This window comes from Rhea americana, unplaced genomic scaffold (assembly GCF_003343005.1).
Source record: "Rhea americana isolate MKP2758 unplaced genomic scaffold, rheAme1 scaffold_165, whole genome shotgun sequence".
NCBI lineage: Eukaryota > Metazoa > Chordata > Aves > Rheiformes > Rheidae > Rhea > Rhea americana.
Window position 1 is genome coordinate 742,595 of NW_028185761.1, and position 144,179 is coordinate 886,773.

Sequence of the window (144,179 nt, forward strand, 5' to 3'; positions counted from 1 at the left end):
ACATTGCTCAGCATTGTCCCAAAAGAGTCACCCACCCGTCCCAGGAATCACTATGCAACCTGGCTGATCACAAGATACTGAGCAGCATGGTGGAGGTCAACTGCTAGAGGGGATTTCGAGATAACAGAAATCATCAGATGAGGGGTCCCTCCTTGGAAAGAGGCTGTATAAAGGGGGATATATTTTGGTTCTATTACATGTGGATTTGCTTATCACAAGCAGTTGTGCTCTGAACTATGCAGCCCCCCCCAGGCAGTTTTAAGTTTATTTTGGCCAAAACCAGGAAATGAGTTGTTCCTTATCTACAGAATTGTAGAAACCTTTTCTTTGAGTGCTCCATCAATGGAAAGAACCAGTGGGGAATTCTTGAAAAGTACAGCTGGCGCAATTTAATATATTGGCTGTAGCATCTCAGACATTGCCTCCGTCAGAMGTGAAGGGAAGGGTATTTGACACTTTATGAAGCCATGGTGGGTTGAAATGTGAGAATCTGATTTGATGTGTTTGTGTTTATTAGCAGCCTTGTTGACAGAGATATTCAAGTCATTCTCTCCGGTTCCCAAATTCATTCACCTTGCATTTTTTAGCTGTTGTTATACTTGCCATTGCTGTTCTGACTCAGACTTCTTGTCAGCCCAGGAGATGCTCAGGGAAAGGTCAAAGAGTTAGTTGTATCATTAGGTGAAAGATGATCTCTGGGCACAATGTTTCCTTCAGGTGTCTCAGGACTGATCGATCATGCTCATGGAAAAGCTAGTGGAAAGGAGGCTGTTTTAGGAAAGAGACGCTTGGCTCTGTCATTTCTGAAAGGCGAAAAGACTCTGTGCAGCTCCTAGAAGAAGCTAAACATGGCTGGGTTGCCATGCAGAGGGTTATATGGTCACTTTGCTAGGACAATGTGTCTGATCAGGTTGGAAGCTGCATAGCATTTAGAGCAGAGAAGGCATTGTATGATACTGATGACAGATCTGTTTATAACAAAAGCCGTAAATTGTCTCATCTAATTCGATGAGCGACAGAGCTTTCAGTTCTGTTCTAATGTCCTGGTTACTGAGGCAGCACCCCTAAGTGAGGGTGAATGTTCAGCCTACCTCAAAACCAGGATATGAAGTTAACTTCAGAAATCTTAAATCGAAACATAAGCTCAAGAAATCTCTACTAGATGTAATGCCACTGCCAGTCAYCCAGGCTAGTTCTCACTGGTTTTGCTTCAGCCAGCTCGGAGCTTTGCACGCTCAAATACTTAGGCTGCCCTTTCACAAAAAGGGCATTTGTGAAAATCCTTCACCCTTCAGCTGAAGCACTAGTAGCCCCCCTGAGAGTGCCTAAAATAGCCACCACCTTGCTTGATATACTGAGAACTATACTTGGTGTCTTCAGGGAAAGTATAGTGTCTGTCACATAGTGAGCCAAGTCATCACCGTCTAACCTYGGTAAGGCTAAAGGAGATGCTCATCCCCTCCAGCTAGAAACTGTCTAGGGCAAGTAACACACATATCTCACATAAACGTAACAGAGCAAGGTGTCAAGATATCAGTGGCACTACTGCAGCCCAGTTCTGACCGACAGCCGAAAGAGGAGCAGCTCATTTCCAGAAACGATCAGCAGAAGAAGCTTCTCTGACGGAAAAGGAACAACRATCTAGCCTGAAATTAGGTGTGATGGTCACCTTTTCCACCTCCTCTGACCAGCTGGATGGGAAAAGAAGGATTCCTTCTAAGAAAACTAGGGTATATAGACAACTGAATATTGTGCATAGCATTTATGAACTCAGTAGTGGTAGTGATGAGGGGATTGTGCCCTGGAGACCAGAGCATTTCGTTACTGCTAAGCAGAGACAGCAGCAACACAGTGTCCTGACCCATTTATTCTCCATATCATTAGAACAYGACAAATGCTTGGGTCAGAGAATAAGGTGCTCAGCAGTCACCAAATTTACATATACAGATGCCTGGATTAAAAACTAGCATTACATTTTCACTGCTAGAATGATTTCAGACTGAGACACAGCCTTAAAGCAATTAAGGCAGCTCCCAATAGTGCCAGTAGTTATGATTCTAGTCTTATTTTAGATGCGTGCTGAAGCTGTGACTTGGTTGACTGGCTACTGCTGCACATATGATTATTCAGGCAAGTAGCACAGGAAATGACTGGAAGTCTCAAAAGCCACCTTAGTCCTGCGTGTTCTGTGGGCTACAGGAAATGTCATTTATTAGCCAAGCAAGGCTGATGATAGCCTCACTAGGCTCAGAAAACTTTGTGACCCTGTGGAGGTACATCATTTATTTCCTGCCTCTTCCACTGTAAGCATATGGCCATCATTAAYGATAATCGCTGATTATGCCAGTCTCTAATTGAGTACAAGACACCTTAGTGTGCTAGGTAGGGTAGCAATACTTTGGCAGATATCTAAATGGACAAAASTGAGGTTTCTCTGAACTAATTTGGGGATGTAATGGTCTAGCAAAGTGAATCAGAACCTGCTTTGAACAGTCATCTGCCAAGCGCACAAGGATGTCATTACTGATCACAGCTGGAGACATGCTGTTCCACCACGTCTTTCCTGCAAGATTAGCTTTACTCCTCKTGAAACATGAGGACTTACCAGACTCATAGAGGAGGTGAAGAATTAACAAAATCATAGCTACATGTGTTAACCACTGATTCATCTCTCCAGATCCTGCCAGTTCTCCACCAGGGTTATAGCTTCCCATGTCATTTCATTTTAGCAGAGTTTTCAGAYGTAGCCGCTATGACATAGAATGACACATACTGACTGGAGTGACAGCGCTTAGGACATTGTATTAGCCATGGTTTTTTGTCCCAGCTAAACACATTCAATTTTTTAATATTATGGTAGTGATTTGGATAGAAAGGATCTATGAATTAGAGAGAGATGAAAAGTTCAAAAAAAAATGTAAGAACTTTTTTTTTTCTGGGTCATACAGAATATCCTGTCTTTGACAAGGTCAGTAGAAAAAAAAAAAAAGTGAAATGGGCAAAGAAAAGATGAACTCTTTTTAACACATCTTCTCAGCTTTTAGTAGCAAGTAGTTTAGAGACTTCAKGAATCAGAACTTGAATATGGAATGCCTTTTTTAGATAGCCAACATAGACAAAATTTTTTGGATGCCTTTGGGAAACAAACGTCTATGCACCAAGTGAAAGAACAAACATKTAATTTCTGCTTATTCTAAATTAGAAAGAAGGAAACATCATTGGGAGTCCTTTAATTGGGAAAAGGTAAGTAATCTTCTCCTTCTCTGCTCTATTCATGATCACCATGATGTGATCATGTACAGATCACCATGTTAAAAAAAATAACAGACCAACTGGATAAATTCCCCAGCTGGCTGGCAAACTGAGATTATGGTAACCCTCTTCACCTCCAAATGAGTAGTGTTATTTACATTTTTTGTTTTAATTTCAAATCAGCTTCATCTGACTTGGCCTTGGCTTCTTCTGTGCTTGGTTTCCAGGGAAATATTTGGGTCAAATATAGCAACCAGTGGATGTTATTATTATTATTATTTAAAGAATAGCCTAAACCTTTACTCCATATCCAAGCATCTCTCAGACTTGAAGAGTTTGGAAATCTAATCCCATATCTAAGCTTTGCAAACATTCTCTCTCCCTATAAYGGGCCAAGCCACACTGCCACATCCAATCATACCAAAGCTTTGCATTGCTCAATAGTTTATGCGAGCTCCAGCTTCTGCAATGTGTTTCCATCYCTGCTATTTGTTACTGCTGTTATGCTGCATCTCCTTCTCCTTGTATCCACAGGAAAATGCATCAGACCAAAACTTATGAGACTTTCTAATAATGTCAGTGGTGCTACTGCAGAACTGTATCCATTAAGTAGCCCAAGGCCTATTACAAGCATCTGGAAAGCTATCCATCAAGGATGTCTACAGAGACCTCTGAGATTTCATCTTTTCTCTCTCAGACAAGTCTCTYTTAATTTTCTTTTGGGTAAATAGCTCCAAAAAACCTCTGCTTCATCCCTGGTAAAAATATCACATAAGAGATAAATATATCCTATTTATATTCAAAAATTTGCTTGCTGACATTTTTCTTTTTTTTTCCTCAAAATTGYACAATAAAACTTTAATGATCCTCTGCATATATTATAGACATATATATGGAGATCTATGCTGCTTAAAAGTTAAGTGCAAGAGTTCACTTCATAACTAATTGCTGTGGAGGTTTACACTACCAATAAAACAAGACTAAGCATGGGGCAGTAATAGCCAAGGGTAGGCACTTATTTTTTGCTCTCTAGAGATGTAACCCACTTTAAGCAGTATTAAATGCAAACTCAAACACTGATACAGGCTAAGGGATGGATTCAAAAACATAACTGGGTGCCTGATTCCTATGCACATGTGAGTCCTTGATTCTTCCTGCTTTCTTCCCATAGGACTTTCTAGTTCTCAAAGCCCTGGGGTTTTTCTGTTAAATATTTTCAATTTCCTGTAGGSTCATGGGAAGCCATGGCATCTCACTGGTGGTTTTCTGTGAATATTTCTGGACTCTTTGGCCTTGTCTATTCTAGAAAGGAATATTTTTTAGCACTGAGGCCAAACAGCACTGTTCAGGTTGTGTCCATATGGCTTCCTCCAGACTGAGCTTGGACACTGTCTCATCTGTTTTCTGGCCTGAGACAATACCAAGTGATGCTAACACTTAAAGGGACAAGACAACTGTGGAACAGTGCTAGCTAGTTTATGGGGATAGGTGTAGACAACAATTGCTGAAGTTGTAAGAATTTGKTGAACTCAGGACGTTATCCTGCAGTTTTCCCTGTCAAATCATAGAATCATAAAATCRGTAAGGTTGGAAGGGACCTCTGGAGATCATCTAGTCCAACCTCCCTGCTCAGCAGGGTCACCTACAGCATGGTAGACAGGGTTGTATCCAGGCGGGCCTTGAAGATCTCCAGAGAAGGAGACTCCACAACTTCTCTGGGCAACCTGGTCCAGGGCTCCGTCACTCTCACAGGGGAGAAATTCCCCCTCATGGTCAGGCAGAACTTCCTGTGCTTCAATTTCTGCCCATTGCCTCTTGTCCTGTCACTGGGGACCACTGAAAAAAGTTTGTCCTCGTCCCCTTGACTCCCTCCCTTCAGGTACTTGTACACATTGATCAGATCCCCCCTCAGGCTTCTCTTCTCCAGGCTGAACAGAACAGCTCTCGCAGCTGTTCCTCACAGGGCAGGTGCTCCAGCCCTCTGATCATCTTTGCAGCCCTATGCTGGACTCTCTCCAGTAGCTCCATGTCTCTCTTGTGCTGGGAAGCCCAGAACTGGACACAGGAGTCGAGATGAGGCCTCCCCAGGTCTGAGGAGAGCGGCAGGATCACCTCCCTCCACCTGATGGCAACACTCTTCCTAACACACCCCAGGAGACCATTGGCCTTCCTGGCCACAAGGGCACATTGCTGACTCATGGTCAACTTGTCATCCACCAGCACTCCCAGGTCCTTCTCTGCAGAGCTGCTCTCCAGAAAGTCAGCCCCCAGCTTGTCCTNAGGAGACTCCACAACTTCTCTGGGCAACCTGGTCCAGGGCTCCGTCACTCTCACAGGGAAGAAATTCCCCCTCACCTTCAGGCAGAACTTCCTGTGCTTCAATCTCTGCCCATTGCCTCTTGTCCTGTCCCTGGGGACCACTGAAAAAAGTTTGTCCTCGTCCCCTTGACACCCTCCCTTCAGGTGCTTGTACACATTGATCAGATCCCCCCTCAGGCTTCTCTTCCCCAGGCAGAACAGAACAGCTCTCGCAGCTGTTCCTCACAGGGCAGGTGCTCCAGCCCTCTGATCATCTTTGCAGCCCTATGCTGGACTCTCTGCAGTAGCTCCATGTCTCTCTTGTCCTGGGAAGCCCAGAACTGGACACAGGACTCGAGATGAGGCCTCCCCAGGGCTGAGGAGAGCGGCAGGATCACCTCCCTCCACCTGCTGGCAACGGTCTTCCTGATGCACCCCAGGAGACCACTGGCCTTCTTGGCCACAAGGGCACATTGCTGGCTCATGGTCAACTTGTCATCCACCAGCACTCCCAGGTCCTTCTCTGCAGAGCTGCTCTCCAGAAAGTCACCCCCCAGCTTGGACTGGTGCCCAGGGTTATTTCTCCCTAGGTGCAGGACTCTGCCCTTGCCCTTGTTGAACCTCAGGAGGTTCCTCTCCGCCCAGCTCTCCAGCCTGTCCAGGTTTCTCTGAATGGCAGCACAGCCCTCAGGTGTGTCAGCCACTCCTCCCAGCTTGGCATCATCCGCGAACTTGCTGAGGAGGCACTCTGTCCCCTCATTGAGGTCACTGATGATGAAGTTGAACAGGATGGGACCCAGGACTGAGCCCTGGGGGATGCCACTAGCCACAGGCCTCCAACTAGACTCCACACCACTGAAGATGACCTTCTGAGCTCTGCCTTTCAGCCAGTTCTCAATCCACCTCACTGTCCACTGGTCTAACCCCCACTTGCTGAGCTTCTCTAGGAGGATGTTATGGGAGACAGTGTCAGAAGCCTTGCTGAAGTCAAGGTACACARCGTCCACTGCTCTGCACTCACCTACCCAGCCAGTCATTCCATCATCAGAGAAGGCTATCAGGTTGGTTAAGCAGGATTTCCCCTTGCTGACTACTYCTGATCACCYTCTTTTCCTCCATATGYYTGGAGATGACATCCAGAAGGAGCTGYTCCATCACCTTTCYRGRGATGGAGGTGAGGCTGATSGGCCTAGAGTTGCCTGGGTCCTCCTTCTTGCTCTTCTTGAAGACTGGAGTGACATTGACTTTCTTCCRGTCCTCAGGYACCTCTCCAGTTCTCCAGGACCTTTCCAAGATGATGGAGAGTGGCCTGGCAACAACAYCCGCCAKYTCCCTAAGTACCTGTGGGTGCATCCCATCCAGACCCATGGATTTGTGGATGTCTAGCCTGCCCAGAAGGTCTCTAATCCTTTCCTCCTCAACCAAAGGAAAGTCTTCCCTTCTCCAGACTTTCTCCCTCACATCCAGGTTGCAGGATTCCTGGGGGCTGCCCTTAGCAGTGAAGACTGAAGCACAGAAGGCATTCAGTAATTCTGCCTTCTCTGTACCCCTTGTCACCAGGGCCCCCGCCCCATTGAGTAGTGGGCCCACATTTTCCCTAGTCCTCCTCTTGCTGCTGATGTATCTGAAGAAGCCCTTCCTGTTGTCCTTGACATCCCTTGCCAGACTCAATTCCAACTGGGCCTTGGCCTTCCTCGCTGCATCTCTACGTACTCTGACTGCATTCCTATAATTCTCCCAGGTAGYCTGTCCCCTCTTCCACAGTCTGTGTACTTTCTTCTTCTGTCTGAATTTSGCCAGGAGCTCCTTGCTCACCCATGCAGGTCTCCTGCCCCCTTTGCTGCACTTCTTACTCATAGGGATGCACCGCTCTTGAGCTTGGAGGAAGTGATGTTTGAATACTAGCCAGCTCTCCTGGACCCCCCCTTCCTTCTAGGGCCTTAGCCCATGGGATTCTTCCAATTAGGTCTGTGAAGAGCCCGAAGTCCGCTCTCCTGAAGTCCAGGGTTGCAATCCTGCTTGTTGCCTTAGTTCTTTCCTGCAGGATCCTGAACTCCAGCATCTCGTGGTCACTGCAGCCAAGGCTGCCCCCAACCTTCACATCTCTAACCAGTCCCTCTYTGTTGGTAAGGACAAGGTCCAGCAGGACACCCTTCCTCATAGGCTCCTCCACCATTTGTGACAAGAAGTTGTCATCAATGCACTGCAGGAGCCTTCTGGACAGTTTGTGCCTTGCTGTGTTGTCCCTCCAGCAGATGTCAGGGTGGTTGAAGTCCCCCGTGAGAACCAGGGCCTGTGATCGTGAGGCTACCTCCAGCTGCCTATAGAAGGCCTCATCAACTTTCTCTTCCTGGTCAGGTGGCCTGTAGTAGACACTCAAAACAGTGTCCCCCATGCCGGCCTGCCCTTTGGTCTTTAGCCATAAGCTCTCAACTGCCTCCTCCTCCTCCTCCTCCTCCCCGCCTAGGCAGAGCTCGAAGCAGTCCAGTTGCTCTCTCACATAAAGAGCAACTCCACCACCTCGCCTTGCTGGCCTGTCTCTCCTAAAAAGCAAATGTTCCTCTGATTTTGCCCAAAGAATCACAGAATGGTTGAGGCTGAAAGGGACCTCTGCAGACAATCTAGTTCAACATATCTGCTCAAGCAGGGTCACCTACAGCACATTGCTCAGGATTGTGTCCAGATGGCTTTTGAGTATCTCCAAGTATGGAGACTCCAAAACCTCTTGGGGCAACCTGTTCCATTGCTCAGTCACCCTCGCAGTAACGTTTTTCTTYATGTTCAGATGGAACTTCCTGTGTTTGTTTGTGCCTGTAGTCTGTCATCCTGTCACTGGCCATCACTAAAAAGAGTCTGGCCTCATCCTCTTTACACCCTTCCTTCAGATACTTTTACACATTGATAAGATCCCCTCCCCCTCAGTCTTCTCTTTTCTGAGCTGAAGACTCTCAGTTCTCTCAGCTTTTCCTCATATGACAGATGCTCTAGACCCTTAATGATSTYTGTGGCCCTTTGCTGGACTCTCTCCRGTAGCTCCATGTCTCTCTTGTACTAGGGAGCCCAGAACTGGACAAAGTACTCCAGATGTGGCCTCTCCAGAGCTGAGTAGAGGGGCAGGATCACCTTCCTCAACCTGCTAACGATGCTCTTTCTAATGCAACCCAGGATACCATTGGCTTCCTCGGCCACAAGAAGGGTGGCCTTGAGCCATGCCGGCTCATGGTCAAGTTGTTGTCCACCAGGACTCCCTTCTCTGCAGAGATGCTTTTTAGCAAGTCTGTTCTCAGCCTGCACTAGTGCCTGGGGTTATTCTTCCCTACGTGCAGGACCTGCACTTTGCTTTGTGACTTTGTGCACTTTTGCTTCACGAGGTTCCTCTCTGCCCATTTCTGCAGCCTGTTGAGGTTCCTCTGAATGGCAGCACTGTGGTGTATCAGCCAATCCTCTCAGTTTTGTATCATCAGCAATACGCTGGCTGTACTCTCAACAAGCAAGAACTTCAGAGACTGATGCACAGCTGAGTCTTAAAGTTTAAGGCCAGATTTTGATATCCATTACTTCAGAACAAATTTGGAGCCAGCTGAGGGCRCAGTTTGCCATCAGAGGAGATAGAATAAATAAAGCTGATGTATACGGAACAGTCTATTTCTCTGCAGATGAATTCAGAGCTGGGACATGCCCCTTGGGAAGCTGGGAATGAACATGGAATTGGACTGCCCTTAGCAGCAGGGGACACTGGCTTGGGTAGGTGCGATCTGTGTGAACCTTGYTACTCTGGACAGCTGCTCTTGGCCTGACTCCCTGCTTCTATAGTGGCAGTGATTTTGGCACTACACCTGCTATGAGTACAGGACCTGAATTGCAACACAGCAGCTCTTCAGGGTTGATCTGCAGCAATGCTGARCAGCAATCACTGAGAAGGAGTTTCCTTTTACCAAATGCCACATTTTACCAGATGCCACAGCTCAGAAGAGAGACAGGCRACAGAGGACAGCTCTCTGTTTCACACCCAAAAACATCATGCCACAGCATTATTTTAGGCAGAYTGAGGATGATAAGTAGGAGTAAGTTACCAAGACAAACTGTTGAAGTCAACTACTTAGARCGTAGCAGACAACTGTCTATGGCAACAGACTCTCAAGGGAAGACAGACATCAGTGCCATAATAACCACATATGCCTCTTTTCCAGCTATATTCCTCCTCCTCTAATTCTTCCTCTATTTTCTATAGCCATAGTGGCCGAGTTCTAGCTCTTAATCAAACCTCTTTTTTTTTTTTTTTATTCTGCCAAGAAGTCCCAGTCTTACTTTGATGCTTCCAGCACTGCTGCCCCAGTCTTTCTTTGATGCTTCCAGCACTGCTAACAGCAGAGCCAAAGAGGTAATATCTCTGCCTGATCTGTTTGGCTGCATTCATCACAGTAGTATGAAAGTCTGTGCCAAGGTTGCTGAACTCCAGAAAATAAAGTTGTGAAGACATTTAGTTTTCATGATCACACAGCCAAACAGCCATCAACCCCAGGCGCTCTCTATTCTAAGCAGTTTCACTAAGCTGAGAATAAACACACAGGTTTTTCTATATTGTGATAGTCCAAACCAGGATCTGGCTAGCTATGAACTTTATCCTCCTCATAAGTATGCCTCAACTCTGCTTAGTCACTTTTTGACTTGGCATCATGCATCYGTTTGCCCAGAACAACATGTCTTATGCCCTGGAACAGGCCTTCCCTATGAAGAGATGGACGCTGTGAATKGAGACACTCACTAGGTGGGGGGTTTGGCTTGGGGTGTGAAGGCCTGCAGTGTTCAAGGAACTGTGCAGAACAGATGCTTTGATATGGTCCTGGCTCCTGCTGCAAGAAGGAGAGGGAAAAAGAAAAAAAAAAAACATAACAAACATAACCCCTTCTGTATTTCTTGCTGGGAGCTCCTTTAGTATCAACACAGATGTCCACTCTGGGGAACTGTTTGTTTTTCCTCTATTCATCTGTTTTTCTGCCAAACAGTGAAATAATGGGCTTTAGCATTTCCATCCTTGATTGGATGTTTATAACAAGCCAGTTCCAGCTAAACAAACTCTGGAGGAGACATGTATATTTTACAAGAGCTCAGAAATAAAGAATGCTAATAAAGATACATAAAACCCTTCCAGGAGACCATGCCCTGTGGCCAGGGTGTGGTGACTGTACTTTATGCTCTGTTCCTAGATGAACCCATGCCTGGAGCACTAGGGAATAAAGACCTATGTAGAAACAGAGAATAGGAGACACAAATACGTTTCCATTATCATTTCAACTTGACTCTATCCACCCATCTGCAATAATTCAATGGCTCCTGTTGCCATAGTGATGGAGTGTCTCACCATTTTCATGTATTTGTCTTCACAACATCCCTGTGAGGTGAGGAGGTATTGTCTACATATTACAGCTGGGGGACTGAGGTGTAGTGAGACACATTTTAATCATCTTCTTTTAGTGCCTAACTGAAGTGGAGGGTTCATTTCAATATCTCATCTCACAGAGTCAGGAAGGAGCCAGACCACCTGTAATCCGGTCCTGCCAGGCCCTTGCATCTCCCTGTTCAGGAGGACTATTGCAGATGTAAGGTGTTTTACCTGCTAAAGCAAGTGGTTTGAGCACAGTCTTGAGAAACAAAACTTGGTCAGGGTATGCTAGAAGCTCTCTGGAGGATCAGAAAGTTGAATCCAGGCCTTCTGGATCCAAGGCAACTTCTCTGACCACTTCCCTGACCACTTAGGTATAGTGACACCTGTATCCTTGTGTATACTTGGGCCTGGAGCCCTAATGTCTCAGGGACATTAACCTGTGGTGACAACCTCCTCCACAGGGTTCACAGTCCCAGTCCTCATGTTAGCTCCTGTCCACTTGCAAGCTGGAGGTGCAGTGGGAGTTTCCTTTTCCACCTTCTGTTTTCGAGCATCTGTCTTAATCCCAGCCCATCACTATACAGGAGTAACTCTACATTGAGCTTTGGAAGATTAAGACAATGTTTTGTATCATTAAATTAATTCACTTGGGCTCAGTGTCCAGCCCCATGTCACCCAAAACTCAGCAAATCACAGTTGTTCCCCGCCATTTTTTCCACAGTGATTTGGATAAAAATCCGAAGATGATTGCTCTGAAACATAACCAGGCTCCTTAGTGTAGTAATTTGCAGACAGAACCTCTCGTTTATGCCCCTGAGCTTGAGAATTTAGTATTTACCTTGGAATTTGAATGACAGGACTGGTCTCCCTAAGGACTCTTCTCTCCAGGGCTTGGCAATACCACCTCTTCCCTGCAGCTGGTGTCACTTCTGGATGCAGTGGACATTCTCTCCCTCTCTCCTCCAGCAAGCGAAAGGGCCTGCTCGCTCTGCAGCATGCTCATTAAGTTAATATGTGAARTCGGGTCCAATGTCATTTCACCATCATCCTTATCCCTCCTCTTTCCACCCGTGTATTCAGTGCTGCCAGCCAGAATCATGCCAGAATTTGAGGCTTCTCTCTCCCTAAGGAAGAAGCATGTTCCCTGTATCCTGATTTTCCCCCCTGCACAAGGGTGCTATCTCAGACCCCCCGAACTCAGGAAGGTCATGCCTGGAAAACCTCCTCCTACCTACCAGTACTGATGATGAGATAAACTGCCTATTCTCACCCTCCTCCCCTCACTAATGAAGATGGACAAGCCGACAGGTCTTCTCCACTGTTTACCAAACCATCCGTTGGSAATACCAATTACAGCATTAATGATATGGACATCTATCAAATAGCAATTGGACTGGAGCACCAATTCATTTCACAGAGGCTGTCAGCTGCTGATGCTGTTTAATTCCCACTGACCTCARGTGTAGCTCAGCCATCAACTGCAGGCAGACAGGGCGCTACCAGGTTCCCGAGAGATTTGGGCCTCTCAGCCATTCACATTCCAGCCTTCTTCCCCCAGTCCATGATGGATGGCTTCATGTATCATCTTTTCATATAGTGCCTGGCACAGTTGAGTTTCCAGACCACAATATCTCTTGCTGACTGACAATAACAAAGTCAGCAGCAAACCCTTAAAAAAAAAAGAGGGGGGGGGGAAGGAGAGACAGACCTCAACAAAACCCCCTGACCTTACAAAGAAAATCTATTTGTGGTTCTCTTTGGGTCTTTTGGCTCTCATGCATCAAGGTTTACCTCCAGGACTGTTATGACTAAAAATGAAAAAAAGACAGCAGAAAGAAGGAAAGATTGTTCTGAAATAATCTGATTCCTCCAAATTGAAACTTAAGAAACTGCTCCACCAGATCYAAGATATCATGATACAATCTGTTCTGATTTTAGGCACTAGTCTAAACACAGGACACATRGGTTCAGTTTCTAGTTCTGCCCAGGACTTTGTGGTGCGGCACTGAAGTTAGAGCCAAAACCCATTTAGGATCATAGAATGAAATGGAGATGAGAAGCAATCCAACTTCACCCACCCATTTTGATGCCTGTGAATCTCCAGGCATGTCTGTTTTCTCCAGCAGACACACTTAAACCTCTGCCACTGAGCACATCCAGACCTCCTGCCTCACCACAGTGAGAATAAGGGCCCCCGKAATCCTACCAATAGCAGATCCCAATGGGATCTGATGGTGCTAGGGCTGACCGTGTGGAGAGCAGCTCTGCAGAGAAGGACCTGGGAGTGCTGGTGGATGACAAGTTGACCATGAGTCAGCAATGTACCTTTGTGGCCAAGAAAGCCTATGGTCTCCTGGGGTGCAATAGGAAGACCGTTGCCAGCAGGTGGAGGGAGGYGATCCTGCCCCTCTCCTCAGCCCTGGGGAGGCCTCATCTTGAGTACTGTGTCCAGTTCTGGGCTTCTCAGCACAAGAGAGACGTGGAGCTACTGGAGAGAGTCCAGCATAGGGCTACGAAGATGATCAGAGGGCTGGAGCATCTGCCCTGTGAGGAATGGCTGCAAGAGCTGGGCCTCTTCAGCCTGGGGAAGAGAAGATTGAAGAGGGATCTTATTAATGTGTGTATAAGTATCTGAAGGGAGGATGTCAAGGAGATGGGGACAAACTCTTTTGAGTTGTCCCRTGTGACAGGACAAGAGGCAATGGGCAGAAATTGAAGCACAGGAAGTTCTGCCTGACCATGAGGGGGAATTTCTTCCCTGTGAGAGTGACAGGGCACTGGACCAGGTTGCCCAGAGAGGCTGTGGAGTCTCCTTCTCCGGAGACATTCAAGGCCCGCCTGGATTCAACCCTGTCTACCATGCTGTAGGTGACCCTGCTGAGCAGGGAGGTTGGACTAGATGATCTCCAGAGGTCCCTTYCAACCTTACTGATTCTATGAGTCTATGATTCCAGTGCAGGCAGTCCATGGTACAGCTCTCCCAGGCATTGCTGGTCAGACACAAGCTGGAAGAGGGAAAAATAGCAGAGGAGCACACCTGGGATTCAAGTTGGAAACCCATTCATGGGCACTTGCTGTCATCTGAGATGCCCTGGGGTATCTGAGACATCTACACAAGGCTGCTAGATACAATACAGCCTKTGGGATACCTCCACCTTTTTGAGATGTCAATGGGAGACCACATGGTACAACTTGRGGCCCTCACAAGGCATTAGGGAAGCAGATATGGCTGATTCATGTGCTGACATTCTGGTGTTTAGTTGCATGGGAGACAATTTAAGATACTGCAGCTCCAGCAGAGTGTGGATTTACCGTAGGAGTCATGTCTGATCCCACACTGATGTGCTGGGACATTGTAAATGTCACCAGACAGCTGGGGGGGTGTAGCTGAATAGTTATTCAGCTGGTCAGATGTTTAARGGGGAGCTGGGTTGCTTTTCAGGCTCCTTGATGGCTCCAATGCCACTGATTGTCACGGGAGCTTAGATACCCTGTCGACATGGAGACACATCCTCATGTCAGCTTAGACCACACCAGTGCCACTGTAGAAGATGTTTCTGCCACCAGGCATGGCTGGGAGGGGATTTCTTGCAGCTGAGGTACTGCACTGAAAGGAAAGAAGGTTTCACAGACTGTCAGGAAAGGAGGGACTCACTTCATGGCCAAGGAACRTTTGGAGGACCCAGCTTCCCATCCCCTGTCCACTGGTGTTCATACAAAGAGACCATCTGTTGTGACAGCCCCCGTCTCCACTTCTGGGGTGCCAGGTCCCTCAGCTCCCCTACTTTTAAAGCACGTTGCCATCCCCTGGTTTTGGCCCCACTGCTCTGGAGAAGACAGGCTTTCTCCCTCTGTCCCAATATACAGGATTGGGTGTCATCCGCAAGCTCCATTGCYATCCAACAGGGATCAAAGTTTGGGAGACACAGTGCACCAAACAGCAGCACTGAATCAGAGCATCCTGCAGTGATCACACATCCCAAACATATGGAAACAACACCCCCCGGGTCCAGGCATCACTTTAATCACAGCCAAAGGCATTCCCATTCCCTGGAGGAACTAASTGGGTGTTTTTCAGGCAGCATGCTTCATTAAGTGTTTTTATAGCATTACTTTGCAGCTGCAAGGTGTGGCAAGCAGGGGGGCTGCAGCTTTGGCTTGCTCATTAGTCGAAGGACTGTTACGCACAGGGCTRGACGATATTCAGCTATCGTCTGAGCAGGAAAAGCTCAGAATGGCATGAAATCAGGAGTGGTTACGATAGGTCTAGCATATGGGGAGTACTCTGAGCTGTCTGTCATCCTCATACACTCACCACAAGGGAAACTTAATTAAAATGACGTGTTACAAGAGACTTGCCAGCGTACTCTCTTCTTTCCAGAGCAGCTCATTGCTTAATCAGAGAAATGAACTGTACTTAGTGGTTAAATGGAACAACAGAGAGTCTTTTTGAGAAAAAATTAAAAAATCTGAGGCCAGTGATATATATTTTACTAGCACTCATTTCAGCTTGCTTCAAGGATCAAGATCATGCTAGTGAAGTTTAGTCCAGATGATGACCTGGCAGATTCCACTTTCTCTTGGAAAAAGTGTGACTGAGAGTATAGAAAGCCCCTCTTTTGTCATGCCTTTCTGTTTTGCTTGTAAGCACGTGTCCCCCACAGAAATACCTTTCCTGAAAATAAAACTCTGACAGACCGGATGTTAGTACACTTCTGTTTGATTCCCAGTGACTTGATTTTGAGGGGATTTGAGGGCAGCCCCAGGGACCAAGCTACACCAGCTGAGTCTACTTTCCAGCTTAACTAGTTGGAGAAGTGTGCAGTCTACCAGAGAGGGAGCGCTCTCTCGTGGACTGCGCAGGACATGAGCAGAGCATGTGTCAGCTACATCGACTCAGAGGTGATTAATAACGAAAATAAAGATTATGGATGAAAGAAATGGCATAAACCAGCACAGCAGTAAAGTGAAACCAGATGTCAGTTTATCTTCTCCTTAAAGAACTAAAGAAGAGGGAAGATAAAAAAAAGCCCCCCAGTTTCCAAGCCACTTTTGGTGCCCACCATGCTGCTTGAGGCCAAATGAGGTGAAAGGGAAGGTCTAGGGTGTCAGATAACCTTGACTGGGGGCTRTCAACTGCAGAAGCATGTAGGTAGCCCCTGTCCTTGCTGCAAGATAGAGACATGGTGGATTTCCTYCACCTTCCTGCATGTGAGGGCTTTGGTGAAGCTATCAGCACTCAGAATAGCAGCAGGGCAGGTTGATTTTGGGTGGGTGTTATTGGGCCTGTGGYGGTGAGGAGGGGGGAAATAAAGGAGGGGAAGTAAGGGCAGGTGGAGAATGAGAGGAAGAACCTGTACTGTGGTACATGGAGGCTGACTCAGGACTGACTCACACATCCCCGTATAACATCATTTAGCTTCTTATCATTGCTGTATGGATGGAATGATTTTACCCTATGGTCTTACAAAAAAACTGTGACAAAGCAGGGAACTCTGAACCAGGGGGAGTTCTCTCAGTTACTGGAGTACTGTCCACCTTTTTGGACCTGGCTTGGTTTCAGTGAAAAAGGTGCACGTTTTCCTACTCCTGTTGCACCCACATACTCATACATCTCATCGTACACAAGTTTTTAGAAACTGGAAAATCCACTATAAAAACTCAGGAAGGCAATTGGAGACTTTTCCAGCACAGCTGTAACACAAGGCACTGGAGCTAGTGTGGGAAATGTAGATTTTTACAGTTAAGCTTATCTTTATTGGCTTTMTTGGTGTTGAAGTTCTTTCTAGCCCAGGGAGAACTCCACCTTGGTCTTCTCACTCAAAGGATATTGCCCAGAGGCTGGGATACATCCAGGATMTGAGGTTAATATGGATTGGCATCCTCTCTCCATCAGCTGAATGTCCTAGTCCTTGAGATACTCCTTACCAATTAGCCGGGTATGAAATCTTTTTGCATATTCCCATCTAAACAATCTAGGGTTGAGGAAGTGCAGCATATAAATGGCTCACTCCTGGGATAAAACATGGCTTGCATATATAATAGTTCTAAGATCTTAGGGAAGATGTGTATGTRACAGCTCTTAGCTGCACCTGATGTATTATCTATTCAGTATTTCAGTTATTCACAGTGATGCTGATCCAGATACAGGCCTGGAAGTGTTTTGTGCTCTTTAAAACACAGAGAAAGGTATCCCAGGCCCCAATATCTTCTTGTATAGGACTCAGCTGCTGCAGTAACAGTTGCAGAAGGAAAATTGACAGTGGGAAACAAATACAATAGCAGTTGCTTTCTGCTCTTCTCAAATTTTGTGCCCCAATAAATGACACAGAGAGTGCTCTTAGCAAATCTAAGCTCGGGGAATGACCGACACAATGAATGGCAGAGCTTCAACCCAGAAAAACCTTAAATTACCTGAGGTTTGGGCCAACAGAAACTTTGTGCTATTCAACAAGAAGTGCAAATTTCTGCACCTGGGCCAGAATAAGCCTGTGCATCTTTGCAGGCTTGGAACTGACTTACTGAGAGGCAACTCTGACAAAAAAGGCCTGAGGCCATGTTGGAGATCAATTTGGATAYGAGTCAACGTAATGAACAAGACAAACAGCTACATTAGCAGGTGTATAGCCAGAAGATCCAGGRAACTTGTAATATCCTTCTCTTTACATTGTAAAGGCTACTCCTGGAATATTGTCAAATAGTTGTTTTGAATCCCCTTGCCTTGAGGGGGATGCAAAGAAACTGGAGGTAGTCTTGTGGAGGGATACCAAGAACATGACCCATGAGGAGACACTGAGCAAGATGGGCTCATTTAGTCTAGAAAGGAAGACCATCCAAGAAAAGCCATAAAGAACCTGAAAGAACAGCTGCAAAAGTGATAGAGCCAAGCTCTTCTTAGGAGTGCCACATAGTAAAACAAGGGCAATGATATAAATTGTGGTTAGGAGGTGCAGGTTGCACAATAAGAGAAAATTTCTTCTCTAGGAAAGTATTGCAGCCCTGGACGGGTACCAGAGAGAAGCTGGAATTTCCATGGTTGAAGGATTTTAAGACTTGGCTAGCCAAAGCCCAGCTGACCTCATCTAATGTTGGCAATAGCCCTGACTGGAGTGGGAGTTGGGATTGGATGACTTTCAACTCTAACCACCCTGCCTGATCCCCATCCAACATTTCCATGGTTCTGTGAAACTCTGAAAAGCTTTTCCCAGCCTCAGGTGGATGGATCTGGCTCCTCAGAAATTCACTGCTTTGCCAGACCTGACTGTTGCTCTTCCCCTTTTCTCCAGTGGCTCCAYAGCATCCAAGATTGCCATTTTGGCTTGCAGAGTCTCCACAATAACTACCAACCTCTCATGTGTCCTGCCAATCCACAACTGCTGGAGGCAACAAAGCAATATGCAGTCAGTCTGAGAGGCTTATTGTTATCAGCTTAGGAGATGTAGGTCTGCAGGGAATTTTAATCAGCAGAGACACTTTTGTATCCAAATAGACATGGTTGGTGTCGATTCCCTTGGTCACCAGAAGAGCTGAGCTGTAGCTCTTGGGACTCTTCCTCTGGTATTTCTGGCTAATATAAATCGTTCCATGAACTGCAGAGGTGCCATGCTGATCCCCATCAGCTAAAGCTCTGCCTCTTCAGCTGCAGATGWACTCTGCAAAGCTTAATTTTTCTGCCGTGGAACGAATTCCTTTTCTGCATGGAACACACCACTGATGTCTCTTGCAATTTTGAAATCTAGGTAAAGACCACCCCATAAAGTTGTACTGGGCCACAGCAGGCTGCTGCTATCTAAAGATGACTTGTGGTTTTGTGAGTCAGTACTTAGCTGCGTGAGCAGTTTTGATCTGTTTTTTCTCCCTTTCTTTGAGGGCACGCCGCACTTGGCCTGCTGCAGTGTACTGCAACGTGCAGCAGTAGATAATAGGGACTTAGTAAGGTGTTAGCCTGGTTGTGTATGTTTCGGAAGAAGGGATTAATATCCGGGGGCTTGTCTGGGACTCCTGTAAACTCTGAGTTTGAAATGCTAGAGTATTTACTCTGGGCTTTGTCCTTTGTTTTCCCTCTGTCAATATCTCCTTTAGATTCTGATTCCTTAAGAGAATCACATGGTTGACATGAATTTAGCTAAGAGCTACTGATTCTTTTCCTTTCTTTCTGTGGTTAGATGAATTGTAGGTATTGCTAGTTACTCCATGGCTATATGACTGTCAGGACTGATTGTGTCTGCAACCCCTGGAAGGCAAAGAAAAAGAGACATTGGAAGTGTTCTACTTTCTTTTCTCTGGACTTATCTTCACTGAAGAGCTAAAGCATTTGATTAGCACAGGAGTTACTCTAGTTGGGTTAACTGAGTTTGAGCAAAACAACTGCAAAATCCATAAGGTTTAAATGATCATTGGAAATAGTTATCATTATGAAAGGTTATCATTATGAAAGCAAGGGTTACGAAAGATAATTAAAGGCTATTAAAAAACTACACATGGACTGAAATTGTACGTTCAGCCTCAGTTCCCAGCAGGCTCAGGAAATGGAGTAGGTGAAATCAAAAGAAGGCTGTTTTTTAACTTTAAAGAGGATCCTCAGATGTCCACAGCTGCTTGGGCCTTGTTTCATCTAAAACTAAAACAAACATAAAATTTGGGGTCTGGTACATATATTTACTATGCAGCGTAAGCTGGAAGGGACCTCTGGAGATCATCTAGTCCAACTGCCCTTCTCAAGCAGGAGCAACCAGGTTGCACAAGATGACGTCCTGTTTGATTATCTCCAGAGAAGGAGACTCTACAACCTCTCTGGGCAACCTTGTCCTGTGCTCTGTCACTCTCGCAGTAGAGAAGTTCTTCATTACATTCAGATAGAACTTCCTRTGTTTCAGTTTGTGCCTCTTGCCTCTTGTCTTATCGCTTGGCACCACTGAAAAGAGTCTGGCCCCAAGTCTGATAATAAGGGACATAGGTATGTACGACGATAGGCAAGGTGGAGAACTGGAGGAAGAGATAATACCAGTATTATATGTGTTGTAGTTCATTATCCAAGTTAATGCTTCACTAGCAAATATTTGAAAGTTCAGGTATTTAGGTAAGGTTGAAAAACTGGCTATTTTTTTCAAGCTGACAAAGGCTGAAGGCTAAAAGAGTCTATTGGGTTAGAAGATCTTCTGGGACTGTCTAAGGGCTTTTTGAAGACTTGATATAAAGAAAATAAAAGTTTTATGTTTAAGCTTTATTTTAGGGAGAAATGTCATTTATCAGATCTGGCAGCAACAGGTAAATGCTCAGCTGAGGTAACTTTGTTGAGGGTAAGTCTACAAGATACTAAAGGATAAGTCATCATGCAACACGGCAGCCAGCCACTTATGAGACAGTGCACTTGGAAGCCAGGTTACCATTCACAGTGAACATGGCTGGCCAGCCCTTTGTTTGCCAGAAAATTTAGTGCTTTTTCTTTTTGTTTTTCAGATTTCAGACACATCGGATTGAAATCTCTTTTTCTTTTCTCTTTTTTYCCCCTCCCTTCCCTAAATATCCAAGGAACTGGAAGCTTCCTGAACTCTACAGGTGCTGGATGGGTTTGCTGTTCTCCTTAGGCTCTCTTAAGGCCATCAGTGAAATCGTCATTTTCATTGACCTGCATGGCTGGTTTCCAAGCTCCTCTGTGAGGGCCAGACTTTGAGATTACATATCAAACACTCAGCTTTTAGCTGCCCTGGCCATGGGGCAGACCTACCTGATATCTTTATTTCCAGATAAGACACCTGGCAATATCTAAGGTCTCCAGACACAGATGTAGTTGCAGCTGAAGTCTGCTGAACCTCAGATATTGCAAGGAAAACATTTCACACAGCACAGTGTGCAAGTGCTTTTTTAGTTGTAACTGTATGAGATATTCACTCTGGCTCCTCTAGCACCTTTAACTTAGTCTATTAAAAGTTCAGCCTCACTAAGCCTCGYGTAAAGAAAATCCTTAACAGTAGTTGCCCCTTAGGTCAATTCATAGCAAGATTCTGAAAAGCTTGGCAATATCCTCTGGAAGAGCAGCATTTGTCTATATACTGTGTAACGACCTTCTGGAGACGAAACTGTCACATTAAACACGCAGTTTTAGATACCTAAATAAATACCCAGTATTATGAGACTCTTTCCTGCCAGCTCTAATACTGTCCATCCAAACTACCTAMAATGTCATATATTCCACTGATGCCAGTGCCAGAGACCTCAGATCTTACAGGCTACAAAATCTACATCCAAGAATATCACATAGATCAGGCTATTTATGGAAAGAAGTAGATGCATTTGAACCTGGCTATATGGGACTTTTTAGGGCTGACAAATAGTTACTCTAGGCAAACTGAATAAACTTTTGTGSAGAAAAAGGGATTCCACATGCCAGACTGTAACTTGAAAACAGGATAATAGAATATGGCAGGACACTTCCTCATACAAAACCCAGCACAGCCAAAAACATGGGACATCAAACCCTTCCTGTACTGTACTGCCAAGAAACTGATGTCAGATTGGATTGGCATCAAGCTAACTCGAAGTCATGGAAAGGATCAAATGGAGAGGGACTTGTAAAAAATTAAAAGATGGAGGTTAACTGATGCTATTCAGTGACATTTGAGAGATAATAAATCTTAACATTCTGACTTTCGRTAATTCTTTTGATGGAGTCACAAGTCTGTCATATAAAGTCAAGTAGTGACATTGTGTTCTTCAAACTCTGCAAGTCCTACTGCAAGGTAATTTGGAGAGAGATAACTTGTGCTACTGAGAGTGGAGTCAGTGTGTCCACACCACAAGAAAGTCAAATATGATTAAGTGCTACTTTAAAATAAAATATTAGATAAGGATGCCTCATTTCATAGGTGTTTTCTAGAGGAGTCTTCTGAGATTTTATTTCTTCCAGTGCTGTTCAATAACTCTTTAAGATTATCTGGAAGAAACAKGAAAATCATTGCTTGTACATTGGTCTAGACCTCTCATTAAGTGGCCACTGTTGAAAGTATCTTCTGCTAAACTAAAGCCAAAAGTGTTTGTATAAATCTGAGGACAATGAATTTATGTCACATCTTCAAAGCAGGGGTTTGTATTAAGGAAAGCAGCGATGAACTTGATAAAAGCAATGCTGGGATTGTGCAGATATAAGCTATACAATTGAAGTGAAGAAAATAAAACAGGTGCTAGAAGATGATATCTCTATATTCAGCATTAGGAGGTGAGGCTCATTAATGGATACTATTCCTTTTATCAGAGAGAGAGACAAGTAAAATTAGAAAGTGGGTGTCAAAAGAGTTACAGGGTAAAAACTTAAAGTATGCTTGATGGTAAAAGCTTCAAGGAGCTGTTTGTTTATTTTACTCAGAAGATGTCTAGGATGTGAGCTAATTATGGTGCGCAAATATCTACAGGGTGGCGATATTTGTTTTGCTTCCTGGCTTTTTGTTTCCCAGGCCAAGCTGGAACGAGAGCCCGTTGCAGGAAGCTGAAGCCAGACACACTAGACATTGGCGGATATTTTTAACGCTGAGGRTAATTAACAGTTGGAATAACATACATGAGGACCTGACAGATCCTCCAAGGCTTGGAGTTTTTAATTAAGGCTCAGAGGATATGAATAAAGACKAACACAAGTGTTACTGTGCTGCTTTCCCTGGACTATCTCTGTCATCAGTGGAGATAGCAAGACACTTCTGGGGGGAGAGTCAGAGCAAAAGCCAAGGTTTTGCTCTGTTGGCTGTGGAGGGTTTGCAGAGAGATCAGCTTTATTCCTCTGCGGGTATAATTCAACACAAAATGCATTTTATTTGCAGTATGCATGAAGCCCTCAATGCAGCAGGACTGAGAAGGTGCTTTGGCTAGGCTGATTTGGGAGGTCAGACTGAGATTAGAGCACCCCCTTCTGCTCTAAAAATTTAAAGCAAAGGGATACAGCTGTGGTTTAAACTTCCCGTGGGGCGTGTTACAGCCATATGAATCCCTGCATCTGCCACTCGTTTYGAGGAATAAAGGCAGGTGCCAGGAACCAATTTTGTAATGCAGCATTGCAAAGCAGCTTCACCCCATGGCATGGCTGTTGCAGTAATGATGAGCTTAAGATTTGAGAAATAAAAACACCAGCTTTGGAGGCATATATAGGATCTTAAACTTTAATGTTAACTCCAGCCAATTGAATTATCTTTACGATTTTTCTGTCTTGCCTCCTTAGCTTGCTTCTTTCTCCGTGAGACAGATCGGGCAGTGCCAGGACCTGAGTTTGTTCTGCGAAGGSGTGAGTGTTATCCCTAGTACTGCACTGAGCAAGGGCGATGAGCATGGGATGGATATGGCAGAGCTACCTGGGATAATCGGCTTTTCATAGCTGATAGCAGGAAGGGTAGATTTCTGCCACTGCTATTACTTCTTTATGTGAGGGTCCTTTCAACAGCAAACAAGAAACAGAAGACAAGAGGGAAAGTGATAAATGTTTTAATCCACTTGTCTGTGGAAAAAATACGAACTGTTAAAGCTCAGAGAAATTATGTTAATAAAAAAGCTTCTGCATTGATTAGTTTTTAACCTTTCGTTGTTGGGTGCCTGACTCGTATTTTTTTTAACACAGGAGATTTTAGTGCTATATATATCCCTTAGAAGTGAGTCACTAGAGTATCTCAGCAACATTGATAATATCGATGACTCTGAGTGAAATTAAACTGTGCAGTACCATTGTCTATGCCAAAAGAAATGAGCAACATTAAGCACATAATATGCGGATATAGATATAGGTATATATAGATATATTTGTATATATACAAATGAAACTTGCAGGTTCTACTTTTAAAAAAAATCAGACTCCATCTAAATGTTCATATGTAAGAAAAAAAATCCCCCAGTCTGTCATTGTAATTCATGTAAGTCAGACTCCTTCTAACGCACAAGTRGCATGCAAAGGAGTGTTCTGGATTTAGGCCTGAAGCCAACGCAGCMCTTAAGTGCCTTCTAAATGTTAAGTACCTTGGTAATTTCTGATAACTTTCTTGAACTCTGTCAGTCTTCAGTGGCGGACATATTGGGAACCTTCCTGGATCTGGGTTACACAAGTAAATGAATGAACCCACAGAGTGAGCTGCTCTCCCTGCTGCGTCTGAAAGACTTTGTGGCTTCCCACAGTCATTAGTCATGAAGAGAGAACTGCTGCTGAACACACACCGATGAGAAGTGTATAATTTTGTACGAAGTTAATACAGCTAAAAGGTTGAATTACAAATGATTCTCTCTATACCACAGATGCTAGTCCTGTGATACCAGCTAAATTACTGCAAGGAGCTTCTTAGCTAGGACAGTCATGGAGAAATTCAAGGTCTTTCCAGGATGACAGCTTTATTGCAAAGTCCACTGAGAAGGAAGGAGTCTGGGAGTGTGCAGAAGGTTAGTGGAGATCTTTCTCCACAGATGGCCTCTGAAGGACCCAGGGAAATAAGCAAGAGTATTTTGCCATAAATGTAAAAAAGCTCTAGTGTGTGCTAATGAGCACAAGAAAGTATCAGGCAACAGATGCCTATGAACCATCAACAGGATAGTGGAACCAGAACCCAAATATTCTGTTTACCCCAGGCCTAAAATAGCTTTTGGCTCTGATGCTTACAGTGCAGAACAGGAGCTATCCCTGCTGTGGATGCAGAGAGACTTAAGGAGCTGCTCTGCAGGAGCAGGTCTCAGGAGCTAAATCCCGCTAATCCAAGGGCAGAGCTTTAAGATACCATCCCCATAACTGCTAAGTTAGATGTGAATAAGTCTCTGCATTGAGACGGCTCTACAGGATGCAGTCCTGAAGCTCTGCAAGATCTTCATCAAGGGACAAAGAGCTTGGGGAGAGGCAACTCAGGCTGCGAAACCCTGGAGGAGAAGAACGGTGCTCACCAAAGGGGACATGGGAAGATTCTGATGCTGCATGGAGGGTCTCAAAGCACTCACCTAGTTGGGATGGCCCATGCAAAACACAGGTTCAAGGAGGACCAGGCATTGCTTCTCCCTGGGGCGAGACCCACATCCCAGGAGAGCCACTGCTGCTGATGAGAAGCTGCTCAGCTGGAGGGTGACTCTTTCTGGACGACTCTTTCCATCATGCTACAAGAGCTTCAGATGTATTTATAGCATGTGCTGTGCTCCAGAGCTCTGCATTTTGTGTCTCAGTGACTGGTAATCCAGGATAAAAATGCTTCTTCGATAATGGACAGGTAAGCTGGTACGGGGCCTGCTACTTTCAGAGCGCTAACCTGCTCGGATCAGCAAGTTTTCTAAGCTGCAGAGTGACACTGCAGATGGCAGGGAGACTGTTGTGGGCTTGGGATTTCAGCCCCTGGCAGTGAAGGGTGAAATTGTTATTCCCAACAAACTCATGGTCATGAGTCATTAACCAATGATATTTTAAACCAAGAGTGAACCACAAACTTTTGTCACTATGTGAGAGTTAATAGYCCTTTATCTAAATTCGAATCACAAYCCTTCTTTTCCTTCATTTTGTAATTGCATGTTTATCTACCTCCATTCATTTTACCAGGTTTAAAGCAAAGCCAATAAAGATAAAATCCTGAAAAAGCTTTTCAAAAGATTTTAGAATCAAGTGCACAAATATATGTATCTATATGTACTTATATACGTGGGTCTCTATATATGCATATATGCATGTGCATGTATATTTGTATATACGGGCTCTGATTCATAGCCAAAACTCACTAAGCATTTTGGATTAGCTAAAGTTGCTGTCTCAGTGTATTTCACCTTTTTGTCTTCTTACAAGTTGTTGTTTCATATAGAGGTGCATGTGCCTTGGGATTCGCCTTTCTAAAGAACGAAAAATATCTTTTATGAATAGGTTGTGTTTACTGCTGTAAAAGTGGAGTCAGTTCTCACTGCCTGGCTTCAAAACATATTTCAAGGCATTTAAAAATGACTGCTTATAYGCGTGTGCATTTCAGGACTATTGTAAGTTGAACTGAACAGTTAYAATGCTTGCCTATGTGGTGCAAGAGCTGATATGGTGCCTGTAAATGTGTTTATGCAGGTTCTTGGCACCACGTACACTTACACCTTGAGAAGACAACAGTTGTGTAATTTGGGCTGACTCAGCTGTATCTGCATGCACTGAACAAATACGCATACAGGAAGGCAAATGTAATCTACTTTTCTCCCAGCAGCTGGTAGTGCACTGCTTGGCTGCCTGAAGAATTCAGCTTAGATCTACCTGTCTATAAAACAATGTCATTTCTCCTACTGTGTCCTAAAAGTTTGTTCTGGGTGCTGCCAAGGCACATTCAGTTGCATCAGTTCAATACTGCAAATTCATGCAAGATATTTCTCCAGGCTCTCTGGTGGCTGCTGTTGGGAATAATTATACTTTGCTCTCCAGCACATTGCTCTGTTTTTCAAATTGGACTGCTTGGACCCTGGAACTGTGACCCATTCTTTTCCAAAGCCTTTCCTCATGTGGCTGCCAGGTTAGCAGTGGGACGAATAACCAAAGATCCTTCACTAAATCTTGGCCAGAGGCTGGATTATGTAATCCTGCAAGAAGAATGTGAGACATCTAGAGCTCTGGCTAGATTCATGAAGTTTGGAAAGCTTTCGTCAGCTTTCATAGGCCCTCTGAACCCTGGCTTCTGTGAGGCAGCTACACTTTTAGGGGAAAACTGGAACAAAGCCGTCTTCTCATGGATGTGCATCAATTATAAACTGGATTCCACCATCCACCACCCTACATTTGCAAGGACCTTGCCCTCTCCAACACAAGTTTTGTTTACAATAATGAAATACTTTCATTGGGCGCATGTTGGCATCATTTCTTCCAACGAGGATATTTGGATGGACACAGCCAACAAGCTAGCGAGTGCACTCAGGAACCAAGGGCTTCCTGTAGGCATTGTTACATCCATGGGTAAAGGGGAAAAAGGCATTGAAGACACTTGGCAAAAGATTAAAGAAGTTGGTGGCATTAAAAGTAAGTGTTTTGAATCTCATTTACCTTTTTCCTCCTGAGTAGGGACTTCATCGTTATCCTATGGGCAAAGCCTAGAGAATGAAATTTTGAAGTCATTTAAGTCAAGCAGAGTTTTATCTCTGAGTTTAATGAGGCCAGGATTTCACCTAAGAGAATCCTGGGCATTTTGTATGTGATAGAAATAGAATATAATAGCATTCTATAGCAATCAAAGATTGGGCCCACATTGTTTGGAAAGGAAAAAAATAAAGATGAGTATCTGTGTTTGACCCTTTGAAGTGTAAKCGGGGGCAGGCTTATAGGAAGGGTTTGTATTGTTGCTGTTTTGGGAGATGGATTGTCATAAATCTCATGCTTTGGAAATGCTGGCATTGCTGCCTGGGTTCAGTGAAGGTATCAGAAGGGAAATTCAGTGTACACTGGAAATCCACTTTGTGCTGAAGGAGTGGAATGGCCCCTGTTGGAGTACAGCACAGGCAGTGAAAAATAATCTCTGTGCTCATGAGGAAAGTGAGACAGAGATACGTTTTCCTGGCATATGGCACTGTTAGAAGGTCTGCAATCCTAGATGTACCTCTTTACAGATAACACTGTGCAAGGAAGTACAGTGCTAATCCTGATGATGATGCATTTTAGCTCAGAGTTTGAGTGTCAGGCTAAAGGATAACAAAAGTAGCAAGGAGCTGTCTCGCTTGGAAATTTATCTGTGCCCAGATCTATGCTTGAGACCACATCCATCTTGGGTGGGTTCATCTCATCACCTTCACAGCTCTCCATGTGAGTTAGATGTGCAGGGTTCCTTTCATAATCAATAAGGAGAACCAGTCATTCTTCAAACATTACCTGTCTGATCAGCTTAAGCTCCCCACTATAGCATGAGATGCATATAAGTATTTGTTTTTTTCCTGTAAGTCTTAGGGAAGCCTGAAGCCATAGCTCAGACAGCCACCTGATGGACCTCTGGGCTATGTCTGTACTGCTATGTGGAACAGGCTGAGGGACCATTCACTGTCCTTTGAGCCAAGTGGCATGGACCAAACACATAGCATGCCAGGCGGCTTGGGTTATCTTTTGGGCCCCCCATTGTTTCACCTTGGCCCTAATGCATTGTCATTACTTTCTGTTCGTTTTTTTTCAAAATTCAACTCAAAGTGTCAGAAATAATGTGAGGGCTGTGTTGTAGCTCATAAAAATGTTGCCTTCACACCATAAAATTGAGGAAATGTATTTGTACGCCTGAAGTATGGTGTGACAGTGATAGGTCTGAGGATGTAGTCTGCTGGGATAGTGCTGTTGAAATGGGCAGGACAGAAGAACCCAACTCTAAAGCAAAATATCCAATATTGCTTATTGAGAATAGTCATCTGAAATATTCCTGGATAGTGTCTTAGAAGTAGCTAGCTGATACAAAGTCAAACCTCACTTATGAGGCCTAGGATGACCATGGTATCATGTGCCACATGCCAGGAAGCCATCTAAGACTCATGAGCAGCCTAAAGTCATGTTAACTTTGGACGTGAAGMTACATGCATCTCTATATCCAGGTGCATAGATCTAGGTCAGAGAGTGTGCTGCAGATTGGTGAGGTCTACACTGGGCCTTGATGATGGAAGCTGCAATGCTCTTCTCTTTGGACTACAGCTTTATCCAAGACAGAAAAGGACCAAAGGAGCTTTATTTCAGGTCACCAAGTGGATTCAGTATCTATAATTCTCCTGCAAAAGCTCCAAGGGTGGTTGATCCCTTCTTGAATGAAGTGTGAATACACACACRTAGATATAGGCAAATGAAAGGTCCTTACTCACCTGCTGATCAGTGGCTAGCCACAAACAGTCCATTCCTCCAGTTAAACTTTTCTAGGATATAAAGCCTCACTCTGAAGGAGTTCACCTGGGTGGCAGGCAGGAACCCAAGCAAGAATGTGCCCTCCTGGGGGGAGAATTCTAGGTGCCTCCATAAGAGTACGATGATTCTTAGGCTTCTAGGCTTTTCTTTCTCACCGGGAGACAGTGACTGTTTCCTACAGTTTCTTCCCAGAATCAGTGTAGAATAAATGGAAGAATAGAAAAGAAATAATCTGAGATGGTGTTTTTTTCTAGYATTGGATGTTGGGACTTCTTTTACTTCCAGGGGTCTTTTATGGACTCTAGAGCACCTCTAGACCCTAACTAGGACTCAGTTTCTCTCTGCTGGTTTCCTGGTTTGGGTAAGTTTCTCAAGTAAGTAATGGAGCAGCTGATAAGAAATCGTCGTCCATAGTTTATAACAAAAAAAAAAAAGAGAGAGAGAGAGAGAGAGACGAATGCATTTGGGATGTGAGAAAGACTTCACCTAGAACTACAAGAATAGGCTAGGAGAGAAGGGTTGGGGGTGAAGAAGGAAAATAATTCAGAAAGATGAAGAAATGGAAGATCTATCTGAACAATCAAAGTTCAAGGACAGTTCAGCTCTTTTGATCTAAATCTTCTACTCAGTCATGTCTATAGGGCTTCTCAGATACTAATAATTTCACCGAGCTGATCAAACATACCAAACTCTTTCCAGTTCAACCCATTTTATTTGACTTTATCAGTCRGTACTCATGATAGGCCATGGAAGGGAACAAATGTTAGTCCTTAGATTTGGCTGATGAGGAAACTGAGGCAAAGAACAAGCTTTACACAAGATGCTTCAGCAAGGCAACATTTCAACTCTCTATGAGAATTCAAAGTTCCCTTGTTCTCAATCAAGTACCCATACCAGTCCATCCGTAATGACTGAATTCAGATACAGATGGCATTAAACAGGATTGTCCACGCWATGAAACATTAATCCTTCCAAAGACTTGACAGGATCTGGCCCTGAAACTGTTGTCGTTACTGTCCTCTCTGTTTTACCTCCATCTTCACTGAAGCATCTGTAGCAAAAAGCAGGCATGAACTTCCACAGAAGTGGGGATGGGCAGAGGATGAGAACATGGGAAAGGCAATACTGCAGGGTGGCCAGACTTTCTTGGGGAGAACTAAGCTAGTTTTRCTCCATCTGTAACAGTGTAGAAGAGCTGCAGGTTTTAGAAAATTCCCATTAATACTACAGTTAACTAGGCTTCCAGGTCTTCAGCGCGCAGATATTTATGAGGAGTTGGTGACCCATCCCAAAGCCCAGTGTAGGACCTGAAAATGCTCTCATTTGGTTCACCTACTCTTGCTGAGGCGCTTTCCTTTGTAAGGATGGACCACAGCAACTCTATAGATCTTGCTCCTGCCTGGCTTATTAGCAGGCCAGTCTCCTTTGCAACTTTCCTTCCTATCACTGCTATTTTGCTGTGCTCACTGACTCCAAGTTTTAAAAGGTTGTCTTGGGTGAGAGAATGAGAGTGCTTCCTTTTGTAAGGGACCAGCTGTRGTCCCTATAATATGCTCACCTTCATGATGCTGGGCATCCCCAATCTCCAAGAAATATGTGGGTTGAAGACAGCTTAAGCCCATTGCTGTCTTCAAAATTCTTTTCTTAGTTGTTCAGGTTTTATGATCTATGCTGGGCTGAGCCMCATATACCCTTCCCCCATGCTGGTCTGGCTAACTCAGGGAGACTTTCACACTCTTGAKAATCAAAACTCAGGAAGAAACATTTACACCAGCTGATCYRYTCAACAGATAAAGCTGCTTATCTGAAACAAAGGTCACACTCTGGTCCTCTTTGCRTTGAGATAAAGTCAGCTCTCCGTGCAACAGCTGAGGTTAATGAGTCACTGCCCGCATCATGCCTGAGCTTCATAGGTCCTCACCACTGCCCATCTCTGAGCCTTCTCCCACTGTAGGGGTTTATTGCTTGGTCACACTGTCACCCCCACCAGATATGGTGTCACTGGCACCATGGCATTTTGCAGGCAGAGACATAGACTCTGAGATGGCCAGTCATGAGCTAGAGGTAACACAACACGGTTCCCGAGCTAAAACCTGTATGTGCAGTGACAGGTTTAAGGGGTGGAGTTGTGATATCTGTCAGCTCAGGACACACAAAAGGAAAATACACATCTCTCAGCCGATGGCAGCAGWGAGCCATGACTACTCACCACATTAGCCCATGCCTCTCTTTGATCTAAAGCTCTCTCCACTTCTCTACAGCTCCAGCGATAGGTAATGCTCACAGCCTCTCTKGACAGATGTTGCAGACCTTCAGAGGTTGAACAAGATGAGTGTAGCTCTCCAAATCCTCCATACATTGCAAGATGGGAGAGACCATTTGCGTGTGACTTGATGCGGTAGATCAGACAGCTCTTTCGCTGGGGGGGTCTGTTTGGTGTTGAAACCCCCAGATGGATTAGTGACACTGTCTGTGATGATTGTGTTTCAGTTGTACTTCTGTGCATGCATTCTGTGCTCATTGGAGGGGAAGAACAGGCCGCTTTACTCACAAAAGCTCAGGAAATGGGACTAACAGATGGAAGATACGTCCTTATTCCATACGACACTTTACTTTACAGTCTTACGTACCAAAACAATTCATTCTACGCTTTTGATAACAACAGCAAGCTCCAGGAGGCATATGATGCTGTACTCACTGTCACACTGGAGTCTGGAGAAAGGACCTTTTATGAAGCATTCATGGAAGCTAAAGAAAGTGGTGAAATAATCAGGGAAYTGGAAGCCACCCAGGTAAATACTCTTTCTCTCTGGCTTTTCTGGGAGGTGATAGTGGGACACATGGGTCATTGGTTTATACAGAGACAAGTAAAAATTATAGAGAAAATACAGGGGATAGACAACTCAGACTGTGCTTGCACTTTGAAATAATTTAGTGAARGTTGAATTTGGTCTGCATTCATCTGGATCTTTCTCCTGAATGTCTGGTGATCTGACTTAAAGTTACTTAAGCTGTAGAACCATGCTAGGGATTCAAAAGATTGAACCTGGGGCTGTCAGGTTTTGTCTGCTAAGTGCTAATTGCATTATGAGCAAGCTAGAGAGGTCTGTCCTGCTGTGGATGAAATCAGAGGAATTTTTAAAGCACCAGAATAAGATATCCACATGCCTGAGAATCCATGGGGAAACTACAGGCAAACAAGATACAGTATACATCTAGAGGGAGATGCTGAGGAGCATTACTACTTCTTAGTGCTACAGTCAAAGTTTCTTTTGAATGTGTTATCACAATCATCTAAATGTCACCAGTAGCCTATAAAAAGCACAGTCAATTTCTACTTTGTAGACATTACAAGAACTGGAGAATCTGTCACACTGGCGAGGGGCTGCAGGATTCAGCTGAGCTAAACTCATCCCACTGTTATCACTGAAAAATTATAAGTACTTTTAAGGTACAATTCATCAGATCTGCATTGGAAGTCTACTTTAGAAGGGGATGAAACATGGCTCAACAACACCCATTTTTTCTTCCTTTCATTACAAAGGGAGTTTAGGTTAACCATATCGAACGTAGAATTCAAGATCATAGACATCTGAATCTGGCTGATGAATCCTGTCACATGTTGCATGTTCCTAAATCAAGTCTGGAATAGAAGGGAATAAAGCAAGGAGAAAATGCTTTGAGACCCCAAAGAAAGAACTTGTCCTGGTTCTACTTCACGAATTCTGTGTTTTATGAGTAAACAATGCCCTGACAGAGAGGACTGACCACCTGGACGTGACATTTGTCCTACCTGGGAAGGGGAGGCAAGCCTCTTGCTGTGATCTTCTCTTTATGGAAGATTATTTAGCCCAGTGCTTTGAGGCAGGGTGTGATGGAAAGCCAACTCAACATCACACCCAGGTCTTGGCTCCTCCTATAATAAAGTAAATTTATATGGTTTTTAAAATATTCTGAGAGTGTATTTTTGATAGAAGCCATAGGAAAAGACATGTTCAAAATCACCCATATATTTTGGTCCATTTAGGGCTACCTTCAATATAAGACTCTCCAAACTTGTTATTCTGTGAGCCTTAATGCCAATGTTCAGGTACCTTCATCTTGACATCTCCCATATTTAAGCTGACCAGATGTTTTCAAGGTCTAACTCCTTGATTGAATGTATAAGGTGAGACCAACATATCCAAGTCCTCTAATACAGCTAGAACTGATGTATCAGCCTGAGAGTACTGTAATCTGTGACTAYTTTGGAGAACAAAACCAGTATCTCAGTTCTTGAGTTTACAGCCTAGACGGTGGAACAACCTTTGCCTCAGATGACAAATTAGAGATTGGCAGCAGTATATCCTGGCCTTAATTTTTCCTGTATTTTCAGGTTTCTCCACTTTTTGGAACAATCTATGATGCCATTTACTTCATGGCAATGGCTATAGACAGTGCTCGGAGGAAAGGAGCCTGGATCTCAGGAACTAACATAGCCATGCACACAAAAAACTTCAGTTTCCCTGGATTTAGCCACTGGATAGAGACAGATGACTTGGGGAACCGACTGAGCAACTATGTGATACTGGACACAGAGGGGCAAGGGAATCAGCTCTTCCCAACCCACCTACTGGACATGTCTTCAGACTCCGTGAAGTCCTTAGGCCGGCCCATCCACTTTCCTGGCAGAGCCCCACCCAAGGCAGATTCTGACTGTTGGTTTGATCCAGATGTTCTCTGCTCTGGAGGTAAGAAAGGTAGAAAAATAGAGTTAAATGGAGTAGGACCCAGATGTCCCATTTGTTTCCTCTTTTTTCTCGCTCCAGATGATTGTCTTTTAAATTAGAGCTCCCCAAAGAGAAAAACCTAAACCCAAGAAATTCATATAACGATGACCAGTCCTCATGTTGTTCATTATGGGAATCCTATACAGACATCCCACTGTTGATCCAGAAGACCGACATTGTTTATTAGGTCACCAAGACTGTTGACAATGTTATGTGCTGGAAAGAGCTTTCCCATATACTGGAACTGCCTGTCTTTTTGAGGGAGAAGAGTAATGACAGGATTTATGTTGAAGATACCTTAGAACTGCACCACTGCAGATGTTCTCACCATCTCTCCTGGTTAACACCAGCTTCTTCACACAGTTAATTATGAAGCTTTAAGGATCATCTGAAAAAGAAAATAATCATTACTGAAAATAATTTGATTTGCAGTACCACACAGAGGTCATAATTAAAGATTTAGGAAGAGAGATATCTGTGCTGTTTTTTTCAGTTTGTGAGACAGGGCACTGGTTTTACTTATGGCTTTTAATTTAAGGAACTGAGGTGCAGTTTTAAAGTCATCAGAGAAGTCCAAATCTCAGGATAGGACACTTAACCTCTGCTTGATATATTTGCTTATAATGCTATGCAGTTACTCCTTTTGCTGTGGGATATTTCCAGAAGTTTCACAAATTCCCACTACCACCTTAAAATATTTCCTAATGAGCTTAACACAATCCCAAAAGCCCCTTCAAGTATGCCATAATAAGTTTGCTCTTTTGCATGAGCCCATGATAATCTTATTTTCCCTTCTTATTAGTTGTAAATTCTGTTTGAACTTCCTCAAGGCTTTGAATGGTTCCTGCAATGGCCCATCAATCAGTGATGAGTGCTCTGGTCTTTATTGCCTCTGTGTCCTCTTCCCTTAGACTGGTGTATCTGAGTGTTTAATTTTTACTTCTCCTACCTCTTGTCCTGGTCTTTTATGCTCAATATCCTCACAAACCAGCTATCCTTACAGTCCACATATCCTTACAGGCATATTTCCTGCTTCAGAGAGTCTTTCTTTCCTATCAGTTGGTCTAGTCCTTTGAAATAACAAAAATCCCAGTAGGAAGGTGGCAGCAATAGACAGTATGAATCTCACTTCCCCTGTCAGAGTGGTAGAGGGATGTCCACCCTCTTCATGCACCTTTGAAAGCCCCAGAATATTTTGGAAGAGGGCCTTGCTCACTGACTTTGCTTATCTTTTCTCTTTTTCTCTTTTGAAATTATTTCTTTGATCATTATCCAAACTCAACAGCTGATGCTGCAAACCCTCTCTTCCCTTACCGCAGTGGAGGCAGGCATTTCATCCCATGCTATCGAGAACATCAGTGATGTTTRCTATGATAACAGAGCCTTGATAAAGATTAGCCTGCATATTCATTAAAACTTTCTCTTCTCCATTATGGCATGAAAAAATGAGGAGCAAAGTGTAGCAAAAAAGACCAGAGGGAAGGGGATGTGCCATTAAATGCCTGTGACTGACTATATCACCAAGGAATCTACTCACAGTTTAGTCCATAACTTGACTTACAAGCAAATGAAGAGAATTTGTACGTGCACATATTTAGAGCACTGTAACAGTGCTAGCTCTCTCCAGTGAACTTCGTGCTCCAATCAGCCTTTACTCTTAGCTTAATCAGATACTGCTTCAGTGAATGCAATTGGATTTTGGCGGTTTCAAGCCTTGGAAGTATTCTTACGTTGTGATGGGTAACAGTGCTCCAGAGAGGCTTCCCTCCTTCAGACAAGTGGCAAGATCTGGGAAAGACCTCTTGCTATTTCTCCATTTTCTGCACTGGTTTTGATCTACATTGCRGTAGAGCTCTCTAAAGTACGGCCAAGTACTTGTGAGTTATACAAGGCAATGATAATAAATAAAAGAATTTCTCTGACCATCTTTTTCAAAGGAGCTTTCTTCAGATAGCAGCATCTCTGGTGGCTATCTGAGGAAGCTTAAGAGATAGCGCCAAAAGAAAAATATTTTGACTAGGTATGGAAGAAAGCATCAATGAACTCTGCATTATTCCAACGATGATGTGATCTGGGACACAGGTCCTCTCTAAAAATGCTAGAAGACCATGCAGACGGGACTTTCATTCCTCTGCACTTCATCACTGGTTTGTCCAGGAGGCATTTGCTAATCTGCACAGCAGTAAGGCCAACCCCTTTGCCTGTGACTGGGCTATTCAAAACTCTCTCATTTCAATAGCAGCTTTCCCAGCAGGCAAAAAGAAGCATGGGGCATCAGGCACTGCTATACCCATTGACACCAGGAAATCTTTGAGAGGTTGGACTAGATGATCTCCAGAGTTCCTTCCAACCTTATTGATTCTGTGATGTTTGTGGTTACGTCGTTTCATGTTATAGCAAGTCTGAGCCCCTTACTAAGATGCTGACCCAATGTGCATCTCTTCTGTTCCTGTCTGCCACCATTGACATCAATGACACCATTGCCCTCTGGGGCTTTGACTCCTAAATGAAAACCAGTACCAGAACTGAGCATCCAGCCCTCCCCAGGAACATGKTGGCTGGGACCATCTTCTGAGAAAAAAAGATGGTCCTTTCATTCCTTTATGTCCTGTCTCCCACAAATCTGCCTCTAAACTGACCCAGTCCCTCCTTTTCCATGCTTCTAACACTGTGCAAGACCTTTGTGGAATGTCTTCTGGCTTCTCACCTCACACCTTCAAGGGAAGGGAGGGCTACATCTTTGGTGGCTTCCTTGCCTCCTAGGGATGAACATTGGGTTGCCATCACCCGCTCTTACAGGGACCAGAACACCCCAATTGTGTCTATACATGAAGAACAGACCCTGGTCTCCAGGCCAGTTTGGCGTTGTTTCGCTCATTCTTATTCAAGGTGAACKTCCCCTGGGGAAAGCTAGTTGTCTCTCCACTGCATGTTGGTGGAGCGAAACTTTGGTCTACATCCATATGTGCCTTGTTCCAGACTGGAGCGTGATAGCATAAGGTGTGGGAGATCAGGGCCCTAGGCCCTGGACTGAAGCAGGAAGTGAGTCAAAGTGACAGCAAAATCTGGCAGGAAAATTTCAGCTAAAATAAAATTGTTGAAATGACACTATTGAAATTGTTATTATCCTAGCTGTTTCTAAAAAGAATACCAACTTCCAAAAATTCCTACAGCTTTCATTAGGAAACTCTAAATCTTGTGTTTATGCAGTGCAGTGTAGTTTAGGAATAAAACTGACTTAGCTTTCTATCAAATCAAATTTCCCCATGCTCGTTTGTGTTTAAGGATCCCTGAAGACAAAATAAATAAATAAATAAAAATAAACAGAAGACAGAAGGGGCAGAGACAGCAAAAACTTCCTGTCATAACTGAGCTCATCCACCCATGTCATAGAATCACAGAATCAGTAARGTTGGAAGGGACCTCTGGAGATGATCTAGTCCAACCTCCCCCCTCAGCAGGGTCACTTAGAGCATGTTAAAAAAGGTTGTATCCAGGTGGGCCTTGAAGATCTCCACAGAAGGAGACTCCACAACCTCTCTGGGCAACCTGGTCCAGTGCCCTGTCACTCTCACAGGGAAGAAATTCCCCCTCACGGTCAGACAGAACTTCCTGTGCTTCAATTTCTGCCCATTGCCTCTTGTCCTGTCACATGGGACAACTCAAAAGAGTTTTTCCCCGTCCCCTTCACACCCTCCCTTCAGGTGCTTGTACACATTGATCAGATCCCCCCTCAGTCTGCTCTTCCCCACGCTGAACAGGCCCAGCTCTCGCAGCCGTTCCTCACAGGGCAGGTGCTCCAGCCCTCTGAGCATCTTCGTAGCCCTACGCTGGACTCTCTCCAGTAGCTCCATGTCTCTCTTGTGCTGGGAAGCCCAGAACTGGACACAGGACTCGAGATGAGGCCTCTCCAGGGCTGCGTAGAGGGGCAGGATCACCTCCCTCCACCTGCTGGCAACGGTCTTCCTAAGGCACCCCAGGAGACCATTGGCCTTCTTGGCCACAAGGGCACATTGCTGGCTCATGGTCAACTTGTCATCCACCAGCACTCCCAGGTCCTTCTCTGCAGAGCTGCTCTCCACAAGGGCAGACTCCAGCTTGGACTCCTGCATGGGGTTATTTCTCCCTAGGTGCAGGACTCTGCCCTTGCCCTTGTTGAACCTCAGGAGGTTCCTCTCTGCCCAGCTCTCCAGCCTGTCCAGGTCTCTCTGAATGGCAGCACAGCCCTCAGGTGTATCAGCCATTCCTCCCAGCTTGGCATCATCAGCAAACTTGCTGAGGAGGCACTCATCCAGGCCGTTGATGAAGAAGTTGAACAGRATGGGACCCAGGACTGAGCTCTGCCTTTCAGCCAGTTCTCAATCCACCTCACTGTCCACTCATCTAACCCACGCTTGCTGAGCTTGCCTAGGAGGATGTTATGGGAGACARYGTCAAAAGCCTTGCTGAAGTCAAGGGACACAATGTCCACTGCTCTCCCCTCATCTACCCAGCCAGTCATTCCATCATCAGAGAAGGCTAACAGATGATTGGTTAAGCATGATTTCCCCTTGGTGAATCCATGCTGGCTTCTCCTGATCACCCTTTTTTCCTCCATATGCCTGGAGATGACATCCAGAATGAAATGTCAGCTTCCCTTATCTATCTAGCAAAGAAATTTTTGAGCAAAGTGTCCATTCCTAACACCTTCTATCAATGGGTGAATGAGGAAGACATCAGCCTTCTTTTGCTACCCATGGGTCTGTTCTTTTCAGCATTAGAAAACTGTAACAGGGAATGAAAAATCCCAGATGGGCTGGTGACTCACACTGGCAGTCGGTAGGGTATCGCGTGATTAAGCTTTTTGAATGTTTCAGTTCCTTGAGAGGAGAGGGTCAAATGTTCAAAAGTTATGAACTTTGCTGAAGCTGTCTCTGCAACTTAATTTTTCTTTGCAAGTCCACTCCTTATTTACTTGACGAAAAACTATTTATCCACTGATCCAGGGCTCTGAATCTATTATATAGAAAAGTACATGTAAAGAAATAATTAAAGTATTTACATTCTCATGTAGATGAGATAATATCTATACACCAATTAACACTACCTAGGAAATAGCTTTTTAGCATCCTCCTAGCTGAATATTTAATTTTGCAGTCCAATGTTCTATTAAAGAGATTTTTCAATATTATTGCCTAAATCAAAGGGATCTTCTCACTGTCTGATTTTTTTTTCTTCTTTGCACAGGGATTGAACCTATCATCATGATCCTGGGACTAATGCTAGTATTTGCCCTTGTGCTATGTGCTGTGGGGCTGGCTTATCTCATCAGGTGAGAATTGCAGTATATATCTGATTTATTGCTAATTTTTAGCTTCTGTGGGAGCCTTGCCTTTCAAGCAATATTTGGACCATGTAATCCATAACAAATTCATCTGTGTTTTTTTCCTTCAGCTACACCTTTCTTCTCTTTATTCATAGAGRGTGACTTGAGCACTCTGGACAGACCTAGGGCTATATCTCATTGATTCTAGCAACCTCTGGAGGAGCCAATTTACACTTAAACATGTTCAAGTTTGGAGGGACATTGCAGTTAACTGTTGAAAGGATTAACTGGATGATGATGCTGAAGGATTAGGAAAATGACTATCACTTTGGAAGTGCTAACTGTGCCAGGGCAGGAGTCTGCTTTGAGAACATGGAGGTGAAGACTGAGCAAGCTGCCAYGTTAAATGTCCATTTTGTTACTTCAGATCATTCTTTTCCTGGATTTCTGATCAACCTGTTGACTAGTGTAGTCATGCTTCCTACTGAGCACATAATTTGATCCTTCTTAATTTCCCTGTGTATTGGAGAGAAAGAGAAAGAGACTCTCTGGAGAGGGTTCAGAGCAGTTAATTAGGATGCCTCATTATTATCAAGTTAATTCACCCTCTCTTTTGCACCAGAGTCCAGATCCTGGTCATCTATGTTACATATAAACAAATCTGGGCATGAGATCTGCTCTGGAGCAAAGGAAGCAATCTCCTGGGGAGGGGAAAGTTTCCAACAGTTGCATATGTCAAGCTCCTGACTCTACACTCAGGGTGGACATGAGCCAGCATGTGCTAGGTGGACAAGGAGCTATGGGATAGTATAGCTGTAACCTAGGTTAGACTTCTGCTCTGAGCTGTCTCTGGAGTAACCTTACACTCATTTTTGACCTCAGGAACCTGGAGAGAGTCTTGAGAATCTAGCCTCCTCATCAGGTTCCTAAGATACATGACTACACCTAGGTGGTGTGTATACCTGTCRGAGACAGAGGGGCTAAGTGGACCATGCTCTCATCCAGAAAGGCAAATTCTGTTCCCCAGCATGTGGGCACATAAAGCACTGATTTTTTTTTTTCAGTTGTAGTGTCAGTATGTGCAAGCTGGGCTCTATCTTGTGCCACTCAGAGCAAGTCTGTTCATTCAGTGGGAATAGTCATCATCTACAGGTGGTTCTGGACAGTGAACATCAGCAAGCTAGAAATTTGGTATCCAGTCATCTTTAACTTTGACAGCAAAAGTGGCATATATGCCTTGCTTGGATTATACACCTAATTTTAAATGACTGAAGTAAATCATATGAATGGTGCTTCAGAAATGCCTTTTCTCTGCTGTCTGGAAAGGGAGCCAAGGTGTTTCCTAGCGCAGGAGGAGATGACTACACGGCGCATGACTGAAATTAGAAGGCATATTCTTCTAGCAGCAATGAKTTCATTCAGTAAGGTTTAAATACGCCAAGTATCCTGGATTGTCCCATCCTTTTCTGCCTGTGAAATCACCTCCAAACCTGTTCTCTCTCCACTYCTGAATCATCCTTCCAAACCCAGATGATATAAGGCCACCCACCACGCGACACCCCAAACATCTCCCCTGCTTATGACACACAGCTGCTTCTGATGCTTTATAATTGCAGGCACTGAGGAATCCATCTCCATCTAACCATGCTTTAAAACCCCACTCTATCCTTTGGCCAGCAGCCTCTACAATTGCATAAATAAAAGAAAATCTTTCTTCTTTTGCTTTCTTAAGCTGTTTCACAAGTACCAGACTGTGCTTGGGAAGGCCCAGTTGTCAATAAAAATGTATGGCCATCTGCAGGAAAAAAAAATCTAGAGTGACTCAGACAATGATTTATCTTTGGGAAGGGCATGTCTGGAACTAAATTTAAACCACAGTGGACTGAGTTCAGATGTGGGAGCTTTGGTCTTAGCTCTGCCAGGGATCTGCTGCATATCCTTAAATGAGTCACTTCACTCCCTGTGCTTTGCTTTTGGGAGGGGGGTGCTTTCCTCCCTGCTTGAGGGAGAGGAGGGGATTGCCTGAGCAAGGTTTTTCAGGAAGACAGGCAAAAGGTATCAAAGTGATGAATTTTGGCCTGCAGYGGAGTTGGATGGCTTGGGACAAAGTGATTAGAAAATAACTGCAAAAAGTCATCCCAGCTGATGYCTCAGATATGTGCCTGGGGCTCCCTCTGATTTCCGGAGCTGTCCATGTTCTAAAATGCGCAATGTGGAGTGGTACCTGCAATGGAAAAGTGAATCATTCTGACCTGTGGACATTTTGCAAAAYGAATTCCTTCCACAACATGGTTAGCAAAAGGAATCCTTTTGCCAACAGGATCCAATTTGCTTTTTGGGGATCTTATCAGGAAAAGTCTTAGCTAGCTGCAAATCAGATCTCTTCTGGAATGTAAACAGAGTTTATTGAAAAAAAGAAGTGACATCTGCATCTCTAGGGAGTTTTCATTTTCTTCCTCTGTTTCTTCCTAATGAATATTTGATGTCCTGTGGGTACAGTACGCTTTGTGTTACAACTTGGTATCTATTGAAAGAGCGGATTTAAAAGGATAGCGTGTGGCTTCTGTCTCCTCTCTGAGACATAAAATTGCCACTTGATGGGTACTAGTGTAAAATAAATCCTGACTGAAAAAAAAGAAAAAACAGCAAAAGTAATAATTAAACTCTTAGATGCTTTACACTGATTTGAGCAAAGCGGACGTAAGCCTGGCCTAGCCCATTAACATATAGTGACTTGTGTCCAGGCTGCTTTTATAAATTATCTGTCATGCAGTTTCAGGCTTTCAGAAAGGCTGCTGTGCCTGAAAGCTAGTTTATTTGTTCCCCAGCTAGATTAGCTGGTCTAASCTGAGCTATTTTTCTCTTCTACTGGAGATATATGAAAAACAAAACCAAGGAGTACTAAGTATATATTACATATATATCCAATTTATATTTGTAACCAGATTGACTCAAGGTGTCTATTTGTGATGAGACCCTCTGAGATCATAACTTTTGTTGGCTGTGAAGTGGCTGAGATCCSTGGATAACTCTTACAGTTAGACAAAAAGGATTTCAGCCCAGGGCATCATGGCTTGTTTACTGCTTTTACCTGTGTCCAGCCCCATTGCCTCACCACACATGACACTTCCCTAATACTACGAGGAAGAGAGATGTTGAGGATTCATATATGTTGTAAAGTAGTTACATAGCTAAAAATGATGTAAAGTAGTTACATAGCTAAAAATGATAACTCTCTGAATCCCTCAGGCATAGTATCCTGAACAGCCAGTTATTTAAGGGGCCTAACAAGATATTACTGACCCTAGATGATCTCGTCTTTATCAACCCGGAGCTAAACAAAAAGGTAAGTCCTTCCACTCTTGCAATCAGTCTTGTGGAAGCAGGACACTCAAAGGCAGGGTTGCTGTATGATGTTTTCATTCYCATGAAGCTCTGGGAAGATCATTCATCTGTCTGTGCCTTGTTTTCCCCTGCATATCAGAGAGTTCCCCATGGTCTCTGATTAGATGCACGTGCAGTGTCAGAGCTGTTATGCTGATGTAAAATACTGTTCTTGGTTGTGTTTGTTCTAACAGTCAGAGCTCATTCTTTGTTCGTGAGGATGGATGGCATAACATAGCTTGTGTCCATTCAGATAAATTATCTTACTCTCTAAAACGAGGTGTCTGCATGTGAACTGCCTACCAGGCACAGTTYCTGGACTCTGCTAACTTCTGTCCAGAGCTGGGGATTGCTTGGGAGAGTTAATTGGCACAGGTCAGGAACATGCCCTGAACCATACTAATGAGATGGCCTGCAATGGGACAGTCCCTTAGGTCACTGGTGAAGATATAGACTTTCTCTCCATGACAGAGGAGAGTCTTCCTTGTGCTTTGCTCAGAGGAACATCTGCCTCTTCTGATGTCTCCTCTGAGCCATGGCATTTCTATCGTGTAATGTACAGCTGTAGTGTATCAAGATGCTACACAGGGCCAGACTTAAGAGCCTTGCRGAGGCCTGATACATTGAGAGAGGTAAGCCTGGGAGGCTGGGAGGTGTGGGAAACCCTTCTAGCACGGGTGAAATGTACAGCCTGGAACTGAGCTGGAGCAGAGGTTTATATCCAGAGGTGTTAGTTATCTTACGTCTGCTTTCCTTGCCTTCCAGAGACTGACTTTGGACAGTCTGACTGATGCAAACAGCGTAGCCGAAGGCAGAAGCCTGAAATCTGTAGCCCATTCCTTTTCCTTGAAAAGTGCAGCCGCCACTCATGAAACCTCCAACGTGGCTTTGTATGAGGTAGGCAGGAACCTAGCRCAGCCTCTCACTGCTTTGGTTCCCTGAGCTGCTCAAACAGTAAAAGTTCTGGGCTGCAGCTCTGTAGGTCCCAGGGTCTGAATGCTGTTGGTGGTCTCCAAGGTGGAGGTAAATCATTCCCAAGCATGGGTTTATCAGTGTTTAAGGGGACTCCCCAACACTTCGAGTTATGTATGGTGTTGGTATTTGACAGGTAGCACGTCCATCCATGCGTGGTGTTTCCAAGTCTGGTTATTATTAGAGATGTCATMACCTGAAGGCACCGTGAAGAACGTTTCTAACCAGACAGATGATGCCATCTCTAAAAAGGACCTTTCTTACAAGACAGGATCAAAGTACTGCACAGGATTAGGGACATCAAATTCTATTGCCTTTTGTGTCAATAGAGGTGTATGGAGTTTAAGGAACTCCATAGGCCACCTCCCCCTGCCCTGCCACATACACACTGTTTTTTCCTAAAAGCATGGAGATTTTTCCAGAAAAGGTACAAATGAAACTGAATCATTAATGCCACAGAAAAACTCCAGAGAGACATCTTYCCTCTTAATCAATTTAAGATCGTTTATCAAATACCAATAACCACCTTCCAGGTATGATGTTCTGATCCAGGTGAAGATTTTGCCTCATCCTCTTTTTGGAGGGTTTCCTGCTGATATTCTTATTTGAGTGCAATATAGAAAAAATCTACTGCTATGAATATTGAAAATTTCCAACCACTCTCAAYGTCAAGGATCTGGAACTCAGATCTAGAACTCAGATCCCTATAGATATTTGCTCTGTCATTCACCCACCTGTATTGTGGACAGGGAGACTGGGTGTGGCTGAAAAAATTTGAGACGGGAGCAATTCACACTCTGCGGCAAAGCTCCACGAGCGTCTTGAGGAAGGTAGGAATGGGGGCTGACTGGGCTTGTGGAGGGGAGGTTGTTTTGGGGTCTTTGCAATTGTAGGAGATTTTTATTCTCCTTGTCTCCTGTTTATCCAGTGAATCATGCATCATTGCTGTTAGTAGTTTGTGCCTGGTGAAATYTGGTGGAAGGGACCATGCACAATTGCAAATGACAAGCCCGTCAGTGACCAATGGATCATATTCAGTAGCTTGCAAAATCCCACTGTGGACTTGATACTTCAAAGCTTGTGTGACACTAAATGTACAATGAGTCTTCTAAGTGACCATGTCCTCAAAAGCATAGTGGTTTGGAGCAAATCACCTCTGGTTGTATCAGGGCAGGATAATAGACTAATAACTATTTTTATGCATTATTTTTTGACTGCTTAGCAATGTGACACAAACGTAGCCATGCCTTTCTTAGGGTTTTGCTTAGTTTCCAGTTAAGCCGCCTTTTAGAAGCCTGCTTCTATCTTACTGCTATTACTAAATGACAAGTGAACCCATTTATTTTCCAGATTCAAGGCCATTAGTTATTGGCAGCTATTACTAATATGGGAGTACTTTTTTTTTTGTATGTGTACCTATAGCAAGAGTTTACTAGTTCTCCAAAGCCACAATTAACAGATCGGTACTCCAGACACGGTGTTACTTTGCAGACCAGCCTTGAAACAAGACTCTCGAGGAATCCTGGAGCAAGACTTTACATGCTGAACTGAGTTCTCCCTAGCTAAGCCATGTTGTGAAGGCTCCAATCCAGCTTGTCYAAAGAATTAAAGTTTTCTATTGAGCTTCCTTCTGCTAGCTTGCTTTCTTTGTCTTACCAGTTAGATTAGGAAGAAAAGCTAAAAAAAARCCCAAAGCATAGGAGAGCTGAAAGGAAATGGTAAAGAGGTTGTTTTCTTCCCCATCCTTGTGTCAACATGAAAGACTGTTTGGGAGTAGAGGAATGGTAAGAGCATCTGATGATATAAAGAAGCTGTTGAACAGATGTCTGGCTGACTTGGTCTCCTGTGATTCACTGTCTTGTTTCAGATGAAAGATCTGCGTCATGAGAATGTGAATCCATTCTTGGGCTTTTTCTCTGACTGTGGCCTCTTTGCCATAGTAACAGAGTACTGCTCCCGAGGAAGCCTGGAGGACTTACTGAGAAATGAAGATATGAAACTGGATTGGATGTTCAAGTCCTCTCTTCTGATGGATCTAATTAAAGTAAATCCACTGCTTAGGCTGAGGCCTGACCTGCATGTGATTTTTGTACTGACATAGCTATTTCATCTAAGATTGTGAGATTTTTAAAGTTATGCTGGGTTAACCAATGTGAATGTAATTATACTGGTATACATGGGTCTTAAATGGAGATCTCTTCCTCCAGTTCTATTACCATCTGAGAGAAGYTCTATTTAGATTGTAAGGCTACATCCACCTGGCAGGCTGAGAAATGAAAACTATATATCAGGCTGGAACTGACTGCCCAGAACAATTAAACTGCTGACAAATACCAACTTTCCAAAGATCCTTTCATGTCATGCAATCAGAACTGCACTCAATACAGAACCAAACTGTAGTCTTCCCCTGTCATGGGATGCTTACATGTATGGACACTCTGCAAGAGTATCCATAYATTTCAACCACATCTCATGTGTTTTGATCACGTTATGGTGAACTGCCAGGCTGGGAACATGGGGGTAGGTGGCTTGCAGAGGGTGGACTTCCAGAACCATTCGTACAAGCCATGAGCCACATTCTGCTCCTCCCCGATTGAGTGGGATCAGGACATTCAGCTCTCAGTGGATCTGTGGCCTCCCTTCACCTAACATCAGGGCACTATTTGTGTCTTTCATCTTAAATTAGTCCAAAAAGTACAACCTTGGTGCGCAGTGAGTCCTAGGGCTACAAAGAAGGAGGTGTCTGATTCCTCCTAAAGATGTCAGTACTTTTCACTGTTAGTTTTGTCTGCCAGCTAGAGCTAACCCAAATGCTTGTTCCTAATTGATTTCTGAACTTCTCCCTAATTTCTTGAGCTGATCAACACCCSTGTTGCAGTTTGGCATGTTCTAGAGAATGGTGTCTGAACTGACTTCCATATTTGGTGTGGGGTCGAAACCATGTTTGACACCATTCAGGGTGAAAATTTGGCCTGGTGTCTCTGAATGCTGGTGGTTAATATGCTTCCTAAAGAACAGCATCAATGTTTTCTATATTTCACAGGGAATCAGGTATTTGCACCATCGAGATTTTGCCCATGGACGTCTCAAGTCTCGTAACTGTGTTGTGGATGGCCGGTTTGTGCTGAAAATCACTGATTATGGGTATAATGAACTCTTAGAAACACAGAAATGCCCATACGTTCAGCCAGCCCCAGAAGGTAGGCATCATAAGAGAAGATTTGTGGGAAATATTTGTTCATGGATTAAATATGTTTGCCCTAATATAACTGTTGGCTAGTGACTGTATGAGGAACTGTGTGTTTAATCTCAACAACATCCAGCTACCCATATGAAAGAGAGCTTAAGCATATCGAARTTGGAGGAGGATTGAAGTGTATCTCGGATTGAAGGAACTCTGAATTTCTGTGATCGGTGGAATTCATTTCGTATTCTTAGCTCTGACCCTGTTTGTGAGGGTTTAGGTTAAGTTCAGTGCAGAGAGTCATGTTTTCTAAARCTAGTCTGTCTGAAGCCCAAAACGATACAGATCTTTTTGGAAATACAGCCTCTACTTGCCATTCCCTAAAGGCTACCACATGGAAGGGGCTGCATCTCAAGGGAAAAGATTTGGAGACTTTGGCTGGATTTCTTTCACCTGGTCCTTGCCATGGGGTTCCTCTGGTATCCCAGCTTATCCTTGAAACCTCATTTTGTGATGGCAACAGTGATTTGACATTCACACATTTCCATAGTGTCCCAGCTATGGCAGTTGCTGGAAGGCCTGGCTTCTCCTTCCTTACAAAAATTAGATATATTGCAGTGCTGGAACACTCCTTATTTCTATGACCCTGAATGCTCACTTACCAGGCTAACAATATCTGAAAAAAGATTCATTTCTTGATGATTTGGGGCATGTTTTACAATTGTATTTTTTATCATTTGAACTACTGAGATTACAAAGACTGTTCTTACTTTAGATTGCCACAAGTTGTAATTATGGAAACTGCTTTAATCTGAGAAAAACTACATGAAAAAATATTTTATTAGTTGTTACTTTATAAAAGAGCAACAAGAGTAGTAAGGAACCCAGGTTTTAGGGCCAATATTTTGTGTGACTGGTGTCTTCAAACAAAATAAAAGTAAAATCTTTTGATAGTGACAAGCCCCAAAGTTCAGGGCTGGCATTAAAATATATAAAATTGTGGTATAACAACACTTAAAAAAAAAGAAAGAAAAGGAGAGTGAAATTCAGAAAACTCAAATTTCTTGTTGTGAGAGTAGTTTAATATTTTTAACACATCACAAGAAACAAAAGATTTGATCCAGTGAACAATGAAGTAGTTCTTCAAATTACTGAAATGAAGAGCAAGGAAGATCATAGTAAATAGCAGTAACCTGAGCCCAAGTGGAAGAAAAGTAATGCTTGTGAATGTTTTAGAATTGCTCTGGACAGCTCCCGAGTTACTGAGGGACCCAGACATGCGCAGAAAAGGCACTTTCAAAGGAGACATTTACAGCTTTGCAATTATCCTACAAGAAGTGGTTGTTCGGGGTCCACCGTACTGCACGTCAGATCTCACAGCTGAAGGTAGGAAACTATTTTAATTCATTTTTAAGGCTCTATACACAGTGTTCRCGGAAGGTGTGGTCAACTTCTTGAGTAAAATATTGGTATGAAAATGAGGTCCCAAACATGGCCTTTCTCRGTGAGAGAAAGCTATTTTCAACAAAACATCCATAATGAGTATCAAAATGTGCAGTTCTGATCTGAGCCTCTGTTTGTGACTCAATCACTCTTTGTCTATAGCATCACAATTTTGCAYCCCTCATGTTTCATTATATGCTGCGAGCCTTGAGTCCCAGCTGATTGGTCTCTCATGATGCTTCAGAGCTTGCCTGCAGCTAAGCTGCTGCAGTGCACCTAGTCGTACCCCACAATTTTGACTTTTCATCTCAGTGTGGAGTGAAATCTGATGACAGAATTTCTCATACTTGGAAATTCGTTTGCTTCTCACCCATCAGCCCTTATTTGTATGTCATGATGAGGGTGAGGTTTTTGGGCTGGACTCTGTGCTGGTTATGACTTTTTCCTGTTTTTTTCCCATCTGTGTAGTCTGCATGTTCAGAGTCTTACAGTATCTGTAGCATKCATGTGTGGGCAAAGCTGTCTGAGCCATTTCTGCTTGCTGAAATTGTTTCTAAATCCAGCTGTGACTCAGTAAAGTAGGAAGGGTTTTTGGTGTACAAGTGAAGTGGTGTCTCCGTTCGTTATTTGCTAATTGTTATTTTTTCATTAATTACTTCCCCATTTACAGAGGTTCACCTTCCTCAGCAGAGATCAAAGTGGTACGTCATGAGTCTGTTAACTTATACAGAAGGTGGCTTATATCCGAAATAGAAAATAGCTGAACTGCTTAGGAACAGCTCGTGGTACAACTCTTGTAAGATCAAACCGTGCTATGAATGCRTAAGGAAACCAAACACATTTCAGTCAGAGTCACTTTCCGAACAGGGGTGGACGTGAAAACGATAAAAAAAAGAGCTGATTTCAGTGAATGCCCATTCACATTTCAGACTGGGCAGTCGCTGGGGTGTCCTCCCATCTAGCCCCTCTGGAGAACCTTCAGCAGATGTTAAAAGTAGCACACTCTAGTTTCCTGATCTGATAAAATGAATTTCTGCTCATTGCTTCCTAATCCTCAAAGAGCTTTCAGTCATGGCATGAACTTTCAAACTGTCTGAGGAAGGCTTTATCCTTTGGCTGCCTCTGGAAGTATTTGGGCCAGGTTCTTTATTCATTTAATTTGGTGGAGTCTGGTATAATGGGCCAAGGGGAGCTTTAACGTAAACTGTCAAAACTGAAAATCTTTGGGTACTCACACTGACAGCTGTGGAAATGGAGGCCTCATGGTAGGAAGCTGCCAGAAAGTTACTGCTCTGCACTGCACAAGATAAAATCTTTGAAAAGAGAAAATCAGATTTTTTTTTAAGCATGAAGATACACTTCTACCTGGCATTTTTTCAGTGGCAAAGTTGGCTCCCCAACCTTCTCTGCTCTCTGAAGGTGACTCTTCTTCTCAGTCAAAATTGTAGAGACCCAGGCTTAAAAGCAACAACAACATGCCAATACCTCTTTGAAAACAYCCTCAGAAATTTCAGTGCTCTGATATAAAACAAGTTCCCACAGAGGGTAACTGCAGTGCAGCTGAGGAAGTGGCAACCTGTAATTTGGGATATGAATTGAAATGCCAGGGCAGGGAAGAGGGAAATTTCATGTGGATCCACAGCAAAAATGTCACCTCTAGTATATATTTCATAAGAAATACTTAAACTAAAGCCAGTGCTCAAGTCAGAGCGTTCCACTTCCAGCAGAAGAGCCCTTGGGTGGTCAACAGCTCCTGCAAAGGAGAGAGAAACTACCAAGGATTTGCAAGTGCTGGAGATTGCTCTGGTTGCCAAGTGTCTTTAGCCATCCCCTCTGCTAGCCAGTCACTGTCCTGGCACTGCTGTGTGATAAACTTCGTCCTGTCTTGGACTCATAGGCTATGATCAGACATCACAGTCCCCCATCCATGATTCAACTGTCAAAGAAATCTGCAGCTCAGCTCCTTCGCTGTAAGTGTGTTTTAGCCAGAAACTGCTGATAAAAGGACTAACTTCTCAGGGTCTGCAAGCTCAGGCCCAGTTCTTTATCAGTCTGCTTTCACCTCTGGGTAGGGAGTCACTTCCCAGACGTTGATTTGAATCCATGCCCTCCCCCTTAAAATATTTTCCACTGTTTACATTCCCAACAGCCTCCTACATACTGGTTCCCATTTAGCAAACAAGGGTCAGTGGCTGGTATCCTTCCTGTCTGGGCATGGCCTTAACCCTCTCCTCTTTTAGAGGACCACAGTCACTMATATAGAGAGGCAGAGGCAATTTTATTAAGCACAAACCTCCAGGCTCACACATCCATGTATCACACAAGCTTCCCCCATCCTGCCACGTTATTGCTCATAACTTTTCTCTCCATGGATAAGGAGGCAAACAAATCTCTCTTTCTTAATTCTTTTGAGACTCCTAGCAGATATGSCAGCTACAATGGAGGAAAGCACATCCCCTTCAGGTTCATTTAACACAGCCATGAATAACAGCCTATGATGGCCAAGGGCATGAGCAAAGAAGAGGYGACAAGGTCCATGTCACTGTCAGTGAGAACCCCCATTTCACAGGATGCTGCACATTCTTTTCTTCATCACAGAAATTATAAAGAAAGTGAAAAAACCGCCTCCCCTGTGCCGCCCAAACATAGCCCCCGAGACGGCCCCGATGGAGTGTATCCAGGTGATGAAGCAATGCTGGGGTGAAGCTCCTGAACGACGGCCCAGCTTTGAGGAGATATTTCACAAGGTCAGTGAACAGAGCAGCAGATGTAATCCCGTGTTCTCATGTGGCAGTGAAGCTTTAAGGGTGGTCTCAGGAAATGGTTGGAGCAGGGGTCTTGGAGCTCWAGTTTTGCCCCTGCTGTTGGCTCATTTTGCAGTCTGTGGTATCTAGATATCTGTCCTCATTGGTCAGCTCTAGCCAGACTCACACTCTGTGCTGAATGTGGACTTCAATGGCACTACCATGCAGGATGTGATGCAGGCCTGGTGTCCTCATTTCTGCAATGCACCTGCCCTGATGGATTACGATGATGATTATGATGATATCTCCAGACCTGAGGGCTGTGCTGCCATTCAGAGRGACCTGGMSAGGCTGGAGAGTTGGGCGGAGAGGAACCTCCTGAGGTTCAACAAGGGCAAGTGCAGAGTCMTGCACSTAGGGAGAAATAACCCYRGGCACCAGTCCAAGCTGGRGTCTGCCCTTGTGGAGAGCAGCTCTGCAGAGAAGGASCTGGGAGTGCTGGTGGATGACARGTTGACCRTGAGCCAGCAATGTGCCCTTGTGGCCAGGAAGGCCAATGGTCTSCTGGGGTGYSWTAGGAAGASYGTTGSCAGCAGGTGGAGGGAGGYGATCCTGCCCCTCTCCTCAGCCCTGGGGAGGCCTCATCTTGAGACGTGTGTCCAGTTCTGGGCTCCCCAGGACAAGAGAGACATGGAGCTACTGGAGAGAGTCCAGCGCAGGGCTGCAAAGATGATCCGAGGGCTGGAGCACCTGCCCTGTGAGGAACAGCTGTGAGAGCTGGGCCTGTTCAGCCTGGCGAAGAGAAGACTGAGGGGGGGATCTTATCAATGTCTACATGTACCTGAAGGGAGGGTGTTAAGGGGATGGGAACAAACTCTTTTCAGTTGTCCCATGTGACAGGACAAGAGGCAATGGGTGGAAATTGAAGCACAGGAAGTTCTGCCTGACCATGAGGGGGAATTTCTTCCCTGTGAGAGTGACGGAGCACTGGACCAGGTTGCCCAGAGAGGTTGTGGAGTCTCCTTCTGTGGAGATCTTCAAGGCCCGCCTGGATGCAACCCTGTCTAACATGCTGCAGGTGACCCTGCTGAGCAGGGAGGTTGGACTAGATGATCTCCAGAGGTCCCTTCCAACCTTACTGATTCTATGAATCTATGATCTAAATGTTACTGGATCTTTTAAAGTCTGACGGAAAGACCTTTTTATTTCTTCTTAGGCACACTGTCAACAATATCTGTAAGATCCCAAGCTGACAGCAAACTGAATGAGGTTAAATGACCCTTGATGTCAAAGAATGGCTGACTAGACTAAGACTCTTTGGCCTGGAGAAGAGGTAGCTGAGGGCAGATATGAAAAACATCTATGAAATCATGAGTGCTTTAGAGAAGGTGATTAGGGAACAATAGTTTATCATTTCTCATAATACAGGAACTAGGGACATTAAATGAGCAAAATGAGTCAGAGGAAACAAAAGGAGATACTTCTTCACATGGTGCRTATGTAAATCGCAGAATTTGTTGCCACAGGATGTTTCCAAGTGTTTAAAAGGCAATTAGACAAATTAATGAAAGGAAAATTCACCAAGGACTATTAAACACAAAGATACAACATTTGGCTTAGGAAGCCTTTGAACTGCAAATTAGTGGAGGCTGGGAACATATCCAAGGGATATATGACTGTACATGAGCCCTAGTTTTCCCTGGACATCTGTTACTGGCTACTCTCGTGGACAGAAACTGGCAAAATAAACCCTTGGTCTGATCCAGGAGTGCAGTTCCTGTGTTCTTAAAAGGTCAAACTAGATAATCTAATTCTACCTTTCAGTTCCATGCAACTATAATTAATTTTACACTCACGCAACTCCACTGCTGATGCTAAGGCAGCATCTGAACCCACAATTTGTCTGAATGGCTCAGATGCTGAGCTTCAGCTCRAGAGAAGAGATCATAACCCAGGATGGAGTTGGGATTGTGGGGGGCATGCCTGCATACAAAGGTGACTTTAAGACTGACAAGACATAAGCAAGTTGTAAATACTGCCTGTGCCTTGCCCTGGCATTTGTGGATCTAAATGCAAGGGCTGGTCCTAACCAATGAAGCTATCATGGGATAAACGAGGGGTGCAAACGAGCAGCATKCTGAGACTTCCTAACAGCTCGGATACATGCTGTCATCCCATGAGGGGTGATGTTTGCCCTAACATTCAGTGAAAGGTCATAGAGGAGTAACATGCCCTCRAGCAGTTTCTGTATTTAGTGATGCAAATTCACACTGTAGTGTGCCTGTTTCCTTTACTGTTTGAAGTTTTACCCTTGACAAAACCAGTCTTTAGTATTCTTCCTTTAAAATAAGTCTTTGCTTGTTGTTCTTTTCCAAATTTGTGATACTGCAATGGTTTAATGAGTTGAGAAAATAACTATCCAGTTTGATTTTTCTAGTTCAAAACCATCAACAAAGGCAAAAAGACCAATATCATTGACTCAATGCTCAGAATGCTTGAGCAATATTCGAGCAACCTGGAAGATTTAATCAGGGAGCGRACTGAAGAGCTAGAGATTGAGAAACAGAAGACAGAGAAACTCCTGTCACAAATGCTTCCCCCGTAAGTATGGTACTTTAGATGGTAAAAAAAAACTTGTGTCACTGCATAGCCAGATTGGACCCAAGAGTTCCACAGAACTGAGAAAGTCTGCAGACCAGACCTCCAATTTTGGCAAGCATATTCCAATCAAAGCAAGAAACTTTATGTTCATAAACAATTCTCAGAGCCCTATAAACCCTTCTATTTATTAGAAGGTCTTTTGGGCATAGTAGGAGCTCTTRGGTGTGCTAAGACAAGATCCCTTGCCAGGTCATCTTTTCTCATTTTGTCATTTCAGATCAGTTGCAGAAGCCCTCAAAACTGGTGGCACTGTGGAGCCAGAGTATTTTGACCAGGTCACCATCTACTTCAGTGACATTGTGGGCTTCACAACCATCTCYGCCCTGAGCGAACCCATTGAAGTAGTTGACCTCCTGAATGACCTTTACACTCTATTTGATGCTGTTCTTGGCAACCATGATGTTTACAAGGTGAGATGCACCTGGGCACTGGGATCAAATCAACCCTGAGTCAAACATTCCTGCAGTTTTATTCTGATACCCTTATTTTTCTTTTTTTTTTCTATTTTTAGAATATTTTTTTCTAATAATGTCATGGTGTTTGCCAGGTGGAGACAATTGGTGATGCCTACATGGTTGCCTCGGGGCTCCCAAAACGAAATGGAAACAAGCATGCTGCTGAAATAGCCAACATGTCCCTGGACATTCTCAGCTCAGTGGGAACCTTCAAGATGAGACACATGCCTGACATTCCCGTCAGGATACGGATAGGGCTACACACAGGTAAGCAGCAGCGCTCGCCCCTGCCTGAACATCAAAGAACTTCTTTATAGTTATATTTCCAGCTTTGAATGATTTCTCCCCACCCACCCCAAAACAAGCACCCCTAGATAATGCTTAAAAATATTTCATAGCAACTAGAGCATTGAAATGGGGAAAAAACCCACTTAGGTATGTTATAAAGAAAGTAAATTGCCTGTTTTCTTAAACCAGAAGTCAGAAGGTAGTCAATGAACGGTGGAGTAGCAGGAAGTTCTTTTTTAATGCAAARTATATTTAAATTCAGGGGGGAGGGGGAGATAAGACTTCAGTTATCATATAATTGAAAGTATGACTAGGATTTTAAATGGAGAGACCCCTGCTGTTATCATAGAGTCAGTATTTTTAGAATAGATATAAACCTTCATAATTTTAAATCACAATCACCCACTAATACATTTTTCCCAGCTGTTCATTACTGAATTTCTTGCATCATTCTATGAAGTACCAGGTATTGACCRTTGCTGGAAGAAAAAGAATGGATAAGGTTATCCAGGAGTCTGATACACTAATGCCCACCTTTTTGCAGATTYGGTACTGCAGGTGCTTTACAGGAGAAGTCAGTGTCCTGGTCCTTACCGTATACCGGGGAAACAAAAGCAGAGAAAAGGCAGTGACTCACCCAGAAAGCTCCAAGAACAGAGCTGTGACTTGAGCAGAGCTAAAATCAATACTTTATATCTCCTAGACCATATAATTTCTTCTTTGGGAATTATGTCTGAAAAGTCATATCCCCACTGTTTCCTTTGTAATTTGGGGGTCTTAGCTGGTCCTTCACAGAGGTATGAAGCATAAAGGAGTGACTGCAGGAGCACTGTGAGTTTTATATTCTGGTAGCAATCAGACAAGAGTACGGCCCCAACTTGTCTTTCCCAGAGCAGGAGCCTCTGGAGCACTAGCAGCACATTTTCAACACAGAAAGAGAAGAATTCAGTGTGCAGCATCTTCTGCTGCCTGTTGACAGCGGTTTTGCAATGTGCCTTCCATGCACCCAGCCAAAAATCTGTCCCTAGGTGATGTGTATAGGGAGTTAGCTATGTTTTTKGGGTTTTTTTAATGAAGTTTGTGTGTTTGGAAAGCAATTTTGCCGTGAGCTATTGTGCAGGATATGAGACAAAGAGGGGAAGTAGTTGGTGTTTTCTTTTTAAAGAACCAGGAGCCAGATCTCGTTTTGGGCAGATTTTGCAATGTTCTTCTGTCATGGGAGCAGAAAGAAATAGATGCTCTGATCAGCTGCGCTGAAAGCAGAGTTTGATTAACCTGAAACCCCATTGCTCCTGAGGAAAGAAACCCGAAGAGGGAATCACTAGCATCACAAAGAAACACATGGGGAGAAGAGGGCTTGGCTAACATTTTCGCCAGCTTGGAAAGGATGGAGAATGGGTGTGAACCATCATTTTTGTGGTCCCACTGCCTTTTGGAAGCTGGTGCTGAAAAAAATCTTGCAGTCCTTTTCCTGAAAGTTCATAAAATGCCACTGTGGTGTGGACTGCCTCATCTCTGTCCCTCCTGGGCCATTATGTCCGCTCCCACTCTGACAGAGAGCTGGGACCTTCTGCTGGCGGTGCTCACAGCCCGCTTGTGTCAATGCGTGGGTAAGACAAGGGCGGTGAGAAGGTCAGTTGTCTGTTTTTCCCTTTTTTCAAATGCGCTTAGGATTCTTGGCTCTCTTTTCTCTACTTGACTGTCAGTCCAGAGAAACTCAGCTGACTCAGCTGCTTCCACACTGGCCATATCTGGGCTGGAGCTGGATGGTGGGGGAGAGCAGCAGCGRGAAGACAAGCTTTCCCGTGGAGGCTTAGCTGGCCCTGTTTATCAGTCAGGATCTCTGGCAGGCAGCCCCACGCTTCGGTCGAGCTTATTAACCTCCACAGCATCGCTGATGGCTCTTGCAGAGGTTTAGCCAGCATGGCTCGTTAACTGTAACCCCTGGCAAAAAAAAAACATTTAAAAACAAACTAGAGAACCTGTATAATTAAACAAGTAGGCCAAAACGTTCTCATCGCAGAGTCTCTGTTTTCCTCTGGAAGTTGTTACTGTGGGAGATTTATCTCTKGAAGTTTTTTTGTTAGCCCTTATTGAGGCTGTCTAGACATGGGGGAACACACACAGGCAGCGAAAGCAGCAAATGAATTAACTCTTAGACACATTCGATGAAGAGCAATCCTTTAGTCATCCTTAGATTTTTAAGAGTGATTTTGAACTGAATAATAACTTTCTGCAACTGAAAGGTGAGCTTGGAAGGGATGCTCTAGAAAACCCTAAAAATCTTACCTCTCTGAGGTTGTGAGGTTCACAGAAATGATTAGATGATTGACTTGACAGATTAGGAAACTTAGATTTAGGCTTCCATGTGGAGGTGTTTGTAGGAGTGTCAGGGACCTGTGCTCCCTGTGTAGTCAGTGGAGATCCRGCAGATATGGTAAGACCCTGGAGAGCCATTTCAGCTGCAGGAGTGTGCTTTAAGGAGAGCTGAAAGTCCCTTATGGCTCCATTGACTGCACTGACTTGGTCTCCACTGGCTGCAGTGGGAGCTCAGCTACCTGAATTTATGCTTCTTAAAATAGAATAAATTCCCTGTGCAGTGAGGGTTGCTTTTTTTCCATAAGAACCATTTATTTGTGTCCTTACAGCGCATAGCTCGGAAGGAGCTCTGATCGTTACCGAGATTTCTGAGTGCTGCAATCATGTTATTATCGCAAAATAAAGCAAGCCTATGCTATGTGAGTGAATGTTCTCTCAGAAAAAGACCTTACTGAAGTATGCATTAAAAGACCTCCAGAAAGACCCTTTATTTATGCATAAGCCACACTGATGAGCCCACATTAATGATCAGTTCCGTAAGCCTTAAGTCCTTGACCTAGTAGTATCGACAGTCCCTTTTTCACCTGTATTATAGAGGTRCCTATAGACTGTCAAAACTAGACCCTGCAAACCTTCCTTTAATGCTTATTTCCTCTCCTGAAGAGCTTGAACCAAAGCAAAGAGTATAAAAAAGACGGAAATTAAATTAGAAGGGACTTGGCCATGCAGTGGCTTACCCGAAGCTGCACAGCGTGTTCGTGGCGGTAAAGCCATTAAATGAGGTTCTCCTAACTGCCAGTGTTCCCCACATGCTACGTTCGGGTCGCATAAGCTGTTCAAGTGCTTGCAACACTTTTGGTATTGGTACGGTAGTCTTCCTCTTCTTTTCTTAAACTTTAAGCAAGTTGTGCCTCRTCAGGCAGGAGTTAAAACTGGTTTTACCTCTAGTTTACATCCTCTATAAATTAGGTTAAAATAGTGCTGCTTTGACTTCTCAGAAATGACTCTTCGAGAGTTACAGCAAAAAGGAGCACTTGTAAAGTTCTCTATGTTTTTCAGCTTTGCAAGAATGGTGTATTTCAAAGTGCTTTTTATTCAAGTGAATAAATGGGTTAGACTGAGAGCTAAAATACATGTGTGCATGTATGTGCCTTAACAGAGTTTCATTGACTTTAAGATACATCTGAAAACTATGAAGAATCAGTTTTGTGACTAAGGTTAAAATCGTAGAGAAATTGTTGGTTTGTTATATTGTCATCAATATTCAGCAGCAAATGAATAACTGATCACATCTAAATTATTAGGCTACAATTATTATAAAATAATTATTACAATTGCAACTATTAAAAAATTATTAGGCTACAATTATTTAAAAATAACAATATACAACATTTTGTGTTATCAAAAATCTTTTCTTATCTATAGTGTACTTTCAAATACTGTTGCTAATATACTACATCCATATCTCTTGCAATCTTTCATGGGAAAAGATTTCCTAGAGATCAGTTTTGCTAAATCTTAACCTAGAAAAATCAATGAGTTGAAGAGCTACATGCAGAGCCCTAAAAGACTTATGGCATAAAAGCATTCAATGGAAAATACAAAGAATCTTGTCTTTTCTCTACAGGAAATCCTCTCTTTACATATCTGAAAGCACTCTATTTTCTGTTTTTTCCTTTCCTTCTTTTCTTTTCTTTTCTTTTCTTTTCTTTTCTTTTCTTTTCTTTTCTTTTCTTTTCTTTTCTTTTCTTTTCTTTTCTTTTCTTTTCTTTTCTTTCTTTCTTTCTTTCTTCTTTTTTTGCATTTTTTTGGCATTTATTTTGCAAGCCGGACCTTTTGATATGTAGGTGATGAAATTTAGCATCTAATCCTTCAGAACACAGTCCAAACATTTGCTGATCCCAGTGCCTCGGATGACAGTTGTTTGTGCTGTTTGGCTGTCACATTTTAAATTTGAGCTGTGTGTGTGCGTTTTCGTGTGAATCCTGCATGCATACCTCTCCCTGAGAACTTGGCACTAGTTCTTTGGGAGCTACTTTGGAAGGGAGTAGATCTTAACTAAAGCATGAGAGAGAGGAAAAATAAACAATATTTGGCCAGACAGGCAAGCTTATGATGTCTTCCTTTCCAAGGAGGGGACACAGGGTGGTCCAGTGTGCTGCCAGCATCTTTTGAGATCCAATGCTGACTTTAAACACTATTTCACAGGGACACAGGGCATGTCACAGGAKATGAACTTCAGTTTTCCTAGGTGGAAAAGCAGGTCAGAGCCAGCTGATTAAGAAGAGATTTCAATAGTTTTTGAGCTTCTGCTGACTGTGAATGAATTTCTCCCAGATGAGAGTCAATCAAAGTCTTTCCACATACGACCTTTGTCTATTAGGCATAAAACCCACTRTGCAACCCGTTTATGTAATCTTCAGTGGCTTGTAGCAAGCACCAAAGCCAGTAAAATCTTTAAAGATCCTTTTTTCTGTATTCCGAAGTAGTTTTTGAATATCAGAGGAGCAAATCAGATTTGTCTATCAGTGAGGTCCTTGATTTGCGCAGTACCATTGTTCGGGTTATACAAACGATGACTCTTTCCAGGGCCTTGTGTGGCAGGCGTGGTAGGTCTTACCATGCCACGGTACTGCCTCTTCGGGGACACGGTGAACACGGCATCGCGGATGGAGTCTACGGGCCTGCGTGAGTATCTGTAACAGCACGTGGGGGTGGGTTGTTAGCAGATTTCTCCAGAAGGGTGAAGAGCTGTATGTCTTTAGWTAGAGACATTGCAATGGAAACAGCMGTGGTGAAAGGGCAAGTCTAAAGATTAAAATTAAAAGCTGCCTAGGCAGTAGGCGTGAGTTTTGCCCTCATACACCRGTCTTTAAGACAAGGAGGTCATTCAGTTTTGCTTCTCTTTTCCATGAAGTCTCTCAAGCAAACATTCAGCCTGGTCCTGTGATATGGGATCTGCAAACAGACTGACTCAGTGTTGACTCACACTCTGCATGGCAATTACAGTCCTCTGATTTAGAACTCATTAATCAAAATTAATGTGGATCTTGCCCTAGATTTCTCCTACACAAGGGCTGCTAGTTACRTCATACTTTCAGACAGGTCAGTGCAGAGGTCCCTTAGTTCCTGCACAACATTATAATGTACCAGTCACGGCTGGTATAAGGCAAGGGGTGAAGGACACGTGGGCACTGCTTCCATCATGCTGTTGGAATCAGAGAGAGAAAAGTAGACCACAGAAGATGGTGCACCTCAGTGTTCAGGGCTTATTGGTGTAGTTTSTGATGGATTCACTCATTAGMWATAGCAACCCTATGAACAAATGTTGTCAGGTCCTAATAAAATYCTTAAGCTTCCCTTCTCCTTTGGGCTTCTTGATGTCTTTCTTCATGGGTTGAGGGTCATGCTATTTTTCCCCTCAAGTTCTTATCTCTATTTCCTGAGTCTTCTGGTTGGAAAAGCCAAGCCTCAACTTACAGAGCCCATAGCTGCAGAAGGTAAGACAGTACCATCTCTTACTGTCCCTTGGCTGGAGGCCCCTAGACATATAAAAAGAGGTGATGAGAAAGGAACATTTACCTGCATTTCAGTCCTCTGTGAGCATAGATCTACCTTGTATTGGTGTCTTAGGCTAACACATGGATCTATAAACCATAGTGGCTAGTGGCTAATCTGTGGATGACACAGCAGGCAATTAGGGACAGCAGTGTCTTTAGCTGTCCTGCAAGATTTTCTAATTTGCTCATTTCTAACTTTTTCTAAGATTTTCTAACCATCTGTTAGAGCCCTAGGTGRTATTAATCCTAAAGCCTTATCAACAAGAGAGGTTTGAATACGCTTTTGACGTTMAAGCCTTCAGTACAAGGAGATTTCTAAAGACGATATGTCTCATATTTTAACCTTTGCTCTTCTCTGGCCTCCTTCTTGACATTTTTAACAACTCTGAGAGGTGGGCCAATATGTCTAGCTCACAAGTCGCAGGAAGTCTGTGCTATTTAAAATTAAGATATTGAGAACTTGTCAGACCAGAAATATGTTGTAGTATATAGACCACATTGGAACTTTTTTCAATTTGTCATATAACTCTCACATTTCTAGCTCCAATGATTTCAATTAGATTGATTAGACTAACAATTAGACTAATCATTAATCAAGAAAGATAGTCTTTCTTGTGATTAACATGACTTAATTTAGGAGGCAGGTATTGAATTTAGAAAACTGTGGAGAGGAATACTTTGATGGTAGATTCCTAATGGCAAGAGAGATGTTTGAAGGTTCTCAAGGTTTAGATCCCTGGAAATGTGAAGTCCCACTGAAAGTGGAAATATCAGGAGCATTACAGATACAAAATTGCTCTTTCATAATAATAGAAATATAAAAGGATACACAGTAATAGGAAGATTGTAGGTTAGTGTCTCCGGAAATGTAGCTCAAAACTGTGTGGTCCTCCTCTGCATATTTGAACTGCTGTTCTTCTTTCTGATCATTCTGCAAAAATTTAATTTGTTCATCCCAGATCCTTCAAGGGAGAAGAAAATGGAAGTGTGGTACATTTGAAAGATGATACAGAACCACATTCTCATCATGTCCCTGTGCAAATTCCTTCTCCTGTATGTCTCAACAGCTGCTTTTCAGATGATTGTTCATGGGAAACAGGACTGGACCAAGATATTTAGGTGCCTGGACCAGGACTTTCACTGAATGCTTCACCTTTCTTCCTCACTGCTTAGTTAAGCTGTTGCAATAGATATTAAAAATGACATCCTTGATTCCAGCCAGCAGCGTTGCTCTAACACCATTCACTGTCTTTATTAAGAGCCAGAATTTCCATGCTCAGCATGTTACTCTATTTGGCATCCTTCTGCAGAGAGTCCCCAATGCAAATCTTATCTCACTTCATGCTTTTTACAGATTTATCTGGAAGGATCCAACCAATCACCATTATACTTTTAATAGAAGAGCACCACACAGCTACAACAGCTATGCTCCTGCATGCCTTGGAGCAGTTTTCTCCTTGCCAGGATGAAGCAGTGGGGAATTTGCTSTGTATATACAGTATAATAATCCAGCTGTTTTGCTTTCCACTCTCAGCTTATAGAATTCATGTCAGCCAAAATACAGTGGATACACTTCGGACTCTAAATGAAGGCTATGAAATCATACCTAGGGGAAAAACAGAACTGAAGGTAAGAAAGCCAGGGCTGTGGGAAATGTTTCAGAAGGAACTTTCTTGCTTAAGAAATTTTAATATTAAGTTATTGTTTGGCCTTCATTCACCACTCTTCCTTCCAGTCCTTCCCAAATTGTCCCCATTCRTTATTTGAATACATAAGGTAATTCTTGAAGCACCATGGAAAAATCCATGGGATCAAATGATCAGCCATATGTGCTGAATCTAACATTTTTTTCCTGGGTTAGAAGCAAAAAAAAGGTCTTGAAAAGACTGATAAGGAAAGGAAGGCATGCAACAATGCCACCTTGATTTGAAACCCTCTGTTATGAGTAGATTCCTGATAGAATGGGTAAGTGAAAACAAAAATGTCTTTTCCTGAGTGATTTTTTTTTCCTTGTCTTTGTTTCTGAAGTTTTTCTGGGAGACTTTATCTGAACCTTGGATCACAGATATAAGCACAGCTCCTTACTTCACTTTGGAGCTCTGTCCAAGAAGTTTTCAGGCCCTTAAGGTCCAATTTCTCATGAAATGCCACTGCTGCTTTGGCATTCAACTCTGCTCACTGGTGGGAGGTCCTGCCAGTGGGAAATCCCATGGGATGGATTCTCAGCTAAGATAAATTAACAGCATCCACTAATTCTGGGGGAGATGCACCAATTCTTTCCAGTTGAAATACAATTACTGCCCTGCAGACAGAGCTCTGCATGACATTGAAGTTTGCCTGTTTAGTAAAGCCCAGTTCTGTCACCATTTCTCTCATTTTCACATCATCGTTGAGTTACTTGCAAGCAAAGAAAGAGTCACTGATTACAATAGGATTGCTCACGTAAGTCAGGCCTTGCTCAGGGAGGGTAAAGTACCAGAAATAGGTCATTAGTAGAATTTACTGGTCTTTCAGTGATTGTAAGAGAAATGTAAAATACTGGCAGAAAGAAAGAGGAATGTTGGGTGTATGAGGCAACTGCATTAGTCATTCAGAAAGGGCTTGTTTTACCTCTTAAGACTGATAAATAACAATGGAAAGAGGGGATATAATTTAGAATAATGCATGGCTCCAAACCATAACTTTTTCTGAGGCATTATGTAATGACAGGAGATTCACAAAATTATAAAGGACTTGGCTGAAAAGAGAAATACCAAGGCTAGGATTCATCTGATACAAAGTCAGTGTTTCTATAATGTACATCTCCACCTGACTGAATTGTCTATAGTTCCTGTGTAGTTGGGGAGAGCTGTAGGTACAGTTATAGCATTTTACTGAGGTGGGCATTCAGAACAGGTTAAAGGAATACAGCTAAAAAGTAGCTGCTACCTTCTTTCCCTTAATTACAAAGGGTACCTGGATGACTTGCTCAGTTAAAGATACTCATACTATAGATATTTCAGTTTCATTATGCTAATTCTACTTAACATTCCCATAACAGACAAAGCAAAGTGAACTATCTCCTTCATAAACCTCTCACTACATGAAATGACGACTTACAATAACAAAAGAGGATCTCTTAGCATTTGCCTATTTTTTTTCCAGACAGAAATATGCCTGATATTTAGGACTCTATTTATTCCACCTGTTGCAGAGGCCAGTGCTTTTCATAGTGTTCAAAGACAGGACAACACTAAGTAGTTCAAAGTACTGTTTCTCCCCTTGTACTGTCGATAGAGAGAAGTCAGAGATTTGCTTCCTTTAAACACCTACAATAAGTGGTCTGAATGTGGCCCTACATCTCTCAGCAGTCTGCCATCAAAATGGAATCATCTTACCTAGTTTATATGTCTACAGTGGAGATCTCYGCATCTGAGGGAGTCATTCCAAGTYTAGTCAATGGAAAGAAACCTTTAAAAAGTCTGTGAAGATAAATGGGCACTTTAGGTAATTCTTAGCCTTACTTACTTTCAATGTCCAGCTTATATGAAGATGAATCATACCCTAGAAGTGTCTRTTTTCTTCCATTGGCACCAAAAGGAGTCAAGGGTGATTGAACTTGATATAGATGTTTACATTTCATCAGATGCATGCCACCTTAAAAAGCTAAATTTATCAGTGTAAAGAGATGAAGCAGATATTGTGATACTCAATCCAGCAGTTGTAAAACCTCTCRATTAATGATGATGCCAAACAAGATGATTAGAGAACCTATAGTATCTCATTTCTCACTTCAAGTCAACAAGAGTCATTTGGCAGCATGAATAATRCCTCTTCTTTTAGGACAGTGAAACTCAGATCATCCCTGAAACATTGTAAAGGAGACATCAAAATTCCCAGCTTTGTTCTTCCTCAATTCCTATATTAAGACCTCAGAAGCCCAGTGATGAAGTGGTCAGTGACCAGCAGAAGGTGGTCAACAAGCTCTTTTTATCTAACATTCTTTTCCATTTTAGGGAAAAGGAGTAGAAGATACATATTGGCTAGTTGGGAAAAAAGGCTTTCTGAAGCCRTTACCTAAACCTCCAGAGATAAAGCCAGGGTAAGTGTGTCTTCAACACTGGTTCAATATAGTAATTAAAAGGTCACTGTTGGATTTCACAGGTTGAACTGCTGTCTTTCTATGGTATATTTGCAAATCCACATCATTTTTCTTAGGTRACTTAGATTTCTTCAGACATAGTACTGAGACTCCAAAGTGGTACAGCTGTTTCATCTTTTCTCCTTAAGTACAGTTCCCAAGAAGTAGCATGGAAACATACTATCCCTCACCCCGCCATAGTCCCTTGGAGGTGGAGCATTATGGAGTTCCTTCTGAATGTCTGCGTTCATTTGGGAGACACACAGGCAGACACACTTTTAGGCCYATAGTGCCATCATGATATGGATGACACTCAGATTTTTCTCTCCTTCCACCAAGCTCCTCCAGGGAACACCAGCCTCATTCACTATATAAACCTGAATTTTCCCTGTAATGGTGTTACCTGAACAGAACAAGTAGGAGATTCTGTGTTTTACACATGGCACAGCTGTATAATTAAAGACTTAATGGTGTTGTCTGTACACAGGTGGAGGTGAGCAAAGGTTGCGCACACAAAATTCATTAAGCCATTTTGTAGCTTTGCAATGGTTGGCTTTACAAACTGAATATTCCTTGATGTAGTCTCTCAGCTGTCATATGCTGTATGCCTGAAAAGGATGCTGGGGCCAGGACATCAATCACGGGAGTGGGATGGGATTTGTTCGGCAAGTACAATGTCGTGACCCATATTACAGCTAGTGAACCTTGATTCCCTTTATAGTCAACARAGAAAAATACCCTCTCGTAGGGTGTGATTAGACTGGCCTACTTAGATTTCTATGTTAAGAGATGAATCACTCTTTAAAAGATACCTGTTTCATTGACTATAAAGAGAACGTACAGTGACTAGCTCAGAGAGAAATGTCKGACAGCAAACAGGGTCTGTTTTTGCTTTGCCTCTGACTTTCTGAGTAATCTTACTCTAACTTGTGCCTCATTTCCTCTTAATAAAAAGAGGGTATTTATTGCCCTTTGTGGATAATGGTTAACTATACAGGACAGATACGTAAGTTCAGGAGCCCCCAGAGATTTTGTGGAGTAGCACGAATATAACAATATTCTGGGCAGTAATTTTCAAGGTATTTAAATGTCAATCGGAGTGGAAGACAGAAGACGTCTGGAAGATAATTGTGAAAGACATCACATTTCTTAGTCTTGGAAGCATTTATTGGTAGTGTTTGATGGAAAAGAGCTATTACGGAGTAACGTGTGTTGATACCAAGGATGTATCTGTCATAGGAAAAAAGAAACTTGGAGGAGCTTTGCTAGGTTAGCAAAGTGAATTGGCTTACCATGAACTCAAAAAAGCACCAAAGCTGCTATCTTGAAAGTATTATATTTAACCATTTAAAAGCTGCATTTGGGCCTCTGTTGACTGTTGACATTTCTTCTCCTGTCTTCTAAGAGTTGGGGAGATCTGGCTCCTGGTAATGTCTACCCCTTATTAATCAGATTTATACAGGTCAAAGCTGTTTCTAAACATGGATAGTAAATGATAGAAAACACATCAAGCCTAGAGGTGAAATAGGAGAGGGTCTCCCTTGTGCTGGCTTCCTATTGCCCCTCATGCCCAAGATCAGGGGTTGGTGAGTGTGCTTGTGTAGCTTCATAAGAGTCCATCAGTAATGTTGCAAGAGAGGGAAGTGATCTTCTGTTCYAGCCCTAAAGCCCTGGCCTTACTGGTTCTTTTGCAGTATTTATGTCCCCACAGATCCTCACACGGCAATTGAATGAATGAGAAATACTCACTGAAAAAAACAGAAGAACAGCTTTATGAGACCAAATTTGTCCTAGTGAGGGGCTCAAAATGAAAGCAGGACCCTGCAGAAGTTAAATGGGAAAAACAAGTAACTGCACCTTCAAGCAAAGCAAATATTCAGAGAACTTACTTGTGCACAGACCTGTACTATTATCAGATGGGTATCATACAAGGTGTCCTGTTTTTTTCAGACTTTTCTTGCTAGCTTAGTTTTATGCCAGTTTATGAGAGGCTGAAAATTGTTCCCCTGTTATGACTATTTTTTGGTCAATACGGTGATCTCAGCCCACTGCCTGATATACTCCTGTGGGAATTTCCTCATCTGAAGGCTTTTGGGTTGAGGAAGGAGGCTCTATATAAACCCTATTTATCTTTTCATCTGATTCTGAAGCAACTCATCTCATCTTATACTTAGATCTTTATTTTAAATGAGTTCTTGTGGGATCTGTTCCCTCACATCTAGGGGGATCATTGAGTAGCAGCAGATTTTCTCCTCTGGTTCATGAGGTTGTGTGGCGCATTCTTCATCACCTCATTCCTCATGGTTCACTGAAGTTAGCAGTTATCCTCTGAGGGATATGCTGGAGATTTTCAGCCCATAGCTTGGTTTCGTATCCAAACTCTTGACTTAGACTACCGCAGAGAATTATTCTCATTAAGTATTAAACAGTAAGGAAAGGGGATTTGATTTAATGAAGAAAGTTTCAACTCCCAGGAAAGGACATTCCCCTTATCTAAATGAGACCACTTAAGGCCTGTTTTTAACATAATTTGCTCAGCACCCCCGAGAGGCATTTTRCTTGAACATTTTCTCATTTGCTCTGAGGAGCTGTAAGGGCTTATTGCTCACAAATCGCTGGATGCACACAAGGGTGGATGTTGACATTTCTTGTGCTGCACGCTCTGAGTAAGCTCTTTCATTTGCCACCACRAAATTTCCTTCCGTAACGGTGTGAGTGTCGTGTAAGAGAACACAACTGAGCTATCTGGCTTCATACTTTTCCATCTGTCAGCTAGATTGCCAGAAGAGATAAAATGACATTTGTTTAGGTATCAATGAAACAGTCTATGTTTTACTTTACGAGTAGCTTGAACATCTACAGATGAGTAATTGTGGTGGTCCTGCTGAGAGGTGGTACTTGGCAAGACAAGGAAGTACAATTCTGTTTGGTCTCACATCCACACTAGGGAAAAGGAAACCTGTGGGCCATGGACTTGAGGTTCAGACACTGGGGACAGAAGTGCTACATAAAAGCAGGGCTCAAAGTAACCCTAAGAAAAACAATTTCATATTCATAAAGATCTCTGGATCTTCGTCCAGGCGGTATCTGACACTATGAGTTATCTTCTGGAACTCGTATGGACCTGGACAACTCAACCAGCTGGGTTTGGTCTCACTCACAGTTGGTCAATACCGCTTACCGCCTATGACAAATCATAGCTCTTGAGATATGGGGTGTTTCAGGCCTTGACTGCAGTTGTTTGTGGTAATGGTAGCAGATAACACCCCTCAAAAGTGCTAACTTCCTGTTATTTTCCATGCTGCAAAATCCATCAGCCARACAGAGCTAGCTGCAAGCACAGTCCTTGGCACGAGTAGATTTCTTGGCATGTGAAAGCAATTCTCCAGCTCTGGTAGGCATTCAGGAGTGAAACTGTGATCATGTAGCTTATGAAGCTGTTCACAGACGTCTGGGGATATTCATTACCCTACTTCAAGCCATCATTATGCTTGCAGTAGTTTGGCATTCCGGATGGGTCCTGCAAATGATCGTTGACGTTTACGTGGGTGAATCTATATGCAGGTTAGGAGATAAATTTCAGGCAACCTTAAAAATGTGGGAGAATATCTAATTAAGTACATGACTAGATTAATATTAATGGATCAGTAAAAAGCTGTGAAAACAACCCTTTCTGCTAATGCTGAAATTGCTGAAGGAATACATCCAATTGTCTAGAAATGAATCTCAAGCCACAACTACATGACTAACAAAACAACTACTACACCTACTTAATTTTAATTTAATTGATATTCATCAGCTTCTCTGTTTAATCTCAATTACAGACCTCTTGGACACATTAATTGAAATATTCTCATTTATTTTCATTATCTGTGTACACTTTCATGCATTTGAAACCGTGTAAGGAGGTCTAGAAAAATGCACATTATTCTTAAAACCCAGATCCTGTGGGTGATGTGGTTCACACAGGATACAAAACACTTTAATTAAAAAGAAAGGTAGTTCAGCTGAGGTACCTAAAATGCTTCTTAACACCCTTGCCTTCTTCCAGCCATGCATAATATCAAATGAAAAAGCTATTTTTAAAAACCTGTATATCTGTTTTCAAAGCTAAAAAGCTTATGAGAAATCAATTTAGAAACCCTTTCACATGTTATTTTTATGAGATAGGGTGGAGGTTCAGGAGTAGTATCAGAATACTTGAAAAGTGCAACTTTAATGTCCAGACTACAGTGCTGGCTAACATTCCAGAGAATTTCCAGGTCCTTCTTTCTGCCCAGGTCCAGTCAAATCTCAGGCACCACACTTGTTTTACATGGGAACTTTAGGCTGCTGCTGCATCACAGAAAACAAAGTAGGGAGTCCAGTAGGCTCCTTAGTCCCTTCCTTGCTCCAAGACAAGGTAGTACATCTTCCCTGACAGATATCTGTTTCATAATGGGAATTACTTCTCCTCCTTTCTCGTAGCTTGTTAAGATTTGTATTGCTTCATCTCAAGATCCTGTGGAYTGGGGCTCCATCTATACCAACAGAAGACAAATAAAAGGCTTTTTCCCAATAGCCTGTTACTCTACCACAAGAAGCAATGGCAAATCAGGATGGGAATAGAGGAGTTAGGGACATAAGGAAAGAAAATAAGAAAAAAATCTTTTTTCATTATGAGGATGATGGAGCACTGGAACAGATTGYGCAGGGCACTTGTGGAATCTCCATCCCTGGAGATATTTAAAAGCCATCCGGATAGGATCTAGTGCAACTTATTCTACGYGACCCTGCTTAAGCAGAGAGGTTGGACCAGATGATCTCTAAAGGTCYCTTCCACCCTCAACTGTTCTGTGATTCTGTGAAAATAAAAAAGATGATGAGATTGCAAAGAACAATGTGCTGGGCAACTGAGTAACAGTCTACCTGTAGTCTAGATTGTTTTGAAGATTTCATAGCCAGATAGCTTCGAAGAAAGACTATGAGGTTTCTTTAAGGATATACCAGAGGACTAATTCTGGGGCTGGAGAGCAGTCACTGAAAAAGCACAAAATTATTAGTTTATAAATACAGGATACTGGAACTGGTATCATGCAGTGCTCTGGGACAGGCATCCATTTGTCAGCACYGATGGAGAACTCTTCTTGTTCAAAACAGCAGAAAAGATATGAGGTTATACAAGCCGAGCACATGCGAGCCTAACCTGAACTGAATTACAGATGCATTTGGCACTGGTAAATTATGTAGTACCAGGAAATAGTCAACAGCTGACAAAATTCATAAAAAGACAAGAGCCTGGATCATATTCATTTCATGTTTCAGAAGTATGGGTGACCTAATACGTTATCTATTTTTTTAACATCTGTAATCCCGGTTCTGAAATCCCTTGCTCGGATACTACTGAACACAATGCTTTCAAGCAGCAGAAACATTTTGTCCCAGGAAGCAGTTGGTTGTATCTAGGAGCTTTACCTTTCTAATACTATTTTAAATAAACTATGGAAAATCAGTTGGAAGTAAAAAGAAAAAAAAAGGGATAAAGTTCAGCAAAGAAAGACACAGATCCTCTCAAAGGACTTTCAACCATGAGCCCACAGCCCAGAAAAAGAACATAAGAAGGTTATCATCAAGCCCAGATCTCTGCTCTTGTAGGAAAACATGTAGYAGGTGTTAGTGCAGAAAAGACCAGAGAGCATCCAGTCTACCACCACTAGAAACAGTAAGTACAAAATAAAGTGGGAAATCATTAAAAACGGGAATTCAGCCAGGGGTAGGAAGATATTTTTCTAGCTGTCTCTTTTTCCCATACTTGAGGGCCAATCTTGGAGAAAGCATCAAGATTCTTGTTTTAAAATGAAATGGGCAAGGAGCAATGAAAGATACTCAAAGAAGCAGATGAGAAGATACCTACTAGGACAACATTCTACCCACCACAAAACTGTATGATTATTATGTCTGTGTTACAGCACGCTGGTGGGATGGGAGAGGATCAGTGAAGGATCTCTGCTGTTGCCTTTGCTACTTAGAAAAATAAATGAAAGGATTTCTACTCAGGCCACATTTTGAAGTTTTTCAGTCAATACATTTTTTAATCAGAAATAAAGAATTTGTACAACAAACATTGAAAAACTTTTGCTGTCCTTGCATGGCTGGAATTATACAATAGCATCACAACATTTCACAAATAAACTTTATATAACATGTAAGAAGACTTACTTGGAGAAATCAAAGCGTATTCTAGCTCATAGTCTTGATCACTCGGTGTCAAGACAGATGGTTTTTGTTTTTCATTCAACGCTTTCTTTTCAAATGATTTCTGAACCCTTCACACAACAGCACAATAAAGAAAAAAATTGTTTTCTGGTCATGGCTACAGCACAGTGAGAATGAGAAAGAAGAATTTTGCCCAAAATCTGATTGATTTGGGGGGGRAAAAAGGATAAGAAAGCCAGTGACTCATCTCCCTTTGAACAGGGCTCTCTGACTGGGAATGCAGTTGCTACGGTTGATATATTTAAACAGGATCTTTTGAGGAAGTTGAGGCTTCTAGAAAAATGGCTAGAATATTAGATTAGAAAATTATTGCCTATACTAAGAAACCTTAAATGCAATGTTCAGAGAGGAAACAAATCAGCTAGTGACAGTTTGGAAGACGTGATTCAATGCAGAGCCCTTTCCTCTGTGGATAATTCCACAGAGATGGGCAAGAGTGGTTCTGAAATTATGTTTTGGATCTCTGGGTGTGTTTTGGATTGTGTTCTGTCTCACAGATATGGCCTCAGGTGTGGTTAAAAAGTGCCCAGATCTCATCCTGGGATAAGTGTCTAAGAAGTATCAAGAGCCCTCTGGAAGCGCCTGACTATGTAGACTACAAAAGATGTTTGTCTCAGAGCAGGCACTTAACTTTGGGAAAATTAAAGTTAAATCAGCTAACCTCATCCTTTGCAATAATTGGAGATGAGGTGGTATAAGATGGGAGTAAATAAAACCTGAACCAGGCCCAATATTTGTTTTCCTTTTTAGCACCATAGGTCACTTACATGTCACTTGGTCTCCGTGACAGTCTGTTCTTTACTGTAGATGATACTGAACTGGTTCTTTCTCTAATGGCCTACATGTTCACTGCAGGTGTAGAGCTCATGGGTTACCCGCGGAAGAAATTGCAGAGTTCAAAAGGAGGAAAGCTGAAAAACTCCTTGACAAAAAGGCCTAGATCCGAGGTAGTAGCTGTAGGACAGTCCCAATGTAGCTCTGCTGTTTAGTGTCTGCTTATGTGTTATTTGTCTGCACTTTGCTGGTTTTAGTGTCACATGTCCTTTTTTTTTTTCGTTAAAAATACATATTATTTTTAAGTGTCTCATTCAAAAGGTACTGAGAATAGCAGCAGAGCTGTCTAGAGATAGTAGCARCCTGCAGGCAAATTTATGACTTATGGCCGTGCTTACTCTTGGTATTACTGTGTTTACCTGCAATGTATTACTGATTCACTGGACGTCAATGTGTAGTGTGCCAAAAGGACTAAACACAGAGATAAAACTGGAATTCAAGCCTGGAAGAATCCAAGTGGCCTACTGTTGCTATCCTTTAATGCATATTTCCTGCCTAACATAATTCCATATCTCATGACATGAAACAGGATGCAGCTCTGTTATTCATCAATATGGTACCTACTGATATGAGAAATGCATGTGGATTTAGGATGATCTCGCTGGAAGTCAAAAGCTATGTGAAGTATAATAGTTTGAATTAGAGAAAATGGAGGCTGCTGGCCCATTTTGATGGCTCAGCAGAGAGTAGAGCAGTGCCTTTTAGAGTTTCCCTTCAGAGGACACTTTTTTGGCTAAAGCAGCACTAGGCACCTGTGTTTAAACACTCAATCCACTGAGGAGCCTGATCAGATGGATGTTACCAGACCAAGATTAGCATTTGTGCCTGCACACCCATGCATGCATATGGATGGATCTGATGCCTCATGAGAATGCTGTATGGTTGTTTTTCTTTCCAATATCTCTGAAGGCAGCTATAATGTTTTTTAGTGCATACRATTTAAATTTCATTTAATTTACGCTTTCCTAGAAAAGGGAAGACCTAGAAGAAAGCCCTAAGTGCCTGGATATAGGCTAGTTATCAACCTCTAAGTACAGAATATCAAGCTGATAGATTTCTCTAAAGCCTGAGTCTCCATCCAATTTTTTCACAAGGATAAAAGCCAATGGAGCACTTTCAGCTATGTTACTTTTTCTCAACCATGACTTTTAAAGATGCAGAATGTGTTATTGGGCTGTTCTCTCTCCCAGAAGAGATTTTTAAAGTTTTGTCTGTGGCTTTCCCTACTCTAAGAGATAAGGAAAAGTTTCTCATGAGGAAAGATTTAATTATGGGGCATGCTGTGAGAAGCCATGTATAAGCACTACCATATGTGRACACTCACTGTTAAATAGAAGCTCCAAGTCACAGAAGACAGTACTGATCTCTGTCTTATGAGCACAAGCTGCTCTTCCAAAGCCAGAGGCGAAAARGAGCTCTCCTTTGGGTTATTTCTGGTCGACAGAAACTGCATATCTACTAATATAAAAGCATTTAGCATATATATCATCCACTTAAATGAACTTCTGCACTGGAGTAAAGCTGGTTAGCAATTCACTATAGAGAAGGTCTTCATTAACTTAATTGGCTCAATTCATGGGAAATAGCAGAAAAATCAACAAGGCATTTACACCTAGAGCYTTTCAATAGTCATAATTCAACTCTTCTTGTGGGCATAAGGCTTTCAACATAGATAGCTGTGCCCTTAACAGCCATGTATTCCCATATGCCTACTTTATGKCTTAATGATGTGAAATGAGTCAAATTCCTAGGAAGGACATCCTAAGTGACTAAGTCTTGGCCCCTGCTACTAACATTGTATGATCCCTTTCAGAAGGTGATCACATGCCATCTCAAACAACAAAGGTTTCTATTGGGTCAGGAGAGAGAATGGACCAAGAGGAGGAGGTTCTGATCAACATCAACGCTCCCACGCCTGGAGAGAGTGCACAAGCTGGACATCATGACCCAATGATCACACTCCATCTGGGATGAAGCCCAAGGCCAGCCTCTGTGATACTTCCTTGATTTGTGCATTCTTGTGGGCATTTCTCCTAATTTTAGTTCTGTACCATGGAGATATCTGCACCTGAGCTATCTTAGACATTTACTTTAGGATGAAAGGAATCATGCCATCAATATACTTGGYTTTTTTCCCCTGATAACAATGCAGACATACTAGACAAGTAGCTCAGACACGGTGATCTACAATGGGATTCATCTAGTTTTAAGGTCCCATTAATTTGGCATCCTTTGACTCCTTCTCTTTTTCTTCAAAGCTTTTTCTTGAAAGTCTCCCTCTATTCTGATCTCTCTTCCCATGAACTCCATTCAGTATGAGAAGATTCTTCATAATTCTTTCCTCTTTAGGAAATACAGTAAATACCTAAATCACTGCATCTTGCTGGCGCACCCATACACTAGTAGGGTGTTACTGACCAGTAGTTAAGGTYTGAAGTTTAAGTCTGAAAGCTCGACAAAGCGGTTTTTGCTGAAGATTCACTCTGTCCTCAAAGGTGAAACTCATGCCTGGAGAGAAAGCTGATGCCATTACAACTTACCCTTTCTCATTCAGTCCCATTGCTGTGGAATAGTCAGGGATAATCTGAGATGATTTTACCTGCATGATCTCTCTGAAGAATAAAAGCAGARTTGCAGAACTCAAACATTCATTTCTATTGTTTTTTTTTTTTCCATCACACTCTTCCCCATTTCTTCTACTCTGCATCACCTACCTCTTTTTTCTTTATATGCAAGGACACTGGGAGGCATATCTTCTTTGCCCAACAAAAGGGCCTAAAAAAAATCAAAAGAAAATTCTTTCCCTTGTTTCCTTAGTGCTTGCAAAAGGATTGTGATCATGTTTGATGTGTGACTTTGACTGTTCGTGATAACATTAAGCGAATGGTCAGGGGTATCCTACAYTGAATCCTGAATCTTATGTTTTTAGATTGATACGTTTGTAATTTCTCAAGCTTCAGGTATTTACCTTTATATCCCCTTTCTGTCTCTTGTCCTTGGTTGTCCTTGCTCTCCTACTGAGAGTGGGAGTGAAGGAATACAGTGTATGCTGAGTGTACGTACAATGTATAACTTCTCTCCTGTATTGCCCCAGATTTAATAGTCAGTCCTCAAGGGTAGGTAAACAGGTTACCAATCACTATCTGCAAAACTTTAAATCAAATGCTAAAATACAATTCCCTTGAATGATAATAAAATGATACTTACATACATAGTGCTACAGTGCAGGATATCAGAGCAATCAATCAACCCTACATACCCGGTTCTGGTTGCAAAGTTATTAGTTGTTTTTAAAGGGTTTTATCTACACTTTAAAAACAGTTATGCCTCTGCTGGCATTAGGGCAACTTCATGATGTTCCTGCACAGTTTTATATTAGTAATTGTCATTTGTGAGAATAAACCCGGGGCCTTTGTTATCATCCTGCTCCTCTCCTTTCAAGGCCTCCTGTCTTATGCTTTGGGATCCCTGCTACAGTCTCATGACTGTTCACTTTCACTTGTATTCTTATTCTAAAGCTGTTGCTTGTTCATTGTGCATAGCAGTGGTGCATACAATTTAAAACCATATAATCTGTATATATGTATATAACAATTTCTTAATGGCTTCTTATTAATATCTATATACTCATAGCAATATTATTGGTATGGATTAGGATTTGTAYTTTTCTTATTCAGGTTACAACAGCCAGAATATCAATTCTCTCTCTTGTACACAGTAAATTTGATTTAGTGATGCTTTATGTAAGGTGGGTCAGCTAGAGAGTTGCGATCTACCTCAAGCCCTACCGCTCACTCAGCTTTTGGCCCTCTGCAAGTTCCTGGTGCTTATTTTGTCTCTGAACCCCCTGTTATGTTGTAATAAATTTGAGCCTACCAGCCTGTGGTAGAACCTGGGTGTCATGGACACTTGGAGTATCATATCATATGATCCACTACAGCTCCACCACCTCGATATGGTAGGTTGGATCTAAATGTAGCCTCTCCRTGTTAGTCAAGCTCTTAAGCAGAGCTTATTGTCTCAGGAATAGTGTCAGGCTAAGGCACTAAGGATCTGGATCTGAGATGCATGTCAGGGCTTGCTGGTTCTCTGACCATGGGGTCATGGGGCTCTCAGAGCAGCTGGACCTGCAGATTTCCTAGCTGTGGCAGTGAAAGGCCTCAAACCTAGAGAAACAGCTGATTAACAGAGAATCACTGTTATCAGCAGCTAGAGGCTTTATCAGGCTAGTGACATACACTTAGGGAAGTTCTTCAYGAGCAACTGAAACCCTCTGGTTGTTTTCATGTGAATGTAATTTACATTTGCAAAGTGAATATCCTTGGATAAAATGGTCTATGTATTTCATTAACTCATGCAACAGCTTCAGTAGTTATAGGACCTGTTGGGACAACTGTGTCYCTACAGCTCTGTACCAGCATCCCTCCTTGTCTGATGCTTCTTAAAGGCTTTGAGACCTCTATTGTTTTTGCTGTCACAAAATGACATAAATAAAAAGCTGTTTCTTGGTGAGCAGGGTTGCTAACACCTTCTATTCTCCTTTCTACAGATATAACTGGCAAGACACGCTGACCAGGAAACTCAAATCTGTCTTGAGGGACACAAAGAGGACACTGACAAAAGCAACCTTTAAAGAGATGGAGAGCATAAAGGAGACTGGGATTAGTGCTGCAGAGGAGGCAACCTGACAGGGGCACAGCAAAGAACTAGTAAGATCAGGCCTGACACCTTGAAGTCAACCCCAAGATAGGAGCCAACTCCCACCATTTAGTCCTCTTCCAGATGAAAGCAATGTAATGGCTGCAGCTTCTTAGCTCTTGAAGAGGGATGAAACTGAGTAGGCAGATGAATCCTGATAGTCATCTCTTGTTGAAAATCAGGCACCACCTCAGAGCTGTATTCATCATGGCTTCATCTGTGCATTTTTAGCAGGGGGTCTGTTAGGCGAGGAAAGTGATATTGGGGGCAGTATAACCTCTTCATCAGCATCTCAGTCACTAGAAGGAGCAAATAATGTTTTAGGTAGGTGCATGTGGCAACATAAACACATTTGGTTGCATCTGGAATTGAATTCCATCCACAGGTTAACTATTTCCCAATAGTTTTGTTRTTGTTGTTGGAAACTCTAGTTTCAKAAAAATCAGTGGAAACTACAAGGCAATATTTTTGCAAACAACAATAACAATTTTTTCATTCCYTCACAGAGGGGGATTTGGAATCAAAATATTTTGTTCCTATATGTCAACTCAAATTGAAACATTTTATTTCAAATTGGTATTTCATCTGCAAATGCCATTTTAATACTRTTTTCAAACTAAAATGACAATTTTGAAATTAAACAGTTTGGTTTGAATCAATATTTGCTTCCAAACGTCAAAATGTGATTCTGAGCAAAATGTCAAAATATGTCATCTTCGCAATTCCAGATCTAAACTGGAAGAACATTTTGTTTTGCATGTAAAGCACACACACACATATAGCTAAAACATCTTATGCTTTTCATCCCAAAGCAGGATGAGAACAGAATGCCAAGATATTGGAAAATTGAGATGCACAGAAGGATATTCTGCAGTGTCTTTAACTGAACAATACTAGTAACATAAGGATTTTCTTTCCTGCAGAAGTGGGGCTCGGGGGATGAAAAGTGCATCATGTAACCAGTGCAAATCCTAAAACATGCCACTTTTTCATTCTCAGTCTGCTAGTGGTCTCAAAGGCACTTTTCTGCAAGTAAATCTCCAGTGGATAAAAATCCCTTTCTGCGAAGAGCCAGCACTTGGCCTATAGGCAGTACTTCCCAGAGAATGCACTTTATCACTCTCAAATAAATATTTTTGTTGTTGGCCACTTCTTATTCGAGACTTTTTACTTCTTTTCAACATCTGGCTTCTAACAAATCTCTGGGAATTATTGTTCTCTCTCCTGTAAGACTAAATAAAATTGCAGATAGAGTAATTTAGTTAATATTACTACCAGAAGGTCCTCATTGAAAACATCAAGACCTTTCTCAAGCCTTATTTAAATCTTTCTCAGTAGAGCACCCAGCACAGKTTTTTAGATGGATAATAAATAAGAGCAGTCAACAACCACTTGCAAAAGATCTCCTGGTTATGGTAGATATCTTTATAAAATGGGAAAATCTAGACTCTACAAAGCTAAGGAAGGTACTATGTGAAGAACTCATGCACCACAGCAAGTATAAGACATGTGCTATAAAATCTGCTTGGAGTATAAACATGTGAGGAGTGAAAATGGGAGGAAAACTCATTCATGCTCTGACGTGAGATTCTACTCTATGGCACCTGTTTTTATGACAGGAGTGATGTTTATGACAGGCTACGATGTGATGAAAATTGGTATTCCAGGTGAGAGAAGTAGTTCCTTGAAAGACATCTCTCAAAAGGCTTTTACAACACTTCAGTTGTCCAAACAGGGCGTAGGTAAGCTTTTACCTTCTGTGCTGTCTTCACCCTCCATTCGCTAATTCATACAAGAAGTAAAGGCCTCTGGAAGAGATTTGGGCCAGGCAATTTTGTCTCAATATGCCTTATTTGGAACAATTCCAGGGAGGAATGTAATCTGGATCTGCAGATGTGAGTTTAGAGTCAAGCAACTTCTGCATAACTTCTGTCCTTTTCATTATTTTCCCATGTTAAAACAACAACAACAACAACAACAACAAAACAAGTGGTCTCATCACAGAGTGTGAATCAGAGGGTTTCCATAATGTGGAGGATTGTGTTGGTTTCTTTCTTTCCTGTTCCACAGTCCTCAAAGTGAGCACTACGTGCCAGGCTTCGTAAAGAGGATGCACAGAGCCTGGGAATGTGCCAGGGAGCTGCCTCTGCTCTTGCTGTGGTATTTCCTCCTAACAGAGAACTGCATGAATGTGTTTTTTTTTTTTTTTACTTTGGAAAGGTCAATATGTTGCTGAAACTGACCTCCAAACTGAGAGGAACACCCATGAATAKATACAAGGGGAGAGTTATCTGAAAAAATATAGCCCTGTATGGAGCAGCCTGAGGTAGTCACACAGGGATCCCCTAAGAGTCAGTGGAGAGAAACAGGCACTTCTAAGAGAGTTTCCTGGGCTCCTGAAGGCAGGTACCTTGCTCAGTATCTCAGCTTCTGTTACAGTCAGTAGAGATCTAGCCAAAACAGACCAAGGACTTGGTTCAGCTAACCCTAAAAAAGGTGCCTACATCTGGYTAGCTCAGTCACTAGCTTCGTTGACTGTATGGCACCAGATGCAGACATCCAGATGGAGACATCTCATCTGCCTAAACAAAAGGGCTCAGTGCCATTTAGTATGTCCTAGAGTATCTACAACATCCAGATGGAAATTAAAAGTATGATAAAAGACCTACAGGAGACCAGAACCTTTTGCAGTGGCAGGCTGGACACAGACCTTAAGATGTGAGGTAATACTAGACATGTGTTTAATGAGTTACATCTTTAAAGTTGAGTGTCTTAATCTGAAGCTGAATCCCATCCCAGACACCTACATTCAGATGAGATGAATAATGCCCCAAAAGTGCCTGCCATCGACTGACGGGAGCTGCACTTATCAGCTCGGGTGGAGAAACCTACATCACAGATGACTAACGTCGAGCTGCAGGAACCTCACTCCCACACAAGCACCATCACTGGTTCAGAGGAGATGCTGGACTCACTGACTTTTTCCCTGGAAACCGCCACTTGGCCTGTCTGGATGGCAGGTTCGTGCTAATCCTCTTTGAAACACGTGTACTTTCCAGCACACAGATAAAAATGATGTAGAGGAAGATGCATATGAGCAGAAAACATACATAAAATTGGAGAAGTGGCTTGCCTCAGCCCCACAAGAAATCTGTGGTAGATGCAGGAAGCTCTGCCATCATCTCTCCTGGATAACTTCACACTGACCCATTTAACTGCTAGGAAGGAGAGTAAAGTTCTACTTCTATTAAATAGCAACATAAAAATTTTTAAGAGCATGACAGAGGGGGGAAAAAAAAAACAAACCTACCACTGTGTATATATTCCCTCTTTCAAGATCTACACACACATATTTCAGTTCTGGGGTCTCCAGCTTTTGACTTTCTATTTCCTCAATAAAAAATAATCGTTTAAGAATGTGTTTATGTTTATGCAAAAAACTCAAATATTGTAAAAAGAAAGTTGGCTAGTTACAAACCCTATTTCCCAGCTGAAGACCATCTAAACAAGAAGTTTTTAACMAGTCTTACTGCATACAGTTTTAGGATTCTTTCTTCAGCCTGTTGTCTTAAAAAATAAACAACATTCTTTGAATTTATTAAAAAAAATAAAATAGTAAATCTGTGGGAAAGGGGCACAGTGAAGCAAAGTTCTGATTGCTGATGACTTCAGTAATCCCAAGATACTTCTTAATCTCTTTGAAGCCAGTGGTATTTTTTTGTCTTAATTTCAACAGGAAGAGGCCAAGGACTCATCCCTACATGTGATAACCTCTGCTTTTAAAAAGCTATAAAATATATTTATATTTTCCTGGCATTGTTCTGTTTAGACAGGTTTAGGTTTGCTCTTGAGATTTCTTTCTATATTAAATGTGCTTATTGTATCAGACTCTTTTTTTCTTGGGGGGCTCCTAAAACTAGTATGTGGTTGTTCTGATGAGCAATACAAGGCCTAGAAACATCAAATGCAAATTTTCTAGCTCTGCAAAAGACTTCTCAGGTGATTCTGGACAAGTCGCTTGGCTGATTTCTGAGATAGTGAAGCACACACTCTAGAAAATTTTATCAACAAAAAATTACAATGTGATTGCTGGAGAGTTTACTGCTAATATTACAGGATAATTTTTAATGTGACCATGCAGACCTGCTGAGAGCTGTAGATGTATTTATGCACAATATACACTGTCTGAATATAGTTTGTATTTCTTACAGGGTCTACAGTATTTTTAACAATAAATTAAAACCAAATGCCAGTAAAGATCCCAACCCTTCTGCCTGAAAGTTGTGTTATTGCTTCATTCTTCACCTTCATCTCAGCTTRCTTTTCAGCTCTCTGTGCAGATGAGATACCTATGGAGAGCCCTCTTCACATATGCTATAGTAATTTAGAGGTAGACCTCCAACCAGGGTCTCACACTACACAAATCAGCAGCAGGACAGCCAGGCAGTGGAGGTATGAGGAGATGCAGAAGGACCTAAGGAAGATGTGGACGGCCACTGCGTTTGTGGGACATCAAAGCAGCTGCAAGGATGTATGTCTGGGAAAGTTTCTSAAGCTAGAGGATATTAAGGTGAGGAAGGAAAAATATCGCTCCCTAGAGTCCATTTATCATTAAAAAATATCAAGATGTTTGGGACTGCAGCCAGGTAAATGCAGGAGTCTGGTCAAGGATAAGACTTCTGCAGCATTATCCCTCTTTGAACTCATGAAGCAATGCTGTCTCTGTCCCAAAACCCTCATGCAAGGACATCAGCACATCTCTTTTTCCTGAAGCTCTGGTTATTTATCTTGATATTAGAGAGACGTGTCCTTCAGGGTGAGGTCAAGGACAGCTCCAGGCTCATGGTAACAGGAGCTTTCCCTTCCCCACAGCCTTTTGTCCTCACACTAACAGTGGGTTTGTCCCTTTGTCAGATGTATGGGAGACATCAGAGCACCCCTTCTATCCGTGCGATTGAAACTATGCTTCTGCAGGTCCTACGCACAGGCAGAACCTTATGTGTCCCTCATCCATYCTCCTCAAATAACAGTGGCTGCCAGCTGGGTGCAAGTTCATGGKCATCACTGGCAGATTTTATTTACCATCCTTTCCTCATTCACTGGTATTCCTCACAGTCCTCTCCCAGCCTGACTTTATGTCATCTACAAATCTCAGTCCGTCATTGTTCTCCTTTCTTTCCTGACCAATGTTTCTGAGTGCCTTAAGTAAGTTATATTAAACAGCACAAGACCCACTARGGAACTGAATCTTTTTGCTGTTGTTGTTAGAATTTGCTAAGTTGCAAATGTTCTGCAGTTTTCGAATGGAAAAGGGTCTAGTTTTCTAACAGCTTGTCGGCCAGACACCTCAGCTGCCCATCTGTTGGACTATCTCACTTACCAATTCCAGCATCCAGCTGCAAAGCAACCCTGGAGGCAGATGTCTCGGATCCAGCCTCCATAGCCAATTTCCTTTATTTATTTATTTATTTATTTTTGTTCAGAAACCTGGAACTGAGATAGCATTTCAAAATATTGAAATCCTTCAGGAAACCAACTGATCTTTCTCCACGCTAGTCAGAAAAGTGTAGGCAGAAGAAGGAGACAGCAAGMGCAGCTCAAGCTCCAGCCTTGTGGCCTTTGTTCACCAGGAGCAGTGCTCTGGCTGACTGTCCGTATAGCACATAGCCCAAATGTCACGGCTTATTGAATATTTGTTGTGTAGCAATACCAAAGGGCTCTGACCATGGCCTGAGAGTCCTTTGAATCTGGTGCTGTGCAAGCACGAAACAAACAGCTTGCACTCCTCTGTAGTGAGCTCTGCTATGAGACATTGTTGCTTTAAGGTACAAACCCGAAAATTGTTAATCTGAGCACTTCTGAGTTTAAAGGAAGTTCAAGTTTGGCTCTTAACATACATACTGTGACTCAGGGCTGTTTGTAATGAAAAAGCATCACAGGAGCAAAGCGTTCCTTGCCAATCCTTGTTTGGATCCGTCTGTGAAATCTTGGCACATTGTCCCGGGAGCACKGAGTGGAAATAAAGCTTTTGTTTAACCTACATGTGTGGGCTCCCTGTGGAGGTGATTATCTGCCTGGCCAAATCTGCAACGCTAGTTCCCCAAACACCGTCATCACAGAGAAAGCACTGGAGGGAATAATCATAGGTTGTTATCCGAATAAGGTGCCAAAGCTTATTCGCAAAGACATGTCACCAAGTTTACTTTGGTTGACTGCATCAGTATGGTTAGGACTAGAAGGAGGTATGACCGATACTCATGGTGGGTCCAGGTCTGAGGCCCAATCTGCAGGGTAACCCAGCGAACACCTCCACTCTGGCTTTGAAGATTAAATATCACCCTGAAAAACTTCTTCTCTTCTGTCACTGCTATTTCTTTGTTCTGGCGACCAAGGGTTGGAAGGGTGCAAACAAACCGTCCACCACTGGTCTGGGTGGAAAGGGGCAGGAAACATGAGGATAATAATTTCCTGACCAGATGGGGTTAGAGTTAATTGACAAAAATGACTTCATTTATGTGAGATGAATCTGTCCTGGTTGTTCCTATGTCACCAGCTGGTAGAAAAGGGATAGATGGAAAGATACTGAGTGAAGAATYTCCCCAGCTGGTGAGTCCTCTAGCTGTGGTGGGTTTCAGTAGGTTTCATGTCCTGAGAGGTCTCTAGAAAATTGTTCTCCACATCCATGCAAACAAGAAATTTCAGGAGGCCTCAGCTGGTGAGAGCCAACCACCTTGCACGGTGCTTCTTGCTGAAGAAGCGCAAATTAATGCTTCTCAGAAAGCAATGGCTACCTCTATATGATTAAATGACATGATTATGGCACGGAAGCCAGCTACTAAACTCTCTTCTCCTCCCAAACACCCAAAACTGCCTGGTGGGAATTTCCCTGGCTCCAGACATGGCCCAGAGACTGCTTGGGATGGTGCCCATTGGCCTATAGACCACCARTGATTAGAGCAGACACCTGAGTCCATCACCCTGGAACTGGTTGCTGGTATTAATGGAGTTAATATGAGCCAAAGGAAAAGCCCCCCAAAATATGGCCACAACACTGTTTAATGAGCTGGAAATGATTGTTTTGGACACCAGGAACACTATTTCCATGTTCTCTAGTTTATGTGAGTCCAGCGAAATTGTGTCCTGATCCGTGTGCGTAGCTCTGAAACACAGTCCAAGGCAAATATGAGATCAGGATAATAAAATCTACAGAAGGGCTTGCAGAACGCAAGGACTCCAAGGGCTCAAGGCTGATTTCTCAAAGGGGGAAGACTATAATTTCACTTAGAAATGTTGAATACTGAATTAAGGCATTTAGATCGGAAATTTCTCTGGTTTGCTTCCCGCTGGTGATCTACAAACTAGTTGAACATGAGTACAGCCTGAGAAGCCAACTTCGCTGTCCTTCCAAATATAATAGATCATACCCAAAGAGAAAAGCCTGGGAGCACACTTTTGGGGGGCAATGCATATTATATTTATACAAGACCCGAGAGCTGCACATTGTTTACATACTTATCCTCATTAGCTCATATGTAGGTGCTGGACACATTCTTCTCCTTCACTAGAGGAGGGTGAAATGCTTCATGCCTTATACTGGCAGCATGCGGCAGAGCAGAGGACTCACTCCGGGTCTTGATGGCCTAGGAGTATCCCATCCCATCTCCTTCCTCTTCGTGATCAGCCAGGAGAGATACAGTCCACAGAGGAAAATTAAGTTAGTGGGAAGACAGGGGAAGAGACATAGGTCCTGCAGCTGCCTCAGCAGGRGAGGATGAGTCTGCTGCTATTTAAACCCTTCTTTTCTTTCTGAAAATACACCACTATTTTTATGAACTCTTTTGCTTTTGCTCATTGCCTTGCCAGTGACAGATTGCCTTTCTGCAGTACACAGAGTCTGGGATGCTGAAAGACGTGGAGGGCTCCAAGGCAAATCCCTCTGCTGTTTGCAGCTCCAAGGGAAAAGGAGTGGAAACACCATGCTGGTATCTCTCTGGATCGAAAATAAACCCTGCAGAAGCGTGGAAGGAATACATCTCCTCCAAGCAATTGCATAGACTCTGCTTTCAGCTGGAGGCCATCTTTCTCTCTGCRCTTGCCTGGTAACCCAAACTAGCACCGTGCAAGAAAAAGTATATTCATGCTGCTGTGGTTATTTTTATGCTGTCCTGTATTTGCTATAAGAGCTAGGTCRGGAAAAACATTTTGCTCTTGATTTTGTACAGCTCTCCCAGTATCAGCAGGATTTATTTATAGRGGGAAAAGAAATCTTGAACAGCCCACAGCTCTCCCCAAGCTGGAATGAATATTTAAGTATACTTTTTTAATTTTCATACTGAATTATTTTAACTAAACTACATGTAAATACTGTTATAGTGAGATGGAATAAAGACTACTACAGTCAATGGCAATAAYTGACTACTATTCATTTCTGCAGTGTTTAGATTTAAAGTGCATTTAAATTAAAGAATTTTCTGCCACATATGCCAATGCTTACGCATATACATATATGTAYGTACAAAATTAATCAGCAGCCATTCACCACCAGAGGGCAGGCAAAGCATATGTAAATGAATTGTCCTATGTGTTGCCTGCACACATCGATGAGAGAACTTTTCAGTGTCCGGAAAGATATTGCCGATGTTTTCTTTGAGCATCTCCAATGACTTCTGTGTCCTGAATCCTGAGGCATATGGCAAATTCCCATGTTGCACAATGCACTGGGCATCTTATTTTATTTAGAAATTCTCAACATTTTTCAAGGATGAAATGATCTGAGCTGGAAGTAGTACATCACAGAGTGAGTGGAGGAGTACCACATGTGAATTGTGAGAAACTTCTTCAGTGCTATGGCTGAAAGAGTAATAATGGCATGTGTGTCAGGAGAAAATGGAAGGTCAATGAGAATTTTACATTGACACTTTTCATCTGACATAAGCTGATATGTGAGCTAACTGTGACAGTGACAGAGCAACCCAGAGAGGTTGTGGAGTCTCCTTCTCTGGAGATCTTCAAGGTCCGCCTGGATGCAASTCTATCTGACATGCTCTAGGTGATCCTGCTGGGTGAGGAGGTTGGACTAAATGATCTCCAGAGGTCCCTTCCAACCTTACTGACTCTGTGATCTATGATTCTAATATTACTCCTTTGCAGTTAATGGATATTCACTGATTTAGTGAATATCCATTAGAAAAACATCCTTTAGAAAAAAGGACCAATCCCTTGTGGAGTGTACTGATCATTAATCAAGACTTTATTACTTGGCAATTGAAAACAAGTGAGGTCTATATTTTAGCAATGTTGATATGGACCAATAAACAATGTGGCTCTTCCTGTAATTCTGCAACCAGGAAACACCTATTTCATCCAATAAGATGTTTCATCAAGTGAGATGTCTTCATAGGAACAGAGACTTTCTAGACGGATACAGTTAATAAAAAATACCTTCTCTCCTTTTTGATCCTGATATAAATACAGAAGACTCTTACCACTAGAAAGTAAACCCCAAGAAGTACACTCGTGCAGCCAGGGGATGCTTATGATACAGCATAGGCAGACAACAAGAAATGATCTTCTAGATATAATGGGGTGGGGGAGGGGATGGGAAGAAAGGATATGGGATAAAATCCCAGAAGCTGGATCCAATTTGATAGCAAATATCTCTACATTCATGCTCAAGGAAATGCTTTGTAGGAGTACAGATGTTCATCAGGGCAGCAATCCTGCATGGGATTTAGTCCAGTGGAGTGATGGCTGTCATAGGTTCAAAAGCAACAGATGAATGGYAAAATCACTGATAACGTTTGTTGAACCTCCAGAAATGTCCCCACTCCCCACTCCAAAATGTGACTTCTCCCATGGAAATCTGAAAAATATTTTAAGTGACTGTGAAATATATCCAGCCTGGAGTAGAAAGGTGTGGTTTGTACCAGCAGCAGGTATACCCACAGCCAGCAAAAAAAATCTAGGCTATGTTCTGTTTCCTGACTGTGAGAAGGACTCACTCTTTTTAACTCTGAATCTGGGTCTGAGTTAGTCACTCTCCACTCCCTTCATGTTCACAGGAGAAAGTCGGAGCTCATTGCAGGTGACTCATCTGGCCCATTTTTGATGTCTGCTGGAGAATGAGATGAATCATGACCAAGGGCTTCCATTTCTCTCCATGAGTTATGAAAGACTGGGATTGAGTGGCTCATTGTTAGATGTCTGCCGTATAGATGTCTACATTTAAGCATCTCCTGCATCTATGACATCATTCTGCATTACAAATTTGTATAAGGAAATGGAAACCAAGAGGTCATATATATTAGCTCATCCAACTCTTCAGTGCTACTGCCATTGGCCCTCTATCTGTGTTTAACTGGGGACTATTGATATATGTTTGAGTGTAGTTATTTATGCTTCTGTATTCTTCATATTTGACTATTCCCGTGCAYGAAACCTCCCTGCAGAAATGGAGCTTGTGCAGTGTCTCCAAAGCTTTTCCTAAGTGCAGCCCACCTCCAAAATCTAGGATGTATTTAGCCTCAAACTAAATTTTCAGGGTGTTGAACAGTCAAAGAGACCGATAAAGAGAAGGATTTAAAAGGTGCTGTTTCCTTCAGGTTTGTGCCCTGTAATTGCTTTGCCTCTCCACTGAAATAACTGTCATTCCCCCATATCTCCCACTGTACCTCCTGCTTCATTTTTTAGTAGGGGGTTTAGTTAGATGGTCCAGGTGTTTTTCTTCTCCAAGACTATGTTTCACGTGATCTGCTGAGCACAGGGACACCATGATGCCCTCTGAAACATAGGAGGGAGCACACTTAGGGTTGGAACTAGAGCTTCAATATTTTTCATTCATGCAAAAATCACCAAATACATCATTTCTGGGAATACTAGATAATTCAAAAAAACCCAATCTCTTTAAGAGGAAGTAAAGACATTTTGGAAATAATCCAGAATCCAGCTGTTTGTTGGGGGGGGGAAGGCATTCAATAAGTGATGACGTAGGGATGGATCAAGGGGCTATGGGAAGGATCAAAGGGTTTAAGGAACATAACAAAAATAGAGCATTTCTAAGTCACTGCTCTTCTCCTAGGATTTTGGTTGCAAACTTCTATTTTTCAGCATTTGCCTGAATAATCAGTATAGCTGGAGCAAAGAATGAGACAGTTCACACTCTTGACCAACAGTGGGGAAATGCTCTCCACAAGAGTTGAAAGCTACCCATTTTGTGGTCAGCTTTAAGGTCTTGCAGATATAGCACCAGTAATCTTTTCACTGTGGCTTTGCCACAGTAAGGCACCACCTGCCCAAAGCTAACGTGGTAGCCAGTGGAAAGAGAAGGGACAATAAAAAAGAAAATTCCTCATCTCCATGGTAACTGATAAAGTCTAAGTCAAAAGCAGGGACTAAAAATGCAAAGGGAGAGACCAACTTTCCTCTTCATTCCTCAGCTCAAAGGAAAATGAAAAGAAGGAGGAAGAAAGGATGATATTTCACATATTGAATTGACTAGGAGATTTGAAGGCAGAAATATGATGTTTAACCCATTAACACAGATGACAGAACAAACTGTTCTGCAGCTTGTTTGGCACCATTTGATTCATAGAGCTTCTTGTTATTTCAGTGGCAGGCAGAGATATGAGAAATATTTGCAAGAGAAACCACATCAGTCTTGTCTGGTTTGCCATGTCAAGATAAACCAGATTTGTCACATGGAACACAGTTTCCTGAATCTTCTGATAAAGCCTGTGATATTTGAAATACAGACTAGAAGACATCCCTGGAGATGATAGCACACAAAGCTCAGAGATACTTCAAAAAGTGTGGGTTGGATGCTGCTGGATGCAGACTGTCTCTGACCATCAGAGCTGCAAGGGTAAGTGCAAGAAAACAGGTCTCTGCCTAAATTTTTGCCTTCTTGAGATACTAATTTGACAACTTTTCCTGCATTCAAGCCACACCTAAAAATCTCCCTGGGACTGGTGTGAGTCTCCAGCCCACAACCATTAGAAAATAAAACCAGATGACCACAAACACACTTTTGACCCTTCAAAATCCAAAGACAAACGATACTTTACCGCATTCACCCTCCAATAATTATTAGAATCTCTGCAGCTCTAGTGTAATACTTTTTCTTTTCTGGGTGTTTTGCCCACATTTTTCCTATTGTTTTTCTCTTACAGATATTACCACATGTCCCAGCAACTTCCACACCTGTCTATTCCCTCCACAACTGTATTTGGGTCTCCTTCTCTACTCTCYCACTCTGCAGAAGACTATTCCCAAGTCATTTACCAAAGCTACCTCATCTAAATCCTGCAGTAGTATCTACTTGTGCTGGGGGTTTCAACAACRTCTGCCACTCCATGTGGTTTGCAATGTTCCTTCAAGACTCCACAAACGTCTCAAGCACTGTTATRTGCAGGTTGCTTTCTTGTTCAGTTTGGAAGCCCTGCCAGCTTCAGTATCAGGTGGTGTATGGAGAAGGCTGACAACAAACAGGGACAAAATGAGCCGGGAACAGGCCCAGTTGACAAATCACTGCGTTGTAGCATGGGTGAAGTCGATCCTCTCCTAGCCACATTTGGATGGGTGAGTGTGGAGCGTCACTGGCCATGCATTTATTATGCTTTTCAGGTGGATTTTGCAGCTACTCTGGTTACCAGGTTGTGGGGAGCTGGAGAGCTTAGAGCAGGGTCAGGTATGTCTCCTCTGCAGATATAAGTGGATGGTCATAGAGGCATACCTGTGGTTTCAAAGGAGATAAGGTAACAGTGKCTGGTCATCCTTATGGGTGAATCAAGGGGTGGGAGGACAAGGCTTCCATGCAGGACAGAATGAGGAACTCTTCCCAGAGCTAAGCCATGGATCAAAGAGACTTTGAGCTTTAGAAAAAATGAGTGGATATGAATATATATGGGGAGCATGTGACAGAAGAGTAGGACAGACCACAGAGAGCAGGCTCACCCTGGACAGAAAAAGAAATACAGACACTAGCACCTTATTGGGACTAGAAAAAACGGTGCTTGGGAAGAGGGGTGATCACTCCCCAATCATGGAGATTTTGAAAGTGTCATATTCAAGGTGGACACTGAGCAAAAAAGCATTGTTTGGAGTCCCTGGCTCTGCCTTGCTGCATGCTGATGCTGTCTACAGCTTGCAATAAGAAGGTCTTCATGGTCTGTAGCCAGGTGGACCTGAGGGAGGTTGTGGTTGATATCCTAGAGGACTAAGCCAAGCTTAGTATTAGAGGAGGCTAAAAGCAGCATGTCCCCACAGGACAACTAAAAATCCAGTGCCTGAGACCTCCAGGAACCGTATGGGACAGGAAACACAGCAAATCTGACGTTTTGGACAACAGTCTTGTCCTGCTTTCCACCAATATCAGCATCAAGGCAGGCCAGGATCCTGATATGTAAAGTATCTCCATGGGCCCAGGGGCAAGCTTCACTGAACAGTAACTGGAATAGAAAAAGAGGTAGTGGCCAGAGCAGAGTTCTTGGCTTTTTGGTTCTTCATGCATTTTTTAAAGAACAGGCTATAATGGGAGCTAGAAGAAACAGAACAGAAATATAAAATCCTCAAACTTTGTTTAGTCTGGAGAAATATCATTTATAATTAGAGATGGGCATCCTGTTGACATGATACAACCTATTTTAAGCATGAGGTGAGCACGTGGTCAACTGCTAATATTTTGCAAGTGATTAAAAACTGCCAGTTCATCTCTGACTTGCTGGGATGTTTTTTTTTTTTTTTTTTTTTTTTTTTAGCATTATTTCTGAAAAGCAACTGGACTAACGTCATCTCAAGATAATGATGCTTATACTGGCAGTGATGCCTTGGAGTATCTAGGTAGCTGGGAGTTTTGCTTTCTGTTTATGCTCCTCTGCTCGTTTCCATGCCAGCCCCGCCAGCCAAGACTGCTCATCTCTCCCATGAAAGAGTGGGAAACCCATGAGAGTTGGCAGGGTTGAGCCTCTGGAAGGACATGGGCCAAGCTTGATCTTGTGTGACCAGCGTAGACCTGTGACCCTGTTTTTGAAGCTGGATTAATCAGTTGCACCATCTCATTGCCCTAGTGTAGAGTATGCACATATGTGCATGATGAGTTTAGCAAAATGATTGCGGCCCTAGTGCTTGCAAGCAGCTTTGGAAGCATGATCCTACAAGTCTTCAGGGTGTGACATTCCTCCCAGGGTCCTTAGGTTCAATCACAGGGTTTACATAGGCACATCTATGCTGCCTGGCTCCTGTGTTTAGTCCCAAGCCTTGATCCCTGGTCACCCACATTACACATTAGCTCTCCTCTGGGCTCTCTTCCCCATTAAATTAGTTCATTCCCTCCAAGCTGGGTTAGTTCTGGGGATGGCTTGCTGCAGGGGCTGCATCAGCTTTGGCTTTTTCTGCTCTGTTCAGCCCCTCTATTCTATGCTTTGCACACTGTCTCCACCTTATTAAAGACACTTTGAATGAAATTTAACAGTGAAATAATAATCTTTTGACTCTGAGGACACCATCCACAACCAGAGATCCAAGTGCTTTGTAACTGGATGTAGACAGCTTGCTCTGGAGGGGGGATAGGTCTGTAGGGTCAGTGATGGTTCCCTGGGACAGACACCTTCAGTGGGAGAGTTGTAACCTTGGAAGCATCAGCCCTCAGGCATCAAAGGGAATCAACCATAGGTTGACTCATGTCCTCTGCARCCCACACACCAGAGCTGGAGGTCTGCAGCAAGGTCTGTGGGAATAATTCCTACAGCTTCTGTATGTGGTTGAAATATGTTGTTTTCAGGAGGTTCACTTATCCTTTCTGCAACGGCTTTCTTTGCTATATGCCACGCACTACTTGGAAAATGTTATTTGACCCACTTCTCTAAGTAATTAGTCCACAGCTCTCCTCCAGCCATGGCTGCTGTGACAACAAGCTGGCCATCAGGTGGGCATGCTGACAAGAGGTGACATAGTCCATCCTTGTGCCTTGGTGAACTCTTCCTGTGTTCCAGCCAAGTAAGCTAGCATGAAATAGAGACAAGTTTCATCTTGGGTGGAAGTGTATGTTGGCAGGACAACATAAAGCCAAACCAAGCAGTAGGGTCCTATTCACTARGCATGGTGCCACACAATGAAAATATGAAGGACGGTTAGTTCAGGTGTTGTACAGGGCAGTCCTGGCCTTACAGCTTTCAGAGCCTAGAGGTTACGTCTTGCTACTGCCCTGACCTGCTTTTTCAGAGGCTTGACATCTATTAGAGGTAAAAACATTTCTGACGCAAGCTGCTACTCCTTAGGATGCTCTTGGAACAGCAGCATCGCTGTCARTGGCCCAAGGGGATGCCCATCCTTCAACTCGTTATCAGAGGTAACATTTACTAAGAAGGTGGCTTTCTTTTCTGTACAACAGGAGCACCAGTACATGAAGTCCTATAAAAATAGGTGACATTCATCTCTATTCTGAGGGAGAATTCRAGGTACACAATGTCCTGTCAAAGTGCTAGTCTGAGGATATGAATAAAATTTTGGGACTGCTGCATACAAGCAAGGTTCTCTGTAGGACCTGCTTTAGTTGCCAAGAAAACTCAATGAAATATCTTTCAGTTATTAATTGTTAAGTGATTTGGCCTTTAATAAGTATACAGATATACATGCATGCTTATGTACACAGACGTATATGTATAGTTATTGCAATAGTAAAATTCTTATCGTTACTTGCTGCTATTAAATTTATTACCCTTGTTACATACTTATTGCAACAACATGTGCAAAATATGTTTACTGTGATATTTAACTAACCACATCTTGCACATCTGTAGATGTTTTCATCTWAAGTCTCCAAGCATGTTGCAGATCTGAAATAACTCTGACTCACAAAAGCTTGTGTGCTACATAAAATGATCAGTAACCTGCTGCGGAGAAGCAAAGCCCTCTGGACTGGAACCCAGTATATGTTTAGCAGAACCTGCTAAGCTACTTGGCATGTGGAACGAGAAGGACATGGCTTTTACCTGATTTTACTGAGCGGTTCCAGGAATGCAGGACAGAATGGAGGTTCTCCAGGGCAGGGGAGTCAGCATCCCTTTCTTAGCAAAAATTGTTGCTGTTTCATATCACAGTCCCAAGAGTCCCTTTCTGCAGCAGAGATGTCTCACCTCGTGCTTGTCCATCGCTGTCTCAAAGGGAAAAAAGCCCACTGCTGCATCCAAACATCTCCCCCGACGGGTTTGGTGCTTCCTTGGCACGCACCCCCCGCACGTCAGGGTGCCTTCCATCAGTAGGGGAAGCGGCATGACTAACATCCGTCACATACGTGTGACATCCTTCCCCGGGGGGGGGCCGTGTGCACCGTGCGGAGGTTTCTATTCGCGCTGAGGGACGCGCGTGTGGAGACATCGATTTGTGCTAGCAATGGCAAGCGGGGAGAAGCTCCCCACGCACTCACAGGGGAGAAGGTGGGAGGTTTGCAGCTGTCCTTTCCAGGGTGGGGTGGGGTGGCCTGAGGGATCTTGGCTGACAGATCCAAGACRCAGTGTGTTCTTAAGGCATCCTGGATCCAGCCAGGAGCTGACAAAACCACATTAGAGGTTTTATTCCTACAAAATAAGACATAGTAGCAGCGGATACCAGGCTAGATGTCAGGGCACTTCTTCTAAGCAGAAGAAGACAACACAGATGATGCTCAGGTCTCCTACCAATTTACACAAGAGCAATGCTTCTGAAGCGAAATGGAGTTTGGCACCCAATGAAAAGAAACCAAAATCTGATCCAACGCTCTTTTTAGAAGGAATTTATGCTATTACCCTTTCAAGCATTAAGCTGAATTAATCCTCGCCCCTGGGGTACATCTGGGCATCACGCTGCTGTGCCACACAGAGATGCCTGAGCTAGCTGGGATACCTGAAGCAATGCATTTACCCTGCCGTGGCCCTTCAGCCAGATACACCCTCTTTCTTCACACCCTGTCCTACACAGCCCTTGATAGCTGGAGTTTAGGGCTCACGCTTTAATGGAGGTGCTCTAGCTCACCCTGCTTGAGCAGGAAGGTTGGACTRGGGGTCCCCTCCAACCYCAACTCCTCTGTGYGCRATTCGCAGAAGCTGAGACTGTAGCYCTGAAGGGACCAGTTTTGCTTTTGTGTCTGTACCGGTGTAAATCCACTGCAGTCAGTTCAGTTGCTGTGATTTTACCCCAGCCTAAGCACCAGCCTGCACTGCCCTGGCACACCTGGGAGTACGTGTAGCTCAAAGCACACCCTCACATCTGTAGGACAGACGCAGAGAGCTTCAGAGACAACATATGTCACCGAAGCCCGTAGAGGGGATTTTTGTGGTATTCACAGAATGTTTCGTGTGTCAATATGAGAGGAGCGTAATCACCAGCTGAGACACTGCAGGAAATAAGCCAAGGTTRAATGAACGAAATGGAAAATAAAGAGAAGAGCAGAGGACACACACATTTTAAAACTATTACGGAGGTATGTATTCACGTGCTCATGGGAGCTTGGGAATATATAAGAGCTCATGACTGCGAAGGAATGAATTCAAGGACCAGTCTATGGGGAGTATTTTTTTTCTCTGTGACTTCAAACTTCTCTCTGAGCTCGCAGAGTTTTAGTCAGCTGGCATGCAACAGAGGTACGACTTCCCCAAGGAAACTCTTCCTCAGCTTTTGCTGGAAAGGCTGCTGGGAGAGTCCGGGAGACAGAAGGCTGCAAGCAGAGGCGAAACCTCCTCCTCCAGCCCCAGAGCAGGTACGTGGAGAAACGTGTGAAACCGGGAGCCTGCTGGAAAGTTGAGCTGGCTGCCTTTTGCCTGCRAGAGGGAACGGGGCTTCAGTGACTGAGAGCTGCAGCCTTTAAAAATAGCACAGATGAGGAAGGTACTGTATAAATAAAATATACTGTGTTTATGAATAGCCTGAGGAACTGCCTAAATGCACTGTGTAAATGGCTCTGTCTGTATGGCTGTATATTTAATTCATCAGGGACTGGCACTACAGTGATTTAGATCCTTTAAGTTAAGGAGGCTCCCATTAGCTTAAATTAACGCAGTTATCATATTCCTTCTTTACTATGATTCTCAGTGTTAACAGTAACAGAAGATGGGCAGRCGTTTTATTTTCTTTCTTCGCAGGACTTTAGTCTATTTATGGTATTTCTCAATTACAAAGCTCTGAACCAAGAGTGCTGCAGAAATATCCGTATTGTGCACTGATTAAATGCTGCTAACCAAGCTCTCTGACACTGACTCCCAATGTAGCCTCGGGCAAATCACACCGTCCCCATATAAAATGGACAGAGTACTCTTGAGATCATCTGGTCTTCTCACTATTAAAGCTGTCATTGAATTCTCCTTGCTGGAGTACGAGATGTGAGACAGCAGAGCTATTTTTTTTTTCCACTCTTTAAGATCCTGACAGCTTGGATCTCACCTTGGGTGAAAGACGACTTGCTGATAGCAGCTGTTTTGCTGCATCTGCACTGTTATCAGGAGGAATTAATGTTTACACAATATTTGGAAATTGTAAAGTTCTAGGAAATCCCAGYTTATGTAAGAGCCAAAGATAAGTTTCTAAACCCAAGCCCCATTGTGTTTTTCATAAAAGCACAAGTGTGTTTCCCTTAAATAAAAGCCAAAGCTAAACAACAATGGAAATATTTTTTATTATTATTAAAATGTAACCATTTGAACTTTAAAATGACCTTATTTTCTAAAATACTAAAAATCTCTTTTTCAATAAGAGAAATTCATTAACAATCTTCTCTTTTTAAGGCAGATAGTTACAGCTTAGTGAATAGATCAGTGGTTGGCCTTTTACTAATAGAAATGTGGATACTTCACAGGAGAGATATTCAGTATCATTCAAGTCAAATATATCAGAAATAAATTTCCTCACTTCATTTTGTCTTCTGTTTGATCACATAAACTAAGTACATCTTTTCTTTCTTAAAGACTGAATCCACCTGCAGTTAAAAGAAAAAAATGCAGATTTTAAAAAGAGTTTCTCTCTGTGTTTGCTGTGCTTAATTAAGTTGGTGAGAAAAGGTTCTTGGTTTTTTTTTTTCCCAGATTTGAATTTTCTCTAGAAATTTTGTTTCCTGGGGTAAATATTCCATTTAGTTTCATCTTAAAATGCCAGTTCATTTCTGGTTTTGTACACTGAAGCATTTTCTTTTTCCCATCTCCTGCTGTCCTTCACCCAGCTGCTCTCTTATATAGTCTCCAGGGTAATGGAATTTGTGGGACTCTCATTCATTTTCAGTTTATCTCCTGGAGAAAGGAGTAGAGAAAAGGTGAATGAAGTTGGGGCACTGGCTAAATCGTATGTTTATTTATTTTTTTTTTTTTGTCCAAGTAGACTGGAAAGGCTAATGTCCTCTGGATGATTTTTTGTTGGGGGGCAATGCCATTGGTTGCCTGGCTTGATAGAAGTGCATGCAGCAAGGACTGTGTGAGAGAGAGGGAAGGAAGGTAACAGCTTGAGAAGACAGGAGGAAAAGGCTGATTTGGGGTAAAACTGGTGATACTTGAGGTGCAGGAGTCGCAGTTTTGATGTGTGGCTCCTCCAGAGCTAGGAGGCAGTGGTCCTGGTGGGTCCATGAGACTGCACCAGCATCCTGGAGATGTGAGGTCTCAGGAGCTGCAGATGTACCTYCTTCCTGATGGGACTGGCTGAGGATGGCATGGATTGTTTATTTTTTTGATAGRGTTAATATTAATGTTTCCTGGTGGGATGAATCACCAGGGAGCTATTCTAGTCCAAGGGAGCAAATCTCGCCCCCTCTCCTGCCCCTCCAGTTCAGACCTATTTCTAAGCAGGGAGTTTRTTTTGTTTATTTCTCTCAAGAGCTTGATTCATGTGGTTCGACACAGGGCTCAGCCCAAAAGCAGTGCCTTAGAAAGCAGTAACGCTAGGGATGGACAGACTCCAAAAGGTCTGGAGGTTCAAGTCACATAATCGTCAAGACATATTCTTGTTTATCTGAAACCCTTGGGAATCTGCAGTAGATGACGGACAGTCTCRTGAGAGCTAACTACTGGGATTTGCTTTTCCTTCCTACCCTGGGTCTGAGAGCCAGCAGTGGCAGATGGACCCATTGCTGCACCTCGTGGTGCAGTTGGCTTTGCCTGGAGCTGACGTGAACTCCAGCTGGCTTCAGCAGGAGCCAAGCAGGCAGTGATGTCTGAGAAGACTATGGGAAAACCAGGAAGGGTCTGATTTCTTAGAGTTGCAGGTGCTCTGAAAACCCTCTGACATCAGAAGGATGGGAAAGCCCTCGCTGCCTGATGGAAACGGCATGCCTGCTTCTCCATCTACCCGAGGCAGATGGCCCTTGCTCTATAGCCTTGGTAACAAGCATGCACCATGCTAATATTTCAACAGTACTTTACGATGTAAACTGCTGAGTAGCCTAGTACAGAAGAACAAGCATGAAAATACTGAAAATGAGAAGCCAAACAAATGTTTCAAAGTCCTTGAAACTTATTCCCTTTTGAGAAAGGRTAGAGACAGCGAGGAGACTGCTTGCCTTTCCCAGCATGGTTGCTGTGCTACTTGGTAGTTCAGTAAATCGACTCAAGGAACTGATATAGCTTTTTTAAAAAAAGAACCACCAACAAAAACTGCTGTTTTTTCCCCCGTGAATCCAAATTTCCCACTAACCTCACAAAGCAAATTGCTCTGAACATCCAGGTGCAGGAAAATGTGACACTGCAATCATCTAAGACATTCACTACTCTTAATTACAGACATGGTATTTGCGTTCCATATCCAAATCTAAATCAAATCAAAATGTCCTTTCACCAGAGATGATGAATTTTTTTTCTTGAAGACCTCAAATATTTGAGGTTTTCCTTGTGAAAGCTCCCCAACAAGAGTAGCTGTGCGTTGCAAGTGATAACACATGCTGCTGACGAGCTGAGCTATAAATCCAGAGCATYCAAAAGGCATTTAAATCTCTGGACTCCACAGACGTCCTGGGGGCCAAGTACAGCGGCCATGTGTGTTTCCTGCTCCCACCAAGGGGGTAGCAGATGGAGGTTGTGTCCAGGGAGCATGCCAAAGTGGTTGAGTAAAGAAACAGTGCTGTGGCCAGCTCCCACCAACGAAAGCTTAAGATCATACATGCTGGAGGAAGCTGATCAAAACTAGTCTGATGAGAGTCCAGCCAGGGGGAATCTGTCCAGACTGTGTTAATCTCATTGACAAACAGCTCTCCTGAGAGCTAAGCAGGAGTTTTTCTATCCGTTGCACCTAATCACACCCTCTCCCACCTACGGATACGACCTCCCCTTCGTAGCAACGTTCAGGGTGCATTATAAAGCAAACAAGATGATAAAACCCCACTCTTTGGCATGATAGCTTAGCCACAGAAGTGCATTGCAACAATTCAGGCTTGCAGAGTTGGGAAACAGCAACGGGGAAATCAGGGCAGTGGTAGGTTCTCCAAAAGCAAGCCTTAATTAATTAGGAAAATGAACCGAGGAAACTCACAATTAGGCAGCTGCTCTAGCCCTAGAGGGCAGCACAAAATAATAAATAAAGAGCTGAACTCACAGGCAATCTGAAATCATATTCTGCATGACAGAAGTGTCCCTTTGCAACGGGAATTTTTACTAGTGGGTCTGGTAGGTAGAACCCTGTGTACTCACTGTCAAAAATTAAACATCTCATCCAGATGTTCATACCCCTCTTTCTTCATTCATATCAATCTCTCTAATTCCTTTATCACCCCAAAAAATCCACAGAGGTACTTTAAGTCAGGTGCATAGTAGCTAATCCTGAATCCCCAAAATCCTTCCACTGGGTTGGTATTGCACTCTTGGACTAGTGGGACTGTTACTAAAAAAAAAGGGGGGGGGGGATTCTTCTAGGAAAGATTTCTCAGTTGTGGGCTTTCTATTTATCAACAATGAATGTGAAACCTTGAATCCTCAAATGCTTTTTTTATAAAGATGTGGATAGCGATTTAGGTGGAGGGGTAGGAGGGCTGCAACGCTTCAGGAACGTGACGCGTGGACGCGCAACCCTAAAGTAAACACGCCGCCTGCACCGCGCGCAGGGTTAAACGGTGCAAGCGGCAAAGATAAGTCACTTATTCCTCTGAGCAAACCCGGGGCCCGATCCCACCCGTTCCTCTGTCAAAACCCCCTTGTTTCCTGGCGTGCTCCTGTCCCGCGCAAGGACTGCAGGATGTCGTACAGTAGCTGGCTTTGTTCAGAGTGCAGCAGTGCCTGGGACCCGGCAAGAGCCCGGAGAGGAGTCGGAGGGAAGACGAGCAACATAATTTAAAGCAGACACTGTCCCAAATAAGATTACTTCCCTCAAAATGCCTTAGTTCTAAAGTYGCGAGTAAGCTGCTTTGCATCCTGCATGGGTGAATGGGAAGCTGAAGAGCAGTTTCGTCGGTGCCAGGACTGGACAAGTTTTGAAGACCTGGATATGCGTTTCAAAGACATGATAAGCAGTGTATGGGGATGCAAGAAACGCTTGAAACAAGGTAAATGTGAAATATTCACTCTTTCTAACAGTGAAGGTGCTGACACAGAAGCAAAGTTTCTTGTCTGAAGAAGGATCAGACCCTGGGGAATTTGGTTTGTTTTGTGTATTTGCTTTTATTTAAGCTCTGTTTGGCACAGAATAACTTCACTGTAAGCTGTCTAAGCAGTTAAAAAAATACTTTTTGGGAAAAAAATGGAGGCTGCTGCTGTTGTTAGCTACAAATGTCATCTATTAATTCTTCTCAGGTTTAATATTATAAAAGAGATGGGGGCAAATCTTGTTCTAGCATGGGAACTGGACAAATCGAGATTAAATCCTAGTTCTACCGTAGTTTTCAAACTTGTCTGTGGCAAATCGCCCTCCTCTGCTAGTGTCCTCCCATATGTTAAAAGGACACAGTGATTCTGCCTGGATACCGTGCTTTTTCTAAACGACAGAATATTTTGCCCGCTTGCTAAGACTCCTTGGTGGTGTCACTGAAACCACGTGTACTTTTCAACTGTGAATGGGGCTGGGAAATTTCCCCAAACTGTGATGGAAAGCTGTGACATTAAACATGGTTCAAAGCTCAGTTCTGCTCTGAGAAATGCTAGGATATTTATCACAGTTGACAGTGGGAGCAAACTGGCACCATGAGTGAAACTGCTTCAGCTTGGTGTAAGCCTCACAGCAATAAAAACTCCTTTAGGTTGAGTTACTGCTTTTGCTGCTCCCAAGCTGGTGTTGAAAGTGAAGGTGCGAACCATCAGTCCTGATGCAGGCAGGTAGTTGCTGTGCTCAGCAGGCTTCTTCACCTTGTCCAACATTCACTCTTTCACGGCATGGAAGCCAGCACGGTGCTGTGCCCCGTGTCGGGATGTACCTCTGATGTGAAGATCTGTGACAGCAAAGGTCCACGATGCTAAACTGCAAGAGGTCAATGGGCTCCTTTGAGCTCTATGTGCTGCACTGGGCAAAGGTGGTGGGTGGCTGGGACCTGCTGGGAGGGGAGAGAGGAGGGGGATGTGGTGCTGGACACACAAGATATTGCAGAGAAAGGTGGCTGGTCGAGAGAGCTGTCTGCAGAAACTCTAAGCAGGAAAAGCTCTGCAGCTGGGCAACTAAGCTGAAAATAACCTTGGGAAGGGAATCTCTGTGGATGACGAGGTAGCACCATAACATGAGGAGTGGCTTATCCTGTTCTGGAATGAGTCCATGTGGTCTAATATTTTGAGCACAAGACCATCATGTTCCAGTACTTTGGAGCTCCAGGGTGACAGTTGCCTTATATAATACCCTGRCGGACAGATTCCTCACTTGCTATGGATCTGCCTTGCTCTACACACCACTAAGTGAGGTTCTTGGTTGGAAATATATCATTTTCCCAGTTGCTTTATGAATTTATGACATTTCAAAGCATTTTAAGGCTCTGGATTGTGCCAAGGCTATCATTTAAGAAGGAAACGGATCTTTTTTTTTGCACTGGTGGTGTGACAGAGTAGATATGGCAGACAGCATGGGACACCCACTGTGCATTAGGGTGATGCCTTATTGTGGTAACATTCATGGAGAATTTGTCATCTTATTTCATTAGGTTTAAGCACAAACAATTTCCTTTTGAATGTTCTGAGTAAAGTCTTCAAAAGTCACTCATCATCAGTATGTTCGTCATTTCTCTCAGTTCTAGCAAACTAATACCAAAATGATAAAAGCCATCCTCTCCTCCACCCCCTGGACAAATGTCTTGGCTTGGAGTCCACAAGCACCCATTCTCTGCAGGCCTCAGGAGTGTGTAACAGAGAAGGAACACAACAGACATTATAAATGGTGGTACCAGCAGTTCTTCCCTCCACAGAAAGATTTTGGAGCATTTTGCAAACAATAATTAAAAGGCTTGAGAATGAGCATGTTCATGCTCATTTAAGGGAAGGGGAAAATGTGACTGAAACTGGCAGAAATGAATATCCCAGGGTGTTACGTTCCCCACGCTGAATGTGGCTGAACTGTGAGAGTTCCACRGAGACTTCACCCTCAGGTGAACCTGTTCAATGGTTGTCATGCTTTGTGGAAGCACAGAGCTTCAGATGAATCCCTCAAGCAGTGACTAAGTGGAGGGATCTCCACCAGCTGGCAAAGATTCCATCTTTTCTCTTTTGCTTTCAGCCTCGTGATGCTCTGTGGGTGGAAGCTGCTGAGTAATGGTACGTTTACATGGCCTTTTGGAGGCACTTGCACGTGAGATTGGCTTTGGAGCTAGACAGATGCAGGCTTACTCCTGGAAAGACTCAAGAGCAGTGCTAAATAATTATTGCTGCATGGACTTCTGTTGAGAGCTGGCATATGTCTTACCGGTTTGAGATGCGGACAGGACCAACGCAGATCTGTCTGCAAGAGGCCATACAAACATAGACAGAAGTCAGTACGTTTGTAACAGAGGCTGTAATAAACAGGTGATGTCTAGAGCTTGTGTTGGCAGTATTCATGATGGGGGAACATCCACAGCTTTGATAAAATCTGTTTGCTTTAAGTGAGGTACGATCCCTGCGCCCATGATTTCCCCATCTGTAAAATAGCACTGATAGTCCTTCACCAGGGTCCTGCCTACGAGTCTGAACTCTCCCTGTTTGATTACTTCATCTTGAAGGCTTTGGCACCTCCAGCTGCACAGGGCTGTGCTTTGTATATCTTAAACGTTATGTTGCTAAATTTTCCCCTCTCTGAGAATYGTTTGTTAAAAGGCAAATGACCCTTCAAGAGCCTTGGAGCTGAAACTCAGTGGTTTGAACCACTTGTTTGCTGGTGAACAGCCTGCTTGAGAGAGACACACACAGCCTCATCTCCTCCTGAAAAACTCTTTCCTTTATTGTTTGTGAGTTACCTGTGGTGACACTGAAGTCTCATGCTTGGACTCAGAGATCTCATTAGCATCTACCTAGACCCAGGCAGTCTTGTTAGCATTTCTCTCCCACTGCTCAGCAACAGGCCTACCAGTGCTGACTGCTCCATTTGCAGCTATTTCTATGCTATTCTTTTGAGTGCTTTCCAAAGTGCTAAGCTCTATGATGAATCCTTCATTTCAAACAAATCCATTACATTTAATATCTGTGCTCTTTCTAAGGCATTTGYTTTCAAATCTGTTTAAAAGTCTGTCCATACCTGGGATGTATAAAATGGAAAAATAAGATCTGAACAAAAAGTTCTCTGTCCATGATTTAAGCTGTTTATATTAGCCCATCAAATCTGGATGTGCTGTGACTAATGAACATGTAAAAGCTCTTTGACGCTCTGAGGAGTGGAAACTTGTGGAAACTGTTCCCAGTCCTTGCTGTTTCTTAGCAGCACCCATTCCCTTCGGTCAGTACTTGGCACCCCAAAAGTATCTGAGCTGCCTCTATATCTAAAGAGGGAGGTGGCTCTGGAAGGTGCCTCTCTCTTCGATGGTTGCTTTCCTTCATGGTAAYAGACAACATTGCCAAGCTTGGGTGCATGGAGTTAGGTGGGTGACCTGCGTGCCACGCAGGGAGCAGCTCAAATCACACCAGGGAAATCCCATGAATTGCCTAGGACCTGCCTTTCAAGTCCTCATATAAATCTCTCTTTTCCCCAGCAGTCTTGAAGGCATGTTGGTGGGTTAATTTATTGCACTGCATACGTGCCTCTCTGTCCTAGATGATGTTCTGGATTTTTGCGTGTCTCACATGCCTGCATGAGCTGACTGCTGTGTTGAGTTTGCAGTCTAACCATGCCCACTTTTCCCTGCAGAACCATGAAACTGTACATCATCCTTTTCCTGGCGGTGGTGAACAGAGGGATCTCTAACTATCGGCCCATGGAGGGGACATCCTGTGAAGTGGTAAGCCTATCTTCCTACTCAGGCTCCTTTAGATCGCAGATAAGGTGAAGACCCTCCTGTTACAGGCACTGTAGCAATAACTGAGGTCTCGATGAGGGGAAACCCAAGGTTCCCCAAGAGCAACGTCTTCTTGGATGCAGAGGTGGGCTTTTCTCAGCTAATGGATGCTCTGCAGACTGTTCCCAAGCAGCATCTGTTCCTCACCATAGCAACAGCACATGAAGTGTGGGAAAACAGAAGGATTATTGTCYCCATTTTTTTTCTGAGGTGAATTGCTTAACAAAAATGTGGCCTGATTCCCCTAGACTGTACAGAGGATCTATAACAGAGACAGAAAAAGAACTTAGATCTAAATTCTACTGCTTTATGTTAGGCTTAAATCTCATTGTAATCTCAATAAAGCATCTTCTGTGAAATACATTCATATYAGTCCTCCTTTTGTAATGACACTGAGTCAGATCTTCTCTGCCCTGCTACAGCACTGCTTCCAGTGGAGTTATTCCTAATTTTATCTGGGGGTAAGAAAAGCCTCTGGCTCCCAGACAAAATTTGCCCCTTGAATTTTTGCACGTGCCTGGTACAATATCGTAAATGTTCTTCGAAGCTGAACTTGTATTCACTCGCTCCCTTCCCTATCCCAATGCTGCTGATAGTAACAGACCATTTAAAAATACTTATCTATTTTTTTTTTGAGTGCTGAAGCTGTTCAGCACAAATCCCCAAGAACTTCCAAAATAGGGAAAAAGAATAATTTGCTAGCTGTACAAATCTCCCTTATGGGACTCATTCCATTCCTGCCCACCCTGCTGTATTACTGCACTTCCTGAATTCCAGAGAAATTAAGACCTAGTATATATAAAAAGATCTTGGGAAGGTGACTGGGTAGCTCGGATCATTGGCTGAAGAGGGCAGACTGATTAAACCACTGTAAACATGACAGTTCGGATCTCATGTATTACAGTCACATGAACTCAGGATGAGACACGCAAAAATCCAGGGAGATTCGCCCCATCCCGTTTCTTGATGGGTCACAGATCTGGCTGATTCTTGAGAAGTAAACATTTGCTTGTTTCCACAACTCCACTGTAAACTGATTTTGGCAGGCCAACTGTGCAAGCCAAAAACCCAAGGTTGTATGCAACGAAGCTGGAATAAATTCAATACTGACGGAAAATGCTCTGTAGTCAGCAACTGGGATTCTCATCTGGTACAAATTAACAGCTCAGCACTGCTAATTTCAATGGAGCTTTACTAGACCTCATTTTCTGAACACTCGATCCAATGRAAGTAGGAGGGTATAAATCCAAACACATTTCCGCTCTGCTTAAAGAAAGAGAAAGCTACTGAGTTAGCTGACAAGCCCACTGGGAGTCCCTGTTATTTCACGGTATAATTTTTCATCACAGTCTCACTGTTTTACATGTTACTTTCCCTGTGGTGACACCTTTAAAATAGCAAAAGATCAGAAATGGAAACTTTCATCCTAGATCTTCGGGAGATGAATGAGTCAGAAACCCGTACCCTTGTCTGACTCACCGCTGGTGTTCATTTTGCTAAACCAAAGCCTTGTCAAAGAGGTTTCAGCAAGTAAACAATCCATATCACAACCCGGACACGGGAGTGAGCTGCACTGATTTAACAGGTTATTACACATCTGCTGAGCCAAGGTGACTGTCAGCAATCTACTCATTTCCAAGAGAATAAGACATAGCTCAAATATCAAGGAAAAAGAGGTTCAACCTAGCTCACTTTATTTTGCAAGGAGAGAAGTTCCCACTGGCTCATGTTTTACCTCCCAGAGAAAGATGTTTCTACAAGTTCATGTTACCTGACAAGGAAGTAGCTTCCAAATACTTCATACAAGGGAAGAGTTTGTGATTAACTGTGCATTACCTTGCATCGAGGTAGTGCAAGAATGCATACCTGGTTACCACAGGTTAGCCAATATGTGGCATCTTGGTAAACTGCTACGATTTGGTCGTGCAGCTGCATAGATCTTTTGGAGAACGGACATGAACTCCCAGCAAGCGCAAGTCAGCGCCAAGTGGCTCTCGCCCAAATTCTTTGGTTCAAACAATCACAATTTGGTAGGGAAGAACAAGGCAGATCCAGCTGCTTCTTTTGCAGGGCTGTTACTAAGGTGGACGAGAACATCCACTCGGGGATGTTGAGCCACTAAACTGGAGTCAGAATCCAAACGATTCTCAGCTTCAGGGTTGTAGGGTCAGTTTTTAGGACAGCACCTGACTGGAACCAGATACTGGATGGATCAAGCGCTCTCTACCTACAGTGCCTCCTGCCAACAGATTTCAAACAAATAGGTGACAGCACTGGCAGAGCTGATGAAGTGGGAAYGTGAGACAAAGGAAAACCTCTTTACAGCCTCAAGCTACCAACCTACCGAGTTATGGGGGGAGGAGGAGAGATGCACACACGCAAGCAGATGCTGTTCACTCAGTCCCATGGAGATACACTTCATCTTTTCTTCCTAGTGTTGTTGAGAACAAAATTAATGCAGTTTGAGTCCTGAGGGAGAAAACAAAGTGCAGAACAGATGAGATAAGACATACAGCAAGGATCAAAATAGTCAGTGAAAAGGAATGAAAGCCAGAAAAATAGGAGGGGTGGTGTTGTAGGAACAGATGGCAGACAGTGGGAAGTATAGATTTTATCATCCTTTTATCACTTGGAGAGTTCAGCACACGCAGAGTAAAGGCCCAGTCCTACAAGGTGAACTGGGACCGACCTCACCATCAGGGAAATCGGTGGAAACCATTCGSCTGATGTCAATGGGACTTGGATCAGGCTTTGGCTATGGTGAGGAGCACCCAGAGGGAGCAGAGGGTGCTGAACACTTATTGAGCTCTGGCTCAAAGTGTGGGAAGAAATTTGTCATCTGCCTTGGGCCGCAAAGCAAAATGGCTGCTTCTGTTATTCTCCAGATTTTTGCATCTTTCTGACTTCTCCCTCTTGCTCAAATTGGACAAAATGACACTTCCTGCTCTATTCCCTCATCCTCTGGGCTTAACCTAGCTTTTTCCCATTTTTAGCTCAAGATGAGTAACTCTACAAGGGCCTTGCAGGAAAGRACTAATGGCTGGGGGAAGCCAGAATATTCCCTTCTCTCTTTTTCTTATGAGTTTAGCTGTGGGAGATCTGAGTGGATTGGAGGGAAAAAGAAAGGGSGCTCAGATTTTAACAGGCCATCTATCTGGGATCAAGATGTATTATGGGAAGGACCGCAGAGCAGCCTGTGTATATCCAGAGTTTGGACGTGCTGTTTCGTTTCTCTGGTGCGTTCATGCGCAGTCTCCAAAACTCACGCAATACAAAAGAGGTTCCCGAAATGCTGGCTATTACCCCACTTCTCCTAAACAAACCTGCCAGTTCGTCCACCTAGACGTTTGCATGAAACAGATGTTTGGGAGACAGAGTTGTTGATTTTTTTTTTTTTTTAAGTCAGAAAAAGCGAATACAAAGCTTTGCGTCATGGAATCTGGATTCTGCTTCTCAACAGAAGTTAAGATTCAACAGACCTTTTCTTTCTTTTCTTTCTGATCTTTCTACAAACAGTACATGACCCGGTCATCCATATRCATTCATAACGAGAGTTTTCCTTCAGTAAATTAAATGTTGTCTAAGCCTTCTGCATTCCACTTCCTCCTGCTGTTATATGTTCTCCTTAACAACAAAATATGGCTTGACATTTATGCAAGGGTGATTATCTTGATGTTTCCAATGTTTCTTATGAGCATACACTCCAAATTCTGCTCTGGACACAGATTCAGTACAAGCTGCAATAAAACCTCTGACTTGCATCTCGGAGAGGAATTTGAYTTTGACACTTGAGTTCTTCTCCACCCTGCTGCCAAAAAGTGGCTTGAAAGAGCATGAACTCAATGTACATCAGAGCTTTTACCCACTCAGAAGGTGACTTTATATAATACATGCCTTCCCTGCTGTATCACAAATGTCTTGTATGGACAGCTGCACAAGGTGTACTTCGCATGCCAGGAGAAGGGAACTGTTGCCTTAGGAAGAGGTTAAATGCAGATGGGAAAAATTGGAGGACTTTGGAGATTTGCATCAGAAATATTTGAGTAGTTAAGCATTGCTTAACTAAGCTGTGGTTAAAGGAAGGCGTGATCACAAATACATGAGGGATGTGACTAACAAAGAGAGACAGTTTGTACCCTAGGATACTTATATATTTCTGCATGGTTTGCTTTGGAAACTATTCTACCAACATGGAGGAACTTTTTAAAATATCACTTACTATTGCAAGTTAGCTGTAGCAAAAAGTTACAGAATCTAATATAGTGGTTTAGGATGAAGTTGAAAAAACTGAACATCAGAACAGAAGTGAAAAAACTATRGTTAGCTGCAGTAAGAAGACCTTCACTTGGGACTATTAAAATGAGCCTGAGAGAAAGGTGAAAAAAAAGGGGGGGAACCTTCTCACACCAGCTGAAGGTTGGGCTAGATGATTTCTTTAGAGAGTTTCTTTTCAGATCTAATTTTGGATACTAGATCTCCATAATCTGCTGATCCAGGTCTCCTCTCACATAGGTTAATTTATATAGGAGAGGTCGTGAACAAAGTTATAGGAGGTGTCCCATGCAAAAAAAACCCTCCTTACTAGTCTAAGTGGGGAGTGTCTGTAAAATGCAATGAGCACTAACTGTTAGTTGCAAAGAAGTGTCAGGATTATTATGCTTGTTGTCAGAACTCTTAAAGAAAATAATATGACCAGTGTTTCAGAAGAATCTGAATGRATGCTGAATGTTATTTTGTTTGTATTTCATGCAACACTCTTGTTCATTTCTCAGGTGACAACCCCTTTTCTCTCTTTTTCTGGCAGGCAAACATGCAGGCATTTTGCCACAGCAAAGACCTTCACCAAATCCCTCAAGAGCTCCATCTGAATGTAAACAAAATAGATCTATCCGGAAACCTGATTCAAAGTATCCCCGAAATGCCATTATCATTTTATACTTCCCTTCAGTGCCTGGATTTAAGCTCTAATCAGATAAGCTTCATCAAGCCTGGAGTCTTTGAACATATGACGAGACTGCGGGAAATAAATTTAGCCAACAACCAGTTATATGAGTTTGCTCAGAATGGGACGGCGGGGATTGGACTCTTACCCAAGGTGGAAATACTGGACTTGTCCCACAACAGTCTCTACAATGGGATGACTGAGTATTTCATTAAACAAGCTCCAGCACTGCAGTATCTTTCCTTGGCAGGCAACAGTATTATAATGATCTCACAGAAGATGTTTCAGGGATCTCCCAATCTCCTGGAGCTAGATCTCCAAAGTAATATCATCATGGAAATACAAGAAGGTGCTTTTGAGACTCTGGTGAACCTTTCCAAACTCAATCTCTCCATGAATTCAATTACTTGCATCTCCGATTTCAACCTCAAGCAGCTGGAGGTACTTGACCTTAGCAGAAATAGCATTGAGACCTTCCATACCACAAAGTCAGAGGATGAGTATAGCTTAAGATGCTTGGATCTGAGTGAAAACAAACTGCAGACCTTCCCAGTCTTCCCCCAAGTGAACAAGCTGGTAACTCTCAATTTATCAAAGAATTTAATTCAGCTCACTGCTGAATCCCCTCATAATAAAATGGACTATATGGAGAAAGACTGGCTAGATGCATCTTTTCATCTTCTTGATCAGAAGCAAAGTAGAAATAAAAGTTCTCTTTATTTATCCCAACTCATATATTTAGACTTAAGTTATAATGAAATCAAATCTATTCCAAATGAGTTCTTTGAGTCAATGTTGTCCCTTCACACCCTTAATCTCAGTAAAAACTGTCTCCAGACTTTTACAGTGACTTATGACAGTACACTGATCTCCCTAACCATCCTTGACTTGAGTTACAACGCTTTGCAGAACCTTTTCCTCGATGCTGGCACATTGTCAAATTTGAAGGAGCTCTATATTCAAAACAACCAGCTCCAGTCCCTGCASTTTGACATCTTTTCACGTCTTCCTAGCCTCGAACTGCTTAATCTACAGAGCAATAATATCAGCCTTTGCAGCATGTACTCAGGACTAGCTAAGCAAAGACTTGCTGGAGAGGAAAGTGGYTGTGTATCATTTGTTGATTCTCCTGCTCTTCAATACTTGTACCTAGCTGATAATATGTTGACCATCCTACCAGCATACACTTTCTATAAGACTTCCTTGGTTGTCTTAGATCTCTCCATGAATCCAGGACTGAAAATAGAAGTTAAAGCACTATCAGGGCTGGAAAGGTCTCTAGAATATTTGTATTTACATGGCAACAGCCTGACAGAATTGAATATTGACTTGCCTTGTTTTAATCACCTTAAACATCTAAACCTTTCTGAAAATCAGCTGAACTGGCTACCTACATGGGGTAGTGACTCTCCATTGGAAGTTCTGGATCTACGGAATAACAGATTTAGTACGCTAGAGAGCAGCAATATTTTAGCATTGGAAAATTCCCTTAAGAACTTGTATCTCACTGGGAACCCACTCAATTGCTGTGGAAACATCTGGCTTTCATCAATGATCCAGAACAAAAATGTTGAGATCCCCAATGTAGAGCACTTAACATGCCAGTACACTCAGAACTTCGGGTACCAGGAAGAAATGCACATTGGGAACATTAGACCAGAAGCCTGTGAAAAAGAGGATCTAAAGAAAATCAACTTTCTTATTATATTAACGTTTGTTTTGGTGTTATCCGTGATCATCATTGGAGTGGGTTCGTTTTTTTGCTTCCGCAGGCAGAATTTTAGCCATCAGTTCAAAGCGTAGCGCACACAATGCCTTGACAACTGAAGAAATCAGGTGCTACACTGCAAGTGTGTAGAAATGAAGGGTGAAATTATTGTCTTTGATTTTTAACTGTGGATTTTAAGACCATTTCAAAACGCCCCTAAGCTACACCACTACGGTGCTCTRGTTTGTGGGGAATGAATGGAGAATTTGTGATATTTTGCACTTGCTTCATTCACAAGCAGATCTGTCTACAAAGTTTACACAGCAGTATCAGAGACCTCTATAAAGCCCTACTGTTGTAAGGGATGAGTAATTCAAATTTGATCCCCAAAAAAGCAAAAGAAATCAAAGTCYCTAAACTTCTCACTAAACTCAGAGATACTTTGTTGATGTTGCCTGCATATAACGAAATTTTGTAAAKTAAGCATGTTAACTGAATCACCTTTTTATTACAGTCATTGGGGCAGCTGATGACATCAGCTGGGTGGGGGAGCATCATGAAATTTCACAAAATGATGCATCTCTATGAAGTATTTCACTGTGGTCTGAACTTTGCTTTTTCCTTAGTGGTTTTTTCTTTTTTTAAAAAAAAAGTCCCTAACCCTTGTTAAACAGAAATCATATAAATCAACACCACTGCAGAGCAAAATCCGATCATGCGTTCTTTTGAATTTGATTRCAAATCTCCCGTGAATTCCGAAGCAAAAATAATGTAGCTAAACAAGCAAACTACTTTTCATGCTAGTCTGTTGTGTTCAYGACTCTCATTTAGAAATTCCACAGCTGTCCATGGGAATCAAAGATTTTAATTTTCGTAGGAAACTCTCTTTGGATACCTCCTTTTGCTTGTACCACGTTGTTCCAGCCACTGGGAGAAGACATCAGAGAGAGAAGTGACCAAATACACCTTCTTGTCACTTAATACCTACGAGCGAGGCAACAGAAATCTCAGGTGTGAAACAGCTGCACTCTGCGYTACCCAGATCTGCTCTGTTACCCAGATCTACGTCACCCAGATCTGCTCTGAAGGTTACAGTTCCACAGTTCAACTCAAAGAGGAGAAGTTTGACCCTCGCGTGCAATACATATTTAACTGAGTTTAATGTGAAGAAATTCATCTCTTGGGTGAACACTTTTGAAAAAATCTTAGAGAATGAATTTCAACTAGCTAACATTGGACAGATGCATTTATGTTTCTAAGGAAGACTGTTGGGAATTCATTGCATATGGTTTCATTTCAATGCAAAAAAAATCTATCTAATTTTAAAGGTCACAGAGAGGTTAGAGAGCAAAAGGTTTTTTAAAGATATGAGTGTGAAACAACGTAAAAGGAACCTACTTCCAGGCCATTATTCAGATTACTGGTCCACTGTCTCTGTGAAGAAAGAGATTATGGTCAAGAGGACTGGTTGCATGAAAAATTATGTAGAACCTCGTTCTGTGATGGGTCTAACGTGGTCAACCCATTATGTTACTAAAAGCAGACTGTTATGTTATGCCTGTACTCTGATAGCAGATTCATGTTTCTGAAGTGAAAATAAACTCACCAACCCCTGACCACATCCTAYAGGGGTCCAGTGGCTTGCAAAAGAGCTAAATCAGGGTTTCTGTTAATGCTAGAAACTGTACATTATGGCACATAAGAGAAATAGAGGTCTAACCAAAACCTGTCCAGGTAATTTACTCAGAGTCAGTTTGCTGCTCCACTTCTGTTTCTTCAGTTAGTGAATGTCAAAATTAATACACTACAAAAGGATGTATAATTCTATTTTTAAAGCAGGTATGTAAGAAACTGGCTGGTAGTTTTCATTGTGGAATTTTTGTAAAATAAAAACACCTTCAAGTTTTTGTAACATACACAGGGATGTGAATACATTAAACCACCAGCTTGGAATACTCCACAGATGAAAAAACATGTCTTCCTATTTCTTCTGTGGGGTTCAGACTTCACCTTAGATTTGTTTTTTTATCTTCTATTCCTGAAGCAGAGGCAGCTGCTTAATGTTTAAGAATATACTCAAAGCATGTCAAGGAAGTCTGCTGAAGATTAAGGCAAGTGGTGCTGGAGTAATTTGTTTGTGCTGATCCGACATCTACAACAGCCAACACTACGCGTTGGTTCAAATTCGTATCATTTCACAGGCATCAATCCCAGGGTTTATCTGGAAGTCCGATGCCGACGTCGGTGAGCTTTTCCTTGATGTGAAAGCAAGTGGAGCTGTGTGTCCAAACACAGGCTGATTTAGCCACACACTGAGTTCATGCATCTTGTGCTGAACACAGCAAGATTATATCTCATCAGCTGGTATTAGCCTGGCTGCCATGACTGGAGTTAGTTAATAATCTGATGACAGAGCCAAACCTATTTAATTAACAGTTTTAGCACTGCTTTTGTTTGGCTCTACCAAAAGAATAAAAAGGAAGTGCTTGTTATTACTAGACATCTGGGACTAATTAAACTCACATTGACTTCCATGGGAGCAAAAACAGATTTCTCGAGGAATAAGCCTCAGGAATAATCTGTAATATGGTTCGTTTGGATTTCTCTGCTAGCAGCATATGCAATCAAGAAGTGGTATGAGCCCACTCTGGCTCATTCCCTTATTGTAGATGGGATGAGGAACGTGAGGGACAGCAAAGGGAAAGAAAGCATGAATAAAGGAACAAAGAGGGAGAAAACAGGGAGAAATGGCAGATCTCCAAGCCTTTATTCCTCAAAATCTAGTACTAAGTTTTAGGGCACACAGAAGACAGCCCTCACTCTTGCCGCCCCTTGGATGCTTTTGTGCCTGCAAGAAGCCCAACCGCTGATATACCTGATCCTGGATCAAATCTAGCGCTACTCACTTGTCACAAAACTTTCTCCCAGTCAAGCCCATCTTACGGGCTATCCTGCCTATCTCTGGGCAGGATACGGGCTGTTAGGATTGTGATTTTGTAACCGAAATTTACATCTTCTTTTATTACTGAACCATAAAGTCCCTGCAGTTGCACCTGTTAATGCAAAGAGAAGTCATGCTACTAAGCCAGAGAATATCCTTTTGGGATACATAGTGCAGTGCCTGGAATTAAAAAGTCAAGAAAAAAAAACTTTTTTTTTTTTTTTAACTATTGCATGCAACAAGTAGCTTCCTCTCTACCGTTATTTGCATGGGGCAGGTTCAAACACCAGATCTCCTTCAAACATTTCCTGCCATAATTTGCTACACTCAAGCACTGAATGGTTCCTGTGGTTTGTTCCCAGAAAAGTGTCTATGCAGTGGGATCGGATAGATATGAGCGCTAGAGGCACTAGAAATATTCCCAGAGAGGGTCCCTAACAGTTCAGCAAATCATGATTTGCATTGGTCTTCCATGGAAAAGTGAAGTCTTGTCTTGCAAAGGTGTGAGCCTTTCCTGTAAAGCCAGGACTAATACCCAGCAGAACACCAGAGTMTCTAATCTTCTGTGGAGATCCCAAGGGAGATATTTAATTCAGACTATGTCCTCCCTYGAGAACTCCTAACGTTTTAGGAGCCCAGAGCATTCACTTTAGCGTTCTTGTCTATACACCCAGCCATTCAGTACCTCGTTATTTGGCTGGGAAGAAACAAAACAAAACCATAACTGAATCACCTTCTCTATCTCAATATGGGAGAAATAAGCAAAGGTGAAGTATTCTCTGGCTCTATCTTTATTTTGCATAAACAATCACCAATTCTGTTTGTGCACACATGTGCAAACATGGAAATACACACAGACTAGTATAAAAATACATCACTTACTTCAGAATTAACTTTGTTTAACCTAAATTAGAACAGCCTGWGCTAAATGATCTTRTATAGTAATAACCAGCTTGCTATAYCGATGCCTGTAGATTCCTATTTCATGCCTATTTGTGTGGAACAATTTGATCAAAATTTTCAAACACAATTAATGATTTCTTTCAGGCACCTTAATTTGTGGCCTGCATCTGGCAAAACCTGAAACCCTGAAAGCCTAATTTCCCATAGAACTGAGTGGCTCTATTTGCAAAACCTCTTTAGTTTGTCTCGTATGAGACTGTCCAGATTAATACTGCCTTCTTTTACTTACAAGCGTTCTTCAGTGATGGGAATAGTTGTCCACTGCATCAAAGATGTTTTGAGTGTTTAAAGAGTTGAAATACAGCTACCAAATAATGGGTGCTCTGCCCTGTAGTCTGTTCTTAGACTGAATTAACTATCTCCTTATTGACAGAATAATCACTTACCTACAGTTATGTCTTAATATGGGTGAAAAAGGACAAGTAACCATAAAGAATAAACAACAATTAGGTCTAGGGTCTGCAGAAACTCTGCATCTATCCAACCAGAGCAGATTTTGGTCTTGCAGGTCATGACTTGGTGAGGGATCAAGTAGAGCTTGCCAAGGAACAGGAGGAAAGAGGGATTAGAGGAGCTGCCAGCTAACAGAGAGCTCAGGGCTAGCAATGGGAGACGAAGGAAATAAAGTGTAATTCTCTCAAAGTAGTGGAGATCTGGAAATACTCCAGAAGAACAGGCAGTAAAATGCACCTACCCACCTTCCCTTGACCCAAGAGATAAGAAGACATCTGTGAAGTTTCAGCCTTTCTCTTTTCATGGAAAAGTGAGGAGGGATCCCAGGAGGTAGCTAGTAGAGCAGAAGAAAGGAGGGATGATAGAGGAAAAAAATGAAAAAAAAGCRGGGGRGAGGGAAATGGAATGGAGAAAAAGGTTTTTAATATAAATGAATTCAGTTCTTCACATTGGGTAACTGAGAAACGTAACTGGAATCTGAGGAGTATCCAAAAGAGAGGGAAGGGAAAAACTTGATACGGAGTCTGCCAGAGTTGAGTTATGCAGAGCAGGGGCAGATGTGGACACCTTGACTGGGTGACATGCTAACTACCCACAAATATGTGACATGTAAACAGAGGAGGAAATCAACTCATGACGGGCGACAAACAGAAATATGGTAACCAAGGAAACAGGATGAAACTGAAACAGGAGAAAAATGGATTGAATAAGTAAAGAAAAGCCTTCTGAGTTGGGCACGTCAGGCTATGCAACATTTTTTCACAAGGAAAGACATTTGGAAGCGTATACAACATGATACTAGACAAAATTTTGGCAAATATGAAAGAAYAATCCTGCAACACTGGGAGAGTCGTTTTCCTCCCAGGCTATTGATCGTGGCTGTTTTGTTGTGTTGCAGAAGGAGGTTAGTTTCCTGGGTTTCCTCCTCCTTTTTGCTTCTTGTGTTATTGCATAGAAGATATATATTTTCCAGGTTCAAAAGCCGTGTCATCACTTGCTGTGATATTAGATTGTCTCCAGGATGGTCAGTGAACTTGCCATARTAAATGGGAAAGGCACCATCAGGAAACATTCCTTTATGAAGTCTATAATATGTGACATATGTGACAACAATACTGACATTGTGTTTCTGACTCTCCTGGAAAATGGAGTAGAGCATGGAGTACAAAGCCCTGGAGACAAGACCAGGTTTTAGGTTAGGAATAGATTAAAAGAGAAACTTCTGAGCAACAGAATTTGTTAGTGGTGTCTACTTGCTGCACTAAAGCTCTAGAAGAGATTTGACAGCAGAAGAATCAAGAGAGATGGCAAAAAAATGGTTGATGATATCATGTGTGGGCAGAGCTAGTCAGAACATGCAAGTCTGTGTTTATGTAACTTTTTTTTTTCTTTTTCGGTGCAAAATGAAAATAAATGGTTTCAAAATTTTCCTTGAGAATTCTGAAAAATGTGATATGGGGAAATGCTTGCTTCATAAGGCCAAAGCTTCAGTTTGAATTCATTTGTTCCTATTGCAGCAAGCACATACTGATACGACAGAAAAATTTGAAATTTTCAGTTCAATTTTATTATCTTTGTTCTAGAGAAGATAAGGAAATGTTTCAATCAGCTAATATTAAATAACATCCACCTCTAATTATCGCTAAAATAAAATAAGATGTTTAGGCTGTTGAAGCTATTAAATATTTAACACACCAAATTGTGCCTGGGCACAGGAAGAACATAAAATAATGGCAATAACCTTTTGATATTCTAGAATAAATCTATAAGGTTAAGATTTGCTTTCAAAAATAATTCTTTTTATTGTGAAACTTCCTTCCCCCATAAGTATTTTAATCATAATTGGTGCATTTTAAAAAATATTTACAAGTTTTATGACTCCATAGCTTTTCATTTTAAAGTGCTGTAACAAAGTCTTCTGAGAAGAATTATAGATTTGAGAGTTCAAAAACTTGAACTTCATTAATCAGTGCTTACTCTTGGAAAAAGCTCTTTGTAACAGACCTTAGCAGATGTTTCTTGTCTTACATACGTGATTCAAGACTGTATATTTCCTCTAATCTGTCCCTCATGGTCCACTATAGACATTAGGCAAGTTATAGCATTACTGAACTGGACCCATCACTAAATCAAGGTCCTCCTCTATTTGGGAARAGGGATAGCCAGTGAGGTTAAGGGCCACAAAAGTATTTATGTGCTTTAATTGCCACTTCAAGTACTTAAGTCCAAAATCTAAATCCTCACATTCCTTGTTCAGCTGCTAACTCTTCCAGGTGGTGCCTGAAGTCTGCAGAGGACTCTCTTTCTGATATTAAAATTCTCTATGAATGTAACAGTCAGCTCCTTGGCACATTCAGAAATACCTCAGACAGCACAGAGCCACTCRTATATATGCAGACCCTGACAGGACACACACACTAAGCATCCCTGATATCTACTACYGAAACCTCCCTACTAGATAAAGCTCCATACAAAGTGCCACTGGAAATAGATCTGCCATCCTCCGTTGTGTGATAGCTCCATGCCTAGACTGCCAGTTCARTTCTCTTCCATATCCAGAAACTCAGAACTGGATTTTCTACTCCTCGAGTAGTGTCTTCTYGCAAGGTCAAGGGCAAGGCTTGGTAGGACCCTATCAATTTATCCTCAATTTTATCTCAATTTATAGAAAGTCGCACCCTTTAAAGAGCATTTAAGCATTCCCCTGCAGAGGAAATAGTGTCCTCAGAACAAGGCATTTGCCACTGGGATCACAGAAGATAAAGAGGAATAATCTGMACAGGATGGCAGGGAAGTACCATGCTCCCAGATTCCCCAGTGTGCTAGYTAAAGCTAATCACTTCCCTGCAGAGGAGGAAATCGAATCAGGGTGTGCCATACTCTACACAATGTTCTAAACACTAAACAGCAGGAGAAAAGAGGAAGAAAAACCACCACATCCTCCTACCATTATGTTTCATGAGGGAAGGATGTTTAAGAAGAAGGTTTAGAGATTTGAACCAGAAGTGGCCTCTGCTGTCTCCCTCTACAGCCCTCATTAAGGCATTCAAGTCACAGAGAGAGGTTAAAATGCAGGTGCTATCAGGAAGTACTATGACATCTAAGTTTCCAGATGAACATCTAAATTTCCCTGGAGCATCTACATGGGACTCGAAGCTGTGACTCAAGTCTTCTAGTAGTCCTACTATCCAGTGAGTTGAACCTCTCTTCAAGCTCCACTGACAGTGTGGGCTAGAKCTCCACTAGCTGTAATGGGACTGTTGGCCATACCAGCTCACATGATAATACATGATTCAGTTGCCTAAAGACGGGCAGCTAGTTTAGCCTATGSCAAGAAAGGAGTGTCGTTTGGGGTGCCCTGGGGTTAGGGCTACATCAATACAGAGTTTGCAGGCGTGACACAGGATCTCATTATTATAGAGTATCGGCTGGAGGCCTAGCAGCATATCTGAGGGTATCTCAAATACCTCTGAACACCAACACGTGAGCACCCAGTCAAGTCCAAGTCACAAGTGATTTAAAGAAGAGGAACTCCAAATCCTTTGCTTTATCTATTAGATATGTCAGATAGAGTCTCTGAAATCTGGTGCTGCTTTACCATTTTAAATAGGAATCACAATCAGAAATCAGAATCAGTTTTCAACCAGCAAGGTTTTGTACAGTTCTCTGCCTGTTCTGGTGAGCACATCCATGTAACATTATCTGTTTTTTTTTTTCTTTTCCCACGACATAACTGCTTTTCCAACCTCCTGCTTCCTTAGATTGCTCTTGAGGAGGCTTTTGAGTAAATACAGTGAAGTCCAATGACATCACATGTTTGTATGTTACAGAGCATGTTGCTTCATTCAGTTTGCATCATGCATTTCCTACAGCTGTTCAGTAGACTTCTGAACTCATCCCCACAAAGTATTCTCAGATGTCTCCTAGCATAGTACCTGAGTGTCACAAAGTTAAACAAAACACTTATTATGGTCTATGGAGCAATGCTGTCAGCATCCTATGGCCCAAATGTTGTTTTTTTATGCTATTTCTTATTTCACAACTTGTCTGTTGGGATTTTGGTCTTGTGCAAGAGTTTTTATRGGAAGAAAATCTTATCTCAAAGAAAAGTCTTGCATTATTTGGATCAGATAAAATRAGTAGATCTCTATAACTTTCTTCCTCCAAAAAAACCTTCATTCACTTAATGTAGACGTAACGAAGACTATGAATATCCCAAACTACCTTGTTTTTCCCCTGAACTGTTTACTTCAGATATTCTCTCAAATTAGAAGGAAAGACACAACATGACACTGTCTGAATTTGGAAGGTATGGTGATAATTTTGCTGATAATTTTGCTGATTAACTGATTTGAAGAAGTCTCAGCCAGAACTGAACGAGACCAAATTATAATCTGTTCGCCAGCCAAGTCTTCATAACTCTCCATACCTCACCCTGCTTGTGAAGTAGATGGAACCATCTTTATGTTTTACTTCAAAACTGGGATCGACTAAGACTGTGTCCAGTATTGTTTACATCCTAACTAGGGATAWCTAATTAGGTCACTGGACTCAGTTCCATGACAGCTGCTCTTATCCCCCTTCTACTGTCTTGCTTTGCAGCATTCCCAAATGTGCTTCTCAAGATCACTGGTCCGTTCTTTCAGGAATGACGTTACAGAACCTGGCAAAGTTTTCCAGTGAGACACTGTGAGAGAGTTCAGAGGGGATGCAACAGCAACTGGGAAAGGTGTGAAAAATGAGACCTTTGCAGAAAGGTTATGAGAAATAGCTGACTGTGGAAGGGGGAGAATTAAAGTGTATAAACAGAAAGGGATGTTTTAAACATTCTGAATCAGCAGGGAAGAAGGAAAAAATACATAGAAAATGTAAGTCAAATGTTGAGTGGATTTATACAATCTCAATTGTGGCATAGATATAAATGTATGATGGGATCAATCCTCAACCCAGGGGACTCAGYAGAGACCGTCTCCTGGAAGATGCTTTATGCATGAGGACTGGAGCAGATACTTTCCCATCAGTAGGCTGGACTTGCAGATGTTTGGAATTTGAAATATTTAGGACTTCTGAGACTACTCTAATTATCCTGGAGGGTTTTCAGATCAGCCTGAGTTCCTGAATCCTTCTTGTTCTACTAATGAAAAATGTTCTTGCTCTCTCCAAGGACAACTCATTTTGAATATCTGAGCTTCTGTGGATATCATATGRCTCTGAGTCCCAACTATGCCTCACAGTGAGCAATCCTGTAGTTTCATGTATACTAGCAATGGTACTGCTGCTGTTGGCAGTCACTTTTTGCTCTAGAAATGGTACCAACAATACGTATGGAACTGCTGATGACATTGGATGATGCTCAGTAGGTTTGATGCAAGAGAGATGGATGCAAAGGAGRTGGCATGTGGTGGTTCCAGCAACTTTGGATTGTTCTCAAAGGAAGATCTGAGTAAAAGCTGGTGCTGCCTTAAAAAGTGAGGCTTTGTGCATTGCATGCATGCTTTCAGTGTATTTCTTGCTTTTATATCCTTAGCTGTTCTGTGTAATTCATCCCCAACACTGTTCTACCTCCCCTCTGTCCTTACTGGATTCCTCTCATCTGTTTCAAGATGACTATCCCAAATAGGACATAAACCCACAACGTTTGAGCCTGAGCTGAACTCTTTAACTGCGTTACATTTGAGTGGACTGGAGATTAGGTCAAGGGAATTTATCCACCCATCTTTCATCAGGACATGAGGCCTCTCTTCCTTGTTTATTATTCCTACAACATATAAATTAAAAAATAGTATTATTGATTAGAAAAAAATATTGTAATTGGAACTGTCATTTCAATGCATTCAAATGTTATAATATCAGCCAAGGCTATGCTTTAAAGGATGCAGGCAAGTATGAATTATGGGTTGGCATTGTGTCAAAAATGCAGCTATTGTTCTCRAAAACAGGATGCAGACCAAGGGGAAATGGTGTCTAGTCTTGACTGTTCATAGTATAGGCACAAAAAAATTCATAGTGGTACAGTTGAAAAGGTAAAGGGTCAAAACTTCATGGGAGAAAAGTTTCTTGATTTTGCTGAAAGTCTGTTGATTAACATCATTTAAGAGTCTGGGTCTCTAACTGTAATACTTGAAATGTTCATAAAAGTATTTATTTCATCCATCAGCTTGTGGAGCATGTTATCCGTAGTGCGTGGAGAAGACTACAAAGGAGCAACAGATTCCTTCTAAACATAGAAAGTTCCTCTTAAGCAAGAATYTTTAATCAGAACCTATGCAAATTTCACTTCAAAATCAATAAATTCTTTAGATCTAGGTGGAGGAAGAAGAACAACTTTTTGGCATTCCTCGGGTGAGTGTTTATCCGCATTACAGTAGCAAGCAGCATAAGAAGTCCAGTAGGGATTAGGACTGCTTTGTGGTAGATGTRTATCAAAAAATGTCTGAAGAATTTCTGGTCAAAGCGAGCCAAGAATGGGGGAAAGAAACACAACTTGGCTCCTTCCATAGAGGGGAAGGACCTGCGTAAGTCCCTTGAAGTGCACGGAGAAGCCACACACGCCGTCTTTGTTTGGCKCATCCTTACGCAGTAAATACCTGACACATCCACGCTTCTGTTGAATTTCTTTGCATGGGCCATGCCCCATCTTTTGAGGTTCCCTGGGGTAGGAACTGACCTTAAGGCTGCCAGCTTCACTGCAGAGACCAGTTGACTCCTCAGCGTGAGCTTCACTGGATGGAGTTTCCCTGTGTTGTTCTGCTGGTGGGACTGCTGCCCTCATTCCTCCCCTGGGCTAGTGTAGATCAGGAGTGGCTCCCAGATCCAGGCTGGATCCCAGCGATGCTGGAGACAACACTTTTCTGCAGTKTATCGACCCCAGGACAGCGTTAAGAGGAGGCCTCGACCACAGGGGAGGGAAGGCGAGACAGATTGGACAGAGTGGAGAAAGCAACCCAGGGCGTTTGGTGACAGAGCTGCTGCCTCTCCAGGACGTGCTGGGATATGGCGGTGCAGAMTAAATTCTGCTCTCCCCAGGCTCGGGCTACTCAGTGCTACTGTTTTTCTTTCATGCAGCAACATGTGTCACAAATCATGTCTTTATAGCTCAACACAATATCAGGCAATGAGTACATTCCTCCATTAAGGAAACAGGCCTCTGAGGACGGCCGCTCCAGACGAATCCCGTGCCAGGGAAAATGCTTCTGGGGAAGGCGCTGGACAACGCCCCCCCACAGCTCTGTCGTTCCCTTTGACCTCCCCAGGGATATGTCTACATGGACGGGTGCAGACAGATGTATTTTTGCTCCACCCAACCGCTGAGCTGGTCGGCCACAAGCCAACTTCATTTCTGTGGTACTGCGYTTACATGCTCCACTGAGAAGCTAGGTTACTAGCTTACATCCCAGACATGACCACACAGCCTGCAGACAACAGTCAGCTCATGCCCTACCACTGCCTCTCCATGTTGACAAGCTCAGAGTGAAGTCAAAGGCTGAAGAGGCAGAAGGTGATGTAGCTGTCCTGTAGTGCTCTCCCTATTAAATTAAGAAAATACTTAATATAATGGGAACCAGACAACCCCTCAGTGCACTTGGCTTGGCAATGATAACTCAATAGCCGGACAGATAGCTCTGATGTTTAGTGTTGCTTTTATCCAACAGGAGGAAAGCAATCCCCAAAAGGGCAATGCAATGTGCTGGCGTGGCTCACTGCATCTCTTTTGGTTGGGGGATGATCCAAGGATTTCAGYTAACATCACAGACACAGTATAGCTGGTGTGATGGCAGGGATGAGTCTTTGCTGTATATCTCACACAGTTAGCCAACAAAAGCAGCTCCGTTTTCCTTTAGGTTCCTGGAGAAAGCCATGGCTCTTGCAGAACAGTAATGCTCTGAAGAGGGATTATCTTCAGTATCCGTGGACAAGAGGGAGGTTCCTCTGCCTAATCAAGCGGTAATGTAGCCAGTTTTGCCATCAGGAAATTCACATAAATCAATGGGTATCTTGTAAGGACTGCCTCGAATGTGGCTCACTCCTTCCTGGTGAGGAGCTGTGATTGGGGTCTCCTCAGGCCTTTCATTTCCACTGCAATATTATGGTTACACTCTAGTAAAGCAGAGAGGTACAGGAGGCAGAGATGAGGCTCAAGTGTTCCCTGGAAGCACGTGGTAGCCCTTTCCTCACCACCTCGCAGAGACGGAGAGAGGCTGGAAGGGATGTAGGGATGCTATGCAGCAGCCCTCRGGAGAGATTTTGACCAATTCAGCAATGTTACTCATGGAGACTCTCTGGCTGCCCAGGGCTGAAAAGTCCATGTGGCCCCTGCTGTGGGCCAGGCCAGTCTTGACTAGAGATGTTAACAGCTAAGCAGTGCCCTCATTATCAGCTTCAAAAATGATAATCAATGTAATAAGCCAAATATTACATTTTTCTCATAATGGGAAGCTTATCCCTGTTTGGAAAATTTCCAAATGAGCAAGAAAGGAGCTAGGAGAGYGGACAGACTTCATTCAAGGTAGCAGCCAGTCTCCCTGGGGTRCTTCTAGGTCTCAGCCACCACTTACGAGCTCCCAGGTAGCACAGGGACAATGTGATCAGTCTGGGGTGCACACGGACTGCGACAGACCTCCACGGTGCAGACACCGAGGAGATCAGAGTATGGATAAGGTAGGAGAGACATAGCTGTATGTCTGAGGGAAACCAGGGAAAGGATAGGAGGYAGGTGGACAGAAAGATGGAGACAAAGATGTTTTATGGGCAAGTTTAAAAACAAACAGTGGTTTTCATTGTTTTTCCCTATTTGCTTATCAATGGTGATTACAATGCAAAGCAAACAGCCTTCCTTCTGGCACTGCTTGTTCTTCAATTTCCACATAAATCCTAGCTTGAATCACAGTTCTCATGAATTATATTAGTGGGAGGGCAGAGGTCTAGAGGAGACTGAGTAGCTGTCATCACTAGGCAATAATGCAAATTGCAGTCAATTAATTGTTATTATTCATGATTTGAAGTGTTTGAGTTAATTATTAGCACTTAAATATCTAAGCCCCTTTAACCTAAGGTCCCCAAAACACTACACTGTATGAAACTACTGGACTCTTGTAAGGATTGAAACTGAGCCTTAGAGGAGTTAATTGAATGTAGAAGTGTAGGTGGAAATTGAATGTAGAAATTGTGACTCACAGTCACTTGCTTGTATCCCTGTATTGTTTGCATTGCACTGTCTGTAGAGCTCCAGTTTCTGAAAAATGAAGGCTTTAACCAGACCAGTAGAAATAAATAACAATCTAGATTTAACCTCAGAGAAATAAATACCCTAAAGACTAACTGATACATATAAATAACTATCACCCACCATCCCTAGCAAGAGTATGCAAGGTTGTGCATATTGGAGAGATCGCTCTTCAGAATAAGGTTAATTGATGGCATAACCAAAAGGGGCCACTTGGGGTTTTGGTTGCATATCCAAACAGAGGGCAGAGAGACTTCAGCCCGGGCACCGCYGCCAAGTCAGACAGGAAATTTGAGATCCCTTTAAGGAAGCTAAAGGAGCACATAGGGGAGCTATAAATCAATACCAGACAATGGGACAGTGTTTGTGCAGGGGAGGGGGGAAAGACTGTGCTTGCGTACGCACAGTATTTCCTTAAGATTTCTCTGGCCCCTCACTCTGCTACAGCGTGACAAGCTGTTGTGGGGTCAGACAAGACAGATGAATATTTTAGCCCATTCTACCTGAGATTAGCAGCTCAACCCCCAAATCCAAGAGGTGATTTTYAGTGGGACATCCACAGTATGGAAGTTTTTTGAGCCAGTCAATAGCATATACATTTGAGTTGCACATGGCCCTTGCTGAAGATCTTTCGGTGAGTAAAACATTATTAGTTTGTRAGAAAATCAGGAGAAATAACAGCCTCAGTCATCAGGTCCTGCCAACTTAGCTCAACCCAATGCACCAATATGATACCAGGAACACATGCTGGGAAGCATTCCCTAGAGAAATGGYGTTGCCTATTCCAACCAATATCTTAAAAAGTTTAAGCAGAATTAACAAGTTTCAAAACACTGGAAATGTCCTGGGGATGTACTGGCAGCCCGGGGCCACTCAGCCCACMGTGAACAGCGTGATGCCCTGTGTGTGATGCTCCCTCTGATAAAAGAAAAGGAAGCTGAAATCCTTTGCAGAGGACAGATTTGAACCCTTCATCTCTGTTACAAGGATGATCTATTTCCCTGGGGGGATATTGAGCTGTTCTTCTTGCTCCTCCATTTAATGAATGGCACGTAAACCTTGCCTCAATTTCCACTGATTTTTGTTCCAAATATGTTAAATGCTATTGCGTAACCCAATTACTCTCAGATAGAAAATGGCTTGAAATTTTCATTTCCTGTTGATCCAACCTATCTGTTTGATTTCTTGTTTGGTAACTGAAGCAGAAACATGTATGATGGACTTAATTTTCACAAAATGTAGCTTCACCAGTTTTATTCTGTGCAAAGTCAAGCACCATTCAGAGCAGCATGCACAGCTTTAGCAGGGCCTGGGAATCATTCATTTGCCAAGAGACTGACACTTATGTGTTTCATTTTGTGAGAAAAAAAAATAAAGTCACAGTAAATTTATAGCTGAAAGCAATTTTGCAGTAGTTCTAATGAAATACAAAGCAGATGCCTTCAAAAAGCAGAAACAGAGCAAGGCTGACTGACGCCTCTGTGGTGGAAACAACTTTGATCCWTATTTCAAAGACTGAACTGAGGGTGGACCTGCACTTTCAAACTTGATTCGTGTTTCCCTCTTAAAGGAACCATCTGCTTAAAAAAGATGTAGTGTTTGGCATTTGTTTTCTTWCAAACAATGTAATAAAAAACTATTTGTCATTCCTTATAAGCTCTTTCCCCTATTTGGCCTATTATCTGTGGTTAGAAAATGTTTATTACGAGTTTTGATTCTTAAGAGATACGTCTTCGATTTTTTGTTCAATAACTTCAGATTTATTACATTCTTGTTTTGTGATTCCAGTCTCAGGTTTTGCCATTTTACACTTCAAATAGTTTATTTRCTTATATAGCATTACTTGAGATTGGAAATAGATCTGGGACCCACATAAGTCCGGATAAAGTTTACGCACATCTGGTTGGACACATCAAAGGCACGGAGAGCCAGTCTTAAAAGAATCTAGTATAAATCTTTGCATCATCACTATTGGAAAGCATGCATTTTCGGTCTCAAAGTTTCCAGAACATGTAGACGATGTTCTGACATCCAGAGAGATTACAAACATGTGTCCTGGATTTGACAGAAAATGGGAAAATCCCAGAAAAAGTTGTTGGGAAAATTAGTTTGATTCTCAATATTATACTTCCCRTTGCATCAAAGTGTGCCTGTTTCATGAAGTGTTGAGCTAACATAGACATCAAAAAGGAAAAATTGATCATTAATGAGTGTAATATCAGCAAAATTAATGGTGCACTGACACTGATAATTAGAAACACTGTCAAGTGTAATAAAATGGACTATCATCAAAGAGACTTTATATTAGAAAAGTATGAAGATTACAAAGGGAGGCTGTTAATGATATAGAGAAATTGCATAATAATGGAATGATTAACAGTCATCTGAAATACTTAGATACTTTGCTTAAGTGACTACATTATTTAAGTAACRGTCTCCATCTTATCTCTTTCCACAATATTTCCTCTACTTTCACAAAACTTTGTGAAGTTAGTGACATAAATTTGAGGCTTCAGACCAYGTGCTACACCTTTGTATAACTCCTATTGAAAAAAAGTGTGTAAAGGGGATTGTTGATTTACCTAGGAGATCCGAAAGAATCAGAATGGGTTTAAGGCACCAAAACTGAGAAAACAGGTACATTGATTTCTAGGAAGCGCCGTTCACAACTACTTGAGTCTTTTTCTCAGTCTCATTTTTCACTAGAACTCGGAAATGTTCTTTGAAGGTAGGCAATTCAACCTACCCAAGCAGCCCCTTTAAATGCCCATTAACGGTAGCCRTACAGCAGGAACAGCACTTATGGTCTTCAAGCATCGGAGATTAACTATAGAAAATATCCCAGTGTCAGCTGCAAACGACAGAAACAGTCTGCTTACTGTGGTCAGAGCGGAGTGCTGAATTTTTAAGATGTACTTGATGCATCAGACCCTGACGGAAGGATAATAACGATGGGTGGGAGAGGAGACTGGAGRTCTTCTGCTCATCTAGTTCTTCTCACTTGGTTTCAGCTGTACAATAATTTTCATGTCACCTCTGAATCRTACTCTGCATTTAATGAGGTCACAGTGTCAGTAATGGATATTTTATTATACATATCCATTCTCTTCTACTTAACCTATACAGGCTCACATTTTTCAGAAACACGTATTAAAGGACCATTAAGTCTCCATTTTTGTAGAGGGATTTTTTTTTCTTGCTTTCTTGGGACAGTGAAGATTACCAGAACTAAACCACACAATTAATGAGACATTCCTAACTTACAAAAKGGGATGGAGTTTTGTTCTCTTCCTTGCTTCTCCTTAAGAAATACAGTATATTGTGTCTTGGATAAATTGTGTTACACAGACTGCTAAGTCTATACCGCAGTTTAGAAAAAGAAAAAATGCATACCCTAGGAAKACACCAAATCTGCAGTCCAAATATCCAAATAGCCATAATTAGAGTTAGCTGACTTGATCTTTTGGGGCCTCTCAGAGGTTTCTGTTCTACACATTCCTGTTGAAAGAACCAGTGTTTCACGTTATGGAGACTAAAATCCTGTAGGGTCTGTGTTACGGATAAGAGTAGACTTATTTCCTGAGGTTTCAGCTCACTCCGCCCATGAAGGTTTAGGAGYGTGGGCATTATTTCTAACATTTGCTTGTGCTCTGCTTGGGCAAAACTTGAAAAAAGCAGGTGAGAGGAAGTAACTTACCTGTTAGTTAGGTGTACTTCCRTTCTGCCTCCATTTTTCTCATCTGTCAGTTGTTTCTGGAATGATTTGGATGTTTTCATCTTCTACTTCAGAACAAATCTCCTCCCCTACCAGGACAGAGGATTATCCTAGGGAATAATCCATGGTCCTTCACTGCCAAAATTTCCACATTACCACCATAAAGCAATGTAATGCAGACGTTGGTGCCCAGCATCACACTGCAATGATCTACCTTAGGTCCAAGAMTTTCTTGGTCTTCCAAAGCCATTTTTCACAATGTTTACTGATCCAGGCTTGTCTTCAGTTCTTTCTAGCCAGTTCTTATTCATARCTTGTTCAGGTTTCTTCATAAACTCCTGTTCTGCAGGCAGCTATACTTCTTCTCCCAGCATGGGTTTACCCTCTCTGCTACCAGCATCTCTCTACCCAAATCCAGATTCCAGTATACCTTTTCCTTTTGATATTGATTCTTAGTTCTCTGTCACATGATTTCAGGCCTTTAATTCCATGTCTTGATGGAATAGAAATAAATATGTATTTTAGAAATAAAAATTTGGTGCAAATTAGATCTGGAATTTTAACACCTTCAATGTCCCATGAAAATCGGTTTTYGGATTTGAGATCTGAGTCCTGACCTGATCTGAGATCTGAATACTCAGATTCATCCCCTTTCACTTCATCATCTTAAAAGTTGGGCAGATAATTAGAGGTTGTTTGTCTATAGAGAGACAGAGGCACTTGCAGAGAAGTCACTCCAACCATCTTTTACATCTGGTTTTGGGCAGGAAGAGTGCTCTTTGGAGATTCTTTCCTCTCTCCACTGCCAATAGTAGGAGTAGAAGAGTAAATTAAAACTGGTACATTACTTTCGAGTAGCTGAAATAAAGTGTTAAATCCAGTCATTAGTTCTTCATCAATTAGTGCTGGATTAAGTCACCTRTGCATGTCTTTTTTACTTAATTTATCAAGATATGTGGTCTTCCCCTCTTATTAGGAACAGCTCAGAGAAACACTTGCCAGGCAAGGTCCAGACATTCTTGATTTACCCCAGCAGATTTACTGGGGACACAAGTGGCCATGAGAACCTTCCCAATCTATGTATCTACAGGACTGTACAGAATRAAAAACAATTGTCAGATCAAGCCCTTCCAGAAAGAATTTCTCCTTCCTGTCTACACTCAGTCTCTGGAAGTGCGTGTTTCTCTTCACTGGCTATAAAGGGAGCTCAGACACAAACAKCTACATTGCATAAATCTATATTTAATGTGGCAAATCCCACCAATGTKGTTCAAATGGAAAACATATCTTGTGCAATTTAGTCTCAAGTATTTGCAAAAGTTTCAGTTTCAATAGCAYGGTTGGGTATCTCCTACTTACTGGCAAAACAAAAAGATCTCTAAAACCATTGCAATGCATACAATGTTTATCAGAAATAAAGCATCTCTGATATCTGCTATTGAGTGATAATGTGCAAGGTTGGAGAGCATCCTCACAGCTTATAATTCAGTATAGTTCTGATTGTCTAAAGAGCAGATGTTTCAGCAAGAAGATGAGGAGCACTGAGTGGGCGGCAGATTTGAGGATAGGGTGATAATGTAGAGCTAAAAACTGCACATTCTCCAGAATTTTATGTGACTATAAATCATGGTGGGCACCCTCARAAAGCATCAGAGGCAAATTCCACTTACATTCTCCCTCAAAATGAAAATGGGTAACACTGAGAATAGTTATGGTCTGGGCTTGAGCAAATAAGAATTAGTCAAGTAGTGGGATGAAAATAAATACATTTACATTTCAAGGTAGCACAAATTAAAAAATGAATTGAAGATCACTTTCTGCCATATTGTTTCAATGAGTTTGAAAGGATAAGTGAGTACAGCACATTATCGTTAATGCACTTCATAGAATCAGTCTTTGGAGAAGCTAAAGATTTCTTCCTATGCATAGGGAAAAGAGGTAAACATCTGACTACTCATCCATCAAAAACTCAAGTCAAAGGTTAATAAATAGATCCTCTTCTCTGCCCTTCCTCCATAGTTCTATGCTAAGTGGACCTCTCCAACAGGAGGAGAGATGGAATAGGTCAGTCTCTTCAGCAAACAGGTAACTATTCCCCTGGTTTTCAGGTGTACGGGTCTTCTTGTGTTCCTTACRAATCTCAGCAATTTCCAGAAATAGCACTCTATATGTCAACATAATTCCTTGGAGATAGGACCACCTATTCAACCTTTTTTGTGTTCAGTGCCTGCTTGACTATTTTTTCCCCCCTAAAAAGCTTGAAGCCAAACCCCAGTGGTAAAATGCTGGCATCAACAAGGGTGAGGGTTTGGATTTCAATGTGGTAAAAATTTTCCCCTACGTCTGACCTCTGGACACTTTACCCTCACCCTAGACATTTTAGATGAGGATTTCAAGGTGGTGGCTGGAACTTCACTTAGGACTAGCTGGCTCAAGTTCTCCACAAGCATCCTTCGGCAGTGCTCATCTCCCACGGGAGCAATAATATTGCTGGCCAACAGAAAAATGATGTGGCAAGATGAACCTTTCATAGACACTGGATTTAGAGACCATAGATACTTTTCCTTTAGAGATATGAATGCTATAAACAGGATCAAAGCTTCCTTCTTGCAAACATTTACACACAGGCTAAGTTTCATTCATCTGACTGGATGAACTGACATCAGACCCTTGTGTACATAAAGTTAAATATGTGTGTAAATACTATCAGCATGGGGGGTCTGAGAGTAAAAGAAAGCCCTGAGGCTAACCATTCAATATACTCAAGTGGGAGGTTAAGTAGTTACAACTCAGCTCTGGTACTTGGCTTGYGTATATTCTTAATGTGTTCAAACGTACGAGTACAAATTTAGCTTTGACATGAATAGCAGAGGAGAGAGACTTAAGCAGAAGTTTTTCACTGCACAACCAGGGCAGACTGAAAGCACGAACATGCACAATGACGGCAGCTCCGCACAGAGCAGGATTTTGGTAAAGGTCAGCAGAGATGWGCTGCCAAACCTCTGAGCCACCCTGCTTCAGATCAGCTTCCTGAAGGTTATTCCTGCAAGGGAGAGGAGAGGTAGGACAAGGGATCACAAGCATGCTATTTTTTTTTCTTTTTAAATCATGTTTTTTGACTCTTTGCTGTCCCAGAACTGAGAAATTGCATGAAAAATGTTAAATTCGAATGCAAGGTATGCCACAAAAATACGTCAATGTGTTTGGTTCTATTTCATCTTTGTGGATAAAGCCACAAAGTGGCTTTATAACATAACATGAAGTTAGCTTCAGACATGATAGCAAGCCACGTGGATTTTTAGAAGATAGCTTATCACACAGAGGAAGCGGATTCTGCCACTAATCGGTTTGTTGATGAGAGATGCACGCAGTGACACAGAAGCTTCCTCCGACTTCCTACGAGAGGGCGGGAAGGACGTAAAACCCATAAACAAGTCTGCCTGCGCTCCAAGTCTGACAGCATGCTGAATAAACCTGAGTCATATGCACTGGAATAGCTCGTTCCCTGGAAACAGAAAGTGCCCTGGGAGAATGGGAAAGAAATGCCTTTACCGTTCTTGGTGTCATCAGGAAATGTTGCCCACCAGGCAGTGTCAGAATGAATTTTGGAATCTTTTGGTAAGAGAGCATTGCAGTGGAAAAGAGATTACAAAAGAGAATATTGCTCCAGAACACTTAAAACAGGACTTGGGAAGGACTTCCCATGGCCTGAGCAGCACCAGAGGTTTATTTCAAATGAGGGTACAGTGCTCTAAGATTTGACATGGTCTATCAGTCTAGACTTCTACCCACCCTTGCAGGATCAATCCTGATATGGTCTATTGGTCTAGATTTCTACTCACACTTGCCAGGATCAGTCTTCTAATGTGGGGAGTTCTTCCCTCTTTATGAGTCTCAAAGATGCAAAATCATGAATGACTCAAAACCTTGCCAAATAGAGCTGATCGCCCCTAACTTGAGGTGGCYCCAGCAGAACTGGGACTGACATCTTGCAAGTTTCAGCCCCAAAACAACGTCTGGACAAATTGCCAAACATGAGTGGGAACTTACACATTTTAATTAAACTTTCTTAGCAAAACCTCTGCTTAGAGTAGTTGAACAATTCTGGTAAGTARGATTAAAGTATCCGTTAGGAATGAGTTAACTGAAGTGTAAAATATCTAGTAAGAGGTCATTAGTTTGTGATTAAATTGAAGGGAACAGGATATCCTCTTTCTTGTGCAGTTTCATAATGATAAAACACACAAGATCTTGGTTTTTATCCTGGTTTCTGCTCCTTGCACTGAACAATTCATTCTACACTGTCTACATTCTCAGACTCTATATTCCTTACATGATAGTGAATAGAGTGAGAGAATTTCAAAAAAAAAAATGTATTATGTGTATGAATAGCACCTTTCTTGCTTTTGTTCTAAGAGACAAATAACGAAAAACTGCTCTTACAGTCTGAAAAACTACAGAGTAGATTTTGCCTGTTCTGGGCCCCAGGAACGATCAAAGCTTTGAAGGTTGGATTGTTCAACAAGATGTTCTGGATTAAAGCTGATGCCTTTGATTGCAAATGGGGGCAGTGAAGTCCACTGCCTGTATATTTTTTACTGTGGGCTACCAAAATAAGCTCAAATCTAGAATAAGAACCAGAACTTACCTCAAATTCAGGCTTGTTATTGTTTACACTCTGGTTCAGATAAACTGCAAAGCCTCCGTAACAGAAAGAAGGGTCTTGTTGACAGAAATAGTCCAGCAGCTGGAATTTACAGGCTAGGATGAGAGAACGGGAATTGCATTCCTTCCTGTGTGACTTTGGCTAGTCACTTGAGGTCAGACCTGAAAAGGTGCTTGAAAACCTAAGCTTGACCTGTTACTTTCAGAGGACTTATGTGCCTAATTGTTTTTGTGCATATGGTCTGTAGTTCCTCTTCTTTTTACATGTAAAATAAATGAATAAAAAAAATTCAAAAAAGATCCTCTCAATTCAATGGGCTGTTGTGCAGACAAATATAGTGAAGATAATGCTTTGCTCTATCCTGTATTGAAGATTTGATGCACATTCACAAAGAATCATAGAATCAATAAGGTTGGAAAGGACCTCTGAAGATCACCTAGTCCAACCTCCCTGCTCAAGCAGAGTCACCTAGAGCGTATTAGACAGGGTTGTATCCAGGTGGACCTTGAATATCTCCAGAGAAGAAGACTCCACCACCTCTCTGGGCAACCAGAAAAGCTTTGTATTTTTTTCCCGCTTTTAGTGTTTTCCAAATTGAGTATAGGGTGACTATGATTTGGAAGAAATTGATAACACAGTTGACATTGCATGTTCCATTAAACACTGTGAAGTGATGAGATTTGTAGCTCACAATGAAAGTTGTTGTCCCGGATGAATATTTTTCCCCCTTAGAAATAATTTTGATTAGTCACATCTTGGATATCAGATAGCGAAAACAGTTATCTTTGGCTGCTTTCAAGTGTTATTATGAGCTAACTTAATATTTTAAAAGTGACTCAGAAACCCTGGACACTCATCTTTGAACCTTTGACACGGTCAAAGGGTCAGTTCCATCCCCTCGGCAAGCATCATTGGGTTGTAAGTTGCTCGTTTTCCATGGTATTTATGTTACCCATGAAGAAAAGGCTATGAATGAGTAAAGGAGCAACATAGGTCTTTAAAGTAAGCAAATTATCTTTCCATGGAGCCCAAAGCTCCACAGAAAATCACATCAGACACTGAGGTCTGCCTTGCCCCTCCTGCACACAGTAGTCTCCTAGAGATTAATGTCATAACTGTACTTCTTAAGGATTTGGTGCCATTGGCAAAAGACCATCCACAGCTCCAGGGTTGGGAACAACTAACTCTTCTGGCACGGTGACACTTTCTACCAGAAGAGTGACAAAATATAAAGCGTTCTCAGGGGCCAGCATGGGACAGACTCCCACAGGAACAAAGAACCCTCACAAATATTGCAAATCTCTATTCCAAACACAACATATTTTTGACTTCCCTTCTCTAAAATAAGTACAGMAAAATATGTATACTTAAAAAAAAAAACTTTCCAAAACAAGATACTCTGCTGTATCCCCTTTCCCCCGAGAGAGAATGAGAGAACAAACACATGATACATTAGTCATAGATCATTAGACCAGAGGAGACCACTGTGATCGTCTTGTCTGACTTCTTGCGTAAGAGGCCTTTAGACTTCTGGCAATTAATTCATGCTTGAAATAGAGAAAAATGTACTGTGGTGATTTAGAGAATTTCTAGCAATGGAAATCCAACCACATTCCCTGTTCCAAGTTTTCCTAATGACTTGTTTCACGCCTCTACTCCAAATCTGAATTTGCCTAGCTCCAGCTTCCAGATCCTGTTCTACTTTTGCTGGTAAGGCTGAAAATCCTCCTAAATCAACCTCTGAAACAATTGCTGTAAGAATCTGATCAAATCATTTATTTCTTCTTGCTTTCATTGCTACGCAGCCCAAACACCTGATCGCTTTTGCTATAAGGCAACCTTTTCTGCAGCTCCATTGTTTGTGGTTCTTTCGGTTCTTTCCAATTTTACTTTTTTTTTTTTTTATGTAGACACCAGAAATGAGTACCTCTTACTAGAGACAGTCACTATCAAACAGAAACAGAACAAACCACCCATTACTTCTCAAGTTTCCTCCCTTATGCACTCTGAGACTCTGTCGGATGATTATGTTCAGCTGAATAGTCACTTCCCAAGTCTTTTCCCACCTTACTGCTTTCCATCTTGTGACTCTCAGTTTTGATCCCTTATGTATGATTTTATGTTTTCCTATGTTGTAAACTGTCTCCTTCATTCTTTGCCATTTTCCCAGTCTTTGTGTCATCTGTAAATGACTAATTATGACTTTTAGTGGCACCAAGGCTTTGATAGGATTGCCAAATAGYATGTGGTCGAGAACATATCCCTCCAGAACCAGACGTGAAGGAAATGAGCGTTGAATGAGAGAAGAGGTGGTAGAATATGGAAAGGCTTGTTTCTATTAAGTTTAATTATTTCTGAATATCGTATCTGGAAATTGWTGTTAATCACCAAATGTAGACAAAACTTCTTTGTTTAGCTTTGTGTTATTTGGAATATAAATGTTGCCTAGTATCAGTACCTCATTATATCAAGTTTGTAGGGTACCATATTTCAATTTGAGGTAGATCACCCTTTGAAACATGACAGGTTTGCTTCTCTGTACAAAAGTCTGATGACTTGTTCTCTATTTCCTCTTTGCATAAGGGACAATCCTTGTATGAGTTATGTGGGGTCTGGTACCCATGGAGCAGGCATTTGGTTTCACCTCTTCTGCTGGCTGCTCAGAGGTGTGGGAGAAGATTCAGTGTAACCCTTTTAGTCCCTGCTTTCAGTTCTGCATCTGTCCACAGAGAAGCTTTTGAGCTCATCTGAAGCTTGGCTTGGACCTGAGGCTGCCTAAACCGGTCTTGTCTTCTGGAAAGTGAAAGAGGATATTCACCACGGTCTGTGTTCCCTAGGTGCAGACATAGGTATTGCAGGAGCACCACTACAATCCCACTGCCACAGGCTCCTGAGCAAAGCTGTCGGGCCACAGATTCCCTCCAGCCTTGCTGCTAAACCTCTGCTCTTGATCCATGTCACCCCATTTGGGGACATGACTATAACACCCTATCAGCAGGGAGAGCAGGCAGCCTCTTTGGTAAAAATACCTTCTTCCTGAGGTTGTGGCCACTTAGTGGTGGCAGAAGCCAGACTGGCTCTAGGTCACTGAAGCATTTAAGTCATTGCCAAAGGGTCAGTGCTCTGAAGGCCCTAGGCCTTTCTTGCAGCCCTTTCTACCATCATCCACACTAGCAGTTGTTAGATCCACCTACACCCGAACAGTGACTTCTGCTGCAGGATCTGACTCAACTATTCCAGACACCCAACTTTATCATCCTACAGGCTTCTTTAATGAGAAGCTACAGATGGGTTTATCAAGTTTAGTTGGCACAAGCAGGAGATTAACACTTAGAGCACCAATTAGAAGCAAGCAAAAAAAAAAAAAAAAAGGAGTAACTCAAATACAAGAGCCTGATATTCCTCACAAGCTCATTTCCAGCAAATGTGTTCCAGTTGACAGATCTTTATCCCAAGTTATTACAGGCAACATCATTTTTCTTTGATCTCCAGCCACTACAGATAATGGTATGAGTTGGCTTGCCACAAAGCCCTCTGCACACACATAGCTTTGACCTCAAAACCAACGCACTGGTTTGGCCAGTGAGGAAAAGCTCAGCCCCACAGAGTAGACAATCACATGGGAATGTCCCAAAACAAAGGTTTATGTAATGTGAATCTTGATCTGAAGCCCTAACTACCAACCTGCCTGAAATACACCAAAAACTAAAGCCTAATTTGAGAACAGTATCACAGTTACCAAAAAAGGCAATTTTGTTTTAATCGACTACACGTGCAAACAGTGTTATATTTCTCTTTGCATTCCTCAGTGGCTATAAATTAGTTTACTGAGGAACTGGTATACATATGCACATGTATAAATAATCCAGGCAGATAGCAGAGAGCTGATAAAAATTTAAAGGCAATTCTCAATTGAAACCAATTGCAGGGGGCTTGAAGAGTGACCCTGTGGGGTTAATATGTGAATTGCTTCTGTAAACCAAGGTGGCGGCAGTGTTTTTACATTTGGAAACCAGATGGTTATAGAATTTGATCTAGAATATTTAATTTTTCTTGGCTTTAATTTCTGATTTTCCTCATTACACAGGGAGACATCTCAGAAACATGTAAGCCAAATTTTACTTTCGTTTATACCAGTTCAACCCCAAAGAGGTCAGCAGGACCCTTCAGGAGCTCCTCCATGAGGCTTGTCAGTAATGGGGGTATTGAGCATAACTGACCCGTACAGCCTCACACCTGACTCATTTGCCTCTTYAGTTCCTTGAAAACCCAGACACCGTGTCTAATGCCAAGAGGAAGTCTGTTACATAGCACTCTCCCTCTGAACCTCTTGTCTGAGCCCTTTTCTATCAGAGCTTGCTCTTCTCTGTTCCTTATAGGATGGTGTATTCTTGCAAAAGTTATACTTGGAAAACACCTACTGTTAAGCCATCAGTTTCATGGACTTCACTGGAGATGCCAGGAATGAATGTTTCTACAGGATTTCACCTTTAAATCATCACCCTGTTTATTTTGTATGTGTTTTATTAGCTATGTCAAGCAGCTGTTTGAAGGACCTGGACTGCCGCTGCTTTGCTTGAAAGAGCACTCCTCTGSTAACGCGTCCAAGAGGGCTAGTTTAATGGTCTGCAGAAAAGGTCGGGTGCCTGGTTACAGTTGGGGTTGGTGTGATTCCTGTTCTCCAAATACATCTCACATGGAGACAGGCTCCTGTCAATCACACTTGGAAAACTTGGAGTTTCATTCACAGATTATAAAACCAGGGTGGGTCAGTTTGATCTTTCAGCCTGATCCTCTGTAAAATGCAGGGAGCCTTCTCGGGGGTCAGCTCTCAGGGAGCATCTCTGGGCAAGATCTTATTTTCTCCAAAGTGTAATTGTAAGCAAAACATCCAGTTTTGACTTAAACGTGACCTTGAGGGGACATGCTGCAATAAGTAGGTTTTTCCTGATTCATTGTGTATGCTGTTAATAATGTGTATGTTAATTAGTGATATCACTGATAAAAAATGAGTTAACAAGGATTGTTTAGATTTAATATTACAGCCTAGTTTTGTTCCTCMTGGGGAAAAACATGTCACTAGCTCATGCTCTTGGCCAAAATGTTTATTGTGTTTGAAACACTAAAGAACTGAAGAATTTCAGGGGCAAGGACACACTGCTCCATCTCATCCTTGAGTTTGTGGCAACCTCCAGAATCAGGCCTGAGGTTCAGAACGAGTTCACAGTTCTTCTTCCCAGCTACAGGAAAGTTTGAGATGGAGATGAAGTTTGGAGATGAACAAAATCATTTTGTTTGGTGCTTAGAATTATTGATAATGTTATTTTTGCCATTTCACAGTRCTTGCATAATAAACACTCCGTGGCTTGCCAGCAAGGTCTGAGCTCAGGACTCAAAGCCTGGTTTCCAGTATTGGGTGTAAAGGACAGGCCACCAATAAGCACATTTAGCCTTGAAAAGCCAATCAATAAGGGATGTAACACATCCTCTTACATTTGCTGTTTATCTTGCCTCCTCTCACTTCATAATATACTTACTTATTTGTCTCATCTGTCTGTTATATCATCTTGAAGTTTGTTGAGAAAAAGATTGCCACTGCTTAGATGTTTCTATGTTGCCTGATACAACAGGACACAATCTGACTGTGCCTCTATGCAATATGGTGATCAATCCTATTACAACTCTACCAAYGGGTTGCGCGTGCAYRCACACACACACACACACACACTGCACACATCTGAGGAGACATGATGATCTTTTTTCCTGTCAGTCATCTGAAGTTCAGCAAAAAAGTCAGGAACAATATATCTGTGGGGAAAATGCCAAGTAAGGAGGCTGTACGTGAAGAGTTTATATTAAAATCTACAAATATTGTTTTAAAAAATCATAATTCATGGAGGTTTTATCTTTGCTTGGATTTGCAGAGCCAGTGGTATTTCCCCTTCACATTCTATACTCTTTTGAGGTTATTGGGATTTTCTGCCAAACTTGAGACTATCTCAGTTTCACTTCCCAAAGACCAAATATTTTATGTGAATGGCGGTTACCCAATAATATTACTCTAAAAACTCCTTTGAATAAAAAAGAAATGAGTTGTTTCCTTGCCAAACACATTTCTAGTCTTATCTACTTGAGTTCAATTAGCTTGGAAACAATTTACCTGTACAATCTCTGCCAGGGAACCTCCCAGCAGGCATTTTGAAGGCCAAGTTCCCAGTAGAGGATTGTTTCTTTAAGAAAAAAGGAGCACTGTCATGTTTACTGCTAGTATCACATCCTACTCTTTTGATTTTGATTTGTTACTTAAATTTCTCAATTCATTGGGAATTTTCTTTTAACATGCTGGAAGGTCATTACCCTACTAGGTCTCAAGAAATGTAAAAAAGAAGTTTCAAAAGTTTAAAGGCTGGATCTACAGAAAGGCTAGAGCACTTTGTTGATAGTGTCAGGCCTAAAACTTYCAATTAGCTGCTCACTAACCCTAAAGATCCCTAAAATCCCATTTGCACCTGTGTTAACAGCAGTAACACTCCATAGCTGCCTACAACCATCAGTTGATGGTTATAGAGAACAGCCAAGGTGACACCACCTTTTAGTACCTAGCTTACCCCTAAAATCCAATGATACTCATAAATCAGATGTTGCTCTATCTCCTTTTCAGGTTCTAGTCTGGTAAATATGCTCATACTTTACCCTGTCCCACAGAGCAGCAGTGGGGAGACATGGTGCTGGGATGTCCCTCAAGGTACTGTAAAGGCACTCTTATTTCGGGGTAGGAACTGTGTTCCCCAGTCACCTGAGGGAGAGGAGGTGCCTGAATCCAGCCTTTCATGTCTCCAGGAATGTCCTGTCTTCCCATTACATCTTCTATTAGCTCTCTCAGGTAACTCTCTGCTCAGCAACATAACCTTTATCCTTGGAGCACCACGCCATGCGGTAAAACCCCAATCCAACGTTAGCTGCTCAGGAGAGGTTGGGCACCTCAGAAACTCCTACACTGAGTAATCCTTCCTGTAAATCTGTCCCTGGCAAAAACTGTTTACCAATTCGCACTGGACCAGGTTGCCCAGAGAGGTTGTGGAGTCTCCTTCTGCGGAGATCTTCAAGGACTGCCTCGACACAACCCTGTCTAACATGCTGTAGGTGACCCTGCTGAGCAGGGAGGTTGGACTAGACGATCTCCAGAGGTCCCTTCCAACCTTACTGATTCTATGATTCTATGAATGCTATTAAAATAGCACCCAGAAAACTAGTCCCTCGGGGTAGGCATTATAAAATGGACTGAAAACAAGTCCCAAAAGGCTCTATCCAAAGACATTTCAGCTTAATCAGATAATAAGCGAATGAGGCAAAGGGAAGACATATTTTTCCCAAGAATGGCAAACAGATGAATGAACAGGAAGAGGCCCCTGGCTGCCAGTTGTGGGGCTGGTGTGATATTCCGCATGATATCATGATTATCTTGCGTGACTCAGCACCTTATCTGACAATGCATTGCTCATTTAATCCTCACACTGGGCATCCAAAAAATGCACGCAGTTTCCCGAAAGCCAGGCTGACGTTTTCCTCTGGGCCTCTTCCCATTTGTACTATTTCCTTTCAGCAAAGCTTGCCAATAATCCCTCGCTTTCTTCTGTTTACAGCCTTCACATGTCGACTGACTGCTGTCCCATGCCCCTCCTCAGTCATCTCCGTGTCACGCTTTATGTATCAAACTCTTTAATGCTTCCTCACACGTTTCTTACTTTCCAGGAATATGGTTTCCAGAAATGAATGACTTGCTATGTGCAGATCTACCACAGCTGTAGAGCACGTGCATATCTGCAGCTTGGGAAAGGGATGTGAGCAAAGCTGAGTTTAGCCATCTTTTCCCTACCCTCCCTTCTGGGTCACATCGTTGAGCAAGAAGGATGACTGCAAAGACTCCTTCCAGCCATCCCTCAGGGAGAAGAACTTCAAGTAGATTTTGGAGCAGTTTCATGACACTAATGGCACAAAGGTTGTACCTCTGCCTTTAGGTAAGCTAGTCACAGGGAAGATCTGAAACTCATCTAAAATGTTTCAGTAGTCTSTTTCTGAAGAGCAGCATGATAGCTATTGGTAACCAGAAAGCAGAATAGTAATCTTAAGCCAGAGTTGTAAATATTTTCTTAAATTCAAACCTTTGCTTCACTTTGACTTGCAAGATTTTGTTATTGTTTATTGGAGGATGAKAGGACCTAGTTTGGGAATCCTCAGATGAACTGTACCATTTATTCTCTTAAAAATTATCATTGGAACTATATTTTGGAGTTGTCATTCTCTTATTCGAATAGTGTGCAATAAGAGAGCTTAAGTGATACCATATGAGCAATACATCAGAAAAAAAACAGAAGCAGAGACCAAGACAGACCTGAATGAAGAGGATGAAAACAACCAAGTTTGTAGCAGCAGCTCCCAGCTGAGAGGTCACTGAAGTTATGAGTAGGGTTATGAGACTGGTGGAAATTCAATTATTTTTGAACTGAGGACATCAGGCAGATTAACAAGGAGTTAAATTTCAGAACTGAAGAAACAAGAGAAGAAATGGGAACTGTTGCCACAGAATGAAAAATCTGCAGTGAAACTGTTGTTCTTTCATGAATAATAATGGAGCCTCTGAAATTTTGACTGATTAAGGAACAATACCTCAGTGAAACAAGGATTAATTTGTAACAACTGCATTTGAAATATTTGTGTAATTCCTACAAGAAACAGCTAAATCCTCTCTTGGCAACATTTTTATAGAGGCCTCTATATTTTCTACAAATGTGGATGAGTTAAATTAGAGTCTTCCTAAGAGTCAGACAGTGAACATCTGGTTTGAATCACCAAGATCTTAAGTGTGTGTTTGCATGCATGCAAAATAACTTCATTACTAACTCCCCGTCCCTGTTATTGCTTGTATTCTCTCTCCACTTTGAGACCAGAAAAAAAGGAGGGGGGGGGAGAGGGAGAAATCATGCACTTTGTGATCTCAACACTTCACTGAGAAGACCTGAGTTGCTCGCAGGTTCCCTCTGAAAAGACTTCCTAATAGAATCAGAAGGAGAAGAAATGAGAAAATTATGAAATTAGTCATTACTGTAAATTTTCCATCCCCAAAATGTGTGAAGTTTGGAGCTTRTTTTCCAGCTGAAGACTTTACTTTAGAGGGTTAAAAATTATCTATCCTAAGTCTGTCCCTTTCTCCTAGACTTCACAGCTGTATTCAGCTAAGAAGTTCATCTCAGAGGTCCCCAGGCTGGCTGAGTTGTTTGCTAGCAGACGCCCTTTTGGTTCAGATRATTATCTGCTTTATCAAGAAAAGAGTCTATGAACTTAGCTCTTGGAAGAAAAAGCTTTTAAGTCTCTGAGAAGCTTAGACAAAAATGTCCAGACATGGCTGACAATAAAAATGGGGAGTAGTACTCAGAAATCAGAAGATAGAAATAAAATAAATACTGGCACGGAGCCATTGCTGCTTATTCACAGGAATGACCTGAAGGATGAATCTGACCCACTTATATGTAGAACATATATATATGTATACATATGCATGTATATCACATATACTCAATATCCTCTATTCCGGATTGACTCCATACATGTAAAGTCTGTTGGACAAATAACAACAGTCATGCAGGCAGGGRCTTTGGGGATGAAGCTGGAGAGGGAGAAGGGGAAGGCAGAGGGAGAAGGAGCAGTCGAAGGGTGAGTCTTCTTCACCCTCCTCCACCACTATCTTCCTCAGGATATACCTCAGCCCCGTAGGTGCAGTGTACGTGTTGCATCAACGCTGGTGATGGATCATCTTCTTCTGCTAGCCTGCCTCAGGACCAGACCCTCTCCCCTGCCAGCAGAATTAAAAATGCCGTCTCAATAATGGAGCGTGCAGCTCAGCCAAGAGACAAAGCTTCGCGTAGAAAGAGGAATGGGACACAAAATCCAAATGTCCTGACACCACTTATTACCCCATTTATTATGCTCTGAGAAACTAATTGAAGAAAACGGGAACATTTATGAAAAATCACCTGCATGTTGCTTTTCTCTCTACTTTGGCTGCTCCATGTTAGGTCAGGCCACATATCAAGGTCAGGACATCAGAGGCACTGGGACTTACTTTCGAAGTGTGAGCTGATGACCTAGCATACATGTGAAAAACAGCACAATTTGTCATGCAGAACCTATGATTGCATATTCCTTCCTTTAATCCCAGATCTTTCTCTCTATCTTTCTGGGCCAAGGATTTCTAATGGACAATTAAGTTGACTCTGATTGAGAATGTCCAGTTTCAAGTACTTCAAACTCTTTCTTTGAAACTCTTCCTGTTGAAGACACCTCTATCCAGGTGCTTAGTCTGGGGCATCTAAAAAGCCTCTCAYCTGGGGGATCTAGCTGTAATAACATTAGCACTACCTGCCAGGAGTTTCTCATGCTCTCTCRGTGCCATCAGCCAGCTGCATGAACAAAGCAATCTCATCATCTGCCTGCTTGGAGGCTGGTGCCATTCAGAAAATTCCGCTGGAGAAGAAAGGGCATTTGTAAGGATCACTCTGAAGTAGCACTTCATTTTTCAGTAGTGAACGTTCATCATTGTTTTCTTTGCCAGTAGAAATGTACAAAACGCAGACGATAAACAGCTCTCGTTTGTCTTTTGGTTCTGTGGAAATACATGTGGTTCCAATTCATCTGCCCCAAATACTATAATATTTTTCTGAATATGTGTCCTGGTATGCATAGCTATCAGTCTTGCTTCTTGTACCACACCCATGGGGTGATCAGCTAACCTCCTGAGAAAAAGCAGTGGAAGAGCGAAGGGGAAGAAGCCTATTGTTTCTGAGCACGGAGATGTATTTCTTCTAAAGTATTCCCATTGAAGCCTGAGGCCTGGCAAAATAAGACAATGATCTTTTCACTGGCCCAGAGGCAAMAACAGTGAGGAAACAGTGTACTGAAAATAACACCATACTTTGCTTTCCCTGCTGACCTGGACAATGGCAGCGACAGAGATTTCCGGATAACAAGTTACCAGATAATTACTTATCTGCCAATTGCTAGGACTGTGAAGCACTGCTCTGACACAGGTTTCCTCTCTCTGTGCTGGTTCAGATCCTGGCGCAATGAGACACAAAGCAGAACTGTGATYTGAGCAACCAACAAGGACAGCTTTATTACCTGGGTCCTAAACAGGAGGTGGTGCTGACCTGTAGATGCACCAGGTCCACCAATGTGAGCTGTGACAAGACTAAAAGTTGGATAGAGAATCAAATGTGACACCATACTGACCTTCCAGTCCAGGATTTAATAGATATTTCCCCATCTGCCCACCTTGTTCCCCCAAAAAACAATTCAAAGCAAAGAATGCAGAAAACCTCCATCATTATAGATGGCATATTTAAGGGTTGGCAGAGCTTTCCTTAGCATGGGTGAGGTCCTGTTCCTGGCAGTTTTGTTGTAGTCACCACTGTTTGGTTTTGCTTCATAAAATAAATGCTGATATTTCATTCAGAGCATCAGAGTCTGATATCATTTATACATGGTGATTTGCATTAAATCAGCAGCTCAGTCTACACTCCAAGGCAAAAATGTGGTGGGAGTAAACTATATTCATCGATTTAAAACCATTTTAACTTGACCAGTCTAACCTTTCTGGCTTCATTAACTAACTATTATTCATTTCTCTTTTAGTTCAGCTTGAATCCTAGGAATTCCTAGAGGCTTCACCACTTGAGGTATTCTGGTCGAGAATTACTATAATTTTTTGTGACCCTACGTCAGGTCAAAATTGCTCAAGAAAACACAGCCTGCAGTTATTTTGAAGGTGTCTCATTCAGCTCTGTGGGCTTTTGGATAAGAAACCCCCTTCAACAAAATTTATCAAACTCCTATGGTTCACATTTTTCTAACCAACAGGAAACTGTGTTCAGGTTCATAGCTACCTCCTCTGCCCAAATAACAGCAATGTGAGTTTAACGCTTGTAGTCACAACAAATGTTGTGGAGAGCTCTTGAAGTCTTAGCATGTGAGTTTGTTCAGGGCACAGCTTCCTGCAGTTTCAGGGGAAGAAGACTCGTTACTCATTACTCTGGGTTAAGCTCTAGATTCATAAAGATGTTATGACACACTTAGCATCTGGTTCAACATAACCATTGTGAAAAGAAAAAGTCACATTTTCATTGTATTCAGCCTATCAAGTGTGGCTGATGYTGATTTTGTGTGTGTTGTCTTTGTGGGTTTTTTGTATGTTGTTTTGTTTGTGCTATTGCACTCCCTGAAAGCGCTTGCGTGGCACTTGTGATGCTGAAACAGGTGTCTTGAATATGACCAGATTTCTTATCAATACTATTGTTTTGGTTAGGAGGACAATTTTCTTTCTTGACCTAAAGAAGAAAAAGCCCTGTTGTAATACCTATGACCATCAATATTTCTCTCAGTACAGAAGAGCTAGATGTCAAAACATTTACTAATGGTAAATATGTCGTGCTTAAAAAAGCTTTAGTACTGCTCTAGCTCTAACAGAGGCTCCACTGTTTTCATTATAGAATCACAGAATCAGTAAGGTTGGAAGGGACCTCTGGAGACCATCTAGTCCAACCTCCCTGCTCAGCAGGGTCACCTACAGCATGTTAGACACGGCTGCATCCAGGCGGGCCTTGAATACCTCAACAGAAGGAGACTCCACCACCTCTCTGGGCAACCTGGTCCAGGGCTCCGTCACTCTCACAGGGAAGAAATTCCCTGTGTCCAGAACTGGACACAGGACTCAAGATGAGGCCTCCCCAGGGCTGAGGAGAGGGGCAGGATCACCTCCCTCCACCTGCTGGCAACACTCTTCCTGATGCACCCCAGGAGACCTTTGGCCTTCTTGGCCACAAGGGCACATTGCTGGCTCATGGTCAACTTGTCATCCACCAGCACTCCCAGGTCCTTCTCTGCAGAGCTGCTCTCCACAAGGGCAGACCCCAACTTGGACTGGTGCCTGGGGTTATTTCTCCCTAGGTGCAGGACTCTGCACTTGCCCTTGTTGATCCTAATGAAGTTCCTCTCCACCCAGCTCTYCAGCCTGTCCAGGTCCCTCTCTGAATGGCAGCACGGCCCTCGGGTGTATCAGCCACTCCTCCCAGCTTGGCATCATCCGCGAACTTGCTGAGGAGGCACTCTGTCCCCTCATCCAGGTCGTTGATGAAGAAGTTGAACAGGATGGGACCCAGGACTGAGCCCTGGGGGACACCACTAGCCACAGGCCTCCAACTAGACTCCATGCCACTGATGATGAGCCTCTGAGGTCTGCCTTTCAGTTGGTTCTCAATCCACCTCACTGTCCACTGGTCTAACCCCCACTTGCTGAGCTTCTCTAGAAGGATGTTATGGGAGACAGTGTCAAAAGCCTTGCTGAAGTCAAGGTACACAATGTCCACTGCTCTCCCCTCACCTACCCAGCCAGTCATTCCATCC

General features: G+C 42.6%; 2 protein-coding genes across 4 annotated transcripts; both read left to right on the plus strand.

Moving 5' to 3' along the window:
* Window positions 1–26,170: 26,170 nt before the first annotated feature.
* Window positions 26,171–75,735, plus strand: GUCY2F (guanylate cyclase 2F, retinal). Its single transcript, XM_085300570.1, has 18 exons — window positions 26,171–26,909; window positions 31,245–31,546; window positions 33,130–33,484; window positions 38,750–38,834; window positions 42,078–42,174; window positions 42,978–43,109; window positions 43,934–44,014; window positions 45,052–45,228; window positions 46,228–46,384; window positions 47,605–47,754; window positions 50,410–50,558; window positions 52,993–53,156; window positions 53,434–53,626; window positions 53,764–53,938; window positions 58,868–58,966; window positions 61,373–61,467; window positions 63,834–63,919; window positions 75,597–75,735. Exons 1-18 carry the CDS (start codon window positions 26,171–26,173, stop codon window positions 75,733–75,735), a joined length of 3,375 nt encoding a protein of 1,124 aa, XP_085156696.1.
* A 17,490-nt stretch (window positions 75,736–93,225) lies between these two features.
* LRRC32 (leucine rich repeat containing 32) lies at window positions 93,226–110,847 on the plus strand. Of its 3 annotated transcripts, none has more exons than XM_085300544.1 (4): window positions 93,226–93,473; window positions 97,678–98,222; window positions 101,966–102,056; window positions 106,918–110,847. In XM_085300544.1, the coding sequence occupies exons 2-4, from the start codon at window positions 98,194–98,196 to the stop codon at window positions 108,856–108,858; spliced, it is 2,061 nt and encodes a 686-aa protein (XP_085156670.1). In that variant the 5' UTR covers window positions 93,226–93,473; window positions 97,678–98,193; the 3' UTR covers window positions 108,859–110,847. The 3 variants fall into 3 exon arrangements, with proteins under 3 accessions (XP_085156670.1, XP_085156673.1, XP_085156671.1); XM_085300547.1 differs by having other exon boundaries at window positions 97,678–100,404; window positions 106,918–110,846; XM_085300545.1 differs by lacking the exon at window positions 97,678–98,222 and having other exon boundaries at window positions 106,918–110,846.
* The last annotated feature ends 33,332 nt before the right edge of the window (window positions 110,848–144,179 follow it).